The 121,896-nt window shown below is 37.6% G+C and overlaps 3 protein-coding genes, 1 long non-coding RNA gene and 1 pseudogene across 4 annotated transcripts; 4 read left to right on the top strand and 1 right to left on the bottom strand.

Moving 5' to 3' along the window:
* Window positions 1-11,872: 11,872 nt before the first annotated feature.
* Window positions 11,873-14,462, top strand: LOC144352782 (uncharacterized; annotated as a pseudogene).
* A 13,954-nt stretch (window positions 14,463-28,416) lies between these two features.
* On the top strand, window positions 28,417-48,015 carry LOC100376267 (methanethiol oxidase-like). The gene is made up of 9 exons (XM_085501865.1): window positions 28,417-28,485; window positions 42,832-43,004; window positions 43,392-43,577; window positions 43,956-44,022; window positions 44,490-44,671; window positions 44,954-45,032; window positions 45,898-46,019; window positions 46,586-46,797; window positions 47,092-48,015. Exons 1-9 carry the CDS (start codon window positions 28,482-28,484, stop codon window positions 47,270-47,272), a joined length of 1,206 nt encoding a protein of 401 aa, XP_085357991.1. The 5' UTR covers window positions 28,417-28,481; the 3' UTR covers window positions 47,273-48,015.
* Window positions 48,016-69,834: 21,819 nt separating this feature from the next.
* On the bottom strand, window positions 69,835-72,228 carry LOC146740872 (uncharacterized). Its single transcript, XM_085501331.1, has 3 exons — window positions 72,185-72,228; window positions 71,885-71,963; window positions 69,835-71,067 (listed from the first exon to the last, which is right to left on the bottom strand). The coding sequence occupies exon 3, from the start codon at window positions 70,960-70,962 to the stop codon at window positions 70,447-70,449; it is 516 nt and encodes a 171-aa protein (XP_085357457.1). The 5' UTR covers window positions 70,963-71,067; window positions 71,885-71,963; window positions 72,185-72,228; the 3' UTR covers window positions 69,835-70,446.
* A 2,291-nt stretch (window positions 72,229-74,519) lies between these two features.
* On the top strand, window positions 74,520-76,834 carry LOC146740873 (uncharacterized). Its single transcript, XR_014929915.1, has 5 exons — window positions 74,520-74,931; window positions 75,296-75,513; window positions 75,726-75,813; window positions 76,275-76,387; window positions 76,651-76,834. It is a non-coding gene; the product is annotated as an uncharacterized LOC146740873 (long non-coding RNA).
* Window positions 76,835-83,002: 6,168 nt separating this feature from the next.
* Window positions 83,003-115,967, top strand: LOC146740874 (methanethiol oxidase-like). The gene is made up of 11 exons (XM_085501866.1): window positions 83,003-83,419; window positions 97,431-97,707; window positions 109,740-109,912; window positions 110,391-110,576; window positions 110,920-111,040; window positions 111,224-111,412; window positions 111,772-111,953; window positions 112,196-112,274; window positions 112,957-113,078; window positions 113,641-113,852; window positions 115,176-115,967. The coding sequence occupies exons 1-11, from the start codon at window positions 83,003-83,005 to the stop codon at window positions 115,354-115,356; spliced, it is 2,139 nt and encodes a 712-aa protein (XP_085357992.1). The 3' UTR covers window positions 115,357-115,967.
* Window positions 115,968-121,896: the final 5,929 nt, after the last annotated feature.

Genomic DNA, 121,896 nt, shown 5'->3' on the forward strand with positions numbered 1-121,896 from the left:
CTAAGTAAATGTCAATTGGTAACCTTGTTTGCCTCCCATACATAAGGAAATAAAGAGTATACCCAGTGCTACTATTCTCAGTGCAATTGTACGCATGTACAAGTGGTGCAACGTACTTCTTCCAATCAGCCTTCTTCTTTGGAGGAAGAGTGCCCAACATGTCTATCAAGGTGCGATTAAACCGTTCACATTTTCCGTTGCCCTGTGGGTGGTAGGGAAAGCTTCTCGTTTTCTGTACACCAACATGTTGACATAGGCGCTTGATTAATTTAGACTCAACTCCTTGCCCTGATCTGAATGCAACTTTTCCGGAAAGCCATAATGAACTAGAAAGTGATTCAACAAATGATCAGCTGTCTGTTTGGCCTTCTGAGAAGTAGTCACAATAGCAACAGCATATCGGGTAAAGTGATCTGTTATAACAAGAACACTATTAGCACCACCTTTCTTATAGTCTTCTATGGAAAGATAATCAATACATACCAACTCCAGTGGTTGTGTGGTTTTGATATTTACTAAAGGGGCTTTGACTTGTTGTTCGGTGTGTAGTTTTCATGCATTACATCTTGGACAGGTTTCTATCTTTTGTTGCACATCACGATACATATCTGGCCAAAAAACCTTGATCGCAATAATTCCAACACCCTGTCTTTACCTAGGTGGCCAACATCATCATGTGTTCCCTTTAATGCTACACCATGGTATTCCGAAGGTACAACCAGTTAACGTTGGTAATAAGTGTTACCATCTTTATCTAGTCTGGTACGATGCAATACGTTCCATCAAAAAACATAGACGTTTCCATTCCCGCAGTCCTTTTCTGACAGACGGTGTCTCATGTTTGGTGGTTTCCGGGCGCGGTGGTTCATTTGTTTTGCATACCACCTTAATCTTTCTATCTCAGGATTGCGTTCCTGCAAGAATTTCCATTCCTGCATAGTCACTGGAGGCAATGCATGCTTCTCAGGCCATATTTGAGGTTCATCCAGACATTCAGGCACAGCAGTTATGGCGTGGCTCATAGTCTCACCCATGGATTACAAGCAACTTTGTGAGCTTGGCAAAATGCCTGCATGTTCCCAGCTGACATCCTCTAGTCTCTTCAGTAATACCCTGGTCAATAGCGCGAGGCATCCTTGAGAGGCCATCAGCATCTTCGTTCTTTTTACCAGATCTATAAACCAACTTGAATATGCACTCAACCACCTATGTCCAGTGGCGTCCAATTTGGCAGTGGTGTTTACATATGTAAGGGGGTTGCTGTCTGTTAAGACAACAAACTCATTTCCATACAAATAATCGTGCATCTTTTGAGTAACTGTCCATTTTAAGGCCAAAAATTCAAGCTTATGAGCAGGATAATTTTGCTCACTGCGCGATAGTGCACGACTAGCATACATGATCACCTTCTTGTCTTTACCATGTCCCTGGTACAACACAGCCCCCAACCCCATACAGCTAGCATCTTTATGCAACTCGAAAGGCTGAGTGGAATCCGCATAGGCCAGGATTGGGGCACGAGTTAAATTGTCAATTATGGTATCAAAAACTGTTTGACAGGCTTCAGTCCACACGAATTCCGGCAGCTTAACCTTCTGGGCTTTCTTACTACTCCTTCGTCTTCTTGTCGGCAACCCAGCAGTTAAGTCAGTGAGCGGTTTGACAATTCCAGCATACCCTTTCACAAAACATCGAAAATACCCAGCAAAACCAAGAAACCTACAGACTTCCCTAACATTTGTAGGTATTCTCCATTCCTTGAGCGCTCTTGTCTCTGGGTCTGTGCCAACCCCATCTTCTGAAACTATATGGCCCAAATACTTAACCTGTTGTCGCAACAACTGACAATTACTAGCTTTAAAGGGCCATTAGCGGCATTTTCAAGCTTTTTTGTCATACTAGTAATTTAAATCCATCTGCAATTTGCTGAAATGAGAATATACTGAACATAAAGACGAAAATGGTGCAAGTTCACCATGTGCGAACGAAAAATGGTTTTCCGACGATTGCGACATCGATTTAAATGCCAACTTGCGGCGTACATTCCTAAGAGTTCTGAATGACGTCATCTCACTCTAAGTACTACCAAACTCTCACTCGACCTATTTCACTGTTTTTTTGGCGACCCCGATCACACTGTACGCCGATTGTGTTTGCCTAGAATGACGCGTATACAACCCAGAGTATACAATTGCATTTCTCAGCGGTTTATCACGTAATAAATGTCGGAAATGTGTAGGCATTAGTGATTTTTATTAAAACCTTTGGAATGAAAGTCGACTAAATTATTTTCGTTATTTAGCTCATTGGTCGCTGCCATTGAGTATGCTGCAACACTTTGTGACAACGTTTTGAATAGCCTAGGATGAATTATAGCTCACTGCTATCGTTATGATACGTTACTATATTACTCCATGATTTAGTCATGATTACTAGAAAAACCATGGTTTATTTATATTTAGTACATACATTTTATGGACAGAAAGTTTACTTGATTATGTAATAAACCATGTACTGTATGTGAAGGTCATGGTCACTATTCTGCATAAATTACATTATCTGCCAAATCTACTATTCAAGCCCCAAAAACATAATCGCTGGTTTTTAAGCTGTAAACTTATCCTAGCTTATCATAAGAGTGATTGTTCGTTGTAAAAAGTGATATTTTTGACTTCTTGTTAAAAACCACAAGTCTGATTGCTTTGATATCATACACATATAGGTACTACAAGTGGACCTCTCTCAGATTTGTCATTTCATGATGATAAATTCAATTATCTAATTTTGATGAATATTTTTGGTGAAAAGTTTTATTTTCAGATGGTTTAATCAATTACTACTGCATTTTCTACAGGCATCAAGCAGTGGACACAACAAATGGTGAAAGTGAGCCAGTTCCATATAAAAGGGGGGCGTAGCCGTGGAAGAGGTAGTTGTGGAAGGGGAAGAGGTGGACGTTGTAGAGGGCAAGGCCAAACTGTGAGAAATGCTCATGATGCTTTGAGGCTTCTTCTTATTCAAAAAAAGAACATAATACGAGTGAGTATATTTTCGTAGACAGAAACAATATATTTTATTTGGCAAATGCAATTTCAATGTGTACTTAAGCTGCCACAAAATATAAAAAAAATAACCCAACAAAGTGCAGACTGATTTTGATTTGAAATTCATTGAAGATTCAATGGGTATAGGCATTACCAAATGGTTTCTACAGCAAATGAAATCATCTTCTTTGAATTGGAATGCAGTGCAAGGATCTTTCTGGATAAATGTTCGCCTTCATAAAACCCAGTGTAGCAATACGTAATCAAAGAAAGCTTAGAAAGAACTCCCGTGTGCTGAAGGAATAGGGATCATGATGTAATATTCGGGAATATTTGAAAATGATAAACAAATTATGAATAATCTATTAATAAGGAGCCAGCAGTAGTCATCTACACACATAGACTATTGCCGTATATTTGGTCCCAAGGGAGATGTTGTGGTCAAATATCCGTTCAGTTGTATCACTATGAATGTTGTATATTGCATTTCATGTAATAAATGCGGGAAACTTTATATTGGTTCTACAGTTCGTCGACTGGGTGATCGGTTTGCTGAGCATCGACGGCAAACTAGACAGAAAAATCGTTATTATCCGGTTTCACTTCATTTTAATTCTAGTGGACATAATATTACAGATATATCTATTTCTGGTGTATGTGTTGTCAATGGCAACGAAAATCAGCTCAGGCGTGTCGAGGAGGAAACTATATTCCGCCTTGGAACTAAAGAACCCCATGGTATTAACAAACAGTTCAACTCATTTGTTGAGCTCACCACCTAAGGCGCGTTATTTGTTCTATTGTGGAATTTTTTGTGATTCTAACTTATAGTTCATGCGCGTTCTTACGTTCCTATGTTCTACCTGTACGTTATAACACTTTCTTCTATGCTATCGATAAAGAGCCATTGCTCGAAACGTCTAGCTATTTTTAATAGTTATTTAGGACTACGATTACCAAATATTATCTTCTATACACACATAGACATCATATACATACAATATGTGTACTTATATATGTACTACTTAAAAATATGCATAAAAAGTCTACACAAAATTAAAACATTAAAAAGAAAACTGAAATAATTCATAAAACATTGGGGAAAATGAAATGCAACGAAAATAGTGAACAAATAAATGCCCAAAATAAACTTATAGGGCATTTAAAAATATTTTAGAAATTTTGTTAACACGGAAAACGTAAAGTAGCAAGAATAACTATGTTTCTGATAAACAATCACAATCTAAATATCTAAAATTCAAACCACTATCTTAATATCAATATGTGTGTCAATAAATATTATATTTATTTTCAGTTACGTATATTAATAAGGAAGGCATCACAATCTTTAGAGTCCCTTTGATTGGTTCATATATCCCGAAAATCGACATGGTAAAATTACAACCATCGTACAGCTCAGTACCATAACAAATAATAATTTACGGCAGATTTCTCGGTACATAAAATTCAAATTAATCCCCAACGTGTCTCATTTGTTACTGCGTATAAATTGACACTATCTGGTGCACGTCGCACGCGATGAGTACCAACCAAAAATACACACAGGACATTTTAAGTGGCTAGAAACAAAACCTATTCGCTAATTTTCGTTTCGAAAACATCTACGACTGCTTAAAACCCTGCACCCCGTCCCGCATGTTTTTTTTACCAGGCAGGAGACGTCGGTCAGCGTGGTGTTGCCCCAGTAGTTTTCACTATGCATCCAGTAGTTAATGCCGACATCACGGTCTATACATTCCACATGAAGCATGGTATTCAGCTTAACCATATTTTCTTTTTTGCTCCATGGCTTAACTTAATAGGAACAGTAACTCGAGCAATAAATGTGCCTTCCGATTTGAGTGATCGTGCCGTGTAATTGCCGATTGTTTCCTTTGCTAGGTAAAATCAATGTACAGAATACTTGGATGAAACAACTAAAGTAAACTAGGATATAATAGAGCCAATGAATTCGTAATTTCCGACGAAAAGGGCAGGGGAAAAAATACCCCTCATAACAAATCACCGTCGATCGTAACAAATCACCGTGTTGAGGGGGCAGTGAACAAATGAGACACCAATTGTTAAATTGTTTTGGTAGTCATCGCATGTCGATTCATTTCATTTGTACAGGGTACTCTGACACAAAAATAAGGTAAACCAGCCTACTTAGTGCTAATGATTTTGTGATTTCCCACACGAAGAACGTTCTCAGAAATAATCCGACATGCTGATCAGCACACCAACAATCGGCACCAAAATTGATCACAGCTGTCACGGTAAATTCAGTATGTTTTACGAGTTTTTCTCTCTCCAAATCCCAACATATATTTACACATGTAGGCGAATTTTGTCAGCTCTGTGTAAATAGATATTTTTACTGGGAATGTGCCCCATTTTACGTACAAGAAGCCCTTACACAACGCAGTAGTCATCAACACACATAGACATCCTATACCTACTAATCGACATGATAGCTTCGTAATTTGGGGAAGGTGGGGGTGAAAGTGCACCATGCAAGTTTCCAACTGTGTAAAGGAAAATAAAGGAAAGAAGTACAATACAATGTTGGTAAACGATACAAAGGAAATATCTCCTTACAGCAGCGACTTGATACAACTACATTTATGCTGGAGGTCACCATATTTGTTCTCGCCTTCAATAATACGGTGATAAATCAGGATTCACAAGTACAACGAATTTACACAACATTTTACCATGAAATCGAACCTACCAACCATTTTCATATCTTCAACACTGCCATGGTTTTGGCGAGGATGAATGAATGTAATTGTACACCACACGTGAATGTAAACTAGCTTGCACAGTAATTCGTTTCGCAGTCATTGAGGTTATATATTTGTTCAATTACTTATTTATTTATTTACTTACTTATACGATAATAAAAAATCACACATGTAATTTCTTAGACCTTTTCATAATGTAAACTGATATATGTCATCTCCCGGGCGTTTGCTTCGTTTTTGTACAACATGGATGACACGGTATCTGATTTGACCTTTGTTTTCAGAGTGGAATGGTTGGTGAAAGTGAGGTGGGTGGTGAGAATGAGATGGTAGGTGTGAGTGAGGTGGGTGGTGATAGTGGAATGGTTGGTGAATGTGGGTGGTGAGAGTCGGATTGTAGGTCAGAACGAGATTGCTCTGTAAGAGGAAGATGTAAAACATTTGCTGACAACAATTTATTTTATTATTACATATGTACTGCAGTTTATTTTGATTCATCCCTGAAATCAAAATCGGTATTTCCACACCTCATATGCAAGTGAGGTCTGAGAGCAAAAAAGTAGTCCCTTCAGGAGTTCCGTTTTTATTCGGACAGTGACTCAGATTAGACGTCCAATTATTTTATTTTCACACAGACAGTGACACTAGTTCTACACTGGCATGCGTTGCTAGGGCGTAACATTGTCTTGGAACATATTATTTTATTTATTACTTGTTTAATAAAACATTGTTCCATACAATCATGAACGTATCTTGTCTATTATTGTGGTCACATAACATACCGTGGAATACTTTATTTGCACTGGCATTTTATTTTCCCTGTTTTACCTGAAGTCAATTTTCTTCAAAATAAATTCCAGTGAAAATGCAGCTTTCTCTATACTATCAGGGGGAATTTTTCTCCCTCTGGGTTCTCCACACGTGTCAGGGGGAATCTTGTCTCGTTTCTATATCTCGTCCCCTTGAGGTGCGGGATCGGGAAAGTCACTAAACTTTACAGTCAAATAAGGCACACACAACGAAATGCGTTTCAGCTCTCGTCTTAGTCGGTCAATCGAGCACTCTATAAGACACGGCACCCTGGGGAAAAATCCCCAAGACTATCGCAAGGCTGACCCAAGACTAGCCCAAGACTGTGCTTAGACTCGCCCCAAGGCTCTCCAGGACTGCACTCGACTGCGTCTGTCGTGGAGTACTCTTCAAGACCAACTCAAACTCTCTTTATTCATTTTCAAAACTCTAACCAATTACAAAACAGTAAAAAGACTCTAGGGCGTAACTTTCAATCATAAAGCCAATCACACTAAGTACTGAATACGTCATATCTTTTGATTAATCGTTCACTACATTAATAACTATGAATACCAACTGTCAGAATCGATAGAATAGCGACGGTTATCTCGTAATTAGTTCCAAATCACTGAGCCAAGTTCTGTCCAAAACTTCAAATAGGCCTAAACGATGACAGACACAACACAGCAATTCGCTAATAATCAGCTAATTAAGTCGATTAACAGATACGCGAAAACAAATTCATGACAATACGTTGCATTGAGTCTTAATAAAACATAATGAAAATTAGATCCACACTATGTTTCTGTTTTAGTCTGTAAAATTTATTTAAACTAAAACAGCTAAATTCTTGCATGCAATACTGTATTTGCTCTATTAGTGGCGCATGCTCTTATGTAAATAACAGAGGTATTTCTATGGTCAAAATACATCATATTTTAATAAATAAGTATACAATCAATGCAATTGTTGCATGTTTACATTCTGCACTTCCCTCAATATAGGGTAGTACCCAGTTGTGTTCATCCACAACATGGTGAAGTGAACCACCCCACATTCCCTGTAATCACAATAAAGGAAAAAAGTCATGATTGTACCGTATTTACCCGGGTAAGAGCCTATGCCCGATCATACGCCCAGGGGGTCTTTTTTACAGTTGTGATTAAAAAATAACATTAAAAGTTGACTTCAGTCAGTAAGTCTACAAAAATGTATATTAAAGCAGGAACGGTAGTTCTCTTTTTGAAATTTGTTGTGGTCCTGAAAATGGCCGGTCGTTTGGTTGCTGCTTCTTTAGAGAACCGCAAAGCAAGTGTCGCACTCGTTCGGCTTTAGCATTATCGGCGATGAAACCAATGTTGCAATATTGTAGCAACAATGGGAGTGGTTGAAATCACGGTGTTTTGGCTTAATAAAATATTTGGTAGCAGCTTGCGAATCCATAACTTCATTCACATTGCACAGCTAGAGACTAAGCAAGATAGAACAAGGTGAAATTGAAAATTATACTTACAAAATACATATCGTAACTGGTAGCTTTCTGGCAACAATACCAAAAATGGTTAACAATATGGGAACTCCACTTCAGTAAAGGTTTACATTCCTTGTTTTGGGCAGCCTGGGAGGAAATAAGAATAATTTTCAAGCAGGGATATTAGACTTATCTGTTTCAAGTTTATCCAAGCAGAAGAATTTGGAGCAAGACATTTATTAACAAGCAACATTGTCCTTGTGCTTGCCAGTCTGCAATACAGGGTCACACAAACAAACTGATGTGAAACTGGAGTCAATAAAATGCATGTTAATATCCAAGAAATATATTTGGAATTTTATGAACACAATTCTCAATAAATTTTCAAAAAGCTGACATATGATATTATATTATCACCATTCACTTTAGTTGAACAGTTGAAGCAAAATATACACTCACCTGAATTACTTTTTTTTCCAAGATTTTTAGCTGCATGCCAAATGTCATGTGAATGTTTTATATTTGGATACGTCTTTTCTGAAATAAAAAGCAATATGTTCAACATTTATACAATTCTGGCAAACTCATTAGAGACAAAATCATGTATATGGATTTTTGACAGAAACGCTGCTCAGTTTTGAATAACACATTCCTTGCTAATGAAGTGAATACTGTAATGCCTTAACAACAAAAGATGGCATGTGAATAAAATTCTGATTGCTAAATTTTTTGTGCACTTGGCCAGCAACTGTTATTAATCATTGAATACAATGCATATTCAAAATGAATGTTTCGTCTTGCCTTATATTATCTGGCATACTCAACCTAACCTGTCAATATCACAACTCAGTAGAAGTTACTTCCACCAATATACCTCAAAACACATATTAAGCAAGAGAATATTCACAATATTATGGGTATAAATTATTGTACTCACTCATCAGAGAGGCAATCTGCATATGTGCATCAGTCACAACTTCCTGTATGTTAACATTTTTTTCTAACATCAGATTCATATTCTCTTCAAAACATATTTTTTCAAGGTTGGTAGAAGAGAATGAACACATAATTAAAAAGTCAGAACTGTTTAGCCATTAGTCGGTGTCTCGCATCTTTTGTATGTGTTCCTTTACATTGGTCATATATTTTATTATGTGGGAAATATAATCATGAGCACCCAGTAATAAAACAAAATACATAGAAATGATTGTTTCACCACAAAAAATTGTGAAATACATACACTGCAAAGTATCCCTTTGTACATGTTTCTCTAAAAACATCTCGCATCCGACTCATAAATGCACAAATAACAACAAAATGAATACATTGAAGTACAATACTTTCTTAACCCTGGCTTGGATAACATTTAGGGTAGATAATCAAATATACCTACATTTTCCTTCTTATAGTATCTATGAATATATCCCTTTGCTATAGATATGCTAATTTTGGTTTCAGTTGAACATGGAGCTCCATGAGTTGAACAACAGGAAGTGCTCTGTTTCTGCCAAATGATGACATCACATGTTCAAACAATATTTTATCAATACTGTCTATCTTTAAAATATGTAGGATGTGTCTCACAGTGCAAACATGACTATTGAGGCCAGCTTTATTGTTTATTGAAACACTCAACATTACTCAGGAGTTAAAATGGTTACACTAGAACACATATTTGAAATTAAACATACAAATTCTCAAAAAATTACTATCTAAAGCATGACAATGAGTTTAAAAAAATAAAACAAAACTACAATTGAAAAAACTGGTAGAGAAAATAGAATGAAAACAATTTGTCATTAAACAATTTCAAACAACTTATAGATGGAATAATACTAGTAATACACTCATCCACATGTGTTAAGATGCTCGCAGCGTCACTGGTGTTTGATTCTGTAGTTGTTTTTGCAATTCTGAATCCAGTTCATCAGGTTTTCCAATCCATGTGACTGCATATGCCCTTGCTAACAACTGTCCGGGTCTGATTGTGATTTGTCTAGTGGACGTATTATGGAGACAGACTGGCACTCAAGATTTGCCTTGCATACACTTCAACACTGCTGTTGTTGGTTTAATCACAACACCGCCAGTCTTCATTGGACTAAGTTCTACAGCCACAACAAATTGATCACCACGCGGACCCTTTTTAGTACGACCCCACATAATCATAGCATGCTGTTGACTCCAATTGAACAGGATGTTTTGTCATAGCACGCATATTACCAATGTCACCTCGAACGCCAACAAACTTGTCACGATCATCCAGTCTTTGAAAAGCTTTCTGCATCACGGCTGAAATGCGCATATAACGTCCTTTCCCTTTCACTCCAGTATATGGCTTTGTATAGACCCAACAAATTGGTTTCCACCATCACTGATACCTCTCTGTTATAATCATCATTTCCCAACACCAACGCTGGAATGATACTTTTTTTTGTATCTCCAAGGACATGTCTAGGGAATGACATCACATCAATAACCCCAAGGAAAGGCAATCGCTGTCCATTGGCCCCTGTCACAGTTAACTGTTCTTCTATGGCCCGGATTGGGAGTTTTGACAAGTGCTGATCATAAAAGTTTTTGCAAATGGTTGTAACCTGTGAACCTGTATCGACCAGACAACAGCAAGTTATACCTTCTACAAACATTTCCTCTTCTTCTGGATCTCCAACCAAATGTCCTCTGCGCGTTTGTACCATGACATATCGATTTTAATTCTTGACTTGGGCAGACCTTGATTGGTCCTGAGATTTTTCTTTCTTTGTTTGGGTTTTGGACATTTATTTGACTTATGGCCTTCTTTCTTGCAATTGTAGCAGCGAATGGGGGCTTTCTTGGGCTCAGAACACTCGCGTGATCAATCTCACTTGGGGTCACGCCTGCTCCAATCTGTTCTAGTTTCTGAATCTGTTCATTTTGTCGATGACTCCCCAGTTCCAGTTTCTTCAGGATTTCTGTAACTGTTACCATACCCTCAACACACAGTTTCATCATTTTCATCACCTCTGTGTCTGGTCCAGTATTGGTCTCTTCATCAGGAAGTACCGTTAGTGCTCGTCCAGTGGCTGACCTTTTATACGTATTACTCATTGCTGTTCCATCTTTCACCTCCTGTTCAGCACTCATTACATGCCTCTTCATTTTTCAAATGTAGTACACAGTGCTTTCATTGGTCGAGCGATATCAACAACTCTATCCTCTCGAGTATTTTGCCAGAATACAGTCCTCAGGGCTTCATCAACTGCTGATTATTTTATACCTCCCCGCCTTTTAACAATATGGATGCTCCTTTCAAGTCTGTCAGCAAATTCTGCTATAGTCTCTCTCTCTTTCTGGCGACTGTCTCGATAAAAGCGTTCTAATAAAACAGGTCCTTTTTCTTCTCACCAAAACTGCTCTCAAGTTTATTTATGCCTTCTTTTACGGATGCATCACGTGGTAGTGTTTCAGGTTTCCTTGCTGCACGCCCCTTCAATGACCGTCTTACTGCTGGCAGAAGTATGCTGTGAGGGTATGTTCCCGATTCCAACAAGACCTCCATATGGTCTTTCCATGTCTCAAATTCAGCATCCCCTTTTCTAGATGGGTCTCCTGAAAATGTATCCAACCTTGGAGACTGGTACATGCCTGCAGCCCAACCTGGATGCAATCGCATAACGCTTTGATCATAGCCGTAATTTGCTGGGCCATGCAAGTTGTCTATGGCAGTGTAATATTCATTGCCATTCTCACTGCATGGTCTCTGCGGTCCCCTGTATAATGACACATTAGCTTCTCTGCCTATGACTGATGGGTTCAGCATACTGTTGAAGCCTGTTATGAGAAGTAGTCCAGCCTGGAATGTGATGCATGATGATATTCAACATTTAGCTGACTGCCTTCATAAGTACAAAGTATATTTAGATAACCAAGCTGCAGTGCAAGACAAGATCAGATCCATGAATCACCCTGTGAGAACTGTAGCAGAACATGCTTTCGTTGAGCATAGAGCAAAGACAACATACGCAGTCAATAACAAATATAAACTTTTAAATGACGCTGTAGTATTAGCCGGTTGTTCAAATCCTGTCTTTTTTGATGAGACAAAACATCTAAATGAGCCATTTGAAAATGCAATGCAAAAGCATAGATTTGTGAAAGGTATGCAATTATCTGTCCCAGTTGATATATATAGGTTTTGTCCTGGTGGATTAATAATAACAACTGTAGTTGTAGTGCAAGTTGCAGAAGGTCGTACTGAAGTTCAGATACTTACTCAAGCTGCAAGGCTAATTGCAACTACATTGTATCAAGTCTGAGTTGAAGGAGTATCATACAAGGTCGCAGAGGAAACTGTTTCGTGAAAGGCTATGTAATATCACTGGTATTCTTCCTGGTGTGGCTGATCTAATATATAAAGAACTTGCAATCGATGCTACAACAGCCTTACATCCAGAAACACAACAGCGACTATGTCTTATCTTCCTGGGAGAGAAAGGACTTTTATCTGATATGAGACATTTAAACACCGGTCGCCCAAGTAATACTTTTGATACGTTTTTCAGTAAACTTGCAGAACGAGTTGAAGAAGTAACTGCAGCTGATGAGAGGCGCCACAATCAATGTCATCTGTCAGAGTGGATCTCATTGCGTGACCTCATTTTACAAGCCAAGTTGAAGTGTCCAGATGATGCACCAATCCGGTCTTCTAGTCTTGTACGCTTGCAGTTTGCACCTCGAAATCCATACGTACACTCAGCTCTTAACTTCACTTCCCGCATACAGGTACAATACAAAATCCAGAGGAGGCAACTACGACTTGAACATCCAGACGACCATTTTTGTGCTGCTTTGCTCAAATACCTGAAACATAAAGCTGTAGAGTTGAGAGGAAGGGCAGTGTTATTCTGTTGTGATAATAAAGCAAAGATATCTTTTGGAGATCCCGGGAACTCAGTTTCAACTGGTGTTAGAGGGAAAAAAACTATTGCTCCAACTACCACAACTTTAGTTGCTGCCGACCATGATATGACAAAAGGGTCTCTAACACCGTCTGTAGTACTTGAATGTGACATTCCAGAAGAAGCAGGACATTCTTTTGTCCAAGGTAAAGTTACCACAGTCATCAATGATTCTGTGTTTCAGCAATCTACACCATTCAGACATGCTTGTGTACTGGCGAAGCTGCTACAGAGCAATCCAGATGCACATATAGTGTTGAAATTTAGTGATGGTGGTACTGATCATAGAAACACTCTAGAATCTGTAAAATGTGCATCTATATGTTTGTTTAAAGAAGCTGATTTAGACATGATAATTCTTGCTCGTTGTGCTCCAAGACATAGCTGGACAAATCCAGTGGAGCGTGTGATGTCCATCCTCAATCTTGGTCTGCAGAACTGTGCGCTGGAAAGAAGAGAAAGTGATGCTGATACAGAAAAGGAGCTACAAAAATGTGGTAGCATGGCAGACATCAGAAACCTAGCAGCAAAGAAACCAGACATAAAGGACAGGTACACAGAAAGTGTTGAACCACTTCAATCTACCATTAGAAATCGTTTCATGCGACTGATGCTCAAAGATAAGCCAATAACAGCGATGGACCCGATAACCGATGGCGAGATTAACCATTTCAAACGTCACTTGCAGGAGCTGTTTCCAGGAATGGATTCCTCAAAACTGTAGAAAGTTTACACAAAGAAAGTGGCATCATACAATCAGTGGATAGAAGCTCACTGTCTAGTCAGACAATACAGCTTTCAGATATGTAAATGTTCAAACACAAACTGCTGTACATCACCACACTTAAGTCAAGAAGACTTGGTCTGGCTGCCTGGTGCAGTGTTGGATAATACTGGTGACCATTACAAACCATACACAGAAGTTAAAGGGGTGGACACAACAGATGAAAACAGGCCATCACTGAAGCTGAAACTTGGAAAACAGAAGCAAGCTTCTGCTTGTGTTGCAGCTACTACTACAACTACCACTGATGCCTACCAACTACCAACGCAGCAAGATGTCCCTCTTGTATGTAGCTCCCAGAATGCTGTGTGTAGTTCCCAGAATGCCCGTGGCAGTTTTCCATGTATAGAGTGTAGAAAACCACGTGTGGTTTACTCAAAATTTAAATTCACTGAAAGGCAAATGGTTTCACTTGTAATACTAGTTGATGGAAGTGATTATACATGTGGAGCACCATTAGCCCCAATGGGTCATCTTCTATACAGAAAAGCTCAGTGCAGACCAAACCTGACATGTCAAATGCCAGTGGAAATACCATACTATGGAGCTGAAGTTGGCAGAAAAGATGTATGTTGTCACTGTGGTGATGGAGGAGCTGTAGTGGATGTTGAATTAAACAAACGATACAAAACTGCACTTACCAGCGACCATATGGAAAGAAATGAAATGTGTTTTCTAAATTAAATTGCATTGCATTTTGAAATGGCCATTGTTGATACATTTCTCATCAGTTTTAATCCTCTCATTGCATTGTCAACTTTTGTCACCATCCACAAAATAGTTCTGTACAGTCTGCTCTACTCCGTTATGATAAAAATTGACTTTTGCATCATGTATTTCAACATTTCATACATACAGTGACTTACCTGGGTTATGGTTCTTTGATACAAGTTTCGGATCAATTGTCACCTATAAAAGAACTTTGGCAAATAAGATGCATTAAATGAAACAAAAAAGTGGAGTTCTTGTCAAAATGATGTTGATATTGAAAAAAATAAAATGTATGGATTGAAGTGTACTTACCAACTCATCTTTGCTTTGTTGCTTGCGAAGAAGACTGACACTGCATAATGCCACACAAACGCGTATTCATAAATGTAAATGAACAAATTTGTATTTCTTGAATAGAAATTTTAGATTGATTTACCGCTTCCTCAACTCACCCAGCAAAAAAAAGATTAACAATATTTATGACTGGCATGTTATAGGAACCACACAATTTGTTTTTGGCCTAATGTTTAACAGTAGTGTGACAATACACAGTAACTGCTAACAATAATATTCAACACCAGTGTGACAATACACCGTAACTGCTAACAGTAATATTTAACAGTAGTGTGACAATACACTGTAACTGCTAACAGTAATATTTAACAGTAGTGTGACAATACACTGTAACTGCTAACAGTAATATTTAACAGTAGTGTAACAATACACTGTAACTGCTAACAGTAATATTTAACAGTAGTGTGACAATACACTGTAACTGCTAACAGTAATATTTAACAGAAGTGTGACAATACACCGTAACTGCTAACAATAATATTCAACAGTAGTGTGGCAATACACAGTAACTGCTAACAGTAATATTTAGCAGTAGTGTGACAATACACCGTAACTGCTAACAGTAATATTTAACAGTAGTGTGACAATACACCGTAACTGCTAACAGTAATATTCAACAGTAGTGTGACAATACACTGTAACTGCTAACAGTAATATTTGACAGTAGTGTGACAATACACCGTAACTGCTAACAGTAATATTTAACAGTAGTGTGACAATACACCGTAACTGCTAACAGTAATATTTAACAGAAGTGTGACAATACACCGTAACTGCTAACAATAATATTCAACAGTAGTGTGACAATACACAGTAACTGCTAACAGTAATATTTAGCAGTAGTGTGACAATACACCGTAACTGCTAACAGTAATATTTAACAGTAGTGTGACAATACACCGTAACTGCTAACAGTAATATTCAACAGTAGTGTGACAATACACCGTAACTGCTAATAGTAATATTTAACAGTAGTGTGACAATACACCGTAACTGCTAACAGTAATATTTAGCAGTAGTGTGACAATACACCGTAACTGCTAACAGTAATATTTAACAGTAGTGTGACAATACACTGTAATTGCTAAAAGTAATATTTAACAGTAGTGTGACAATACACTGTAACTGCTAACAGTAATATTTGACAGTAGTGTGACAATACACCGTAACTGCTAACAATAATATTTAACAGTAGTGTGACAATACACCATAACTACTAACAATAATATTTAACTGTAGTGTGACAATACACCGTAACTGCTAACAATAATATTCAACAGTAGTGTGACAATACACCGTAACTGCTAACAGTAATATTTAACAGTAGTGTGATAATACACCGTAACTGCTAACAATAATATTCAACAGTAGTGTGACAATACACCGTAACTGCTAACAGTAATATTTAACAGTAGTGTGACAATACACCGTAACTTCTAACAATAATATTCAACAGTAGTGTGACAATACACCGTAACTGCTAACAGTAATATTTAGCAGTAGTGTGACAATACACCGTAACTGCTAACAGTAATATTTAACAGTAGTGTGACAATACACTGTAACTGCTAACAGTAATATTTAACAGTAGTGTGACAATACACCGTAACTGCTAATAATAATATTTAACAGTAGTGTGACAATACACCGTAACTGCTAACAGTAATATTTAACAGTAGTGTGACAATACACTGTAACTACTAACAGTAATATTTGACAGTAGTGTGACAATACACTGTAACTGCTAACAGTAATATTTAACAGTAGTGTGACAATACACAGTAACTGCTAACAGTAATATTTAACAGTAGTGTGACAATACACTGTAACTGCTAACAGTAATATTTAACAGAAGTGTGACAATACACCGTAACTGCTAACAATAATATTCAACAGTAGTGTGGCAATACACAGTAACTGCTAACAGTAATATTTAGCAGTAGTGTGACAATACACCGTAACTGCTAACAGTAATATTTAACAGTAGTGTGACAATACACCGTAACTGCTAACAGTAATATTCAACAGTAGTGTGACAATACACTGTAACTGCTAACAGTAATATTTAACAGTAGTGTAACAATACACCGTAACTGCTAACAGTAATATTAACAGTAGTGTGACAATAGACAGTAACTGCTAACAGTAATATTTAACAGTAGTGTGACAATACACCGTAACTGCTAACAGTAATATTTAACAGTAGTGTGACAATACACTGTAACTGCTAACAGTAATATTCAACAGTAGTGTAACAATACACCGTAACTGCTAACAGTAATATTAACAGTAGTGTGACAATACACAGTAACTGCTAACAGTAATATTTAACAGTAGTGTGACAATACACCGTAACTGCTAACAGTAATATTTAACACTAGTGTGACAATACACCGTAACTGCTAACAGTAATATTTAACACAAGTGTGACAATACACCGTAACTGCTAACAATAATATTCAACAGTAGTGTGGCAATACACAGTAACTGCTAACAATAATATTCAACAGTAGTGTGGCAATACACAGTAACTGCTAACAGTAATATTTAGCAGTAGTGTGACAATACACCGTAACTGCTAACAGTAATATTTAACAGTAGTGTGACAATACACCGTAACTGCTAACAGTAATATTCAACAGTAGTGTGACAATACACTGTAACAGCTAACAGTAATATTTGACAGTAGTGTGACAATACACCGTAACTGCTAACAGTAATATTTAACAGTAGTGTGACAATACACCGTAACTGCTAACAGTAATATTTAACAGAAGTGTGACAATACACCGTAACTGCTAACAATAATATTCAACAGTAGTGTGACAATACACAGTAACTGCTAACAGTAATATTTAGCAGTAGTGTGACAATACACCGTAACTGCTAACAGTAATATTTAACAGTAGTGTGACAATACACTGTAACTGCTAACAGTAATATTTGACAGTAGTGTGACAATACACCGTAACTGCTAACAGTAATATTTAACAGTAGTGTGACAATACACTGTAACTGCTAACAGTAATATTTAACAGTAGTGTAACAATACACTGTAACTGCTAACAGTAATATTTAACAGTAGTGTGACAATACACTGTAACTGCTAACAGTAATATTTAACAGTAGTGTGACAATACACTGTAACTGCTAACAGTAATATTTAACAGAAGTGTGACAATACACCGTAACTGCTAACAATAATATTCAACAGTAGTGTGGCAATACACAGTAACTGCTAACAGTAATATTCAACAGTAGTGTGACAATACACTGTAACTGCTAACAGTAATATTTAACAGTAGTGTGACAATACACCGCAACTGCTAACAGTAATATTCAACAGTAGTGTGACAATACACTGTAACTGCTAACAGTAATATTTAACAGTAGTGTAACAATACACCGTAACTGCTAACAGTAATATTAACAGTAGTGTGACAATACACAGTAACTGCTAACAGTAATATTTAACAGTAGTGTGACAATACACCGTAACTGCTAACAGTAATATTTAACAGTAGTGTGACAATACACCGTAACTGCTAACAGTAATATTTAACAGAAGTGTGACAATACACCGTAACTGCTAACAATAATATTCAACAGTAGTGTGGCAATACACAGTAACTGCTAACAGTAATATTTAGCAGTAGTGTGACAATACACCGTAACTGCTAACAGTAATATTTAACAGTAGTGTGACAATACACCGTAACTGCTAACAGTAATATTCAACAGTAGTGTGACAATACACTGTAACTGCTAACACTAATATTTGACAGTAGTGTGACAATACACCGTAACTGCTAACAGTAATATTTAACAGTAGTGTGACAATACACCGTAACTGCTAACAGTAATATTTAACAGAAGTGTGACAATACACCGTAACTGCTAACAATAATATTCAACAGTAGTGTGACAATACACAGTAACTGCTAACAGTAATATTTAGCAGTAGTGTGACAATACACCGTAACTGCTAACAGTAATATTTAACAGTAGTGTGACAATACACCGTAACTGCTAACAGTAATATTCAACAGTAGTGTGACAATACACCGTAACTGCTAATAGTAATATTTAACAGTAGTGTGACAATACACCGTAACTGCTAACAGTAATATTTAGCAGTAGTGTGACAATACACCGTAACTGCTAACAGTAATATTTAACAGAAGTGTGACAATACACCGTAACTGCTAACAATAATATTTAACAGTAGTGTGACAATACACTGTAACTGCTAACAGTAATATTTAACAGTAGTGTAACAATACACTGTAACTGCTAACAGTAATATTTAACAGTAGTGTGACAATACACTGTAACTGCTAACAGTAATATTTAACAGTAGTGTGACAATACACTGTAACTGCTAACAGTAATATTTAACAGAAGTGTGACAATACACCGTAACTGCTAACAATAATATTCAACAGTAGTGTGGCAATACACAGTAACTGCTAACAGTAATATTTAGCAGTAGTGTGACAATACACCGTAACTGCTAACAGTAATATTCAACAGTAGTGTGACAATACACTGTAACTGCTAACAGTAATATTTAACAGTAGTGTGACAATACACCGTAACTGCTAACAGTAATATTCAACAGTAGTGTGACAATACACTGTAACTGCTAACAGTAATATTTAACAGTAGTGTAACAATACACCGTAACTGCTAACAGTAATATTAACAGTAGTGTGACAATACACAGTAACTGCTAACAGTAATATTTAACAGTAGTGTGACAATACACCGTAACTGCTAACAGTAATATTTAACAGTAGTGTGACAATACACTGTAACTGCTAATAGTAATATTTAACAGTAGTGTGACAATACACCGTAACTGCTAAAAGTAATATTTAACAGTAGTGTGACAATACACCGTAACTGCTAACAATAATATTCAACAGTAGTGTGGCAATACACCATAACTGATAACAGTAATATTTAGCAGTAGTGTGACAATACATCGTAACTGCTAACAATAATATTTAACAGTAGTGTGACAATACACCGTAACTGCTAAAAGTAATATTTAACAGTAGTGTGACAATACACAGTAACTGCTAACAATAATATTTAACAGTAGTGTGACAATACAGAGTAACTGCTAACAGTAATATTTAACAGTAGTGTGACAATACACCGTAACTGCTAACAGTAATATTTAACAGTAGTGTGACAATACACTGTAACTGCTAACAGTAATATTTGACAGTAGTGTGACAATACACTGTAACTGCTAACAGTAATATTTAACAGTAGTGTGACAATACACCGTAACTGCTAACAGTAATATTTAACAGTAGTGTGACAATACACCGTAACTGCTAACAGTAATATTTAACAGTAGTGTGACAATACACCGTAACTGCTAACAGTAATATTTAACAGTAGTGTGACAATACACCGTAACTGCTAAAAGTAATATTTAACAGTAGTGTGACAATACACCGTAACTGCTAACAATAATATTCAACAGTAGTGTGGCAATACACCATAACTGATAACAGTAATATTTAGCAGTAGTGTGACAATACATCGTAACTGCTAACAATAATATTTAACAGTAGTGTGACAATACACCGTAACTGCTAAAAGTAATATTTAACAGTAGTGTGACAATACACAGTAACTGCTAACAATAATATTTAACAGTAGTGTGACAATACAGAGTAACTGCTAACAGTAATATTTAACAGTAGTTTGACAATTCACCGTAACTGCTAACAGTAATATTCAACAGTAGTGTGACAATACACCGTAACTGCTAACAATAATATTGAACAGTAGTGTGACAATACACCGTAACTACTAACAATAATATTTAACTGTAGTGTGACAATACACCGTAACTGCTAATAATAATATTCAACAGTAGTGTGATAATACACAGTAACTGCTACAAATACTATTTAACAGTACTGTGACAATACACCGTAACTGCTAACAATAATATTTAACAGTAGTGTGACAATACACCGTAACTGCTAACAATAATATTTAACAGTAGTGTGACAATACACCATAACTGCTAATAGTAATATTTAACAGTAGTGTGACAATACACAGTAACTGCTAACAGTAATATTTAACAGTAGTGTGACAATACACCGTGACTGCTAACAATAATATTTAACAGTAGTGTGACAATACACCATAACTGCTAACAGTAATATTTAACAGTAGTGTGACAATACACTGTAACTGCTAACAGTAATATTTAACAGTAGTGTGACAATACACCGTAACTGCTAACAGTAATATTTAACAGTAGTGTGACAATACACCGTAACTGCTAACAGTAATATTAACAGTAGTGTGACAATACACCGTAACTGCTAACAGTAATATTTAACAGTAGTGTGACAATACACTGTAACTGCTAACAGTAACATTTAACAGTAGTGTGACAATACACTGTAACTGCTAACAGTAATATTAACAGTAGTGTGACAATACACCGTAACTGCTAACAGTAATATTTAACAGCAGTGTGACAATACACCGTAACTGCTAACATTAATATTTAACAGTAGTGTGACAATACACCGTAACTGCTAACAATAATATTTAACAGTAGTGTGACAATACACCATAACTGCTAACAGTAATATTTAACAGTAGTGTGACAATACACTGTAACTGCTAACAGTAATATTTAACAGTAGTGTGACAATACACCGTAACTGCTAACAGTAATATTAACAGTAGTGTGACAATACACCGTAACTGCTAACAATAATTTTCAACAGTAGTGTGACATTACACCGTAACTGCTAACAGTAATATTTAGCAGTAGTGTGACAATACACCGTAACTGCTAACAGTAATATTTAGCAGTAGTGTGACAATACACCGTAACTGCTAACAGTAATATTTAACAGTAGTGTGACAATACACCGTAAATGCTAACAGTAATATTTAACAGTAGTGTGACAATACACCGTAACTGCTAACAGTAATATTTAGCAGTAGTGTGACAATACACCGTAACTGCTAACAGTAATATTTAACAGTAGTGTGACAATACACCATAACTGCTAACAATAATATTTAACTGTAGTGTGACAATACACCATAACTGCTAACAGTAATATTTAACAGTAGTGTGACAATACACCGTAACTGCTAACAATAATATTTAACAGTACTGTGACAATACACCATAACTGCTAATAGTAATATTTAACAGTAGTGTGACAATACATCGTAACTGTAACAGTAATATTTAACAGTAGTGTGACAATACACCGTAACTGCTAACAATAATATTTAACAGTAGTGTGACAATACACAGTAACTGCTAACAGTAATATTTAACAGTAGTGTGACAATACACCGTAACTGCTAACAGTAATATTTAACAGTAGTGTGACAATACACCGTAACTGCTAACAGTAATATTTAACAGTAGTGTGACAATACACTGTAACTGCTAATAGTAATATTTAACAGTAGTGTAACAATACACCGTAACTGCTAACAGTAATATTTAACAGTAGTGTGACAATACACAGTAACTGCTAACAGTAATATTTAACACTAGTGTGACAATACACCGTAACTGCTAAAAGTAATATTTAACAGTAGTGTGACAATACACAGTAACTGCTAACAATAATATTTAACAGTAGTGTGACAATACATCGTAACTGCTAAAAGTAATATTTAACAGTAGTGTAACAATACACAGTAACTGTTAACAGTAATATTTAACAGTAGTGTGACAATACACCGTAACTGCTAACAGTAATATTTAACAGTAGTGTGACAATACACTGTAACTGCTAACAGTAATATTTAACAGTAGTGTGACAATACACCGTAACTGCTAACAATAATATTTATCAGTACTGTGACAATACACCATAACTGCTAATAGTAATATTTAACAGTAGTGTGACAATACATCGTAACTGTAACAGTAATATTTAACAGTAGTGTGACAATACACCGTAACTGCTAACAATAATATTTAACAGTAGTGTGATAATACACCATAACTGCTAATAATAATATTTAACAGTAGTGTGACAATACACCGTAACTGCTAACAGTAATATTTAGCAGTAGTGTGACAATACACCGTAACTGCTAAAAGTAATATTTAACAGTAGTGTGACAATACACCGTAACTGCTAACAGTAATATTTAACACTAGTGTGACAATACACCGTAACTGCTAAAAGTAATATTTAACAGTAGTGTGACAATACACAGTAACTGCTAACAATAATATTTAACAGTAGTGTGGCAATACACCGTAACTGCTAACAGTAATATTTAACAGTAGTGTGACAATACACCGTAACTGCTAAAAGTAATATTTAACAGTAGTGTGACAATACACAGTAACTGCTAACAATAATATTTAACAGTAGTGTGACAATACACCGTAACTGCTAACAATAATATTTAACAGTAGTGTGACAATACACCGTAACTGCTAAAAGTAATATTTAACAGTAGTGTGACAATACACAGTAACTGCTAACAATAATATTTAACAGTAGTGTGACAATACACCATAACTGCTAAAAGTAATATTTAACAGTAGTGTGACAATACACAGTAACTACTAACAATAATATTTAACTATAGTGTGACAATACACCGTAACTGCTAACAATAATATTCAACAGTTGTGTGATAATACACAGTAACTGCTACAAATACTATTTAACAGTACTGTGACAATACACCGTAACTGCTAAAAGTAATATTTAACAGTACTGTGACAATACACCGTAACTGCTAACAATAATATTTAACAGTAGTGTGACAATACACCGTAACTGCTAACAATAATATTTAACAGTAGTGTGACAATACACCATAACTGCTAATAGTAATATTTAACAGTAGTGTGACAATACACTGTAACTGCTAAGAGTGATATTTAGCAGTATGTGACAATACACCATAACTGCTAACAATAATATTAGCAGTAGTGTGACAATACAATAATTGGAAATGAAACGTCTGCATAACTAATGAGCTCACGTCACATATTTAGTTATTAGTAATAGTAAATGACCATGAACCTTATAATCAAAGAAAGCTTAGAAAGAACTCCCAGTATTCGAGACACCTTAAAATTTAATTGAAAATTATTTGTACTTGAGATATTGATGGTAAAGTCGAAAACTAATCATGATAAGGTAATTAATATAAACAAATTTGAGTGTAAAACTAATAAGGTCTGCGCAATGTTACAGACTATCTATGTGCCAAGTTTCATTAAAATGTGATTTACCAAATTATAAATTATTATGCTAATTATGAAAATAATATGTTGAGATTTTAACCCAAAACTAATCAGGCTTGTACATTGTCCTAGAGCATCTATATACCAAGTTTCAATGAAATTGAATAATTTGTACTTTAGATATCAGTGTGAAAGCTCAAAATTAGTTTAATTGAGCAGGTTAGGTAATTAATATGTACAAATTTTAATCTAAAATTGATCAGGCCTGTATATTGTCGTAGAACATTTATGTAGCAAGTCTATTGAAATGTTGTGATTAGTACTTGAGATATCAGTGTGAAAGTTGAAAATTAGTTAATTATGCAAATTAGATAATTAATGTGCATATCATATTATTATACATCTGGCAACTAACGGAATAAGAAACAGCGTACAATAATTTTGCGGTATTCATGGCGTATTTTCATCCTCCAATAATACAAACATGGCTACCGCCAGGGTTTGACCGGGCTCCACACAAAGAAGTTCGATGATTCTGTTCTGAACTTTTTGGATTTCGGCATTCCCATGATGTATCCTTGGAAGGAAAAGATGTATAATAATAAAGATATTACGAGGATACCTCAAAGTATCCCTCAGACAGTACGCTGTCGGTTCGATTGATACTTCCGCTGTACAGTCTTCGTACATACTTTGAGGTATCCTCGTAATAATCTCATTATTGTTCACCGGCATATTTGCTGCTTAAGCAGATCAAAAAATAGTTGCAGATAGCTGTAAATTTTCCTAAATAGTTCTTCGAAATTGCATCTTGGGATTTATTGCAATTAGATTTGAAACTGATAAAGTGGATAGCAATGGATAGTTTTTCTTTCAAGTTCCTGTCTTTAAACATACAGGGAATTATGAATTATTTGAAAAGGGAATAAATATTCACTTCAGTCTGTGATAAAGTCACAACAAATAAAATGGGTTAACAAAATTACCTCTGGTGGTTATGGTTGCTGGAAAACCATTATGAATAAGGTTTTAGGGGGTTTGGTGCAATATTATTTTTTTATGTAACATTGAAATTGAGGAGCTAATAAACAAAGTCCCACTCTTCTATCATGATATTTTACAAGGTTGGTCTAAAATTACTCGTATAAATCCTGAAACTGTACAGCAAATTGATAGCCAGTTACTTTGGAATAATAATTTGTTGAAGATTGGTAACCATTCAGTGTATTTTAGGGCATATTAATATGATTGGGGATCTTATTGACACCAATGGAAATTTGTATAATTGGAGATTTTGGAATACTAAAGGTATTTCACAAGTAGAATTTTTCCAAATCAAGGGTATTATAGATGCTATTTCAAGGAAATGAAAAAGTATAATTCATAGAAACAGGCATACAACAGTTGATTATGGTGAAAGGATTTATTGCAAGTCGTCCATCATAAATATTAATTCAATTACAAGTCAATTGCTATGCAGAGATATTGTTGAGACTCCAACCATTGTCAGTCGATCCAGGGTCCCTGTATTGTGTTTACTTATGTATTATACAGTGTGACACGTCGGGGTTATTGCTTGAATAGTGTAAAGTTCCACTACATCGCACATGAATGGTAATTGTCTGGATGACATTGATGCTCGTTCGAGCAAACCAGTGTATATGGTAGTCCATTATCCTGGTTTTGCAGACTTTTCTTTATATCAAGGGAAGTGATAATGTTCAATTAATGTTTTCTCACAATTAAAAGTTATTTTTCAGAAGATTATTATTATTTCCTATTTATATTCTGGGTTCAGTTGAAATAATAACTGATAGATGACGGCAAAGTATGCTCTATTTAACTATGGCTTGCGTTGAACAAGGCACATCATCGGCCAGTCATAATGATTCTGTCTTGTATTATTGAGAATCGTAAAAACACAATTCTCAGCGTTGATTTGACCAACCATGTATTTGTGCAAGCATGTAATGTATTCGAGTCTATCGTAGTTTATGGTAAACAAAAATAGATTCCATTGTCCTGTACAATGGCTGTGATGACCATGTGGTCTGGTAGACTGTTGATTCACTCTATGTGACTGGAAACCGCTGTTTGTTTCAAGGCACATTCGACTGTAGTTAGAAGATCTTTTAATTATGGGTAAGAATTTAACGTCTCCGGTCAACTGTTTTTGTCAACGTGTTGTGCAAGGCATGTTGACATGGCACATTTAAGTCTGCATATATTAAGGTGCATGGGTAGGCTTGATGATTATGCTGCATTCACGGACCTGTTAAAATATGACCGTGTGTAAAGTCGTAGGAATTTCAAATAGGATCACACAGTTAAGATTACATTGAACCATATACAAGTTATTTATTTTTTGTTAAATGAAAATCATTGTTCATTCTTTCTCAACAAGTAAATCCTATTTAACTAGCATATTTGTTACTTACTATCCCAGGAGGTCGCTCTATATTCCGTTACTTTAACTGCCTTGTTTCTGTGTCATTCCATTTGAGGCAAGGTCATTTAACAGCTTTGCATTCTGTGTTATGCAATTTGGAACAAGGTCATTTAACAGCTTTGAATTCTGCGTTATGCGATTTGGAGCAAGGTCATTTAAAAGCATTGCATTCTGTGTTGTGACATTTGGAGCAAGGTCATTTAAAAGCTTTGCATTCTGTGTTATGCCATTTGAAGCAAAGTCATTTAACAGCTTTGCATTTTGTGTTATGCCATTTGAAGCAATGTAATGGAATAAGAAACAGCTTACCATACTTTTGCGGTATTTCATGGGGTATTTTCATCCTCTAATAATAAAAACAAACATGGCTACCGCCAGGGTTTGACCGGACTCCACACAAAGAAGTTCGATGATTCTGTTCTGAACTTTTTGGATTTCGGCATTCCCATGATGTATCCTTCGAAGGAAAAGATGTATAATAATAAAGATATTACAAGGACACCTCAAAGTATCCCTCAGGCAGTACGTCGTCGGTCCGGTTGATACTTCTGCTGTACTGTCTTCGTACATACTTTGAGGTATCCTCGTAATAATCTCATTATTGTTAACTGGCATATTTGCTGCTTAAGCAGATCAAAAATTAGTTGCAGATAGCTGTAAATTTTCCTAAATAGTTCTTCGAACTTACATCTTGGGATTTATTGCAATTAGATTTGAAACTGATAAAGTGGATAGCAATGGATAGTTTTTCTTTCAAGCTCCTGTCTTTAAACATACAGGGAATTATGAATTATTTGAAAAGGGAATAAATATTCACTTGAGTCTGCTGGAAAACTATTATGAATAAGGTTTTAGGGGGTTTGGTGCAATATTTTTTTTTTCTGTAACATTGAAATTGAGGAGCTAATAAACAAAGTCCCACTCTTCTATCATGATATTTTACAAGGTTGGTCTAAAATTCCCCATATAAATCCTGAAACTGTACAACAAATTGATAGCCAGTTACTTTGGAATAATAAATTGTTGAAGATTGGTAACCATTCAGTGTATTTTAGGGCATATTAATATGATTGGGGATCTTATTGACACCAATGGAAATTTGTATAATTGGAGATTTTGGAATACTGAAGGTATTTCAGAAGTAGAATGTTTCCAAATTCAGGGTATTATAGATGCTATTTTAAGGAAATGGAAAAGTATAATTCATTGAAACAGGCATACAACAGTTGATTATGGTGAAAGGATTTATTGCAAGTCGTCTTTCATAAATATTAATTCAATTACAAGTCAATTGCTCTGCAGAGATAATTTTGAGACTCCAACCTTTATCAGTCGATCCAGGGATCCTGTATTGTGTTTACTCATGTAATATACAGGGTGATACATCGGGTTTATTACTTGAATAGTGTAAAGTTCCACTACATCGTACAGGATTGGTAATCGTCTGGATGACATTGATGTTCATTTCAGCAAACCAGTGTATATGGTAGTTTATTATCCTAGTTTTGCAGTCTTTTTCTTTTATCAAGGGAAATGATAATGTTCAATTAATGTTTTCTCACAATTAAAAGTTATTTTTCAGAAGATTATTAATATTTCCTATTGACATCCTGGGTTCAGTTGAAATAATAACTGATAGATGACGGCAAATTATGCTTAATTTAACTATGGTTTGCGTTGAACAAGGCACATCATCGGCCAGTCATAACGATTCTGTCTTGTATTATTGAGACTCGTAAAAACACATAATTCTCAGCGTTGATTTAACCAACCATGTATTTGTGCAAGCAGATAATGTATTCGAGTCTATCGTAGTTTATGGTAAACAAAAATAGATTCCATTGTCCTGTACAATGGTTGTGATGACACGTGGTCTGGTAGACTGTTGATTCACTCTATGGGACTGGAAACCGCTGTTTGTTTCGGGCACATTCAACTGTAGTTAGAAGATCTTTTAATTATGGGTAAGAATTTAACGTCTCTGGTCAACTGATTTTGATCAACGTGTTATGCAAGGCATGTTGACATGGCACATTTAAGTCTGCATATATCAAGGTGCATGGGTAGGCTTGATGATTATGCTGCATTCACGGACTTGCGTAAAACATGACCGTGTGTAAAGTCGTAGGAATAATTTCAATTGGTATCAAGAGTCCAAGTTGCGTTTCAAACTTATATTCCACAATTAAGAATCACATACAAGTTATTTATTTTTTGTTAAATGAAAATCATTGTTCTTTTTAGTGTTTTTTTCACTTAATTGTGTCGTCCATAAGGGCCATGGTTTATAAATGTAATGATCTTCCCATATTTGAGGGGTTAATTTGAAATCTTTGTACAAGCATAACTACCCCTAAAGTTCCTGAGCGAAAAGGGCGGGTCTTTCAACTCCTGCATTCTTATGTTTAGTTTTCTGGGTTTTCTGTCCTGTATTCATGCCAAAGTCATTCGGTGCTAAACATAAATTGCGTAATGGTATCTGATGGAATACGAATCCTGGCAAAGTTGTGTGCACATTGTATCATCAAGTTTTTATCTTTCTTCATCGAACAACAAATGACACCAACCACAGAGTTGTATATACAGCAAACACAAGTAGATTGTTTGAGTTGACCACACTCCACTTGAGTGCAAAAACGACAGAGAATGCTTGCAATATGGGTAGAATGTAGGATATATGTCTGAAATAGTTTTTTTTTCATATGTCTGCTCCAGGGTGTACTGAATTTACATTGCATCTGCAATAGGGGTATAGTTTTCCAATGTGCTGCCAACTCTAGGTGCCTATTATTTGTTTAGCAAGAATGCACATGGTGTAAGGCTTTAATATAGAGTGACCCATCATCACCCCGGGCTTAATATAAGCATATTAAAGGAAATTGTATGACTAGTTTGTTAATGCTTGTACACCTGTCATCATTATATGTTTGTGTCTCCCAGCAATTGGCATTCCTTTCTTTTGTTCAAGATCTGCATAGAGGTTGTTATATATATATTTGACTTCCTCCCCATTAGCTTGTCTTTCTGCACTGGAAAACATTTGTGGCAAAGAACAAAATGTTCTAGAGTTGTCATTAGTATTAGTGTATATTTTTCATATTCCAAGTCTGTAGGACCTTCCCGTAACTTACAATTACCAATGTGCCACCTTGTTGTTTGTTTGTCAATTCTCTAACGTACAATTAGGAAGCAAGGTTATTTGACAGCTTTGCATTCTGTGTCATGCCATTTGAAGCTAGCTCAGTCAATTGATAGCTTTGCATTTTGTGTCATGCCATTTGAAGCAAGCTCTGTTGATAGCTTTTCGTTCTGTGTCATGGTATTTGAAGCAAGGTTATTTGACAGACTTGCATGTAAATTTAGTAGTAGTTGATGCTGATTATTGGACTGAAAATGTACTCCATTCAGTCTTGATGAGGGGGCCATCCTTTATTCTATGTTGTGCCATATTACCTTAAAACCTGCAAATATAAGTGTGCATGGTATCATGGGAAGAAACGGTGTGCATTGCCGTGTGATAACTGTCATATAGGTGATTGGCAGGTCATACTTGTTAACCACATTGGAAAGACAACTTGAATCTACCAGGTGTGCTTGAGATTTACATAAAAAGTGTGTTTCTAACTTTGAAAAAAACAATTGGAATCTACAAGGTGTGCTGCTATTTGAATAACAAAAGATGTTTATGATCTACTGACTTATCTACGTAAGACAGATGCTAGCAAGATCACATTCTGATTGGCTCATGTGGAAACCCAGGTGGTGTCCCTGAATCTTGGACATTAAGGCTACACTGAGGACAGTTCGTGTCCATCATTTTTACTATGTACCCTGTGTGTGTTCTGCAATAATGTTAGACAAGTGATACAGGCATCAAACATCATTCTGTGAAACTTGTATGAACTGCTCTGCAATATGCTGCTTTCAGCGGTGCTCTCCAGAATAACATCGTTCCTCTGCAAACAATACTCCTGTATTTCTTCGGCATTGCTAAGCAATCCCTTATTTTAGTGAATTTGTTCATTGTATATATTAGTGCTTTGTTTCTGTAATTATTTTGAGAGATATTAAAGCCCGGAGCTTTAACTTGATATTTTGGTATATGTGTATTTCATTTCCAGAACTATTGTCTTGTCTATCCCATTCTAGAACTGAAAGAACCCCCTGTCCAGTGTGAGTTCTGTAGGTACTCCTCCAATGGCGGTGCCCCTCTAAGATAAAGCTCAAACCCTTTGGTCAGCAAGATTTGCCCCTCAAAATGCAGTAAATAGCGTTTCAGAGAGTTTAGATTACAAAAGTGGAGGAGCATGCCCTGGACCCCCTAGTAAGGTTGCGCCTTCGGCGCGATGTATGATAAGCAGATCTCACTCTTCTGTGCAAAATCTCGTGCCGCCGCTTGTGCCCTCTCAAAAGCAATAGCTTACACAGTGACAAACAATTTTCATGAATACAAATAACGTACTCTGTACGAGACTATGGGACGGGTGTTGAACGATACATACAGCGGCCATTTATAAAATCTTATCCAGGTTCCGTGTATTGTGTTTACTCATGTATTATATAGAGTGACACGTCGGGGTTATTGCTTGAATAGTGTAAAGTTCCACCACATCGCACAGGAATGGTAATTGTCTGGGTGACATTGATGCTCGTTCGAGCAAACCAGTGTAGATGGTAGTCCATTATCCTGGTTTTGCTGACTTTTCCCTTTATCAAAGGAAATGATAATGTTCAATATTTGAGTCTGTTTTCTCACAATTAAAAGCCATTTTTTCAGAAGATGCTGATTATTTCCTATTTACAGTATGGGGTTAGTTGAAATCATAGCTGATAGAAATTATGCTATATTTGACTATGACTTGAATTGAACAAGGCACACTATCAGCCAGTTTTAATGATTCTGTCTTGTATTATTGAGATACATACATAATTATCAGCGTTGATTCACACTACCATGTATTTGTTCAAGCAGATAATGTATTCAAGTCTTTCGTAATTTATGGTAAACAAAGATCGATTCCATTGTCCTGTACAATGAATTATTGTTCGCAAATAGTTTGGCTGCAATGACCACTTGGTCTGGTAGATTGTCGATTCACTCTATGTGACTGGACACCGCTGTTCGTTTTGAGGCACATTCAACTTCTGTTAGAAGATCTATTAATTATGGGTAAGTTTAATTTAAAATGCATGCGCGCAGAATTTAACCTCTTCCGTCAACTGTTTTTGTCAACGTGTTGTGCAAGGCATGTTGACAGGGCACATTTCAGTATACATATATCAAGATGCATGGGTAGGCTTGATGATTATGCTGCATTCACGGACTTGCGTAAAACATGACCGTGTGTAAAGTCGTAGGAATTTCAATTGGTATCAAGAGTCCAAGTTGCGTTTCAAACTTATATTCCACAATTAAGATTGCATTGAATCATATATATACAAGTTATTTATTTTTTGTTAAATGAAAATCATTGTACTTTCCTTCTCAACAACTAAATCCTATCTAACTATCATATTTGTTACTTAATATCCCAAGGGGTCGCTCTATATGCCGTTACTACCCATGTTTCTGTGCTTCAGAAATGGGTAATTGGGTATTTAAAACCCTTTCAAAGTGGGTGGCAGTATATTTTTAGTGCTTTTTTTCACTTAATTGTGTCGTCAATAAGGGCCAGAGTTTATAAATGTAATGGTCTTCCCACATTTGAGGGGTTAATTTGAAATCTTTGTACAAGCATAACTACCCCTAAAGTTCCTGAGTGAGAAGGGCGGGTCTTTCAACTCCTGCATTCTTATGTTTAGTTTTCTGGGTTTTCTGCCCTGTATTCATGCCAAAGTCACTCGGTGCTAAACATAAATTGCGTACTGGTATCTGATGGAATAAGAATCCTGGCAAAGTTGTGTGCACAGTGTATCATCAAGTTTTTATCTTTCTTCATCGAACAACAAATGACACCAACCAAAGAGTTGTATACACAGCAAACACAAGTAGATTGTTTGAGTTGACCACACTCCACTTGAGTGCAAAAAAACGACAGAGAATGCTTGCAATATGGGTAGAATGTAGGATATATGTCTGAAATAGGGGGTGTTTTTTATATGTCTGCTCCAGGGTGTACTGAATTTACATTGCATCTGCAATAGGGGGTATAGTTTTCCAATGTGCTGCCAGCTCTAGGTGCCTATTATTTTTTGGCAAGAATGCACATGGTGTAAGGCTTTAATATAGAGTGACCCACCACCACCCCGGGCTTAATATAAGCATATTAAAGGGACGGTAGTCGTCTCACCACGCATACGTGAGATATATGAGCCTCATATAAACAAAGATGGCGACTTTGGCTATTGCGCAGAAAAACGAGTACAAACTGAGACGTTATCAAGCTTAAATATATATTAATTAAGTCGGTAATTAGTGCAAGGTTAAACCTCATACTTGATTACATTAGAAAAGCGTATTGGATTGTGGAAAACATCAACATAAATGTCGCACATGAGGAGCACAACGACCACAACCATTTAAAATTTTCATTATGTCCATATGTGGTTTGCAGTTCTTTATCTTGTGGATGTTGTAAGACAGGTTGCGAATAATCCAGTAACATATGTGCTTTCATTCAAATAATTCCCTTATGTTACAATTACCAATGTGCCACCTTGTTGTTTGTCAATTCTCTAACGTACAATTAGGAAGCAAGGTTATTTGACAGCTTTGCATTCTGTGTCATGCCATTTGAAGCAATGCTAATCGACAGCTTTGCATTCGGTGTCATGCCATTGAAGCTAGCTCAGTCAATTGATAGCTTTGCATTTTGTGTCATGCCATTTGAAGCAAGCTCATTTGATAGCTTTTCGTTCTGTGTCATGGCATTTGAAGCAAGGTTATTTGACAGCTTTGCATTCAATGACATGCCATTTGAAACAAGCTCATTTGACATCTTTACATTCAGTGTTATGCCATTTTAATCAAGGCTATTTGACAGCTTTGCATTCTGTGTCATGCCATTTGAAGCAAGCTGATGTGACAGCTTTGCATTCTGCGTCATGCCATTTGAAGCTAGCTCAGTCAATTGAAAGCTTTCCATTTTGTGTCATTCCATTTGAAGCAAGCTCAATTGATAGCTTTTCGTTCTGTGTCATGACATTTGAAGCAAGATGATTTGGCAGCTTCGCATTTTGCGTAATGCTATATGAAGCAAGGTTATTTGACAGCTTTGTATTCTGTGTCATGCCATTTGAAGCAAGGTTATTTGACAGCTATGCCTTCTGCGTCATGCCATTTGAAATAAGCTTATTTGACAGCTTTGCATTCTGCATCACGCAATTTGAACCAAAGTCATTTAACAGATTTGTATTCTGTGTCATGCCATTTGAAGCAAGGTTATTTGACAGCTATGCCTTCTGCGTCATGCCATTTGAAATAAGCTTATTTGACAGCTTTGCATTCTGCGTCATGCCATTTGAAGCAAGCTCATTTGACAGCTTTGCATTCTGCATCACGCAATTTGAACCAAAGTCATTTAACAGCTTTGCATTCAATGACATGCCATTTGAAACAAGCTCATTTGATAGCTTTTCGTTCTGTGTCATGGCATTTGAAGCAAGATTATTTGACAGCTTCGCATTTTGCGTAATGTTATATGAAGCAAGGTTATTTGACAGCTTTGCATGCTGTGTCATGTCATATGAAGCAAGGTCGTTTGACAGCTTTGCATTCTCTGTCATACTATTTGAACAAAGCTGATTTGAAAGATTTGCATTTTGTGTTATGCCATTTTAAGCAAGCTGATTTGACAGCTTTGCATTCTGCATCATATCATTTGAAACAAGCTCATTTTACATCTTTGCATTCTGTGTCATGCCATTTGAAGCAAGCTGATTTGACAGCTTTGCATTCTGTATCATATCATTTGAAACAAGCTCATATGACATATTTGCATTCCGTGTTATGCCATTTGAAGCAGGCTCATTTGACAGCTTTGCATTCTGTGTCATGCCATTTGAAGCAATGTTAATCGACAGCTTTGCATTCGGTGTCATGCCATTGAAGCTAGCTCAGTCAATTGATAGCTTTGCATTTTCTGTCATGCCATTTGAAGCAAGCTCATTTGATAGCTTTTCGTTCTGTGTCATGGCATTTGAAGCAAGGTTATTTGACAGCTTTGCATTCTGTGTCATGCCATTTGAAGCAAGGTTATTTGACAGCTATGCCTTCTGTGTCATGCCATTTGAAATAAGCTTATTTGACAGCTTTGCATTCTGCGTCATGCCATTTGAAGCAAGCTCATTTGACAGCTTTGCATTCTGCATCACGCAATTTGAACCAAAGTCATTTGACAGCTTTGCATTCAATGACATGCCATTTGAAACAAGCTCATTTGACATCTTTGCATTCTGTGTCATTCCATTTCAAGCAAGCTCATTTAACAGCTTTACATTTTGCGTAATGTTATATGAAGCAAGGTTATTTTACAGCTTTGCATTCTGTGTCATGCCATTTGAAGCAAGGTTATTTGACAGATTTGCATGCTGTGTCATGTCATATGAAGCATATGGTTATACCATTTGGAGCAAGGTTATTTGACAGCTTTGTATTCTGTGTCATGCCATTTGAAGCAAGGTCGTTTGACAGCTTTGCATTCTGTGTCATACTATTTGAAGCAAGCTGATTTGAAAGATTTGCATTTTGTGTTATGCCATTTTAAGCAAGCTGATTTGACAGCTTTGCATTCTGCATCATATCATTTGAAACAAGCTCATTTTACATCTTTGCATTCTGTGTTATGTCATATGAAGCAAGGTCGTTTGACAGTTTTGCATTCTGTGTCATGCAATTTGAAGCAAGCTGATTTGACAGCTTTGCATACTGTGTCATACTATTTGAAGCAAGCTGATTTGACAGCTTTACATTCTGTATCATATCATTTGAAACAAGCTCATTTGACATATTTGCATTCCGTGTCATGCCATTTGAAGCAGGCTCATTTGACAGCTTTGCATTCTGTGATATGCCATTTGATGCAAGCTGATGTGACAGCTTTGCATTCTGCGTCATGCCATTTGAAGCTAGCTCAGTCAATTGACAGCTTTGCATTTTGTGTCATGCCATTTGAAGCAAGCTCATTTGACAGCTTCGCATTTTGCGTAATGTCATATGAAGCAAGGTCGTTTGACAGCTTTGTATTCTGTGTCATGCTATTTGAAGCAAGCTGATTTGACAGCTTTGCATACTGTGTCATACTATTTGAAGCAAGCTGATTTGACAGCTTTGCATTCTGTGATATGCCATCTCAAGCAAGCTGATTTGACAGCTTTGCAATCTGCGCCATCTCATTTGAAGCAAGCTCAGCCATTTTACAGCTTTGCATTCTGCGTCATCTCATTTGAAGCAAGCTCATTTGAAAAATTTGCAATCTGTGTTATGCCATTTGAAGCAAGCTCATTTGACAGCTTTGCATTTTGCGTAATGATATATGAAGCAAAGTTATTTGACAGCTTTGGATTCTGTGTCATGCCATTTTAATCAAGGTTATTTGGCAGCTTCGGATTCTGTGTCATGCCATTTAAAGCGAGGTTATCTGACAGCTTTGCATTCTGCATCATCTTATTTGAAGCAAGCTCAGTCATCTGAAGCTTTGCATTCTGCGTCATCTCATTTGAGCAAGCTCATTTGACAGATTTGCATTCTGAGTTATGCCATTTGGAGCAAGGTCATTTGAGAGCTTTGCATTCTGCGTTATGCCATGTTAAGCAAGGTCATTTAACAGCTTTGCATTCTGTGTTATACCATTTGGAGCACGGTCATTTGACAGCATTGCATTATGCGTTATGCCATTTGAAGGAAGGTCATTTGACAGCTTTGCATTCTGCGATATGCCATTTTCAGCAAGGTCATTTAACAGCATTGCATTCTGTGTTGTGACATTTGGTGCAAGGTCATTTGACAGCTTTGCATTCTGTGTCGTCACATTTGGAGCAAGGTCATTTGACAGCTTTGTTTTCTGTGTTATGCCATATAAGGCAAGGTCATTCAACAGCTTTGAATTCTGTGTCATGCCATTTGAAGCAAGGTTATTTGACAGCTTTGCATACTGTGTCATGTCATTTGAAGCAAAGTCGTTTGACAGCTTTGCATTCTGTGTCATACTATTTGAAGCAAGCTTATTTGAAAGATTTGCATTTTGTGTTATGCCATTTTAAGCAAGCTGATTTGACAGCATTGCATTCTGCGTTATGCCATTTTAAGCAAGGTCATTTAACAGCTTTGCATTCTGTGTTATACCATTTGGAGCAAGGTCATTTAACAGCATTGCATTCTGTGTTGTGACATTTGGAGCAAGGTCATTTGACAGCTTTGCATTCTGTGTTATGCCATTTGAAGCAAGGTCATTTAACAGCATTGCATTTTGTGTTATGCCATTTGGAGCAAGGTCATTTGACAGCTTTGCATTCTGCGTAATGCCATTTGGAGCAAGGTCATTTAACAGCTTTGCATTCATTGTTATGCCTTTTGAAGCAAGGTCATTTGACAGCTTTGCATTCTGCGTTATGCCATTTGAAGCAAGGTCATTTAACAGTTTTGCATTCTGCGTTATGCCATTTGAAGGAAGGTCATTTGACAGCTTTGCATTCTGCGGTATGCCATTGTAAGCAAGGTCATTTAACAGCATTGCATTCTGTGTTGTGACATTTGGAGCAAGGTCATTTGTCAGCTTTGCATTCTGTGTTATGCCATTTAAGGCAAGGTCATTCAACAGCTTTGAATTCTGTGTCATGCCATTTGAAGCAAGGTCGTTTGACAGCTTTGCATTCTGTGTCATACTATTTGAAGCAGGCTGATTTGAAAGATTTGCATTTTGTGTTATGCCATTTTAAGCAAGCTGATTTGACAGCTTTGCATTCTGTGTTATGTCATATGAAGCAAGGTCGTTTGACAGCTTTGCATACTGTGTCATTCTGTTTGAAGCAAGCTGATTTGACAGTTTTGCATTCTGCATCATATCATTTGAAACAAGCTCATTTGACGTATTTGAATTCTGTGTTATGCCATTTGAAGCAGGCTCATTTGACAGCTTTGCATTCTGTGATATGCCATTTGATGCAAGCTGATGTGACAGCTTTGCATTCTGCGTCATGCCATTTGAAGCTAGCTCAGTCAATTGACAGCTTTGCATTTTGTGTCATGCCATTTGAAGCAAGCTCATTTGACAGCTTTTTATTCTATGTCATGCCATTTGAAGCAAGATTATTTGACAGCTTCGCATTTTGCGTAATGTCATACGAAGCAAGGTTATTTGACAGCTTTGCATGCTGTGTCATGTCATATGAAGCAAGCTCATTTGAAGCAGGCTCATTTGACAGCTTTGCAATCTGTGTTATGCCATTTGAAGCAAGCTCATTTGACAGCCTTGCATTTTGCGTAATGCCATTTGAAGCAAGGTCTTTTGACAGCTTTGCATTCTGCGTTATGCCATTTGAAGCAAGGTCATTTAACAGCATTGCATTCTGTGTTGTGACATTTGGAGCAAGATCATTTGACAGCTTTGCATTCTGTGTTATGCCATTTGGAGCAAGGTCATTTAAAAGCTTTGCATTCTGTGTTATACCACTTGGAGCAAGGTCATTTAACAGCATTGCATTCTGTGTTATGCCATTTGGAGCAAGGTCATTTGACAGCTTTGCATTTTGTGTTATGCCATTTGAAGCAAAGTCATTTAACAGCATTGCATTCTGTGTTATGCCATTTGGAGCAAGGTCATTTGACAGCTTTGCATTCTGCGTTATGCCATTTTAAGCAAGCTCATTTGACAGCTTTGCATACTGTGTCATACTATTTGAAGCAAGCTGATTTGACAGCTTTGCATTCTGTGTCATGCCATTTGAAGCAAGGTTATTTGACAGCTTTGCATTTTGCGTAATGTCATATGAAGCAACGTTATTTGACAGCTTTGTATTCTGTGTTATGCCATTTGAAGCAAGGTCGTTTGACAGCTTTTCATTCTGTGTCATGCCATTTGAAGCAAGCTCATTTGACAGCTTTGCATACTGAGTCATACTATTTGAAGCAAGCTGATTTGGCAGCTTTGCATTCTGTGTCATGCCATTTGAAGCAAGCTCATTTGAAGCAGGCTCATTTGACAGCTTTGCAATCTGTGTTATGCCATTTGAAGCAAGCTTATTTGACAGATTTGCATTTTGCGTAATGCCATTTAAAGCAAGGTCTTTTGACAGCTTTGCATTCTGCGTTATGCCATTTGAAGCAAGGTCATTTAACAGCATTGCATTCTGTGTTGTGACATTTGGAGCAAGGTCATTTGACAGCTTTGCATTCTGCGTTATGCCATTTTAAGCAAGGTCATTTAACAGCTTTGTATTCTGTGTTATGCCATTTGAAGCCAGGTGATTTAACAGCATTGTATTCAGTGTTGTGCCATTTGGAGCAAGGTCATTTGACTGCTTTGCATTCTGTGTTATGCCATTTGAAGCAAGGTCATTTAACAGCATTGCATTCTGTGTTATGCCATTTGGTGCAAGGTCATTTGACAGCTTTGCATTCTGCGTAATGCCATTTGGAGCGAGGTCATTTAACAGCTTTGCATTCATTGTTATGCCATTTGAAGCAAGGTCATTTAACAGCTTTGCATTCTGTGTTATACCATTTGGAGCAAGGTCATTTAACAGCATTGCATTCTGTGTTGTGACATTTGGAGCAAGGTCATTTGACAGCATTGCATTCTGCGTTATGCCATTTGAAGCCAGGTGATTTAACAGCATTGTATTCAGTGTTGTGCCATTTGGAGCAAGGTCATTTGACTGCTTTGCATTCTGTGTTATGCCATTTGAAGCAAGGTCATTTAACAGCATTGCATTCTGTGTTATGCCATTTGGAGCAAGGTCATTTGACAGCTTTGCATTCTGCGTAATGCCATTTGGAGCAAGGTCATTTAACAGCTTTGCATTCATTGTTATGCCATTTGAAGCAAGGTCATTTAACAGTTTTGCATTCTGCGTTATGCCATTTGAAGGAAGGTCATTTGACAGCTTTGCATTCTGTGATATGCCATTTTAAGCAAGGTCATTTAACAGCATTGCATTCTGGGTTGTGACATTTGTAGCAAGGTCATTTGACAGCTTTGTTTTCTGTGTTATGCCATTTAAGGCAAGGTCATTCAACAGCTTTGAATTCTGTGTTATGCCATTTACAGCAAGGTCATTTAACAGCTTTGAATTCCGTGTTATGCCATATGGAGCAAGGTCATTTGACAGCTTTGCATTCTGCGTTATGCCATTTGAAGCATAGTCCTTTAACAGCTTTGCACTGTGTGTTATGCCATTTGAAGCAAAGTCATTTGACAGGTTTGCATTCTGCGCTATGCCATTTGAAGCATAGTCCTTTAACAGCTTTGCACTGTGTGTTATGCCATTTGAAGCAAGGTCATTTAACAGCTTTGCATTCTGTGTTATGCCATTTACAGCAAGGACATTTAACAGCTTTGAATTCCGTGTTATGCCATATGGAGCAAGGTCATTTGACAGCTTTGCATTCTGCGTTATGCCATTTGAAGCAAAGTCATTTAACAGGTATGCATTCTGTGTTATACCATTTGGAGCAGGGTCATTTAACAGAATTGCATTCAGTGTTGTGTTATTTGGAGCAAGGTCATTTGACAGCTTTGCATTCTGTGTTATGCCATTTGGAGCAAGGTCATTTAACAGCTTTGCATTCTGCGTTATGCCATTTGAAGCAAGGTCATTTAACAGCTTTGCATTCAGTGTTGTGTCATTTGGAGCAAGGTCATTTGACAGCTTTGCATTCTGTGTTATGTCATTTGGAGCAAGGTCATTTAACAGCTTTGCATTCTGCGTTATGCCATTTTAAGCAAAGTCATTTAACAGGTATGCATTCTGTGTTATACCATTTGGAGCAAGGTCATTTAACAGAATTGCATTCAGTGTTGTGTCATTTGGAGCAAGGTCATTTGACAGCTTTGCATTCTGTGTTATACCATTTGGAGCAAGGTCATTTAACAGAATTGCATTCAGTGTTGTGTCATTTGGAGCAAGGTCATTTGACAGCTTTGCATTCTGTGTTATGCCATTTGGAGTAAGGTCATTTTACAGCTTTGCATTCTGCGTTATGCCATTTTAAGCAAAGTCATTTAACAGGTATGCATTCTGTGTTATACCATTTGGAGCAAGGTCATTTAACAGAATTGCATTCAGTGTTGTGTCATTTGGAGCAAGGTCATTTGACAGCTTTGCATTCTGTGTTATGCCATTTGGAGCAAGGTCATTTGACAGCATTGCATTCTGCGTTATGCCATTTGAAGGAAGGTCATTTGACAGCTTTGCATTCTGCGATATGCCATTTTCAGCAAGGTCATTTAACAGCATTGCATTCTGTGTTGTGACATTTGAAGCAAGGTCATTTGACAGCTTTGCATTCTGCGATATGCCATTTTAAGCAAGGTCATTTAACAGTTTTGCATTCTGCGTTATGCCATTTGAAGCAAGGTCATTTAACAGTTTTGCATTCTACGTTATGCCATTTGAAGCAAGGTCATTTGACAGCTTTGCATTCTGCGATATGCCATTTTAAGCAAGGTCATTTAACAGCATTGCTTTCTGTGTTGTGACATTTGGAGCAAGGTCATTTGAGAGCTTTGCATTCTGTGTCGTCGCATTTGGAGCAAGGTCATTTGACAGCTTTGTTTTCGTGTTATGCCATTTAAGGCAAGGTCATTCAACAGCTTTGAATTCTGTGTTATGCCATTTGAAGCAATGTCATTTAAAAGCTTTGCATTCTGTGTTATGCCATTTGGAGCAAGGTCATTTAACAGTTTTGCATTCTGCGTTATGCCATTTGAAGCAATGTCATTTAAAAGCTTTGCATTCTGTGTTATGCCATTTGGAGCAGAGTCATTTGACAGTATTGCATTCTGTGTTATGTCATTTGAAGCAAGGTGATTTAATAGCATTGCATTGTATGTTGTGCCATTTGGAGCAAGGTCATTTGACAGCTTTGCATTATGCGTTATGCCATTTGAAATAAGATCATTTAACAGCATTGCATTCTGCGTTATGCCATTTCGAGCAGGGTCATTTTCTTTCATGAGTCTGATTACCTCTGTTAGTATTGAATAAAAATGCAAACAGTAAAGCGACAGCATTGCATTTTGTGTCATTCAATTTGGATCAAGGTTATTTGACGCTTTTGCGTTGTGCGTCATGCCATTTTAAGGATGCTCATTTGTCAAAAAATATTTTGAGTACTTTGATAAATCGCGTTGAAAGAAAATTTGTCATTTGCAATGTGATCGTTCCCGGATTTGTTTCAATAGTGGTGAAGAAACTTTTCAACTACAAACCCACTGTGATTTGGATCTCGTAAGAACATTTTTAACCAGTATGTCTGAATCAACATTCGTCGTGTTAATTCTAGTGTACCAGCCACAGTTACAACCATAATGTTATGTATAGTACGTTCTGTTCTGTCGTTGGTTTTAATGTACATGAACAATATTATAATATTTTTGAGCAAAATACTGAATTACAGCAGTAAGTCTTTAGATTTAAAAATAATATAAGTCACATTAATTCCACTGTAAAGGAAATAAAATAGCAAAACAATAAAAAGTCATAATGTATTATAACATTAGAAGGCACTGTTCTGTGTATATTTGGCTACTGGAATATCTAGTTGGTTGGTGCTCGTTAAACTTTTGAATTATATATTTAATTTTTCCAATGGTTTATAAATGATTATATGACATTCCCAGTGAGATTGTGTATATTCAGGGGAACTTTAATAATTCTTAGCTAAAATGTTAACACAATTTTATTAGCACAAATTTCCACGGTGAAACAAGTGTTTTACAGACAAACGTAGGATTACAGGCTTGTAACAGCTTGGTAGAGATGTCCATGGATGGACTGAATAGCATGGATTCGTGTATGTACGCGACTTCGCTTTCCATAAACAAGTCTTCATTGGTGTGATAACACCATGCCCATACAATCTGCTAGCAAAGACTAAATATTTGAGATGGGTCTGATATACTCGGTGTGCAAATTGTTTACAAAAGAAACAGTTTTTTATTCGCCCAACTTTGGAAAGTAAAAGCAAACCCATGAACGGCCACGAGCGTAAGTGCTGACGTCAGGTAACCAAGGGAAATAGAACAAGCAACGGGATAGTAATCGACCAATCGTAATGCTGGAACCGTAACTTGTAATACCGGCCTCTTGTGGCTTGGTGCGCCATGACTAACTTACCGCGGACGTAACGCATCTTTCTCATTACTTTTCAGCCATTAACCACCCAGGACGTGGACCGGGATATGCCACTCCGTTGGCGGCGTTCAAGTCAGGCGTCAGGGAGGAGATTGCCTATGTAGCGTGTATCTATCGCACGACAAAAACAGAGAAACCGGATTTTATAGCAACCGTTGACATTGACCCCAGGTCAAGCAATTACTGTCAGGTATGTAGAACAATCGAACGGCCACATTTGGGTGGGGGGGGGGGGCGCTTTAACGTGTTATCAAATTTCGACATGTACACGCTTAATGTGTTTCAATGAATCTAACTGACAGAAAGATTTAGAAAAAAACTGCATCCAAATAAACAAATAATAATAAATATTATTGAAAATCAGAAGTAGACCTACTACAAAAGCACAATTGTTCTGCGTAGAAAAGACGCCATTTTTATATTGTTTTAGCATGTCACACACAAACGTAAAATTCCCGTCATCGTTAAACATGTGATTCAGGAAAATAAAATACCCGGACTGTTTCCCAATTCGTCTGATAACGCCGGGACCACCCTTGTATTACGCAACTAACATCATTCACCCACAATTCATCAGATCATCCACCGCTTACACATGCCATATTTGGGCGATGAGCTGCATCATACCGGGTGGAATGCATGTAGTAGTTGCTATGACAACTGTTGTAGAAAAAGAAACCGTTTGGTGGCGCCATGTCTGTGTTCCAGTCGAATCTACTTGATTGACACGGAAACTAAACCAAGGCGCCCATCCATCGCAAAGGTAAGGTCACATGTCTAATGTCACTGTATTTTATTAATATACGCCAAGAAGTTTAATAATGCTTTTCATCATTCAAGTTGAGATCGAATAAGAATTATCCCCATCAAACCAAATTCTAGAAATGTCACCTGCCCTTTTGCTGCAAATCGACATCAAATACATACATAAGCTCGGCCGGAAAATAGACTAGATTTCGGGCTACACTCTAGCCAAAGGGAAGTGGTCAAAATCTAATCACCTCTAAGACTCATGGCACCAAACACAATTCGAGCATGTACCTAAACGATTGGCGTTTAATAGGTACTAGACAGTTGTATATTATTTACTATTAAATTCCGATGTAAGTGTCACCTTGTATTCACTTTCATATTATGTCAGGTGACCTCAGCGGAAACAACTACAGCGTCATGTAAAATACGTGGATACAACAGCCAAGCCTGGCAAAGTAGAACTGTATATGGCCATATTTATCTTTAATACAAGATTGTTTTAGATATCATATAATCTATTTTTCCACGCCTTTCCGCACTTCTTATCCGCACTTCTTGGCATTTGAAGGTCGGAACTTTGCTTCCAGATAAAACATTGTGTTACTATAATAATGGGAAATAGTGTTTCAAATAGAGTTGTTCACCTCTTTTACTTATGTTCAATTTATCTGTTCAAGGTGGAAATTAACAAAGAATGTTGCTGATCCTGCTGCTGAGCTTTACTTGGTGCGCCATAATCAACAAGAAGTATGTCTGACATAATGCGGTAGATTCCACCTGAATGAAATCGTTAATTTCCGTGGGGAAAAAAACAGATTATACTTACCACATTATCTACAACCACGATTCATCGTGTATAGCATTGTGCGTATACTTAAATAGGTTTTTAACAAACCTACTACTTTTTTTTATTTTATTTAAGGCGAATACGGCCAATCATTGCATGTATGGGATTGGACCACACATAAACGAATACAAGATATTGACCTTGGGCCGGAAGGCATAATGCCATTGGAAATTCGATTCCTGCATGACCCGACCGCTGCCGAAGGTTTCGTCGGCGCCGCTTTCTCCAGTAACGTTATACGATTTTACAAAACTAAAGTGAGTGACAAGAAATGTCATTATCAAACATTTTCTATAGTTGAATTATAAGGCGTGACAGAGAGTAAACATGTGTTCGGCCAACGGCAGCAACACAATGTGTTTTTGAAATTCGTGAAAAATAAGTTTTTAATAAATACCCTAAACAGGCAAGTTGCTGGTTGGTTGAATTTAGAAATGACGCAATAATTAATACCATAAATGATTGTGTAACATCGAGTGAAGCACTGTAACAGGAATTTGACAGAAATTTGATTAATGCTCACATTTAATTTATTTCAGGATGGTAAATTTGCTACTGAAAAAGTGATCGACGTTCCTGACAAGAAAGTGGAGGGCTGGTTATTACCGGAAATGCCAAGTATTTACACAGATTCACAGTCAATACGTCCCAATTCACATTCGTCCCAACACATTCGTCCCACAAGTCGATTCGACCCAATTCACATTCATCTTATTTCACATTCGTCCCATTTTTTTTATTTTTGGTCATCATTTCGAGCAGGGTTAATGTTGTGTGCAAGAGGTTGACATCGACGTAAAAGTTTATATTAGTCATATTTTATTTTTCCTTTCCGTCACTAGAACCGTGGTATAACCCAACGTTGGCAAAAACAAAATGGCGTAACAAACAATTACGCATGCCAGTGTACGGTGAGCATGTGAACAGTTTGTTGTTTGGATCTTTTTGTGCTTCTTTGGCGAGTTAGTGGTGAGCTAACATTAAATCTGTCGAATCGACTTTGCGACAAATCGACTTGTGAGACGAATTGGCTTTGGAACGAATTTCGATATAGTGAACTAAAAGAAAGATCGAACAATCATCGCCTAAGCAGCAGCGGTGAATACGCTGCTCCAAATATTAAAAAAAAATCTTGTCATGAGAGGACACTCCCGTTTTGAATGGACATTAATGTGGTCTATATCAATCACAAGTTAAAACTTTAGAAATGTATATTTTCTCTAAGATACCACCCCGCCGGTCCAATAAGTCGCGCCACGCCCTCTTTGTGTCCGTCTTGTTATTTGTGATCTGTGGTTATTCGCCAATAACAATAATTTCCAGGAAATTGTGATATATTTCAAATTAAATATGTCTGTAGAGGGTGCATGTACGTTTGTAGTGACACTCATTAAAGTGGCATTGCCCACGAACATTCGAATATGTTCACCCTGTAGAAACAATGGCCTAACTTAACTATTAGTTTATTCTTCCCGTTTTCTAGGTTTAGTAACCGACATAGTGCTTTCATTGGATGACAAATATCTCTACTTTACCAACTGGTTACATGGAGATGTACGCCAGTATGACATCACAGACACAAGAAATCCGCGATTGGTTGGACAGGTACGACTAAGATTTTGTTGGTATACATCATGTTGTTAAAGTTTGTCCACAGTCAAAATGATTCAGTTTTACTTTTAAAGTTCCCGCTGTGGGCAATAATTTTGTTTTTAAATGAATGTTTGTGCCAGGCGACAGTTCCTGGCATTGAAAGTCACTATTGTATCTCCTATCTCACTATTGTATGTGCAATTGCAATTGCTAGTGCTGACACATAGCGCATTTTTGCCCCAGAAGTCATATTCATGGTTGGGACTACATGACAGGGCTGTGTGGCCATCTCTCTATCAAATGGCAATTTTAATGCGATATCCTGGGGTCAACACAAGCACATGCGGACCTTAACCAAGGTTCCCCAAAGTCGCATTCTTGAGTGAATAAATTTGGTCAGTGGAATAGGCCTTCCCATAAAGTCTGTGGTACACTCACCCAGGGTAGGGGTGGGTTATTTTGTTGTTCAGCCTAAGGTAGGATTTGAACTTCGGTCATGAGTCTGATGCGACAACCACTAGGCTACCAATGACCGGTGTGAGCAATAATTAAACACACATGTATGTTTCGGTTTTCAGATTTTCCTGGGTGGTAGTGTAACAACAGACAGTGGTGTGAAAATAGTCGAAGACAAGGAAATGACATCACAGCCAGATCCACTGTACATGAATGGTAAACGCATTGCAGGGGGTCCACAAATGATACAACTCAGCTTGGATGGTAAAAGACTGTACGTCACCACGTCACTATACAGCGCATGGGACAAACAATTCTACCCTGACATGATCGAGTAAGCATTCATGCATCTTTAAAATTGTGAAAATAGGGAAATGTTAGAAAGCATGGCACACTTCATGTGCATCACATCTGGTCGGTATGTGTGCATATGCATTACGTACTACATTCCACATCCTAGTAGAACAGCATACTCCATTTTCATCACATTATTTCCGTATATAAGTACATTGCAATATGGGACAGTACACTCCATTTACATCATACCCTGTCAGATGCATTGTGGGATAGTGCGTTGCATGTAACAACATTGATGACAAATATGGATATTTTTTTTTCTTTATTTCAGGCAAGGCAGTGTTATGCTTCAGGTAGATGTCGATATAAAAACTGGTGGACTGACACTTAACAAGGACTTCCTGGTGGACTTCGGCAACGAACCCGACGGACCGGCCCTGGCTCACGAAATCCGATATCCGGGTGGAGACTGCACTTCTGATATTTGGTGTACTCACACAGCAGATATGTAATATCGGAAATGTTAGAAGTCACGGGATGCACGAGATTTGGTTAACACCTAACACCACATTTTTTTGATGCAGCTTATTATAATTAGGTTACAACATATTAAAATCAGTTATTACAATAATAATGCGGCGCTAGGTTATAGCCACTCAGAGCAAGATTCGTAGGCACAAACAGACAAAATGGTCATTGTCATATTGTACATGGCATATTTGTTTTTCTGATGTTTTGCTGTCTCAAATGCGGCAGGACCCGGAGATGCCTACATCCAGTACTTCCACGGAATTGACCTATTACAAAACATTGTACACACGGCATGTTATAGTCAATGTATGAATACCATACACTTATTTACCAGTGAGTTGAATAAGTTCTACCCTGTATGTAAATGACATAAATGAAATGCTGCTCTCTCATTTTCACTCAGTTCCAACAATTTGAAAAATACTTCACAGAAATATTGTTCATTTTTATATGATAGTTATAATATTTTTTTTGGAAACGTTGACAGACATATGGTTCCATTCAGAATTTGTTTCCACAAGCTTGATATTTCTAGATTACATATTCGTGTAATAGCAAGCACAATTGTAGAGCTTATGTGTGTGTTCAAGTAAATTCTATTGAAATGACGTCAGGGGTACATCATACTTATATTTTGTCCTGCAAATTCGAAATATAATTGAAATAATTATCTAAAAAAATGTATTTTATTTACACCTTGGAGTATATGGTATTATGGTATTAATTATTGCGTCATTTCTAAATTCAACCAACCAGCAATATATTGGCTTGTGTGGCTTCTCTGCAAAAACCATTGGGAACATGAAGCGATTTGTCAAAATATTTGAAGATGGGAACTAAATAACAAAAATATGCTCGTTTGCTAAAATGGAAATTAATTGGAAAATCATTGTAGAAAAAACACACTAAATATGCAATCATCGTCCATCATTTGGGCTTACTACACAAATTTAGTAGACCTAACTACTGCCAAAATGACAGTTACAGGTCACATTAAACAGGTAGTCTTTCATGTTAGTGTTTTACCTTCAAATTCACTGGTACTAAACAAATTGGGTAAATACCGGGAGATGGTCGTTGTATAAAAGAGGTGGCTGTCACAGGTTTGATTGTATATTGGAAAAAGAAAACGTCTACACAACCATAGTTCAGACATATTGCATGGAAACATTCCTAAGAACAAATCTGCTCCTGGCTGAAACGTCGGGAAAATACCACTCCATCTGGGTGTGTGACTTAAACATAGATCCAGCAAGACATGCTTTTGTAAAAGAGCACAAAGCCTCGGGGTTCAGCCATGTTGAATTCTGAGACATTGAATATACTATTCTTTAGAATAAATGTTTTGCAAGAGCGATCATATTATAGATAGTGTTGCGTCCTGGATTTGTCTGAGTTCGTCGTCAAGGGCGCTGAAACAAAAGACTCAAAGATGGTGCAGAGTATATTCATTCTTTATCGTGCGTTGCTTTGTAAATAGCTGTTTGTATCGACCATGTAAACAACTATTATATGTATTCTTCAATTTGATCACGCATCTGTATAGGCATTTTGTTCAATTTAACTGAATTTCAAATTCATTATGTAATTTTAAAATGACGTCATTTATCTACTAGGTGAACATACTATTACGAGTGTGATCACAGCGTACGGCTCGATTCGCGTACGATTCACGTTCAATTCGCGATTCACATTTGATTGAATAACAATCCAATATGGCCGTCAAAATAGTATTTAAATGTGCAACCTCGGGCTGCCCCTCGGAGTCTGTTCCTCATAATGACTTCATGAGCCACGCCGTTGGGTTAGGGGGGAATATCGATCCTAGTGACCGGATGTTACCTCCCCCCACCCTCGAATTTTGTTGGTTTGGTGGGATACGCAAAGGGGGTGGCCACATTCATGGAATATTTTGACCGGTTAGTCAGAAACAATCCACGCACTGAGAGCACCCTCAACCTTTGAGTTGTGGCCAGCCCACTGGAGCAAATTGTTTTGCGCTGCCACCACTCTGAAGTCTCAATGGCGGAACGCACCAGCCTCCTAGACCAGCAGACACAGCCATTGATGGGACAGTGTCATATGGCTCTCGTGACAGGGGCTGCCTCTGTACAGCGGAATGCAGTTTTGGCTGTTTTCACTGACCAGTTGGTACAGGTGAGACCTGCGAGCCAGTTTGGAGGAGAGATCACCCAATGTGGAACCGCCGAACCCACACATCTCTCGCACTGATTGCGCGTAACAGTTACAAGATCCTGCTGCACTCTCCACCCGCCTGGCACCAGCCCCTGTTCGGGGCACTACCAGGGGACTACCACAAAGCGGGAGCAATCCAACAGGAGGTAGATAGTTTGCTTACAAAGGGATATACACAGGATAGGGGACCCAGCATTATGTCTGGGCTTCTACTCGCAAGTATTGGTGGTTCCAAAGACTACAACTGAGACTATAGGTGGCTTCGCCCCGTTCTGGACTAAAGCTGACTAAATCAGTATGAGCTTCCTGGAAACGCCGAACACCATATTATTCCCCATGCCCTGTTTCTACTAGTTAGCCTCGCTGGATTTCAGGAATACTACCCGCACATACCAATACACCCTGTGAGTCAGCGACTCCCTCAATTCGCCCAGTTGGGCCCAGTAGTCAAGTGCAGGCCGCTCACCTTCAGGTTTTGCATGGCTCCATACGTATTCACCAGAGTATGGTAGGTGGTGCTACTGCTGCGCTAGTACACATCAACGTGTACCTAGGTGGCTGGTTGCTATACAACAGTAAAGCTAACACCAGATTTTCTAGCCCAGTTGTACTTCCTAGTTAATCGAGTGAGTCCCACCCTCAGCCAAAACACAGCAGTTGGTGTTTCTGGCTAGGGAATTTGGAGGTGGGCTTGGTACAGTGGCTGCAGGCCCGTTGCCTAAACGACCTAGCCGAACGCCTTGTCAGCATTCCTTCTGTGTCCCTTCGAGAACTAATGTGAATGTCAGCGATTCTCAGGGTAGTTCCCCCAGGCCGTGCTATGCAGCCACCCGTTACAGTGCACTTTTGTTGCAACACCAGGCTCTCTTACAGAAACTGGAGAGGCGAGTAACACTCTCGGACCAAGCAAGGGTGCCTTGCCCTGGTGGCTGGCAATTCCCAACCTCAGGCAGGGGGTCCACCTCAACCCACTCGCCACGGCTATGACTCTGGAAACGAATGCCTATCTCACAAGCCAAATGTAAAATATCGCCCCTGCATTGGATTCAGGACTGCCATATCAACTGGCTCAAACTAAAAGAAGTGCACTTAGCACTATGTCACATTTTACCCATAGTTCGACACCACGGAGACTTGTATAGCTACAAGGAGGGGGACCAGATCCCCATCGTTGTCAGTTCTAGCAGAGCAAATTTTCCTTTTGTACCTGGAATACAATGTGGAGATTGTACACCACACCACCTTCCAGGGGCGAGGAGCAGTCAAGCGGATTAGAGGTACACTTTGTGATTATAAGTTACTGTAGTTCATTTTGATATGCTTTTTATGTGATTTTGAGTACAGTTTAGAGTTATATCATCGAGAAAGTAAAAAACGCATTGCCGAGTGCACATAACAACATGACGCCATTGCTAATTTACATGTACTGAATATGTGCACTGAACTTGAAGTGTACTTGTTTATCGGCTATGAAACGGCAGTTGTAGAACGTCGGTGTGATGGGATTACGTCCTTGTATTTTTATATGCCAGTGAAGTGTTGATTGGGCAGTCTATGAGTCTATGTACATGTATTGATAGTGGACTGGTTTACCGGATATGCCTTTGCTCGAGTAACTCTATACTTGTTTACATTATTACTTTGTTTTTCTAGTTTTACGTGAATTTGTAATTCTCTCCATGAGTTCAATGAACCTTGACACTGGAGTGACCTTTGTGAACCAGTGACCAGTGAATAAACGACATTGATGTGAAATACTGGAGTGATTTATTTCTGACGCTTGCGGACTGCGACCCCTCAAGTGAACTGTCCCATTATTGATGAAATTAATTTGAAGTGACACGATTTATCAATAATCATTCGCCACACAAGGTCTGGTATTAAACTACTGTGGGAAATATTAGTCGAAACACCAGGGGTGCTTCCGGATCTGTTGTTCCATCTGGACAGCACACTGCCTTTGAGCCCAGCGGTGTACCACTTACACGCATCAAGCCTCTCAGTTGACTCACTCAGATTTTTTCTGAGTAGGCTGCCAATGCCCCGACCAGGGCGAACAGGGATCCCACCAACACAGCCTACGCCTCGAAATGACATGCGTACACTGATTGGTGTAGTGAAAGGGAAATTCATGCCATCCCTTTGTTGGCCAGACAGCTGACTTTTCATCCATCATTTGCACGAAGTGGACTTGTTTTTCAGCGATTGTTGGCCATAGGTCAGCCTTGTCACCAACCATTGGGATGCTCTGGGGACGAGGCTAGCCAGCTGTCCTACCATTAGGAAACTGTTTACTGTTTAATCAGAGGCCTAGACCCCAAACGAGGGAACCAACCAATTAGAATCGATTGTGTAGGCCGATCTAAGCAGACTGCCCTTTGAGCCTCTCCGATCAACACCACTCAAACCTTTGACATGGAAAACAGTCTTCCTACTCACCTTTGCCTCAGGTAAGCGTCGGGCTGAACTATGGGCCCTGTCCTTTTCAGACGGGTGTGTCACCTTTATGGACAATCAAGTCATGATAAAGACACAAATCAGGTTCGGGCCAGGAAGCAAATCCCTGGACGCAATCAACAACCGATCGTCATTCATGTAATGATTGAAAATATATGAGGCAGCACCCTGAATTTCTCTTGAGGATAGTGATATGCAACTGCTCCACAGACTGTCGCACAGAAAGCACAACCTTAAATTTTTTGCCGTTTTTGGTCAATGTCGAGAATCTGGATGCATAAATGTAGTTCAGATATATGAAGAAGATAGCGATGACGATTAGAAATTACATTAATCAAACAATAAACTTTTGAACAGAATTATAACTATTTAATACAGTTTGTTAAACCAAAAATATAGTTTATAGAGCCAACCAAGGTGTTTCATTCCTCTACCCAGGAAACTATTTATTTACATCTGTTCTGTACTGTACGATTCTGTTTAAATTTGTACTCTAGCATCTTAAACTTATTACTTGTGCCACATAGAAGAGAAGCCATATTGTATTTCAGCTAATTTTCATCTACCCAATCAACACATTTGGCACTCTCATACCTTCTCCGACTCAAAATAGTACCATAGCATCATGAATTTTAAAAAAACCTCATCTAGAATAAAAGATATGTCCAAATAGTTATATTTCCATGATTTAAAAATGTGCAAAACGGTCATTTTGATCATATGCAAATTAGATATATTTTGGAAGAGTAGATTTTCCTACACTTTTAGTATGTCAATCAAGATACCTTTCCGAAAAACTCTGTGAAGAAATTATTTCTGTTGCGACGGGTTGTGACGGGTTGGCCCCCCTTTTTTGCTAGAATGACTGGACTATGTATGGTGGAGCCAGCGCTCAAATACAAGTAAATTCAATTTGCGTCAATGGAATTCGAACAATCCCGTTATTCGGTACATACTTATACTGCCGGGGTATATGACCCACTCGGTTTATCTACATCTATACAAATTCGTGCGAAATTAATCATACAGTCTCTTTGGTTCAGTAATCATGACTGGGATCAACCTATTGCTAGTGAGCTATTGGATAAATGGAAATCTGTAGCCCAAGACCTTCATAACATTTGTAATATCGATATACCACGACAATATTTCACTACTGCTGTAAATAACTTCATGTATTCTCTGATGCCTCCGTGCGTGCATATGGAGCAACCGCGTATATACATACGGAAACGGGTGAATCTTGTCTCGTAATGTCAAAATCATGGGTGGCACCCATTTAAAACCTCTGAATCCCCCCGCCCCGAATTAATGGGAGCAGTTGTGGGAACACGACTAAATGTGTTCGTTGCCAAATCATTCGTTGACAAAAAAACAAAATTACTAAATATTATTTGTAGTCAGATAACCAAATAATTCTTTATTGGTTACAAAATCGTGGTAATCCAGACTTATTTACGTGTAATCGGGTGTCTGAAATTCGAAAACATAATCAAGAATTTCGATATGTACCCACTGAATCCAATCCGGCAGACCTTCTTACGCAGACCTCCAGAAGATTTAAAACAATCTACTCTATGGTGGATGGGACAAGCTGTTTGTCTGGTCGACAGAAATGACCGGTATGCAAGCTGATTGATGCTAAAGTTGTACCTGAAAATTCATCGTGCAAATCAGCGAGACATCATGAAATCGAAGACGCAAGTGCAGCCGGATGTGCTGCTGATACTCAAGTCGATGAGACAAAAACGTTTATAAAGGACAGGCAAACGCTCGAATCAATCAAATTCAAGATGCAATCGTGATCGAAACCCCTCATGACATAACCTTGGTGTTTGTGTAACTAGAATTGGCAAAATCAATGACTCTGGCATGTTTATTTGCTTTCAATTTAATACGTTTTGGTTGCTGTCACTGTCGTCTTCTGAGTATTGCCGACAAGGTCAAATTCACGTAGCTATTGCCGAGAAAATCTTTCAGTAACATACCGGAAATCAACAATAACATAACAATGCTTTTTGACCTTTGTCGACATTTTTAATTTTCCTGATACCATAGACAAATAAAACATTTAAACCTCATTAGGGAAATTCGTTTGCCATGCTAGGCAATCAAAACAAATTCATTTGTGCTAAAGTATGTTTTCACCATCGCTTACTAAAAGTAAGATCTGTTTGTGTCGTAATCACTGTAGCTATCGCCACAGTAAATCGTCTCTCACCTCTTGGTTATTATTGTCGTCCACAGTCCCTCTATGTGTCGTCCAAGTAATTCACGTCCAAAAGTTTGGTTTCCGGGCAAATCTAATGAATACGCTATATTACAGCTTTGCTGAATCAAAATAATGTATAATTCGGCGAAAATCGTTTCTTTTTTTTTCTTTGTTTTTCCTCGAGCTTTTTTCGCTCGGAAAGCCATTCATGCTAAATTTTTGTTCCCCAGGCGCCTCTAATAAATAAACTATCTAAGCACTGGGCTGAATCATTCATATCACCAAATAAACATGAAAGAATGGGCGAACATTTGAAACGTTCGTCGTGGTCTTGCATTACATTGCGTTTGTGTTGTGCCATAAGTTGCGTTTGTTGTCCCTCAATTTTGTTTCAAAGACTGCAGTCGTACCGAGATAACCAAAACGTTGAAATGTTCGTCGTGAAATTACGTTTTCGGAGTCCTCAAAATTTGTTTTTGACCTTAGTCACATATTCCCACTGTCACAGTGTAAGGCCTGCTTATCGCAATTGAGAGGGCCACCTACAGAATTCACACTGGGTTCTTTCACTGCTAAAATGGGGCAGACAAGACAATAGTACTGTAAATGAAATACACATACACCAACATATCGAGTTAAACCTCTTGGCTTTAACACCTCTCTAAATAAATATACGAAATAAAGCACAGACAAATACAATGAATAAGTTTACTAAAATAGGAGATTGCCTAGGGAAGAGTGCATTGGTGATAACTCACAGTTCCAGGATGTAATAATGGACAACAGTCAATGGCTGGAAGCAGGATATCGCAGAACAGTTCATACAAGTCTCACACAATGATGATTGAAGCCTGTATCACTTGTCTCACAATATCGCAGCAGGAACACACATAGTACTCAGTAGAAATGGGTCTAGTCTATCCAATTTATAGACATAAATGACCCAGATTCAGAGACACCACCTGAGTTTTCACATGAGCCAATCAGAATGTGATTTTGTTAGCAGCTGTCTCACTTAGGCAAGTCAGTAGATCGAAAACATATTTTATTATATAAAATAAACAGTATCAGAACAGCAGAATTTGAGTTACCAAATAAATATTGAGCTGCTCTACAAGAATTTATTGCTGGTGTCTTTACATTGTATACACAAGGAAGGAACAATACCAACAAAAAAGGGACATTGTCTGTATAAAATGTGATGGTGCGGTTAGCTGTTGAACCATAAGCCCTTTGTCGTCGGATAGTGTTTGGGCAAGAGGTTTCAAGAGAGGTTGGTAAATTGAGAATACCCGCTGCCAATTTGGTAAGAAGATTTGCATGCTGCCAATTTGGTAGGAAGATTTGCATGCTGCCAATTTGGTAGGAATATTTGCATACTTTATATGGTTTACATGCTTTATTTATAACACAGAGTATGCAGTTAAGATGATGTATGTTCGCTAGTAACAGTGCTCGATGAGTTTAGAAATTTTAGATTTAGATGCTTAGAGAGTTAGATGCTTAGATCTTGTATGGAATAGATATTCAGTAGAAAGCCTAAAGAGTACAGCGAAGGCAAAACATAGTCACGTTCTCATTATACCATAAAACTTGCAGAACGTTTTGCATGTAGATATGATCAAGATATACTGTTTAGTTACAATGCAAAGGTCATCATTGAATCAATTCATGAGCAGGGCAAGGAACTGGTAGTTACATATATGATGAGAACGTCATTTGCAAACCACAAGATGACATCAACTTTCTGATGTTAGGAAACCCAGACACTATCAGACCAAGTTGAACTTGGTACCGTGAGAAATTTTTAATACCTGACACTCACATGTCCTCCCAATACAACATACACTTACATTTTGTGTCAACCTTTCTTGGGCATGGAAAGAAAACTATAAATGAGCAACAGGGAACACATGTACAGGTGATCGGAATATGCGTGAAAGAACAAGTGCCTGCACTGATATTGGCATTACCAGAAAGACGTTTTTTGCAAAGGAAATTCACTACAAGAAATTCCAACCTTTACAGCACAAGATGATCATTTAAAGAGGGCAATATATCAGGATGACTATGTTTCTGCTTTGAACTCGACACCTCTGGAAGCATAAAACTCTTGCTATGAACTGACATTATATGGATGAAAGTAAAGTTTTCGTGTAAGTGCAAAAAAGCGATATACAACCTTTTGTTTGTTTGTGGGGGAATGCTCTAGTCTTTGCGTGTGGGAAAAATAGAAGGAATTTTGTGATTTGTAAATGTAGCAGCCCTATTGGTGGACATCGTAGACTACTCCTGCTAAACGAAATCTTTCCACAGGGCTACAACGAGAAGTCCCATCCATCAATACACACAGCATTGCATACCATGAAATACCGTAACATTATCTTACCGGCAAGCACATAGTTTGTAATATGGAGATAGTCGCAGTTGCAGTTTCACTGTAGCTTAGAGTCATTCATTTCAGTAAGATAAAGATTGTTATTATTATTATTATTATTATTATTAATTTTATTACCTATTATTATTTGTAAAAGTTTAAATTTGTTTATGAAACATTCATTGACCAATCAACCATAATGTAAGCAGAACTCAACATAACATTGTAGGTTACATTCTAATGCATTTTGCACTTTGCTCTCATAGTCTCCTGGGCATGAAATCGGTAGGATAGATATGAATACAGATGTTTTGCGAAATGGGACTACATTCTTGTGTTAATCGAATATATCCCATACTGTAAATAAATTTATCTTTATTAACCACTGATAACTAAAAATGCAATAATCCATGAATATTTTATGTGACAGCTTTTTCAAATGTATTCTAATATTAATATCAAAGTATGAATGAGACTTTTGATGACACCAAAAACCCGATGTCATCCGATCCGGAGAATGTCGATGCCGGGGTTGCTATTGGGAAGGTCAACCCAACTTTAGCAGGGTTACATGTTGGTTTGTGTATTAGATGTATTAGGAAATGAACGTGTTTTATGATTTGTAATAGCTTGCTGCCAACATATGATCAAAGGCGGCTCTATTTTTAGGATACCAATAAATCACACAGAAGTCTTTGGTCATGCATTTTCGCAGTATATGCTGCCGTGTGATGTAGGAATTTGCACATGCAATCACAATACTCTTTAGAGCCCATGTAGACAATGTGGCATAGATCACTGGAGTGTGACAATTACCTTCCACATCCACGATCTACCCCAGCAAATGAATTGTTATGTCTGTGTGCAACTTATCTTATATCATAAGTGTTCGTTGGCTGTAGTAATGTTTGAGTCTGGGCGAGTACATTCTGTGTGGCTCACACGTCGTGTTCACAAATCTAGTCGTTATTAAATGTGCAATATGGGAGTGTGCTGCGAGTATTGGAAACAAAGTTAATTACTTGTACTTGAGATATTGATGGCAAAGCCGAAAACTAATTATGCAAATCAGGTAATTAATATGAACAGATTTGAGTGTAAAACTAATAATGTCTGCACAATGTAACCGACAATATATGTATCAAGTTTCATTGAAATGTGATTAGAACCAACAAATTATAAATTATTATGCTAATTATGGAAATAATATGAACAGATGCTAACCCAAAACTATTCAGGTTTGTACATTGTCCTAGAGCATCTATGTACCAAGTTTTATTGAAATGGAATAATGAATACTTTAGATATCAGTGTGAAAGGTCAAAATTAGTTTAACTATGCATAATAAAAACAAACATGGCTGTCATCAGGGTTTGACCGGACTCCACACAAAAATGTTTTTCTGATTCTGTTCTAAACTTTTAGGATTTCGGCATTCACATGGTGTGTCCTTGAAAGGAAAAGATGTATAATAATAAGGTTATTACGAGGATACCTCAAAGTATGCACTCAGACAGTACGCCGTCGTCGGTCCGGTTGATACTTCCGCTGTACTGTCTTTGTGCATACTTGCAATTAGATTTGAAACTGATAAAGTGGGTAGCAATGGATAGTTTTTCGTTTAAGCTCCTGTCTTTAAATGTGCGAGGCAATAAGAAAAAAAAATTTCATTGGTTAAAACTAAATGGTAGTGATGTTATCATTGTACAGTACACATGAAATTGTGCAGAAATTGTAAGGGTAATATTTTTTATTCTCATGGAGTTATTTATGGTAGGGGGTGGTATGATTAAAAGATCTTTGGATATCATGGTGCATGACGCATTTAGAGATAATAATGAAAGGCTTATTAGTATGGATGTTACAATTCAGGGTATTAACGCAATTCGTTGTAATTTTTATGCACCCAAACGTCCAGTTGATAAAATACACTTTTCAATCAAGTTTGCTCTAAGATTGGGGATAAAGCAGTTATTTTGAGGGGTGATTTCAATCTGTGTTTAAGGAGGAGGAAAGACAAGGAGGAAGTTTGAGATTCAACAAAAACATATTGAATAATGTGAATGAAAAGCTAGCAGTACTGAATTTGATTGATTTATAGAGGGTTAATAATCCCAACTGAAAACGATATACTTGGCGGCAGAGATCACCAGTCATTACAAGCCGTCTGGATTATTGGATTATCCCAGACTTCCTACAGGATAATGTAAGATTGGTGGATATCATGCCCTTATTTTTTACATTTGAGTGGCAATTCTTTAGGTAAACGCGGCACATCATTCTGAAAGTATAATAATAGTTTGTGTCTTGATAAGGACTTTGTTAACCAACTGAGTCATAAATGTGAATTTATGAAATATAAGATTAGGAGATTAACAGTTTCCTATACAATGAATACAGCCAAAATCAAACGTAAACGATTACTTGAACTGGAGAAATAAATTAAAGATTTGCAATCAAATATAAATGATGAGAATTATATGGCACTTTACATTGATTTGAAATTACAGTTTGAAAATATTTTGAATGAAGAAACTTGTGGGTTAATAATCAGGTCCAGGTATAAGATGGGGGGAAAGGGTAATAGGTATTTTCGGTGTTTAGAAAGAACAAATAAAACACGGTCAACAGTGAGGCGTTTGGATGTTGATGGAAATGAAATTAGTAATATAAGATTAATAACTGTATTGAATAATTCTATTCTACACGTTATGCTGTTAAGCCAATTGATTACTATAGTAGTAATGCTGAACTGTTTTTGATAACACACCCTAGTTAGATGCGGAGGTAAAATAAAAGTGTGTAGACGTTAAAATTGCATCCAAAGCTATTTCAAATGCTTAAATGTCTTGCCTTTTATAATTCATCCAGACCAATGTGCATTTATAAAAGTTCGTTATATTGGGGACGCTATGCGAACAGTTCTTAGTCGTATGTGGTATTCTAAACAGAATGATTTATCAGGTGTTCTAGTGTATCTAGATTTCCACAAGGATTTTGATTCGGTCGACCATAGGTTTATTATTGAAGTCCTAAAGAGTTTTAACTTTCGTGAATCATTCATAAAAATGGTGTTTTATAAAGATGTTACTGCTTGTGTCAAGATTCATGGTATCTCAACTGGTTATTTTGAAGTGGACAGAGGAGTTCGACAAGACCCCCTATCTCTTCATATCTATTCGTTAGAAACAATCAGTCTATAGAATACCAAGAGTATTTCTCAAGTAGAGTTCTTCCAAATTCAGGGCATAATAGATGCTATTCCAAGGGAATGGAAAAGTATAATTCATAGAAACAGACATACATTCGTTGATTATGGTGAAAAGATTTAATGCAAGCGGTAGTCGTCGCGCCGCGCATGTGTAACATTTTTGTTGATAAACATTAATTTTCCCTTTTCATTAAATTACAAGTCAAAACGTTTATAAATTGCCATGCAAGGATATTGTTGAGACTCCAACCATTGATAACTATAGCTTCAGCTATAAGAGCTTTTCAGTTCCAAATAAATACTTATCAGTCAACGCAAAATTATTTGAATGTAACCTTGTGAATTCTCCATCGTATTAGCTCTGCCAATCGTATAATAAAACAATTGAACACATTTTAGTCGACTGTCATTGAAATTATGGAATGCATTGCAGGTAGGGTGTAGTATTATTCAACAAATATAGTATAATAAAGTAAATACAATTATAGATATTTTAAATGACGACAATCTTATTTTGAACCATTTCATTTTACTGTTCAAATAATATATTAATAGTTATAGAAGATATGCTGCAGTCCCTTCTGTAAATGCGTTTAAATGGAAAGGAAATGAACAAGATCAGTATCGCAAATGGGAGCTCTTAAATAATTGGTTGGTTTAATACAAGTAAATTATCATTTTATTATATTTGTATCCACTTACGTAAACTGGTTTCTCGCGTACTCTTCTTGTTTTTCGCTTGCATTGCGTTATTCAATACTACTGGAACTTGAATTACACTTCCATGACATGGATAAGAGTTAGGTAGAGAATTGGGATATGAGGGGCAGTCTGACTCAATTTGTTAGGGCAGAGCGTGCGAAGAGAGAGATCATGAGAATAGCGAAAAAGAGCGTGAGGAGAGGGGTGAGAGATAAGCCAAACGTGAGGCTGAACGTGAGACTGAAAGGTTGAAATTTGAGGCAATAGAGATAGAGAAAGAGAAAGTAAAACAGCATGAACTTCAAGTGTTGAGGTTGTGTGTAGAGGCAGATGGTCAAAATAAAGGCATAGAACAGTTGGCTAAGTCTATTGTTAGTTCTAAGGGCCCAAATATACCATTGTTCGATTAGACTATGGACGAAATGGATGCATTTAATTTAAGGTTCGAGCGATTTGCTACAACTCAGAAATGGCTGCTTGATAGTTGGGTTATGAATGTTAGTGCTTTATTGACAGGCAGGCTTTGTATGTGTTTTCTGCATTGTCTGCAGCGGAGTCCATTGATTACAATGTTGTAAAGGCAGCTTTCTTGAAGTGTTATGATATAAATTGAGAAGGTTATAGAAAAATATTTCATACCAGGGCAGAACGTAGTAAGAGCATTTCGCAATTTGTAGCTAGATTAAGTAGTTATTTTGACCTATGGGTAGAACTGTCTGAAGTTGATACGTGTTCTGAAGGAGCTAAGGACTTAGTGATGAGAGATCAGTTGATGAGTACTTTTTGTTGTCTATTTTTTATAGGTCACCCAAGTAAGTTAAATAAATGCTGGCTTGGCTGATAAGTTTAGAGATGCACGTAGACAGACAGGTGATAGAAATCTGAATTCTAACCAGTTTCAAAGCGGTAATCAGAAAAATCAGTAATAGACCAGGTCGATTTAGCCAGTCAAAGTCAAAGTCAGGCTGTTATACTTGTGGTGACCAAATCACTCTGCTGTCTGTTGTCCTAAGGTTTATGAAAGTTCCAAGCCTCAGGTTAAGTCAGCTGCCATGTTGACATGTGATCAGAACAGTAATGATCCACAGGAATCAGTGCTACTTGTGTAGTTCATGAAGTTACAGATGCAGGTAGGCATCCATGTTTACTGGGGTGAGTTGAAATGTGGCCATGAGGAGTAGAGGTCCTTCGTAATAGTGGGTGTAGTACGTAGAGAGTTGGTAGAGAATAGTCAATTGACTGGGGAGCGTTGTACTTGTGTAATGATGGATGGTACATATCGGAAAGCCCGAGTATACCCAGACTATATATAGATACACCCTTTTATGTTGGTGAGGTCGAGGCACTGTGTATAAGAACCCCAGTGTATGACCTTATTATTGGTTATATTAGTGCAGCTAGGGGGCCCAAGAATCCCGATTTTGATTTGAAGCTAGGTTTAGCTCCTGGGGTAGGCATGGTGACGCCCTTGGGTGGTGAACATACTACTTCATCTAGTGATGGGACTTCTGGTGGTGAAGGTTGTTATCCTTCAGTTATTGAGACTGGTGTTCCCTTAGGTAATGAAAGTTGTACTTCTACTCGTAGTCAGGCTAGTGTATCCTATATGGATGAAGGTTGTTTTTCAGGTGTTGAAATAAGTGAGCCTTGAGTTAGTGGGAGTAGTTGTGAACCCTTCATTGATTCCAGTCAGGATTATAGTGTTGATGTTGTATAGGTTGTACAGACTAGGGCTCAGAAGTCAGCTGAGAGAAAGCCATTACATAGGCTTATAGTTCCTGAGTTTAAGGAATTGCATAGTGAGGTTGATTATAATGGTGGCAAGAAACCTATTTCTGTAGGTGCAGTGCGAGAGGCACAGCAGTCTGAATCAACATTAGAGCGTGTTAGGAAGTTAGTGAGTACAGGTGAGGAGTTGACCACAGGTCGTAGTAATCGGGCAAGGTTTTTGATGCACAAGAGTCTTATGTAAAGGGATATTCAGTCACCTAATGTGGATAGAGGACGTGTGTGTTCACAATTAGTTGTACCATTGTGTTACCATGATCAAGCACCTGCTCATGAATCAGTTATGGCAGGTCATCTAGGTGCTAGAAGACGACAGATAGAATAGCAACTCAGTTTTATTGGCCTGGGGTGCAGGATGTTGTTATTAGATAGAAGAAGACCAATCCTAAGGGTCGAGTTAGCAAGGTATCATTAGGCGACATGCCCTTGATTGTAATTCCATTTCAAATGATAGCTATGGATCTGATTGGTCTGATCATTCCAGCGACTGAGAGGTGTCATAGGTATATTTTAAACTATTGCAGACGATGTTTCACAGTACCCTGAAGCTGTAGTGTTAAGGAAAATTAAGTGGCTGGTCATGCATAAGTCAGTATATATAGTAGGGTTGGTGTACCTAAACAGGTTTTAACATATTTAGGGACACAGTTTGCATCTGACATTATGAAAGAAGTGAGTAGAGTGATGTCTATTAAACAGTTAGTAACTACTCCATATCAGCAAGCATGTAATGGTTTGGGTGAGCGGTTTAATGCTACTTTGAAAAGTATGTTGAAACTAATGTGTCAAGTACTGTTTGTCTAGAGTGAAGCACTTCAATAGAGTTTAAGGTTTTTACCTTTTGATCTTCTTTATGGTAGAACTGCAAGGGGCCCAATAATGATTTTAAGAGAGTTGTGGACAAAGGAGGCCACTACTCCGGAGGTTAAAACTACATATCAGTATGTCCTTGATTTGCTGAGTTAGCTAAAATTATTATGATAGGTAGGCCAGGGATAGGAAGTTCCAACCTGGTGATAAAGTGTTAGTGTTACTTCCCACTGACCTGAAGTTGTTGATGTAATGGTAGTTGCCATATGTAATTAAGGAGAGAGTTGGTATGATGAATTACAGAATAGACGCGAATAGCAAGGTTAAAGTTTATCATGCTAACATAGAGAGACTGATGGAGTTATGAGAGAATTTCCTGATTTTCTCACTGATTGTTCTGGAGAGTCTAAAATTGGCGAATATGATATTAAATTGGTAACATCTGAACAAGTTAGGTCAATCAAACCTTTATCAATCGCAATGACGGATATAGTGAGGTCAGGGTTTAAGAGCATATGTTAGAGATAGGTGTGATTGAACCATCAAATTTACATTATGCCCCACCCATTGTTTGGTTTTACATTGATTTTCGCAAAATCAATTGCATTACAGTGTTTGGTGCAGTACCTATTTTCGCGATTAAAAAAGAGTGAGTACTGTAATGTTGTTATCTGATATGTAAACATTGTATCATTGGCGACGACGGATTCAGGAACTCATTGCGTCCAAAAGCATCCCTCACTATGAACCATTCCAAGTCCACATAGAACCACGTACCTGTGGGAAAAGGTAAGACGAATGGTTCGAAGGATTTCAAATCCTCATGGTCACTTGTAACGTCACAAGTCATAAGAGACAATGAGCTCTACTTATCTACTATGCCGGGAAAGAAGATTCAAACCAAACAATGACTGCAAACCAAAATAATCGATAAGGCGAGTGGACGCTGACATATATTCGAGTAGTGAGTCCAGCCAAGACACCGACCAAGCGTTATACGTATTTGGTATACGCACGGAAACTATTCACGCAACCAAGGCAAAGTTTCCAACAGCTGACATCACAAATCATGGTAAGAAAATTAATTTCTTGATCATCATGTCATCAAGCGAAACGGTAATTTCGGGGAATAGTTTTCAGACAGCAGAAGATTTGGGACTCATACAAATAATTAAAGCTAGTGAGAGAATACGATGATTTATTCACAGGCCTAGGCAAAATGACAGATTCCCAAGGAAAGCTACGAATTGACGAGACTGCTCAGCCTGTAGTCCAACTGCATCATCGCATACCGTTTCATATTCATGAAAAAGTCGAAAAGAAAATTGCAGAAATGGAAGCCGTCAACATAATCGAAAAGGTCGACGAAGCAACACCATGGATATTGCTAATTGTTGTCGTTCCTAAACCAAAGAATCCAGATGATATACAGATATTATTGACATGAGAGGCACAATTTGTCATTCTTCAAATCAATGAAATTTGAAATTGGACACAGCAGTAGCGATAGAGATACTGCCAACACTGAGGATGAAGATGATATTGCTCCTGTACCAATGTTATCCCCCGGGACAGCACAATCACACATTGCTGATGGTAAACTTCCAACACTAGAAAGGAGAGACTTGACAAGACAACGCAATCCCCAAAAATACTTGGGATAGGAAAAGTGAAATAAAGTGACAGACAGATAGTGTAGATAATTAGCAACTTAGGAAGTACTTAAGTCATTGTGATAGAGCAGAATAAGCCTCCAGATTTAGTATACAGAGAACAACCATGAGTTGAGTTTGGAACAATGCAGACTCTAGATACTGAAATGCGAAATGTTTTAAACTTTTATTAAGATAAAGTGAGATATAATTTTGTTATCTGATATGTAAACATCGTATCTGTTGGTGTCATCATGGTTCCTGTCATCTGGCGTATGAATCACGGCCATTGCTATAAGTAAATCACTTGTACTTTAGCATTGAACTGTGTTGTATCTAGTCTTACTTGCTCCCTACTATTCGCGCATTGTTATACGGGGTGTCAATACGTTACATGTACTTCACCAAAATTGTTTTAACCAAAGGGTACTGGCAAATCCCCATGGGTGAGGGAGCTAAAGAAATAAAGAAATGATGGTCTGACGGTTTATTTCAGTTTTGACGCATGCCGTTTGGGTTTGTGAATACACCAGCCTCTTTTTCCCATATGATGCATATTTTGTTAGTAGGTCTTAAAGGCAAAGTTGAGAATTTAATTGATGACAATTTAATTTATTCATAACCTTGGGAAGAGCATGTACAGATTGTACAGGACGTTTTTGCTCATTTAAGGAAGGCAGGATTAACCGCAAGACCTTCAAAGTGTTTCTTTGGTTTTACTAATTTAGAGTTTATTGGTCACCAGTTGGTGACGGCATTTCGCAAGTATTGCAAGATAAAATAGAAGCTATACAGCATGCAGCCAGATCTGAAACTGGCTGGATACTATCGCAAATTTCTCAGTGGCATACGATAGCCATAAATTCTTATTCTTTAATTGAAAAAAAAGTGTTTGGTAGTGATTTTGGAATACCAATAAATGTCACCAATATCCATATGGCACGAGAAGTAAACAGTAGGGTAATGCGGTGGGGCCTATATTTACAATCTTTTAGCTACCGCATTATAGCAATTAAAGGTAAAGATAATATAACTATTTAGACAGGATTGAGAATGCTTAGTATTGCAATTTTGAGAAATGTAAATTTATTAGTAGTTGATGCTGATTATTGGACTGAAAATGTACTCCGTTCAGTCTTAATGAGGGGGCCATACTTCATTCTATGTTACGCCATATTACCGTAAAAACCTGCAAATATAAGTGTGCATGGTATCATGGGAAGAAACGGTGTGCATTGCCGTGTGATAACTGTCATATAGGTGATTGACAGGTCATACTTGTTAACCACATTGAAAAGACAATTTGAATCTACCAGGTGTGCTTGAGATTTACATAAAAAGGGTGTTTCTAACTTTGAAAAAACAATTGGAATCGACAAGGTGTGCTGCTATTTGAATAACAAAAGATGTTTATGATCTACTGACTTATCTACGTAAGACAGATACTAGCAAGATCACATTCTGATTGGCTCATGTGGAAACCCAGGTGGTGTCCCTGAATCTTGGGCATTTAGGCTACACTGAGGACAGTTCGTGTCCATCATTTTACTATGTACCCTGTGTGTGTTCTGCAATATTGTTAGACAAGTGATACAGGCATCAAACATCATTCTGTGAGACTTGTATGAACTGCTCTGCGTTATGCTGCTGTCAGTGGTGCCCTCCAGAATAACATCGTTCCTCTGCAAACAATACTCCTGTATTTATTCGGCATTGCTAAGCAATCCCTTATTTTAGTGAATTTGTTCATTGTATGTTTCTGTGCTTTGTTTCTGTAATTATTTTGGGAGGTATTAAAGCCAGGAACTTTAACTTGATATTTTGGTGTATGTGTATTTCTCTTCCAGAACTATTGTCTTGTCTATCCCATTCTAGAACTGAAAGAACCCCCTGTCCATTGTGAGTTCTGTGGGTACCCCTCCAATGGCGGTGCCCCTCTAAGATAAAGCTCAAACCCTTTGGTCAGCAAGATTTGCCCCTCAAAATGCAGTAAATAGCGTTTCAGAGGGTTTAGATTACAAAAGTGGAGGAGCATGCCCAGGACCCCCTAGTAAGGTTGCGCCTTCGGCGCGATGTATGATAAGCAGATCTCACTCTTCTATGCAAAATCTCGTGCCGCCGCTTGTGCCCTTTCAAAAGCAATAGCTTACACAGTGTCAAACAATTTTTGTGAATACAAATAACGTACTCTGTACGAGACTATGGGACGGGTGTTGAACGATACATACAGCGGCCATTTATAAAATCATATCCAGGTTCCCTGTATTGTGTTTACTCATTTATTATATAGAGTGACACGTCGGGGTTATTGCTTGAATAGTGTAAAGTTCCACCACATCGCACAGGAATGGTAATTGTCTGGATGACATTGATGCTCGTTCGAGCAAACCAGTGTAGATGGTAGTCCATTATCCTGGTTTTGCTGACTTTTCTCTTTATCAAAGGAAATGATAATGTTCAATATTTGAGTCTGTTTTCTCACAATTAAAAGCCATTTTTTCAGAAGATGCTGATTATTTCCTATTTACAGTCTGGGGTTAGTTGAAATCATAACTGATAGAAATTATGCTATATTTGACTATGGCGTGAATTGAACAAGGCACATTATCAGCCACTTTTGATGATTCTGTCTTGTATTATTGAGATACATACATAACTCTCAGCGTTGATTCAATCAACCATGTATTTGTTCAAGCAGATAATGTATTCAAGTCTTTCGTAATTTATGGTAAACAAAGATAGATTCCATTGACCTGTACAATTAATTATTGTTCGCAAATAGTTTGGCTGCAATGACCACTTGGTCTGGTAGATTGTCGATTCACTCTATATGACTGGGCACCGCTGTTCGTTTTGAGGCACATTCAACTTCTGTTAGAAGATCTATTAATTATGGGTAAGTTTAATTTAAAATGCATGCGCGCAGAATTTAACTTCTTCCGTCAACTGTTTTTGTCAATGTGTTGTACAAGGCATGTTGACAGGGCACATTTAAGTATGCATATATCAAGGTGCATGGGTAAGCTTTATGATTATGCTGCATTCACGGACTTGCGTAAAACATGACTGTGTGTAAAGTCGTAGGAATTTCAATTGGTATCAAGAGTCCAGGTTGCGTTTCAAACATATATTCCACAATTAAGATTGCATTGCATCATATAGAAGTTATTTATTTTTTGTTAAATGAAAATCATTGTTCTTTCCTTCTCAACAACTAAATCCTATCTAACTATCATATGTGTTACTTAATATCCCAGGGGGGTCGCTCTATATGCCGTTACTACCCCATGTTTCTGTGCCTCAGATCAGAAATGGGTAATTGGGTATTTAAATCCCTTTCTAAGTGGGTGGCAGTATATTTTTAGTGCTTTTTTTCATTTAATTGTGTTGTCAATAAGGGCCAGAGTTTATAAATGTAATGGTCTTCCCACATTTGGGGGGGGGGGTAATTTGAAATCTTTGTACAAGCATAACTACCCCTAAAGTTCCTGAGTGAGAAGGGCGGGTCTTTCAACTTCTGCATTCTTATGTTTAGTTTTCTGGGTTTTCTGTCCTGTATTCATGCCAAAGTCACTCGGTGCTAAACATAAATTGCGTACTGGTATCTGATGGAATAAGAATCCTGGCAAAGTTGTGTGCACAGTGTATCATCAAGTTTTTATCTTTCTTCACACTACGTGAAATAGCGAAAATATTGTTAAGTACAGACATTTATTAAAGCCTGTATTTTTGGTAAATACAGGTAGATACAGGATTATACACATGAAAACAGGAAACGGAAATACATTTCCTGTATTCATACCTTTATTCACCTGTAATTGCACTCTTGTAAATACATGGTGATTACATTGTGAATACAGGTAAATACTTACTATAAATACATGGTTTATTTCTGATGTATTTACCATTTATTTCTACGGTGTGTATTTACTTGTATTAGCCAAATACAAGTAAATACATATGCATCTAATTATATACTGATACATACTGGCACATAATTCTACTGGTGAGGGGATTTGATTTGATTTGACGGACTGGTGGGTTTACACAGGGGGGGGTGCAGATACATCGTCAACATATGGAATTGATCTTAACGGGGCTATCTGTTTCTGTACATGCTGAGAAATTTGAAGACATGTTTTGAACTATACTGAAAAACTATAAGTACACATCTCACCTCGGGTATTTATATGTTGTTACCGGTATGACCCCTTGGGTATACCAAGAAATAACAATTTCCTTATTCAAAACGACACAACACCCCCAATTCAAACTCGCCCATGCTGTGCATTATTGCTTGATAAAAAAGTACAAATTTGACAGGTTGTTATTTACTCCTGGGCAATTAGTTTCGCTATATATGTAGTCCAAACCTTGTTTTGCTTTCCTGCATGTTTTGCCATACTTGATTGGGAATTGGACATTAAATCATTTATGGTAACTATAATTGTGCAAGACTAGTATGTATACTGACAGCCATGTTTAGGGGATGTAACATTGCTTTGTTATTAGACTGGCACAGTCTGGGCGAATAATTTATTTTTTAATTTAAAATTAAGAAAAAAAAAATAGCGAAATGGAGGTGTTACTGCAAAATCCCCTTTAACCGCGAAATTTTGCAAAATTATTTTTTCCAATTTTTTTTTTTATTATTATCATTTAAATGAAAAAAAGTCATCACAGCTGGGCCAGTCTACTTTGTCATGAATGCTTCTAACAAACATTGCATTGTAAGATACTTTCATGAATGGAATGGGGGGGGGGGGCATTGTGCAGCAGAAAACATTTTAATTTCAAGTTAAAATGAACCAAATCAAGTTTTTTGGCACAAACTCAATGGTTGGTAGAATCTTTTGTGTTGAAGTTCAAGATGCATATTGACCAGTGCTGTATACGTGTACAATGCAAACACTTAAAATCAACACAAATTCACAAAATTTTCATTTAAAAAAATTATTTTGAAACACAGAATGCATCATATTTAAAAAGTTACATCTCTGGTAAAGGTGGACCTCAAACATTTCGCCAAATATTAATAAAAATACAGACTGGCAGGTTTACCATAGCAATAAAGCACATGCAGTACCTTATTCAATCAAATGGGAAGTGTATATCAAAAAATAACACCTGAAACATGGTACTCTGTTTTGCAAAACAAAATGATTTATTAAAAACATTTTAAAGCACATGAACAGAAAAAAATTTGCATATTAGAAGCGTATTACCAATATAAGCATATGTAAATAATTTCAGTGAGACTGCTGGCATGGGTGATTATAGTCCAAGGTAAACTTTTAAAAATCACATTCTGAGTAAACAAGTATGATTATGTAGAGCAGACCAGCATATAAAATAATAAAATAATAAACAATTATATACAAAATCTGAAAAATGTATTCGCTCTCTCACAACTGTTATCAAAGAAAATCCAAGATACTGAAATAGTATGCCCTATAATGCATTTTATGACGCCACATACAGTAACTTTTCTTTTGTGACACAAAACATCTGCAATTTTTACACATTTTATTACTGAAATACAGGGGCCATCAGATGGTACAGTAACCAGTCCACATTCAATGTAAGACACAAGTGAAATTTACTTTTAAAATATTCTTCATTGAAAAAGTCTTTCCACGCTTTCCCGTCATAGATGTCATTCAAAATGTTTTTTCCTGGTTGTCTTGCTCTCCACTTGTTGCATGCAGTTGTAAATCCAGGTCTTCTAACAAACATTTCCAGGGATGTAACTAGACTTCTATAACAATAAACTTTCTTGGGATACAAGTACTGTACTTTCGACCATTTTGTCCTTTTACCTTTTTGAGTAACACTTCATCACATTGCTTTTGACGTGACCGATGTTGATGTTGTGGAAAGGCAACATGCTGGTACTTTAATGAAACTTTCTTTCCGTTAAACTTGGTTTTAAAACAATCCTCAAATAAATAAACACTATGGCATTTAGCACATACCACATATTGCTTGAATGCGTCTCTGTCAAGTCCCAGAAATTTCCTAATAGTGAACAATGTGCCTGGTAAAATTTTTACAAACTTTGTCAGCGCATCAATGTTAAAGATCGTAGCTATTGTCAGTAGCAGATGTTTGATGAATGCCACAAGGCACTGAATACCTCTATCAGAAATAACATAGGTTTGTTGCCATGAAAGAATAAACAATAATATTGCAGTCATCAAATGAGAATGATCCGTTTGTGTTGTATCAGCATGTTGATTGTCAGGCACATCATTGTTGAACTGCATGGCTTCCTTGATGTCAGCCTCATCTACCCAGACCTCTTGTACATTTTCTTTATTGATTGATGGCCCAATTCCTGATGACTGACATCTATCATAATTAATTGATCTCTATAAAATAAAATTACACTGTTAATGAGCATTGGGGAGAAGTATACACTTTTCAACAAGCTGTGATCATGTCAACAAATCTATTGGTTAAGTGGACAAGCGTTTACAATGCACAGTCCCTGTGCTCTTCTGTTCTGTATTTAATGACCTGAGACGCTTTCTTACTTTTTTATTGTGTACTTTTTCAACATTGGGTATAAAATGACACCTAACCAATGGAGGATTAGTAGTTGGCACACTTTCATTTTTCAAAAAAAAAAACAAAAAACATAGCTTGGTATGATTGTCCATGTCATAGGAAAAATTGAGAAGAAAATAGACAATAAAAAAAAAAAGAAAAAATTCAAATTGTGTCCCTTATCAATAAATTATATTGATCTAATAATGATCAAAATCTTTGATTTCATAAATAAAGTTTAACTGATTGAACTTGCGTTTTTAAAAGTATGACTGTGTGCCATTTATTTCACCCACCTAGGCAGTGTGCCATTATATTTGCAGTTGTAAACAGCTCTCAGACTGGTAAAGTTCTGTCATTGTGTTTTGGGGAGCATTTGGGTTACTCAATCATGGAAAATGTTGACATGAATGGCTTTGAATATAAATACCATGATTAAACATGATAATTATGAATAGTAATTGTATACATATATCACAATTTTGTTGTGAGAAAAACTGATGTAACGGTTTGCAAATGTCACAGTAGAAAAGCTTACATGACTGAACAGTGACAATCACTTAAATACTAAACAAAGGCCAGGAAACCATCTACCCTGTGCTGCAAGATGTAGCCACACCTCAATAATCATAGACTTACTTCATTGCTATCTTTCTTTTCTTCAGAGCTAGAATATACATTAAATTCACTGTGATCTTCTTCAACATCAGTGATTAAACTGGAAATGATGCCATAAAATATAAATGAGTACAATAACTATAAGGATTATTTTATTTGATGAAACATTGATCAATACATGTCTTTCACTTGCCCCATTTCACATAAATTTTAGTATCATATGACATCCATATTGGAGGCCAGACTGAATTTCTTCCATACATTCAACATGTAACAACTTTTCAGACTGTAAAACAATTTTGTCATACACCAAATACTTACAGCAGCGCAGTGTCAAAGAGTGCAAAAATACAATGCCATAGACACAAAAGATAGTTTGAGTGCCTTTAGCATGGCAGACTTCCTGTTTAACCATACAGGCCTAATGACCTCCATACTGAAATTCTATACTGTAGAGCCTTTATTTGGGACTGAATTTTTATCATTAAGTTAAATCATCTCACCATTGTTCCTAACATTGTTCATCTGATTTCTGTAATGACTGGTTATGGGCATCTTTTGGTAAAATTTGGACAGCAACAGCATCACTGCCATCAGGCACATGAACTGGATGTACTTCAACTTCATGTAAAGCTGCAACTAAATAAAATACTAAACTTATTGCAAAAAACTAAGAATTATGAGTTGAATAAAAGAAACATTCAATTAATTTATACTAAATTTTGTGATTTAACTTTATCATGATAATCCTGTTTACATATTATTAAAATAAATTATTTTTATTTGTAATTCTGTTTTAATGTGTTCAATGGGACAACAGTGTATAGCATTAGATTACTTCAAAATAATATGGAATACAATGACTTATTTTCTTTTTATATTTGACTAAGAACAAAAAAATAGATCTGTTTCTGGTCGTCAGTTCAAAAGGCCGCTCTCGAAAGTTTTTTTTTTTTTTTAATTTGAAAAAAAGAAAAAAAAAAGTGAAGTATGCTTGTCGTTGATGGCACAGTATCTTGTTCACGCATGTGCAGATTGAATTTCTTGATTTCTCTCTATAGTGTCTGTGTTAGCGTATGACAAGTCAGTTTCATCCAGTTTTGTTTCTAAAACTCAATTTAAAAAAAAAAGGGAAAAAAAAACGTATCACCGCATTGATTTTTAAGAAACTTCGGACCAGAAACAGATCTATTTTTTTTTGGGCCTAATAATTTTTAAAAAATTATTACCACAAACAGATTTTATGTCTTTTTTTTTACATTATAAGGTATGAAGACCCTTCATTTTGTTCACATCAATATTTTAGCTGAAATTCTAATGTCAGTACACATCCAGCTTTAAAGTGGTATTCTAATCCTTGTTTTTATCGATATCGCATTTACAGCCCAGAAATGTGTCCCATTTGTCAAAAAACACTGCATGTTAATGACAAAACTTTCGCCACCTTGTGACACTCAAAACATGCCCATAGAACATGTTTGATTTCATTTTAAATATATATGCACAATCTAGATTTTCAAAATAAATTCAGACAACAAAAAGTGCTCATGAGCCACAATATTATATTTTTATTACCCCCATGTCACCAGCAAAGATTTGTGAAACAAAGACAAATCTTCGCTATAAGAACCATTGGTAAAAAGTTCTAAAACACTATCAGTGCTATTTTATACCCTAGTTTTTCTTTTGAAACTGTATGGTTAACCCACCTTTTCTGCACAGAAATAAATATACACTGACTCAGTGAACAAAATACTGAGATTTGGACAAATTTTAGGTTGTATTAGTGTTGAGCAGCCTTTAAACTTAAAATCAAGCAAATTTATTAGCAACATTTTTTTTATTTGTAAGTTTTGTGTATCTTGAAGATGACAGTGCTATATGATCATATCCCACTTTGTGTTTTTCTATAAGACATTGTTATTATCAGCCACATGGACATTGTTGGTGTGGTATTGACCCCCCCCCCCTCCCACAAAGAAAAAAAATTATTGTAAAGCAATACAATGCCAATTGCCTACTAACACCGTCTGCTAAGAACTTTATAATTTCTGTCTGTGTAGATATTTGAATCTTGCATATCATACTGGTGTTCCTGATGGAAAACATAACAGTGCAAAAGCATGCTTACCTGTTTCGACTTCAATCTTTTTTCCATCATCATCAGCCCAGTAACCGTAAGGTTCGAAATAAGTACGCTTGTGGTTGTAAAACGAGGACTTTCCCATCCATCTAAAACAGTGGCCGCATTCATATAAGCATTGTTTTGACAGTAGTTCTGACATGCTAATTTCGACGTGCTTCAGCAATACTAACTAAATTATAATAATGCTTGAAACTTTGCAGACAACGGAAAAGTGATTCAAATACAGTATGGTATATTTTATGGGACAATAATCGTGAAACAAGAATAACTGTTGTCATTGTCAAGTGTGACAAGACACATTGTTGACCTCACTGGCATAGAAAGGTCCTCTAGACCGGCCTGTATTCTTACTTAAGTAGAGGTAAACTTGATGTCTTCAGCTTTTATTGAAACAAATTCACATCAAGGATTGAAAATTAATTTTTATATGCGATATTTGCATATTGTGGATTTACAAACACTTAAAAAAAGAAAGAATTAGGCACACGTTTTAATGATACAGCTAGGTAGTCACAACAGCGCCGCCATACGACAACCTTTCGTGTACACAAACTAGTGAAGGGTCAGTCTATGTTTGTCATTGCATCCGTGCTGACGTGAACAGTCTTCTTCAACTTTACACCCGAAGTTCAACATCCTAACATGAATTCAAGAAGACGTCTAAATGCTAATGAAGCATTCAACAACATTATGGAAGAAAACGCTTCATCAAGTTTTGCCGAATCTGATTTCAATAGTAGTACTCCGTTTTACCCGGCTAGTTGAGTTCATCATGGTTCAGCCACAGCAGCCTCATGCTCAACATCCACTCTATACCTAGATGCACAGACAACCCAGCCACCAAGATGGTCAACGCCAAGACAGCCACTTCAACAACAGAATTCAAATACTGTGGGGTATGCACAAGATAGTCAGACTGCAGGTAATTGTTCAGTTTTATATGTAAGTTAATTTCGATCAATCGCATTTGCACCTTTCTAGTTATTTGTGGCGCCGATCCTGGATCTAAGATTAAATATATAACGTTTAATTTTTCCTACAGTGTTGGTGTATTTATCTGATATATTTGCTATGTTAGTAGCCTTTCCTATATTTCGTTTATGTATGGGCATAGACACTCAAAGCATTGTTTTGTCAGCATATCCTGTGTACCATATGTTGTGGATCCTGATTAAAAGTCAAGTACACAATAGTTTCAAACAATAGGCTTCTTCACAGGATGTACTCTCTCTTTTGTTTAGAACTTGAACACACATTAACAAATTTGCATATATGCTTCTTTACAGACTTTCAATTTATATATGAGAATTTTAATTCTCTCCAGGAAACTTGCAGCAACATGTCATCACAGCAAGAAGATTTGAAAGACTGCATATTGTCTAGATTAAAAAATCTGAAAAAAACTTGAAGATTCTATACTACAACAAAGGCAGCATCGGCAACAACAATGTCAGACACAGTCAACAAAAAAAAACAAAAAATTAGAACACCATCAGAGCTTTCGGTAAGTGTTGCTTAAACATTTACACATGCTACAAATCAATCTGATGCTTTATTGAATTATTTTGCAAATATGTGTAGTTTAATGACTCAACAGGTTCATGTGTATCATATTATGTTCGTCCATGTACTTTATAATAGATTATTAAAGGGTCTATGGTTTGTCATCGTTAGGTAATTTTATCTTTTTTATCAGCATTAGTTTTTTGTTAATAGTTGGAATGCTGAACACAACAGACAGATAAGAGAAAAGATTATGGACCAATTAAGTTTGACGACAAATATTCAGAAAATGAGTATCAATGTAAGTAAAAATGTAATTATCAGTTACTGCTTTGCTTATTGTTGACAATTATACCTGTAACTCAAGAAGTGAACCATATGGTTATTGCTTTGTGGTTTTCATTGATGTTCCAATAGTTGATTCCTATCGGGAACACTTTATTCATATTAATTATTCGTTATTGATTCGTTTAATCTTCTCTTTGAGTCACAGTACTGTTGTATTTCTTTGAAATTACATGTATCCCTATGGCAAACTAACACAACCTTGACTGTTTCATGCAAATCCTGTCTTCTATTGTGATACCCAACCACAATTTCATGTGTTTCAATGTGCTATCAAAGAGACATGACTTGTTTAAATTTTTGATGAATTTTAATGAGTTATGAAGTAACTTGAATATATTACTATTGAAGAATACTATTCAACTCATTCTATATTAGTTGCATTGTAGTACTGTTGCTTTATCAATATCTTTCTAGTTGCTGTACGAAGAGCTTATGAAAATAAGAGAATACATGCTAGAGAAGGACAAAACCCAGCATTAAAAAACAAAAATAAGATGGCGAAGCGTCTAAACACACTACGCTGGCAGGTATGTTGTGATAAATTATAAATATATTGTTAGAATATTGAATAAATTTGTGTACTCCAACACTCAATAATTTATCACATTAATTTATTGTGATTTAACTATTTCACCATAATCAGCAGTTATATATTTGTTTTCATGTAATAATAACATTTTGCTGATTATCGGTAATACAATTACAATTGTATTTTTGTTGACTACTTGACACTTTACTATAAGTTGTAATTGTTACATTAGTATTTATGTCATCGAATGTTTTCTTACAGACAATGCAGAGACGCATGAGTCTTAGAGAATGAAGAGGAGAGAGCCATGTGGAAAGAAGTGGACCCTGAATTGATGTCTGGTGAAGAGGACCAGGAGGATGGCTCTCTCCTCAAATCAACAAGATGGAGAGCTGCTCCAAAAAATGAGCTCATCTCTTCACTAGATCGTCGTCTTCATGACAAAGGCATTATGAAAAGATTGGTTAAAAAAAGACTCCGCTCAACAGTGTTTACAGAAAGGCAAAAACCAGCAAAAAAATATCCAACCAGCTGCATGTGTTGATAATTTTTTTTTTGAGGGATGGGGTTTCCTCATGTGTTTAATTTTGATAGTGTTTCTTTTTAACTATATGTGGGGGAGTGTTTTCATTTTTTTTACATTTGAGACACTGACATGTTACCATTTACAAGTTTTAATGGATGTTTCGCATTTATTTATTATTTTCATTGGGGGGGGGGGGCATTATTTTATAGTATTTACATTCGAGAGACGTGTTATGCCATCATTTACAAGTTTAAAGGATTTTTCACATTTAATTTTTACATGGGGAATGGGATCGAGTTTTTTTTATTTCTTATTGTATTTACATGTGTGGGAGGATTGTATGTTATTATTTACAAGTTTTAAGAAATTCTTTCACATTTATTGTTTTTTTTGAGGGGGGATTCACACACATTCAATTTTGATAGAGGGGTGGTGTCTTATTTATTAACATTTATGGAGTATTTTTTGCAAAGGTTTCAAACATTTATGTGTTTACACGTTTTCATTGTTTTGTGATGAGTACTAATAAATCATAATGTATTTTCTATATTAAGGAAAATATAGATTTGTGTGTGTGTGCTGAATGTATGCATCTATGTATGCGACTGCTGGCCACTGTTCCCATGAGTTACAAGGAATAACCCCACTATCATTGCTGCAGCTAATAATTTTAAATGACTGTATCTGGATTCTGTTTTCTTCATAAAGTTCTCTAAAGAAGATAACAATGTCCTCACCATTCTTACTTCAGAATGCATGCGCCAATCATGTGGGCATATGAATACCTTTCACAGAATTCTTTGTGTAAAAACTAAACTGAGGGTTCAGCACCTCTGTGGAATACGCCCATGGTTCAAATATCTTTTCCCAGAAACCATGAATGAAGTAGCCCTCTATGAAAGTGATACAGCAGCTACCATTACTACATCAACCAATATTTTATATAAATGCTTCCCTGTATTAATTTCACGAAAATACAGATCTTAAATTTGGTTGTATTTATACAAATCAATGTGAATGCATTCCATGTACTTGTGATTCCACGAAAATACAGGGTTTGAATTAAGCTGGTTTCGTATAAATGCATGAAAATACAGATCTCGAATTGGGTTGTATTTATACAAATCAATGTGAATGCATTCCATGTATTAAGCTGATCAAGTATGAATCCAGGAAGATAAGTCCCTGTATTAATCTGTATCTATACACTAAATTAATACATGAATAATAGACTTCCTGTATCAACATTTATTCACAGAAAATACAACACTGATGCAGGTAAATACAGGAATGCATTTACTGTGAATGCAGGTCCATAAAGGAAGTGTATTATCCCTGTATTAAATGAGTGCAAATACACGTGAAGACAGCCTGTATTCACACTGTATTTACATGAATAAAATGTTACATTTCCCTGTATTCTCATTGATTTTCTGATAATACAGGCTAATCTACTGATGAATACAATCTGTATTTTCGCAATTTCACGTAGTGTCATCGAACAACAAATGACACCAACCAAAGAGTTGTATACACAGCAAACGCAAGTAGATTGTTTGAGTTGACCACACTCCACTTGAGTGCAAAAAACGACAGAGAATGCTTGCAATATGGGTAGAATGTAGGATATATGTCTGAAATCGGGGGTGTGTTTTTCATATGTCTGCTCCAGGGTGTACTGAATTTACATTGAATCTGCAATATGGGGTATAGTTTTCCAATGTGCTGCCAGCTCTAGGTGCCTATTATTTTTTTTAGCAAGAATGCACATGCTGTAAGGCTTTAATATAGAGTGACCCACCACCACCCCGGGCTTAATATAAGGATATTAAAGGCAATTGTATGACTAGTTTGTTAATGCTTGTACACCTGTCATCATTATATGTTTGTGTCTCCCAGCAATTGGCATTCCTTTCTTTTGTTCAAGATCTGCATAGACGTTGTTAGATATATTTGACTTCCTCTCCATTAGCTTGTCTTTCTGCACTGGAAAACATTTGAGGCAAAGAACAAAATGTTCTATAGTTGTCATTAGTATTAGTGTATATTTTTCATATTCCAAGTCTGTAGGACCTTGCCGTAATTTCAGCTGGAATTTAAAGGACGGTAGTCGTCTCACCACGCATACGTGAGATATATAAGCCTCATATAAACAAAGATGGCGACTTTGGCTATTGCACAGATAAACGAGTACAAACTGAGACGTTATCAAGCTTAATTATAATTAAGTCGGTAATTAGTGCAAGGTCAAACCTCATACTTGATTACATTAGAAAGGCGTATTGGAATGTGGAAAACATCAACATAAATGTCGCACACGAGGAGCACAACGACCACAGCCATTTACAATTTTCATTATGTCCATATGTGGTATGCAGTTCTTTATCTTGTGGATGTTGTAAGACAGGTTGCGAATAATCCAGTAACATATGTGCTTTCAAATAATTCCCTTATCTTACAATTACCAATTTGCCACCTTGTTGTTTGTTTGTCAATTCTCTAACAATTAGGAAGCAAGGTTATTTGACAGCTTTGTATTCTGTGTCATGCTATTTGAAGCAATGTTAATCGACAGCTTTGCATTCGGTGTCATGCCATTTGAATCTAGCTCAGTCAATTGCTAGCTTTGCATTTTGTGTCATGCCATTTGAAGCAAGCTCATTTGATAGCTTTTTGTTCTGTGTCATGGCATTTGAAGCAAGGTTATTTGACAGATTTGCATTTTCCGTCATGTCATATGAAGCAAGATTATTTGACAGCTTTGCATTCTGTGTCATGCCATTTGAAGCAAGGTTATTTGACAGCTTTGCATTCTGTGTCATGCCATTTGAAGCAAGGTTATTTGACAGCTTTGCATTCTGCATCACGCGATTTGAACCAATGTCATTTAACAGCTTTGCATTCACTGTCATGCCATTTGCAGGAATCTTATTTAACAGCTATGCCTTCTGCGTCATGCCATTTGAAATAAGCTTATTTGACAGTTTTGCATTCTGGGTCATGCCATTTGAAGTAAGCTCATTCGACAGCTTTGCATTCTGCGTCATGCCATTTGAAGCAAGCTCATTTGACAGCTTTGCATTCTACATCACACAATTTGAACCAAAGTCATTTAACAGCTTTGCATTCTGTGTCATGCCATTTGAAGCAAGGTTATTTGACAGCTTTGCATTCTATGTCATGCCATTTGAAGCAAGGTTATTTGACAGCTTTGCATTCACTGTCATGCCATTTGCAGGAATCTTATTTAACAGCTATGCCTTCTGGGTCATGCCATTTGAAATAAGCTTATTTGACAGCTTTGCATTCTGGGTCATGCCATTTGAAGTAAGCTCATTTGACAGCTTTGCATTCTGCATTACACAATTTGAACCAAAGTCATTTAACAGCTTTGCATTCTGTGTCATGCCATTTGAAGCAAGCTGATGTGACAGCTTTGCATTCTGCGTCATGCCATTTGAAGCTAGCTCAGTCAATTGAAAGCTTTGCATTTTGTGTCATTCCATTTGAAGCAAGCTCATTTAACAGCTTTTTGTTCTGTGTCATGGCATTTGAAGCAAGATTATTTGACAGCTTCGCATTGTGCGTAATGTTATATGAAGCAAGGTTATTTGACAGCTTTGCATGCTGTGTCATGTCATATGAAGCAAGGTGATTTGACAGCTTTGTATTCTGTGTCATGCCATTTGAAGCAAGGTCGTTTGACAGCTTTGCATTCTGTGTCATGCCATTTGAAGCAAGTTCATTTGACAGTTTTGCATACTGTGTCATACTATTTGAAGCAAGCTCATTTGACAGCTTTGCATTCTGTGTCATGCCATTTGAAACAAGCTCATTTGAAGCAGGCTCATTTGACAGCTTTGCATTCTGTGATATGCCATTTCAAGCAAGCTGATTTGACAGCTTTGCAATCTGCGCCATCTCATTTGAAGCAAGCTCATTTGAAAAATTTGCAATCTGTGTTATGCCATTTGAAGCAAGCTCATTTGACAGCTTTGCATTTTCGTAATGCCATATGAAGCAAGGTTATTTGACAGCTTTGGATTCTGCGTCATGCCATTTGAAGCAAGATTATTTGGCAGCTTCGGATTCTGTGTCATGCCATTTAAAGCAAGGTTATCTGACAGCTTTGGATTCTGCGTCAGCTTATTTGAAGCAAGCTCAGTCATCTGAAGCTTTGCATTCAGCGTCATCTCATTTGAGCAAGCTCATTTGACAGCTTTGCATTCTGCTCCACGCTATTTGAAGCAAGGTAATTTAACAGCTTTCCATTCTGTGTCATGCCATTTAAAGCAAGCTCATTTGACGCTTTGCATTTTGCGTCATGCCATTTGAAGCAAGCTATTTTAACAGCTTTTCATTTTGTGTCATGCCATTTGAAGCAAGCTCATTTGACAGCTTTGCATTTTGTGTCATGCCATTTGAGCAAGCTCATATGACAGATTTGGATTTTGTGTCATCTCATTTGAAGCAAGGTCATTTGACTGCCATGCATTCTGTGTCATGCCATTTGAAGCACGCTCATTCGGCAGCTTTGCATTCTGCGTCATGCCATTTTAAGCAAGGTCATTTGACAGCATTGCATTCTGCGTCATGCCATTTGAAGCAAGGTCATTTAACAGCTTTCCATTCTGTGTCATGCCATTTAAAGCAAGCTCATTTGACGCTTTGCATTTTGCGTCATGCCATTTGAAGCAAGCTCTTTTGACAGGTTTGCATTTTGTGTCATGCCACTTGAAGCAAGCTCATTTGACAGCTTTGCATTTTGTGTTATGCCATTTGAAGCAAGCTGATTTGACAGATTTGCATTTTGTGTCATGCCATTTGAAGCAAGCTCATTAGACAGCTTTTCATTCTGTGTCATGCCATTTGAAGCAAGCTCAGTCATTTGACAGCTTTGCATTCTGCGTCATCTCATTTAAAGCAAGATCATTTGACATCTTTGCATTTTGCGTCATGCCATATGAAGCAAGGTTATTTGACAGTTTTGCATTCTGCATCATGCCATTTGAGGCAAGGTCATTTGTCAGATTTGCATTCTGTGTGATGACATTTGGACAAGGTCATTTAACAACTTTGCATTCTGTCTTGCAATTTGAAGCAATGTAATTTGACAGATTTGCATTCTGTGTCATGCCATTTAAAGCAATGTAATTTGACAGCTTTGCATTCTGTGTCATGCCATTTAAAGCTAGCTCATTTGACGCTTTGCATTTTGCGTCATGCCATTTGACGCAAGCTCTTTTGACAGCTTTTCATTTTGTGTCATGCCATTTGAAGCAAGCTCATTTGACAGCTTTGCATTTTGTGTTATGCCATTCGAAGCAAGCTTACTTGACAGCTTTGCATTTTGTGTCATGCCATTTGAAGCAAGCTCAATCATCTGACAGCTTTGCATTACGCGTCATCTTATTTGAGCAAGCACATTTGACAGATTTGCATTTTGTGTCATGCAATTTGAAGCAAGCTCATTAGACAGCTTTTCATTCTGTGTCATGCCATTTGAAGCAAGCTCAGTCATTTCACAGCTTTGCATTCTGCGTCATCTTTTTTGAAGCAAGATCATTTGACACCTTTGCATTTTGCGTCATGCCATATGGAGCAAGTTTATTTCACAGCTTTGCATTCAGCATCATGACATTTGAAGCAGGCTCATTTGACAGATTTGCATTTTGTGTCATGCAATTTGCAGCAAGCTCATTGGACAGCTTTTCATTCTGTGTCATGCCATTTGAAGCAAGCTCAGTCATTTCACAGCTTTGCATTCTGCGTCATCTTATTTGAAGCAAGATCATTTGACACCTTTGCATTTTGCGTCATGCCATATGGAGCAAGGTTATTTCACAGCTTTGCATTCTGCATCATGCCATTTGAAGCAGGGTCATTTGACAGCTTTGCTTTTTGCATCATGCCATTCGAAGCAATGTAATTTGACAGCTTTGCATTCTGCGTCATGCCATTTTAAGCAAGGTCATTTGACAGCATTGCATTCTGCGTCATGCCATTTGAAGCAAGGTCATTTAACAGCTTTCCATTCTGTTTCATGCCATTTAAAGCAAGCTCATTTGACGCTTTGCATTTTCCGTCATGGCATTTGAAGCAAGCTCTTTTGACAGCTTTGCATTTTGTGTCATGCCACTTGAAGCACGCTCATTTGCTAGCTTTGCATTTTGTGTCATGCCATTTGAAGCAAGCTCATTTGATAGCTTTTCGTTCTGTGTCATGGCATTTGAAGCAAGGTTATTTGACAGATTTGCATTTTCCGTCATGTCATATGAAGCAAGATTATTTGACAGCTTTGCATTCACTGTCATGCCATTTGCAGGAATCTTATTTAACAGCTATGCCTTCTGCGTCATGCCATTTGAAATAAGCTTATTTGACAGCTTTGCATTCTGGGTCATACCATTTGAAGTAAGCCCATTTGACAGCTTTGCATTCTGCGTCATGCCATTTGAAATAAGCTTATTTGACAGTTTTGCATTCTGGGTCATGCCATTTGAAGTAAGCTCATTCGGCAGCTTTGCATTCTGCGTCATGCCATTTGAAGCAAGCTCATTTGACAGCTTTGCATTCTACATCACACAATTTGAACCAAAGTCATTTAACAGCTTTGCATTCTGTGTCATGCCATTTGAAGCAAGGTTGTTTGACAGCTTTGCATTCTATGTCATGCCATTTGAAGCAAGGTTATTTGACAGCTTTGCATTCACTGTCATGCCATTTGCAGGAATCTTATTTAACAGCTATGCCTTCTGCGTCATGCCATTTGAAATAAGCTTATTTGACAGCTTTGCATTCTGGGTCATGTCATTTGAAGTAAGCTCATTTGACAGCTTTGCATTCTGCGTCATGCCATTTGAAGCAAGCTCATTTGACAGCTTTGCATTCTGCATCACACAATTTGAACCAAAGTCATTTAACAGCTTTGCATTCTGTGTCATACCATTTGAAGCAAGGTTATTTGACAGCTTTGCATTCTGCATCATGCCATTGGAAGCAAGCTCATTTGACAGCTTTGCATTCTGCATCACACAATTTGAACCAAAGTCATTTAACAGCTTTGCATTCTGTGTCATGCCATTTGAAGCAAGGTTATTTGACAGCTTTGCATTCTGCGTCATGCCATTTGAAGCTAGCTCAGTCAATTGAAAGCTTTGCATTTTGTGTCATTCCATTTGAAGCAAGCTCATTTGACAGCTTTTTGTTCTGTGTCATGCCATTTGAAGCAAGCTCATTTGAAAGATTTGCATTTTGTGTTATGCCATTTGAAGCAAGCTCATTTAACAGCTTTGCATTCTGTGATATGCCATTTGATGCAAGCTGATGTGACAGCTTTGCATTCTGCGTCATGCCATTTGAAGCTAGCTCAGTCAATTGAAAGCTTTGCATTTTGTGTCATTCCATTTGAAGCAAGCTCATTTGACAGCTTTTTGTTCCGTGTCATGGCATTTGAAGCAAGACTATTTGACAGCTTCGCATTTTGCGTAATGTCATATGAAGCAAGCTGATTTGACAGCTTTGTATTCTGTGTCATGCCATTTGAAGCAAGGTCGTTTGACAGCTTTGCATTCTGTGTCATGCCATTTGAAGCAAGTTCATTTGACAGCTTTGCATACTGTGTCATACTATTTGAAGCAAGCTGATTTGACAGCTTTGCATTCTGTGTCATGCCATTTGAAGCAAGCTTATTTGAAGCAGGCTCATTTGACAGCTTTGCATTCTGTGATATGCCATTTCAAGCTAGCTGATTTGACAGCTTTGCAATCTGCGCCATCTCATTTGAAGCAAGCTCAGCCATTTTACAGCTTTGCATTCTGCGGCATCTCATTTGAAGCAAGCTCATTTGAAAAATTTGCAATCTGTGTTATGCCATTTGAAGCAAGCTCATTTGACAGCTTTGCATTTTCGTAATGCCATATGAAGCAAGGTTATTTGACAGCTTTGGATTCTGCGTCATGCCATTTGAAGCAAGATTATTTGGCAGCTTCGGATTCTGTGTCATGCCATTTGAAGCAAGCTTACTTGACAGCTTTGCATTTTGTGTCATGCCATTTGAAGCAAGCTCATTAGACAGCTTTTCATTCTGTGTCATGCCATTTGAAGCAAGCTCAGTCATTTGACAGCTTTGCATTACGCGTCATCTCATTTGAGCAAGCACATTTGACAGATTTGCATTTTGTGCCATCCCATTTGAAGCAAGCTCATTAGACAGCTTTTCATTCTGTGTCATGCCATTTGAAGCAAGCTCAGTCATTTGACAGCTTTGCATTCCGCGTCATCTTATTTGAAGCAAGATCATTTGACACCTTTGCATTTTGGGTCATGCCATATGAACCAAGTTTATTTCACGGCTTTGCATTCAGCATCATGACATTTGAAGCAGGCTCATTTGACAGATTTGCATTTTGTGTCATGCAATTTGAAGCAAGCTCATTAGACAGCTTTTCATTCTGTGTCATGCCATTTGAAGCAAGCTCAGTCATTTGACAGCTTTGCATTCCGCGTCATCTTATTTGAAGCAAGATCATTTGACACCTTTGCATTTTGCGTCATGCCATATGGAGCAAGGTTATTTCACAGCTTTGCATTCTGCATCATGCCATTTGAAGCAGGGTCATTTGACAGCTTTGCTTTTTGCATCATGCCATTCGAAGCAATCTCATTTGACAGCTTTGCATTCTGTGTCATGCCATTTGAAGCAAGGTCATTTGTCAGATTTGCATTCTGTGTGATGACATTTGGACAAGGTCTTTTAACAACTTTGCATTCTGTGTCTTGCCATTTGAAGCAATGTAATTTGACAGCTTTGCATTCTGTGTCATGCCATTTAAAGCAATGTAATTTGACAGCTTTGCATTCTGCGTCATGCCATTTTAAGCAAGCTCATTTAACAGCTTTGCATTCTGTGCCACGCTATTTGAAGCAAGGTCATTTAACAGCTTTCCATTCTGTGTCATGCCATTTAAAGCAAGCTCATTTGACGCTTTGCATTTTGCGTCATGCCATTTGACGCAAGCTCTTTTGGCAGCTTTTCGTTTTGTGTTATGCCATTTGAAGCAAGCTCATTTGACAGCTTTGCATTTTGTGTTATGCCATTCGAAGCAAGCTTACTTGACAGCTTTGCATTTTGTGTCATGCCATTTGAGCAAGCTCATTTGACAGATTTGGATTTTGTGTCATCCCATTAGAAGCAGGCTCATTAGACAGCTTTTCATTCTGTGTCATGCAATTTGAAGCAAGCTCAGTCATTTGATATCTTTGCATTCTGCGTCATCTCATTTGAATCAAGGTCATTCGACAACATTGCATTTTGCATCATGCCATTTGAAGCAAGCTCATTTGGCAGCTTTGCATTTTGTGTCATCTCATTTGAAGCAAGCTCAGTCATCTGAAGCTTTGCATTCTGCGTCATGCCATTTTAAGCAAGCTCATTTAACAGCTTTGCATTCTGTGCCACGCTATTTGAAGCAAGGTCATTTAACAGCTTTCCATTCTGTGTCATGCCATTTAAAGCAAGCTCATTTGACGCTTTGCATTTTGCGTCATGCCATTTGACGCAAGCTCTTTTGGCAGCTTTTCGTTTTGTGTTATGCCATTTGAAGCAAGCTCATTTGACAGCTTTGCATTTTGTGTTATGCCATTCGAAGCAAGCTTACTTGACAGCTTTGCATTTTGTGTCATGCCATTTGAGCAAGCTCATTTGACAGATTTGGATTTTGTGTCATCCCATTAGAAGCAGGCTCATTAGACAGCTTTTCATTCTGTGTCATGCAATTTGAAGCAAGCTCAGTCATTTGATATCTTTGCATTCTGCGTCATCTCATTTGAATCAAGGTCATTCGACAACATTGCATTTTGCATCATGCCATTTGAATCAAAGTCATTCGACAACTTTGCATTTTGCATCATGCCATTTGAAGCAAGGTCTTTTGACAGCATTGCATTCTGCGTCATGCCATTTGAAGCAAGGTCATTTAACAGCTTTCCATTCTGTGTCATGCCATTTAAAGCAAGCTCTTTTGACAGCTTTGCATTTTGTGTCATGCCACTTGAAGCAAGCTCATTTGACAGCTTTGCATTTTGTGTTATGCCATTTGAAGCAAGTTGATTTGACAGATTTGCATTTTGTGTCATGCCATTTGAAGCAAGCTCATTAGACAGCTTTTCATTCTGTGTCATGCCATTTGAAGCAAGCTCAGTCATTTGACATCTTTGCATTTTGCGTCATGCCATATGAAGCAAGGTTATTTGACAGTTTTGCATTCTTCATTATGCCATTTGAAGCAAGGTCATTTGTCAGATTTGCATTTGTGTGATGACATTTGGACAAGGTCATTTAACAACTTTGCATTCTGTCTTGCAATTTGAAGCAATGTAATTTGACAGCTTTGCATTCTGTGTCATGCCATTTAAAGCAATGTAATTTGACAGCTTTGCATTCTGCGTCATGCCATTTTAAGCAAGCTCATTTGACAGCTTTGCATTCTGTGCCACGCTATTTGAAGCAAGGTCATTTAACAGCTTTCCATTCTGTGTCATGCCATTTAAAGCAAGCTCATTTCACGCTTTGCCTTTTGTGTCATGCCATTTGATGCAAGCTCTTTTGACAGCTTTGCCTTTTGTGTCATGCCATTTGAAGCAAGCTCATTTGACAGCTTTGCATTTTGTGTTATGCCATTCGAAGCAAGCTTACTTGACAGCTTTGCATTTTGCGTCATGCCATATGAAGCAAGGTTATTTGACAGTTTTGCATTCTGCATCATGCCATTTGAGGCAAGGTCATTTGTCAGATTTGCATTCTGTGTGATGACATTTGGACAAGGTCATTTAATAACTTTGCATTCTGTCTTGCAATTTGAAGCAATGTAATTTGACAGCTTTGCATTCTGTGTCATGCTATTTAAAGCAATGTAATTTGACAGCTTTGCATTCTGCGTCATGCCATTTTAAGCAAGCTCATTTGACAGCTTTGCATTCTGTTCCACTCTATTTGAAGCAAGGTCATTTAACAGCTTTCCATTCTGTGTCATGCCATTTAAAGCAAGCTCATTTGACGCTTTGCATTTTGCGTCATGCCATTTGACGCAAGCTCTTTTGACAGCTTTTCATTTTGTGTCATGCCATTTGAAGCAAGCTCATTTGACAGCTTTGCATTTTGTGTTATGCCATTCGAGCAAGCTTACTTGACAGCTTTGCATTTTGTGTCATGCCATTTGAAGCAAACTCATTATACAAGCTTTTCATTCTGTGTCATGCCATTTGAAGCAAGCTCAGTCATTTGACAGCTTTGCATTCCGCGTCATCTTATTTGAAGCAAGATCATTTGACACCTTTGCATTTTGGGTCATGCCATATGAACCAAGTTTATTTCACGGCTTTGCATTCAGCATCATGACATTTGAAGCAGGCTCATTTGACAGATTTGCATTTTGTGTCATGCAATTTGAAGCAAGCTCATTAGACAGCTTTTCAATCTGTGTCATGCCATTTGAAGCAAGCTCAGCCATTTGACAGCTTTGCATTCCGCGTCATCTTATTTGAAGCAAGATCATTTGACACCTTTGCATTTTGCGTCATGCCATATGGAGCAAGGTTATTTCACAGCTTTGCATTCTGCATCATGCCATTTGAAGCAGGGTCATTTGACAGCTTTGCTTTTTGCATCATGCCATTCGAAGCAATCTCATTTGACAGCTTTGCATTCTGTGTCATGTCATTTGAAACAAGCTCAGTCATTTGACAGCTTTGCATTCTGCGTCATCTTATTTGAAGCAAGATCATTTGACACCTTTGCATTTTGCGCCATGCCATATGAAGCAAGGTTATTTCACAGCATTGCATTCTTCATCATGCCATTTGAATAAAGGTCATTTAACAGGTTTGCATTCTGTGTCATGCCATTTGAAGCAAGCTCATTTGACAGCGGTGTATTCTGCGTCATGCCATTTGAAGCAAGGTCATTTGACAGCTTTACTTTTTGCATCATGCCATTCGAAGCAAGCTCATTTGACAGCATTGCATTCTGTGTCATGCCATTTGAAGCAAGCTCATTTGACAGTTTGTATTCTGTGTCATGCCATTTGAAGCAAGCTCATTTGACAGCTTGCATTTTGTGTAATGCCATTTGAAGCAAGGTCATTTGACAGCTTTGCTTTTTGCATCATGCCATTCGAACCAATGTTATTTGACAGTTTTGCATTCTGTGTCATGCCATTCGCAGCAAGCTCATTTGACAGCTTTGCATTCTGTGTCATGCCATTCGAAGCAATGTTATTTGACAGATTTGCATTTTGTGTTATGGCATTTGAAGCAAGCTTCTTTGACAGCTTTGCATTCTGTGTCATGCCGTTTGAAGCAAGCTCATTTGACAGCTTTGCTTTTTGTGTCATGCCATTTGAAGCAAGCTCATTTGACAGCTTTGCATTTTGTGTCATGCCATTTGAAGCAAGCTGATTTGGCAGATTTGCATTTTGTGTCATGCCATTTGAAGCAAGCTCATTAGACAGCTTTTCATTCTGTGTCATGCCATTTGAAGCAAGCTCAGTCATTTGACAGCTTTGCATTCTGCGTCATCTCATATAAAGCAAGATCATTTGACATCTTTGCATTTTGCGTCATGCCATATGAAGCAAGGTTATTTGACAGTTTTGCATTCTGCATCATGCCATTTGAAGCAAGGTCATTTGTCAGATTTGCATTCTGTGTGATGACATTTGGACAAGGTCATTTAACAACTTTGCATTCTGTGTCTTGCAATTTGAAGCAATGTAATTTGACAGCTTTGCATTCTGTGTCATGCCATTTAAAGCAATGTAATTTGACAGCTTTGCATTCTGCGTCATGCCATTTTAAGCAAGCTCATTTAACAGCTTAGCATTCTGTGCCACGCTATTTGAAGCAAGGTCATTTAACAGCTTTCCATTCTGTGTCATGCCATTTAAAGCAAGCTCATTTGACGCTTTGCATTTTGCGTCATGCCATTTGACGCAAGCTCTTTTGACAGCTTTTCGTTTTGTGTCATGCCATTTGAAGCAAGCTCATTTGACAGCTTTGCATTTTGTGTTATGCCATTCGAAGCAAGCTTACTTGACAGCTTTGCATTTTGTGTCATGCCATTTGAAGCAAGCTCAATCATCTGACAGCTTTGCATTACGCGTCATCTCATTTGAGCAAGCACATTTGACAGATTTGCATTTTGTGCCATCCCTTTGAAGCAAGCTCATTAGGCAGCTTTTCATTCTGTGTCATGCAATTTGAAGCAAGCTCAGTCATTTGACAGCTTTGCATTCCGCGTCATCTTATTTGAAGCAAGATCATTTGACACCTTTGCCTTTTGCGTCATGCCATATGAACCACATTTATTTCACAGCTTTGCATTCTGCATCATGCCATTTGAAGCAGGCTCATTTGACAGATTTGCATTTTGTGTCATGCAATTTGAAGCAAGCTCAGTCATTTGACAGCTTTGCATTTCGCGTCATCTTATTTGAAGCAAGATCATTTGACACCTTTGCATTTTGGGTCATGCCATATGAACCAAGTTTATTTCACGGCTTTGCATTCAGCATCATGACATTTGAAGCAGGCTCATTTGACAGATTTGCATTTTGTGTCATGCAATTTGAAGCAAGCTCATTAGACAGCTTTTCATTCTGCGTCATGCCATTTGAAGCAAGCTCAGTCATTTGACAGCTTTGCATTCCGCGTCATCTTATTTGAAGCAAGATCATTTGACACCTTTGCATTTTGCGTCATGCCATATGGAGCAAGGTTATTTCACAGCTTTGCATTCTGCATCATGCCATTTGAAGCAGGGTCATTTGACAGCTTTGCTTTTTGCATCATGCCATTCGAAGCAATCTCATTTGACAGCTTTGCATTCTGTGTCATGTCATTTGAAGCAAGCTCAGTCATTTGACAGCTTTGCAATCTGCGTCATCTTATTTGAAGCAAAATCATTTGACACCTTTGCATTTTGCGCCATGCCATATGAAGCAAGGTTATTTCACAGCATTGCATTCTTCATCATGCCATTTGAATAAAGGTCATTTGACAGTTTTGCATTCTGTGTGATGACATTTAAACTAGGTCATTTAACAGGTTTGCATTCTGAGTCATGCCATTTGAAGAAAGCTCATTTGACAGCGGTGTATTGTGCGTCATGCCATTTGAAGCAAGGTAATATGACAGCTTTACTTTTTGCATCATGCCATTCGAAGCAAGCTCATTTGACAGTTTGTATTCTGTGTCATGCCATTTGAAGCAAGCTCATTTGACAGCTTGCATTTTGTGTAATGCCATTTGAAGCAAGGTCATTTGACAGCTTTGCTTTTTGCATCATGCCATTCGAACCAATGTTATTTGACAGCTTTGCATTCTGTGTCATGCCATTCGCAGCAAGCTCATTTGACAGCTTTGTATTCTGTGTCATGCCATTCGCAGCAAGCTCATTTGACAGCTTTGCATTCTGTGTCATGCCATTCGAAGCAATGTTATTTGACAGATTTGCATTTTGTGTTATGGCATTTGAAGCAAGCTTCTTTGACAGCTTTGCATTCTGTGTCATGCCGTTTGAAGCAAGCTCATTTGACAGCTTTGCTTTTTGTGTCTTGCCATTTGAAGCAAGCTCATTTGACAGCTTTGCATTTTGTGTCATGCCATTTGAAGCAAGCTGATTTGGCAGATTTGCATTTTGTGTCATGCCATTTGAAGCAAGCTCATTTGACAGCTTTGCATTCTGTGTCATGTCATTTGAAGCAAGCTCAGTCATTTGACAGCTTTGCATTCTGCGTCATCTTATTTGAAGCAAGATCATTTGACACCTTTGCATTTTGCGCCATGCCATATGAAGCAAGGTTATTTCACAGCTTTGCATTCTGCATCATGCCATTTGAAGCAAGGTCATTTGACAGTTTTGCATTCTGTGTGATGACATTTAAACAAGGTCATTTAACAGGTTTGCATTCTGTGTCATGCCATTTGAAGCAATGTAATTTGACAGCTTTGTATTCTGCGTCATGCCATTTTAAGCAAGGTCATTTGACAGCTTTGCATTCTGCTCCACGCTATTTGAAGCAAGGTAATTTAACAGCTTTCCATTCTGTGTCATGCCATTTAAAGCAAGCTCATTTGACGCTTTGCATTTTGCGTCATGCCATTTGAAGCAAGCTCATTTGACAGCTTTGCATTTTGTGTTATGCCATTCGAAGCAAGCTTACTTGACAGCTTTGCATTTTGTGTCATGCCATTTGAAGCAAGCTCAATCATCTGACAGCTTTGCATTTTGTGTCATGCCATTTGAAGCAAGCTCAGTCATTTGACATCTTTGCATTCTGTGTCATCTCATTTGAAGCAAGATCATTTGAGAGCTTTGCATTCTGTGTCATGCCATTTAAAGCAAGCTCATTTGACAGCGGTGTATTCTGCGTCATGCCATTTGAAGCAAGGTCATTTGACAGCTTTGCATTCTGTGCCACGCTATTTGAAGCAAGGTCATTTAACAGCTTTCCATTCTGTGTCATGCCATTTAAAGCAAGCTCATTTGACGCTTTGCCTTTTGTGTCATGCCATTTGATGCAAGCTCTTTTGACAGCTTTGCCTTTTGTGTCATGCCATTTGAAGCAAGCTCATTTGACAGCTTTGCATTTTGTGTTATGCCATTCGAAGCAAGCTTACTTGACAGCTTTGCATTTTGCGTCATGCCATATGAAGCAAGGTTATTTGACAGTTTTGCATTCTGCATCATGCCATTTGAGGCAAGGTCATTTGTCAGATTTGCATTCTGTGTGATGACATGTGGACAAGGTCATTTAATAACTTTGCATTCTGTCTTGCAATTTGAAGCAACGTAATTTGACAGCTTTGCATTCTGTGTCATGCTATTTAAAGCAATGTAATTTGACAGCTTTGCATTCTGCGTCATGCCATTTTAAGCAAGCTCATTTGACAGCTTTGCATTCTGTTCCACTCTATTTGAAGCAAGGTCATTTAACAGCTTTCCATTCTGTGTCATGCCATTTAAAGCAAGCTCATTTGACGCTTTGCATTTTGCGTCATGCCATTTGACGCAAGCTCTTTTGACAGCTTTTCATTTTGTGTCATGCCATTTGAAGCAAGCTCATTTGACAGCTTTGCATTTTGTGTTATGCCATTCGAGCAAGCTTACTTGACAGCTTTGCATTTTGTGTCATGCCATTTGAAGCAAACTCATTATACAAGCTTTTCATTCTGTGTCATGCCATTTGAAGCAAGCTCAATCATTTGACAGCTTTGCATTACGCGTCATCTCATTTGAGCAAGCACATTTGACAGATTTGCATTTTGTGCCATCCCATTTGAAGCAAGCTCATTAGACAGCTTTTCATTCTGTGTCATGCCATTTGAAGCAAGCTCAGTCATTTGACAGCTTTGCATTCCGCGTCATCTTATTTGAAGCAAGATCATTTGACACCTTTGCATTTTGGGTCATGCCATATGAACCAAGTTTATTTCACGGCTTTGCATTCAGCATCATGACATTTGAAGCAGGCTCATTTGACAGATTTGCATTTTGTGTCATGCAATTTGAAGCAAGCTCATTAGACAGCTTTTCAATCTGTGTCATGCCATTTGAAGCAAGCTCAGTCATTTGACAGCTTTGCATTCCGCGTCATCTTATTTGAAGCAAGATCATTTGACACCTTTGCATTTTGCGTCATGCCATATGGAGCAAGGTTATTTCACAGCTTTGCATTCTGCATCATGCCATTTGAAGCAGGGTCATTTGACAGCTTTGCTTTTTGCATCATGCCATTCGAAGCAATCTCATTTGACAGCTTTGCATTCTGTGTCATGTCATTTGAAACAAGCTCAGTCATTTGACAGCTTTGCATTCTGCGTCATCTTATTTGAAGCAAGATCATTTGACACCTTTGCATTTTGCGCCATGCCATATGAAGCAAGGTTATTTCACAGCATTGCATTCTTCATCATGCCATTTGAATAAAGGTCATTTGACAGTTTTGCATTCTGTGTGATGACATTTAAACTAGGTCATTTAACAGGTTTGCATTCTGTGTCATGCCATTTGAAGCAAGCTCATTTGACAGCGGTGTATTCTGCGTCATGCCATTTGAAGCAAGGTCATTTGACAGCTTTACTTTTTGCATCATGCCATTCGAAGCAAGCTCATTTGACAGCATTGCATTCTGTGTCATGCCATTTGAAGCAAGCTCATTTGACAGTTTGTATTCTGTGTCATGCCATTTGAAGCAAGCTCATTTGACAGCTTGCATTTTGTGTAATGCCATTTGAAGCAAGGTCATTTGACAGCTTTGCTTTTTGCATCATGCCATTCGAACCAATGTTATTTGACAGTTTTGCATTCTGTGTCATGCCATTCGCAGCAAGCTCATTTGACAGCTTTGCATTCTGTGTCATGCCATTCGAAGCAATGTTATTTGACAGATTTGCATTTTGTGTTATGGCATTTGAAGCAAGCTTCTTTGACAGCTTTGCATTCTGTGTCATGCCGTTTGAAGCAAGCTCATTTGACAGCTTTGCTTTTTGTGTCATGCCATTTGAAGCAAGCTCATTTGACAGCTTTGCATTTTGTGTCATGCCATTTGAAGCAAGCTGATTTGGCAGATTTGCATTTTGTGTCATGCCATTTGAAGCAAGCTCATTAGACAGCTTTTCATTCTGTGTCATGCCATTTGAAGCAAGCTCAGTCATTTGACAGCTTTGCATTCTGCGTCATCTCATATAAAGCAAGATCATTTGACATCTTTGCATTTTGCGTCATGCCATATGAAGCAAGGTTATTTGACAGTTTTGCATTCTGCATCATGCCATTTGAAGCAAGGTCATTTGTCAGATTTGCATTCTGTGTGATGACATTTGGACAAGGTCATTTAACAACTTTGCATTCTGTGTCTTGCAATTTGAAGCAATGTAATTTGACAGCTTTGCATTCTGTGTCATGCCATTTAAAGCAATGTAATTTGACAGCTTTGCATTCTGCGTCATGCCATTTTAAGCAAGCTCATTTAACAGCTTAGCATTCTGTGCCACGCTATTTGAAGCAAGATCATTTAACAGCTTTCCATTCTGTGTCATGCCATTTAAAGCAAGCTCATTTGACGCTTTGCATTTTGCGTCATGCCATTTGACGCAAGCTCTTTTGACAGCTTTTCGTTTTGTGTCATGCCATTTGAAGCAAGCTCATTTGACAGCTTTGCATTTTGTGTTATGCCATTCGAAGCAAGCTTACTTGATAGCTTTGCATTTTGTGTCATGCCATTTGAAGCAAGCTCAATCATCTGACAGCTTTGCATTACGCGTCATCTCATTTGAGCAAGCACATTTGACAGATTTGCATTTTGTGCCATCCCTTTGAAGCAAGCTCATTAGGCAGCTTTTCATTCTGTGTCATGCAATTTGAAGCAAGCTCAGTCATTTGACAGCTTTGCATTCCGCGTCATCTTATTTGAAGCAAGATCATTTGACACCTTTGCCTTTTGCGTCATGCCATATGAACCACATTTATTTCACAGCTTTGCATTCTGCATCATGCCATTTGAAGCAGGCTCATTTGACAGATTTGCATTTTGTGTCATGCAATTTGAAGCAAGCTCAGTCATTTGACAGCTTTGCATTTCGCGTCATCTTATTTGAAGCAAGATCATTTGACACCTTTGCATTTTGGGTCATGCCATATGAACCAAGTTTATTTCACGGCTTTGCATTCAGCATCATGACATTTGAAGCAGGCTCATTTGACAGATTTGCATTTTGTGTCATGCAATTTGAAGCAAGCTCATTAGACAGCTTTTCATTCTGCGTCATGCCATTTGAAGCAAGCTCAGTCATTTGACAGCTTTGCATTCCGCGTCATCTTATTTGAAGCAAGATCATTTGACACCTTTGCATTTTGCGTCATGCCATATGGAGCAAGGTTATTTCACAGCTTTGCATTCTGCATCATGCCATTTGAAGCAGGGTCATTTGACAGCTTTGCTTTTTGCATCATGCCATTCGAAGCAATCTCATTTGACAGCTTTGCATTCTGTGTCATGTCATTTGAAGCAAGCTCAGTCATTTGACAGCTTTGCATTCTGCGTCATCTTATTTGAAGCAAAATCATTTGACACCTTTGCATTTTGCGCCATGCCATATGAAGCAAGGTTATTTCACAGCATTGCATTCTTCATCATGCCATTTGAATAAAGGTCATTTGACAGTTTTGCATTCTGTGTGATGACATTTAAACTAGGTCATTTAACAGGTTTGCATTCTGAGTCATGCCATTTGAAGAAAGCTCATTTGACAGCGGTGTATTGTGCGTCATGCCATTTGAAGCAAGGTAATATGACAGCTTTACTTTTTGCATCATGCCATTCGAAGCAAGCTCATTTGACAGTTTGTATTCTGTGTCATGCCATTTGAAGCAAGCTCATTTGACAGCTTGCATTTTGTGTATTGCCATTTGAAGCAAGGTCATTTGACAGCTTTGCTTTTTGCATCATGCCATTCGAACCAATGTTATTTGACAGCTTTGCATTCTGTGTCATGCCATTCGCAGCAAGCTCATTTGACAGCTTTGTATTCTGTGTCATGCCATTCGCAGCAAGCTCATTTGACAGCTTTGCATTCTGTGTCATGCCATTCGAAGCAATGTTATTTGACAGATTTGCATTTTGTGTTATGGCATTTGAAGCAAGCTTCTTTGACAGCTTTGCATTCTGTGTCATGCCGTTTGAAGCAAGCTCGTTTGACAGCTTTGCTTTTTGTGTCTTGCCATTTGAAGCAAGCTCATTTGACAGCTTTGCATTTTGTGTCATGCCATTTGAAGCAAGCTGATTTGGCAGATTTGCATTTTGTGTCATGCCATTTGAAGCAAGCTCATTTGACAGCTTTGCATTCTGTGTCATGTCATTTGAAGCAAGCTCAGTCATTTGACAGCTTTGCATTCTGCGTCATCTTATTTGAAGCAAGATCATTTGACACCTTTGCATTTTGCGCCATGCCATATGAAGCAAGGTTATTTCACAGCTTTGCATTCTGCATCATGCCATTTGAAGCAAGGTCATTTGACAGTTTTGCATTCTGTGTGATGACATTTAAACAAGGTCATTTAACAGGTTTGCATTCTGTGTCATGCCATTTGAAGCAATGTAATTTGACAGCTTTGTATTCTGCGTCATGCCATTTTAAGCAAGGTCATTTGACAGCTTTGCATTCTGCTCCACGCTATTTGAAGCAAGGTAATTTAACAGCTTTCCATTCTGTGTCATGCCATTTAAAGCAAGCTCATTTGACGCTTTGCATTTTGCGTCATGCCATTTGAAGCAAGCTCATTTGACAGCTTTGCATTTTGTGTTATGCCATTCGAAGCAAGCTTACTTGACAGCTTTGCATTTTGTGTCATGCCATTTGAAGCAAGCTCAATCATCTGACAGCTTTGCATTATGCGTCATCCCATTAGAAGCAAGCTCATTAGACAGCTTTTCATTCTGTGTCATGCCATTTGAAGCAAGCTCAGTCATTTGACATCTTTGCATTCTGTGTCATCTCATTTGAAGCAAGATCATTTGAGAGCTTTGCATTCTGTGTCATGCCATTTAAAGCAAGCTCATTTGACAGCGGTGTATTCTGCGTCATGCCATTTGAAGCAAGGTCATTTGACAGCTTTGCATTCTGCGTCATGTCATTTGAAGCAAGTTCATTTGACAGCTTTGCTTTTTGCATCATGTCATTCGAAGCAATGTTATTTGACAGCTTTGCATTCTGCGTCATGTCATTTGAAGCAAGTTCATTTGACAGCTTTGCATGTTGTGTTATGCCATTCGAAGCAAGCTCATTTGACAGCTTTGCATTCTGTGTCATGCCATTTGAAGCAAACTCATTTGACAGCTTTGCATTCTGCGTCATGTCATTTGAAGCAAGTTCATTTGACAGCTTTGCTTTTTGCATCATGTCATTCGAAGCAATGTTATTTGACAGCTTTGCATGTTGTGTTATGCCATTCGAAACAAGCTCATTTGACAGCTTTGCATTCTGTGTCATGCCATTTGAAGCAAGCTCATTTGACAGCTTTGCATTCTGCGTCATGTCATTTGAAGCAAGTTCATTTGACAGCTTTGCTTTTTGCATCATGTCATTCGAAGCAATGTTATTTGACAGCTTTGCATTCTGTGTCATGTCATTTGAAGCAAGCTCATTTGACAGCTTGCATTTTGTGTAATGCCATTTGACGCAAGGTCATTTGACAGCTTTGCTTTTTGCATCATGCCATTCGAACCAATGTTATTTGACAGCTGCGCATTCTGTGTCATGCCATTCACAGCAAGCTCATTTGACAGCTTTGCATTCTGTGTCATGCCATTCGAAGCAATGTTATTTGACAGATTTGCATTTTGTGTTATGGCATTTGAAGCAAGCTTCTTTGACAGCTTTGCATCTGTGTCATGCTGTTTGAAGCAAGCTCATTTGACAGCTTTGCTTTTTGTGTCATGCCATTTGAAGCAAGCTCATTTGACAGCTTTGCATTTTGTGTCATGCCATTTGAAGCAAGCTCATTTGACATCTTTGCTTTTTGTGTAATGCCATTTGAAGCAAGCTCATTTCACAGCTTGCATTTTGTGTTATGCCGTTTGAAGCAAGCTCATTTGACAGCTTTGCTTTTTGTGTCATGCCATTTGAAGCAAGCTCTTTTGACAGCATTGCATTTTGTGTTATGCCATTTGAAGCAAGCTCAAAAGACAGCTTTGGATTCTGCGTCAAGCCATTTGAAGCAAGACCATTTGACAGCTTTTCATTTTGTGTCATGCCATTTGAAGCAAGCTCATTTTACAGCTTGCATTCTGTGTCATACCATTTGAAGCAAGATCATTTGACAGCTTTGCTTTTTGCATCATGCCATTCGAACCAAAGTTATTTGACAGCTTTGCATTCTGTGTCATGCCATTCGCAGCAAGCTCATTTGATAGCTTTGCATTCTGTTTCATGCCATTCGAAGCAATGTTATTTGACAGCTTTGCATTTTGTGTTATGGCATTTGAAGCAAGCTCCTTTGACATCTTGCATTTTGTGTTATGCCGTTTGAAGCAAGCTCATTTGACAGCTTTGCTTTTTGTGTCATGCCATTTGAAGCAAGCTCATTTGACATCTTTGCTTTTTGTGTCATGCCATTTGAAGCAAGCTCATTTGACAGCTTTGCATTTTGTGTCATGCCATTTGAAGCAAGCTCATTTGACATCTTTGCTTTTTGCATCATGCCATTTGAACCAAAGTTATTTGACAGCTTTGCATTCTGTGTCATGCCATTCGCAGCAAGCTCATTTGATAGCTTTGCATTTTGTTTCATGCCATTCGAAGCAATGTTATTTGACAGCTTTGCATGTTGTGTTATGGCATTTGAAGCAAGCTCCTTTGACAGCTTTGCATTCTGCGTCATGTCATTTGAAGCAAGTTCATTTGACAGCTTTGCTTTTTGCATCATGTCATTCGCCATCAAGCTCATTTGACATCTTTGCTTTTTGTGTCATGCCATTTGAAGCAAGCTCATTTGACAGCTTTGCATTTTGTGTCATGCCATTTGAAGCAAGCTCAAAAGACAGCTTTGGATTCTGCGCAAGTCTTTTTGAAGCAAGACCATTTGACAGCTTTGCATTCTGTGTCATGCCATTCGCAGCAAGCTCATTCGACAGCTTTGCATTCTGTTTCATGCCATTCGAAGCAATGTTATTTGACAGCTTTTCATTTTGTGTTATGGCATTTGAAGCAAGCTCCTTTGACAGCTTGCATTTTGTGTCATGCCGTTTGAAGCAAGCTCATTTGACAGCTTTGCTTTTTGTGTCATGCCATTTGAAGCAAGCTCATTTGACAGCCTTGCATTTTGTGTCATGCCATTTGAAGCAAGCTCATTTGACATCTTTGCTTTTTGTGTCATGCCATTTGAAGCAAGCTCATTTGACAGCTTTGCTTTTTGTGTCATGCCATTTGAAGCAAGCTCTTTTGACAGCATTGCATTTTGTGTTATGCCATTTGAAGCAAGCTCAAAAGACAGCTTTGGATTCTGCGTCAAGCCATTTGAAGCAAGACCATTTGACAGCTTTTCATTTTGTGTCATGCCATTTGAAGCAAGCTCATTTTACAGCTTGCATTCTGTGTCATACCATTTGAAGCAAGATCATTTGACAGCTTTGCTTTTTGCATCATGCCATTCGAACCAAAGTTATTTGACAGCTTTGCATTCTGTGTCATGCCATTCGCAGCAAGCTCATTTGATAGCTTTGCATTCTGTTTCATGCCATTCGAAGCAATGTTATTTGACAGCTTTGCATTTTGTGTTATGGCATTTGAAGCAAGCTCCTTTGACAGCTTGCATTTTGTGTTATGCCGTTTGAAGCAAGCTCATTTGACAGCTTTGCTTTTTGTGTCATGCCATTTGAAGCAAGCTCATTTGACATCTTTGCTTTTTGTGTCATGCCATTTGAAGCAAGCTCATTTGACAGCTTTGCATTTTGTGTCATGCCATTTGAAGCAAGCTCATTTGACATTTTTGCTTTTTGCATCATGCCATTCGAACCAAAGTTATTTGACAGCTTTGCATTCTGTGTCATGCCATTCGCAGCAAGCTCATTTGATAGCTTTGCATTTTGTTTCATGCCATTCGAAGCAATGTTATTTGACAGCTTTGCATGTTGTGTTATGGCATTTGAAGCAAGCTCCTTTGACAGCTTGCATTTTGTGTCATGCCGTTTGAAGCAAGCTCATTTGACAGCTTTGCATTCTGCGTCATGTCATTTGAAGCAAGTTCATTTGACAGCTTTGCTTTTTGCATCATGTCATTCGACATCAAGCTCATTTGACATCTTTGCTTTTTGTGTCATGCCATTTGAAGCAAGCTCATTTGACAGCTTTGCATTTTGTGTCATGCCATTTGAAGCAAGCTCAAAAGACAGCTTTGGATTCTGCGCAAGTCTTTTTGAAGCAAGACCATTTGACAGCTTTGCATTCTGTGTCATGCCATTCGCAGCAAGCTCATTCGACAGCTTTGCATTCTGCGCCATGCCATATGAAGCAAGGTTATTTCACAGCATTGCATTCTTCATCATGCCATTTGAATAAAGGTCATTTGACAGTTTTGCATTCTGTGTGATGACATTTAAACTAGGTCATTTAACAGGTTTGCATTCTGTGTCATGCCATTTGAAGCAAGCTCATTTGACAGCGGTGTATTCTGCGTCATGCCATTTGAAGCAAGGTCATTTGACAGCTTTACTTTTTGCATCATGCCATTCGAAGCAAGCTCATTTGACAGCATTGCATTCTGTGTCATGCCATTTGAAGCAAGCTCATTTGACAGTTTGTATTCTGTGTCATGCCATTTGAAGCAAGCTCATTTGACAGCTTGCATTTTGTGTAATGCCATTTGAAGCAAGGTCATTTGACAGCTTTGCTTTTTGCATCATGCCATTCGAACCAATGTTATTTGACAGTTTTGCATTCTGTGTCATGCCATTCGCAGCAAGCTCATTTGACAGCTTTGCATTCTGTGTCATGCCATTCGAAGCAATGTTATTTGACAGATTTGCATTTTGTGTTATGGCATTTGAAGCAAGCTTCTTTGACAGCTTTGCATTCTGTGTCATGCCGTTTGAAGCAAGCTCATTTGACAGCTTTGCTTTTTGTGTCATGCCATTTGAAGCAAGCTCATTTGACAGCTTTGCATTTTGTGTCATGCCATTTGAAGCAAGCTGATTTGGCAGATTTGCATTTTGTGTCATGCCATTTGAAGCAAGCTCATTAGACAGCTTTTCATTCTGTGTCATGCCATTTGAAGCAAGCTCAGTCATTTGACAGCTTTGCATTCTGCGTCATCTCATATAAAGCAAGATCATTTGACATCTTTGCATTTTGCGTCATGCCATATGAAGCAAGGTTATTTGACAGTTTTGCATTCTGCATCATGCCATTTGAAGCAAGGTCATTTGTCAGATTTGCATTCTGTGTGATGACATTTGGACAAGGTCATTTAACAACTTTGCATTCTGTGTCTTGCAATTTGAAGCAATGTAATTTGACAGCTTTGCATTCTGTGTCATGCCATTTAAAGCAATGTAATTTGACAGCTTTGCATTCTGCGTCATGCCATTTTAAGCAAGCTCATTTAACAGCTTAGCATTCTGTGCCACGCTATTTGAAGCAAGATCATTTAACAGCTTTCCATTCTGTGTCATGCCATTTAAAGCAAGCTCATTTGACGCTTTGCATTTTGCGTCATGCCATTTGACGCAAGCTCTTTTGACAGCTTTTCGTTTTGTGTCATGCCATTTGAAGCAAGCTCATTTGACAGCTTTGCATTTTGTGTTATGCCATTCGAAGCAAGCTTACTTGATAGCTTTGCATTTTGTGTCATGCCATTTGAAGCAAGCTCAATCATCTGACAGCTTTGCATTACGCGTCATCTCATTTGAGCAAGCACATTTGACAGATTTGCATTTTGTGCCATCCCTTTGAAGCAAGCTCATTAGGCAGCTTTTCATTCTGTGTCATGCAATTTGAAGCAAGCTCAGTCATTTGACAGCTTTGCATTCCGCGTCATCTTATTTGAAGCAAGATCATTTGACACCTTTGCCTTTTGCGTCATGCCATATGAACCACATTTATTTCACAGCTTTGCATTCTGCATCATGCCATTTGAAGCAGGCTCATTTGACAGATTTGCATTTTGTGTCATGCAATTTGAAGCAAGCTCAGTCATTTGACAGCTTTGCATTTCGCGTCATCTTATTTGAAGCAAGATCATTTGACACCTTTGCATTTTGGGTCATGCCATATGAACCAAGTTTATTTCACGGCTTTGCATTCAGCATCATGACATTTGAAGCAGGCTCATTTGACAGATTTGCATTTTGTGTCATGCAATTTGAAGCAAGCTCATTAGACAGCTTTTCATTCTGCGTCATGCCATTTGAAGCAAGCTCAGTCATTTGACAGCTTTGCATTCCGCGTCATCTTATTTGAAGCAAGATCATTTGACACCTTTGCATTTTGCGTCATGCCATATGGAGCAAGGTTATTTCACAGCTTTGCATTCTGCATCATGCCATTTGAAGCAGGGTCATTTGACAGCTTTGCTTTTTGCATCATGCCATTCGAAGCAATCTCATTTGACAGCTTTGCATTCTGTGTCATGTCATTTGAAGCAAGCTCAGTCATTTGACAGCTTTGCATTCTGCGTCATCTTATTTGAAGCAAAATCATTTGACACCTTTGCATTTTGCGCCATGCCATATGAAGCAAGGTTATTTCACAGCATTGCATTCTTCATCATGCCATTTGAATAAAGGTCATTTGACAGTTTTGCATTCTGTGTGATGACATTTAAACTAGGTCATTTAACAGGTTTGCATTCTGAGTCATGCCATTTGAAGAAAGCTCATTTGACAGCGGTGTATTGTGCGTCATGCCATTTGAAGCAAGGTAATATGACAGCTTTACTTTTTGCATCATGCCATTCGAAGCAAGCTCATTTGACAGTTTGTATTCTGTGTCATGCCATTTGAAGCAAGCTCATTTGACAGCTTGCATTTTGTGTATTGCCATTTGAAGCAAGGTCATTTGACAGCTTTGCTTTTTGCATCATGCCATTCGAACCAATGTTATTTGACAGCTTTGCATTCTGTGTCATGCCATTCGCAGCAAGCTCATTTGACAGCTTTGTATTCTGTGTCATGCCATTCGCAGCAAGCTCATTTGACAGCTTTGCATTCTGTGTCATGCCATTCGAAGCAATGTTATTTGACAGATTTGCATTTTGTGTTATGGCATTTGAAGCAGCTTCTTTGACAGCTTTGCATTCTGTGTCATGCCGTTTGAAGCAAGCTCGTTTGACAGCTTTGCTTTTTGTGTCTTGCCATTTGAAGCAAGCTCATTTGACAGCTTTGCATTTTGTGTCATGCCATTTGAAGCAAGCTGATTTGGCAGATTTGCATTTTGTGTCATGCCATTTGAAGCAAGCTCATTTGACAGCTTTGCATTCTGTGTCATGTCATTTGAAGCAAGCTCAGTCATTTGACAGCTTTGCATTCTGCGTCATCTTATTTGAAGCAAGATCATTTGACACCTTTGCATTTTGCGCCATGCCATATGAAGCAAGGTTATTTCACAGCTTTGCATTCTGCATCATGCCATTTGAAGCAAGGTCATTTGACAGTTTTGCATTCTGTGTGATGACATTTAAACAAGGTCATTTAACAGGTTTGCATTCTGTGTCATGCCATTTGAAGCAATGTAATTTGACAGCTTTGTATTCTGCGTCATGCCATTTTAAGCAAGGTCATTTGACAGCTTTGCATTCTGCTCCACGCTATTTGAAGCAAGGTAATTTAACAGCTTTCCATTCTGTGTCATGCCATTTAAAGCAAGCTCATTTGACGCTTTGCATTTTGCGTCATGCCATTTGAAGCAAGCTCATTGACAGCTTGCATTTGTGTTATGCCATTCGAAGCAAGCTTACTTGACAGCTTTGCATTTGTGTCATGCCATTTGAAGCAAGCTCAATCATCTGACAGCTTTGCATTATGCGTCATTCCCATTAGAAGCAAGCTCATTAGACAGCTTTTCATTCTGTGTCATGCCATTTGAAGCAAGCTCAGTCATTGACATCTTGCATTCTGTGTCATCTCATTTGAAGCAAGATCATTTGAGAGCTTTTGCATTCTGTGTCATGCCATTTAAAGCAAGCTCATTGACAGCGGTGTATTCTGCGTCATGCCATTTGAAGCAAGGTCATTTGACAGCTTTGCATTCTGCGGTCATGTCATTTGAAGCAAGTTCATTTGACAGCTTTGCTTTTTGCATCATGTCATTCGAAGCAATGTTATTTGACAGCTTGCATTCTGCGTCATGTCATTTGAAGCAAGTTCATTTGACAGCTTTGCATGTTGTGTTATGCATTCGAAGCAAGCTCATTTGACAGCTTTGCATTCTGTGTCATGCCATTTGAAGCAAACTCATTTGACAGCTTTGCATTCTGCGTCATGTCATTTGAAGCAAGTTCATTTGACAGCTTTGCTTTTGCATCATGTCATTCGAAGCAATGTTATTTGACAGCTTTGCATGTTGTGTTATGCCATTCGAAACAAGCTCATTTGACAGCTTTGCATTCTGTGTCATGCCATTTGAAGCAAGCTCATTTGACAGCTTTGCATTCTGCGTCATGTCATTTGAAGCAAGTTCATTTGACAGCTTTGCTTTTTGCATCATGTCATTCGAAGCAATGTTATTTGACAGCTTTGCATTCTGTGTCATGTCATTTGAAGCAAGCTCATTTGACAGCTTGCATTTTGTGTAATGCCATTTGACGCAAGGTCATTTGACAGCTTTGCTTTTTGCTCATGCCATTCGAACCAATGTTATTTGACAGCTGCGCATTCTGTGTCATGCCATTCACAGCAAGCTCATTTGACAGCTTTGCATTCTGTGTCATGCCATTCGAAGCAATGTTATTTGACAGATTTGCATTTTGTGTTATGGCATTTGAAGCAAGCTTCTTTGACAGCTTGCATCTGTGTCATGCTGTTTGAAGCAAGCTCATTTGACAGCTTTGTCTTTTGTGTCATGCCCATTTGAAGCAAGCTCATTTGACAGCTTTGCATTTTGTGTCTGCCATTTGAAGCAAGCTCATTTGACATCTTTGCTTTTTGTGTAATGCCATTTGAAGCAAGCTCATTTCACAGCTTGCATTTTGTGTTATGCCGTTTGAAGCAAGCTCATTTGACAGCTTTGCTTTTTGTGTCATGCCATTTGAAGCAAGCTCTTTTGACAGCATTGCATTTTGTGTTATGCCATTTGAAGCAAGCTCAAAAGACAGCTTTGGATTCTGCGTCAAGCCATTTGAAGCAAGACCATTTGACAGCTTTTCATTTTGTGTCATGCCATTTGAAGCAAGCTCATTTTACAGCTTGCATTCTGTGTCATACCATTTGAAGCAAGATCATTTGACAGCCTTTGCTTTTTGCATCATGCCATTCGAACCAAAGTTATTTGACAGCTTTGCATTCTGTGTCATGCCATTCGCAGCAAGCTCATTTGATAGCTTTGCATTCTGTTTCATGCCATTCGAAGCAATGTTATTTGACAGCTTTGCATTTTGTGTTATGGCATTGAAGCAAGCTCCTTTGACATCTTGCATTTTGTGTTATGCCGTTTGAAGCAAGCTCATTTGACAGCTTTGCTTTTTGTGTCATGCCATTTGAAGCAAGCTCATTTGACATCTTTGCTTTTTGTGTCATGCCATTTGAAGCAAGCTCATTTGACAGCTTTGCATTTTGTGTCATGCCATTTGAAGCAAGCTCATTTGACATCTTTGCTTTTTGCATCATGCCATTTGAACCAAAGTTATTTGACAGCTTTGCATTCTGTGTCATGCCATTCGCAGCAAGCTCATTTGATAGCTTTGCATTTTGTTTCATGCCATTCGAAGCAATGTTATTTGACAGCTTTGCATGTTGTGTTATGGCATTTGAAGCAAGCTCCTTTGACAGCTTTGCATTCTGCGTCATGTCATTTGAAGCAAGTTCATTTGACAGCTTTGCTTTTTGCATCATGTCATTCGCCATCAAGCTCATTTGACATCTTTGCTTTTTGTGTCATGCCATTTGAAGCAAGCTCATTTGACAGCTTTGCATTTTGTGTCATGCCATTTGAAGCAAGCTCAAAAGACAGCTTTGGATTCTGCGCAAGTCTTTTTGAAGCAAGACCATTTGACAGCTTTGCATTCTGTGTCATGCCATTCGCAGCAAGCTCATTCGACAGCTTTGCATTCTGTTTCATGCCATTCGAAGCAATGTTATTTGACAGCTTTTCATTTTGTGTTATGGCATTTGAAGCAAGCTCCTTTGACAGCTTGCATTTTGTGTCATGCCGTTTGAAGCAAGCTCATTTGACAGCTTTGCTTTTTGTGTCATGCCATTTGAAGCAAGCTCATTTGACAGCCTTGCATTTTGTGTCATGCCATTTGAAGCAAGCTCATTTGACATCTTTGCTTTTTGTGTCATGCCATTTGAAGCAAGCTCATTTGACAGCTTTGCTTTTTGTGTCATGCCATTTGAAGCAAGCTCTTTTGACAGCATTGCATTTTGTGTTATGCCATTTGAAGCAAGCTCAAAAGACAGCTTTGGATTCTGCGTCAAGCCATTTGAAGCAAGACCATTTGACAGCTTTTCATTTTGTGTCATGCCATTTGAAGCAAGCTCATTTTACAGCTTGCATTCTGTGTCATACCATTTGAAGCAAGATCATTTGACAGCTTTGCTTTTTGCATCATGCCATTCGAACCAAAGTTATTTGACAGCTTTGCATTCTGTGTCATGCCATTCGCAGCAAGCTCATTTGATAGCTTTGCATTCTGTTTCATGCCATTCGAAGCAATGTTATTTGACAGCTTTGCATTTTGTGTTATGGCATTTGAAGCAAGCTCCTTTGACAGCTTGCATTTTGTGTTATGCCGTTTGAAGCAAGCTCATTTGACAGCTTTGCTTTTTGTGTCATGCCATTTGAAGCAAGCTCATTTGACATCTTTGCTTTTTGTGTCATGCCATTTGAAGCAAGCTCATTTGACAGCTTTGCATTTTGTGTCATGCCATTTGAAGCAAGCTCATTTGACATTTTTGCTTTTTGCATCATGCCATTCGAACCAAAGTTATTTGACAGCTTTGCATTCTGTGTCATGCCATTCGCAGCAAGCTCATTTGATAGCTTTGCATTTTGTTTCATGCCATTCGAAGCAATGTTATTTGACAGCTTTGCATGTTGTGTTATGGCATTTGAAGCAAGCTCCTTTGACAGCTTGCATTTTGTGTCATGCCGTTTGAAGCAAGCTCATTTGACAGCTTTGCATTCTGCGTCATGTCATTTGAAGCAAGTTCATTTGACAGCTTTGCTTTTTGCATCATGTCATTCGACATCAAGCTCATTTGACATCTTTGCTTTTTGTGTCATGCCATTTGAAGCAAGCTCATTTGACAGCTTTGCATTTTGTGTCATGCCATTTGAAGCAAGCTCAAAAGACAGCTTTGGATTCTGCGCAAGTCTTTTTGAAGCAAGACCATTTGACAGCTTTGCATTCTGTGTCATGCCATTCGCAGCAAGCTCATTCGACAGCTTTGCATTCTGTTTCATGCCATTCGAAGCAATGTTATTTGACAGCTTTTCATTTTGTGTTATGGCATTTGAAGCAAGCTCCTTTGACAGCTTGCATTTTGTGTCATGCCGTTTGAAGCAAGCTCATTTGACAGCTTTGCTTTTTGTGTCATGCCATTTGAAGCAAGCTCATTTGACAGCCTTGCATTTTGTGTCATGCCATTTGAAGCAAGCTCATTTGACATCTTTGCTTTTGGTGTCATGCCATTTGAAGCAAGCTCATTTGACAGCTTTGCATTTTGTGTCATGCCATTTGAAGCAAGCTCAAAAGACAGCTTTGGATTCTGCGCAAGTCTATTTGAAGCAAGACCATTTGACAGCTTTGCATTCTGTGTCATGCCATTTGAAGCAAGCTAATTTGACAGCTGTGCATCCTGCGTCCTCTCATTTGAGGCAAGGTTATTTGAGGCGTTTGCGTTATTTGTCATGGCATTTGAAGGGTCCTCATTCGTCGAATGCACAAATTGAAAAATATATTGAGTGCTTTGGAAAATGACGTTGAAAGAAAATTCGTCATTTGCAGGGCGATCGTCCCCGAATATTTTTCAATAGTGGTGAAGACACTTTTCAACTACAAAAAGAGCATGATTTAGGTCTAATATCAGGAACATTTCAACCATCATGTGTGAATCAACATGTGTGGTGTTAACTCTTGTATAACAGCCAGGCCTGTTTCGTGCGCTCGATTTTATTTTGGTTTTAATGTACATGAACAATTTTATATTTTTGGGGTAAAACACTGAATTACAGCAATAAGGTCTTTAGATTTAAAAATAATAGAAGTCATTTAATATTAATTTCAATGTAAAGGGTATTATTAAATTAGAAAACACTGTTCTGTTTATATTTGGCTACTGTAATATCTTAACGGTTGGTGCTCATTAAACTGTTGAATTGTTTTCATTATGTATTTTATTTTTCCAATCTTTTATAAATAATTATATGACGTTCTCTGTATCTGTGTTGTGTATATTCAGGGAAACTTGAATAATTCGTAGCTCAAATTTTAACTCAATTATATTATCACAAATTTCCATGGTGTTAGTGACAAAGTCCTCAAAATGTATAGTATGTTCATAGTATATATCATAAGTTTGAACTTTCTGAACAAGTGTTTTTCAAACAAATGATCGCAATTGTCAGCGGGTGATTAGAGGGATCACAGGCTTGTAATGGCTTGGTAGAGAGGTCCATGGATGAATTGGATGACATGGATTCGTTTAGTACGCGACTTCGCTCACCGTAAACAAGTCTTCATTGTTGCAGTAACGCAATGGTCATACAATCTGCTAGCAAATACTTAATATTTGAGATGGTTCTGGTATACCTCGGTCTCAAATTGATAACAAAAGAAACACTTTTTTATTCGCCCAACTTTCGAGAGTAAAAAGAAACCCCTGAACGGTCACGAGCGTAAGTGCTGACGTCAGGAAACCAAGGGAAATAGAACAAGTAACAAGATAGTAATCGACCAATCATAATGCTAGAATCGTTACTAGTTAGCGGCCTATTGTGGCTTGGTGCGCCATGACACTTAAGGCGGGAACCAGCCAAGTACGCGACGAACTGTTAGTGTGGACTATGGGATAACTTACCGTGGACGTTACGCATCTTTCTTATTACTTTTCAGCCATTAACCACCCAGGACGTGGACCGGGATATGCCACTCCATTGGCGGCGTTCAAGTCAGGCGTCAGGGAGGAGATTGCCTATGTGGCGTGTATCTATCGCACGACTAAAACAGAGAAACCTGATTTTATAGCAACCGTTGACATTGACCCCAGGTCAAGCAATTACTGTCAGGTATGTAGAACAATCGAGCGCCCTCTATGGGTGTTTAACTCAATTCGTGTCTCCACTCGAAAGATGTTCATTGTGCGACCCCGAAACATATTTGACGACTATGTGGTCGCACGACCACATTTGGCGGTAGCTGTCACGTTTTATTAACATTCGACATGTACACGCTTAGTAAGTTTCAATGACGTCTGACTGACAGTAAGATTTAGAAAAAAAAACTGTATCCAAATAAACAAATAACAATACATATTATTGAAAATCAGAAGTAGATCTACCACGTAAGTAGTTCTGTGTAAGAAAAACGCCATTTTTATGCTGTTTTAGTGCATGTTGCATGTCACACACAAACTTGAAATCCCCGTCATCGTTTAATCATGTGATTAAATAAGATAAAATACCAGGAATGTTTCCCAATTCGTTTGATAACACCGGGACCACCCTTGTATCACGCGACTAACATCATTTACCCACAATTTATCAGGTCATCCACCGTTTACACATGCCATATGTGGGTGATGAGCTGCATCGTACTGGATGGAATGCATGTAGTAGTTGCTATGACAACTGCTGTAGAAAAAGAAACCGTTTGGTGGCGCCATGTCTGTGTTCCAGTCGAATCTACTTGATTGACACGGAAACTAAACCAAGGCGCCCATCCATCGCAAAGGTAAGGTCACATGTCTAATGTCATTGTATTTTATTATTATACACCAAGAGGTTTAAAAATGTTTTTCATCATTCTAGTTGAGATCGAATAATAATTATCCCCATCAAACCAAATTCTAGAAATGTCACCTGCCCTTTCGCTGCAAATCGACAACAAATACATATCTGTTAATTTATGAAGCTCGGCCGGAAAATAGACTTGATTTTTTGCAACACTCGAGCATGTACCTGAACGATTGGCGTTTAATGGGTACTGTACAGTTGCATAAACAAACAATTTGACTACTAATCCTTCTGCTAGCGCTCGTCATTTTTTGTTGTTTTTTGTTACACATTTTCTCCAGGTGATTGAAGCAGAGGACTTGTTATCGAAGACAGGTCTGAGCAATCCCCATACAACTCATTGCCTTGGTAATGGTGACATTATGATAACTGGTCTTGGAGACGGGCAAGGCGGTGGAAAAGGTGATACGTATTTTTAGATCAATTAAATATGTTGAATAATCAACGTTATTTATTAATAATCAAGGAGTATAAATTGAATGTACAAGCAAATACGTGTTTGTTACGTGCGTGCATCACATTTGCTATAGTACTGTGCGCGTGTTGTTTGATTGATTGTTATATAGGAATGGTTATTTATTTTAGGTGGCTTTATTCTTCTTCATGGCGAAGAAAAAAACAATGATTTGAAAGGTAACTGGGAAGCCAGCGGGGAATCGACACCCTTTGGATTAGATTTCTGGTATCAACCTCACCATAACGTACTAATTAGCACTGGTTGGGGAGCCCCAAGGGCCTGGCTTAATGGATTTGACCCCCAAGACATAAAGAAAGGTAAGGCTTCAATCATGATGACATTGTGTATTAACGCAATTGAGTGGCTCACAAAGACGTCACGTCACGTTCACTCTACCTGTTTAGCCTTAATACTGAGATTGTCCTAGCTAATAACAATAACAAACGGTGGTTGCAATGGGGTTGAGAATAAAACGATACCACAGCCTTATATATATATATATATATATATATATATATATATATATATATATATATATATATATATATATATATATATATATATATATATATATATATATATATATATACTCAATTCCCGCGCGTGCGCAGGTGACCACCCTCCCGCTTTAAACGAGTTTTTAACAAACCTACTACTTTTTTTTATTTTATTTAAGGCGAATACGGCCAATCATTGCATGTATGGGATTGGACCACACATAAACGAATACAAGATATTGACCTTGGGCCGGAAGGCATAATGCCATTGGAAATTCGATTCCTGCATGACCCGACCGCCGCCGAGGGTTTCGTCGGCGCCGCCTTCTCCAGTAACGTGATACGATTTTACAAAACTAATGTGAGTAACAAGAATTATCATTATCAAACATTTTCCATAGTTTAGTTGTAACGCGTTACAGAGAGTAAACATGTGATCGGTCAACGGCAGCAACACAATGTGGTTTTGAAATTCGTGAAAAAAAGGTTATAATATATACCCTAAACAGGCAAGTTGTTGATCATAAATGATTGTGTAACATCGAGTGAAGCACTGTAACAGTGACAGAAATTTGATTAATGCTCACATTTAATTTATTTCAGGATGGTAAATTTGCTACTGAAAAAGTGATCGACGTTCCTGACAAGAAAGTGGAGGGCTGGTTATTACCGGAAATGCCAGGTATTTACAAACACATTTCGACATACTAGTAGTGAACGAAAAGAAAGATCGAACAATCATCACCTGTTAGCAGCAGCGGTGTATACGCTGCTCCAAATATTAAAAAAATTCTTCTCGTGAGAGGGCACTCCCGTTTTGAATGGACATTAATGTGGTCTATATTAGTCTCAAGTTAAAACTTTAGAAATGGTTATTTTCTCTGAGATAGCACCTCCCTCAATATGCCGGTCCTATAAGTTGCGCCCTCATGCAACAAAGAGTATTCAGTGACTTAAATCTTTGTGTCCGTCTTGTTTTGTTTGTGATCCGTGGTTATCCGCCAATAAAAATAGTTTCCAGGAATTTGTGATATTTTAAAAGAAATATGGCAACATAATTATCTATAGAGGGCGCATGTACGTTTGTAGTGGCAGTATAGTATATTCACCCTGTAGAAATAATGGCCTATACTTAACTACTGTTGAATACTTTATTTTAGCTGGAAGTAATTTTTGCTGAAAAGACTTTTTTGTTTTTTTGTATGGAATTTATTTTCACTGACTTTTGACAACTTGAATGTGAAACATAAGACTAGGTAGATTCGCTGGATTTTATTTACATTGAATCATTCCATTAGCGAAAATAGCGAAAATAAATTCCAAGCGAAAATAAAGTATTTTACAGTATTAGTTTATTTTTCTAGGTTTAGTAACCGACATAGTGCTTTCATTGGATGACAAATATCTCTACTTTGTCAACTGGTTACATGGAGATGTACGCCAGTATGACATCACAGACACAAGAAATCCGCGATTGGTTGGACAGGTACGACTAAGATTTTGTTGGTATACATCATGTTGTTAAAGTTTGTCCACAGTCAAAATGATTCAGTTTTACTTTTAAAGTTCCCGCTGTGGGCAATAATTTTGTTTTTAAATGAATGTTTGTGCCAGGCGACAGTTCCTGGCATTGAAAGTCACTATTGTATCTCCTATCTCACTATTGTATGTGCAATTGCAATTGCTAGTGCTGACACATAGCGCATTTTTGCCCCAGAAGTCATATTCATGGTTGGGACTACATGACAGGGCTGTGTGGCCATCTCTCTATCAAATGGCAATTTTAATGCGCTATCCTGGGGTCAACACAAGCACCTGCGGACCTTAACCAAGGTTTCCCAAAGTCGCATTCTTGAGTGAATAAATCTCGGCCAGTGGAATTGGCCTTCCCATTGAGTCTGTGGTACACTCACCCAGTGTAGGGGTGGACCATTTTGATGTTCAGCCTAAGGTAGGATTTGAACTTGGGTCACGAGTCTGACAACCACCAGGCTACCAGTGACCGGTGTGGGCAATAATTGAATACACATATATGTTTCGGTTTTCAGATTTTCCTTGGTGGTAGTGTAACAACAGACAGTGGTGTGAAAATAGTTGAAGACAAGGAAATGACATCACAGCCAGATCCACTGTACATGAATGGTAAACGCATTGCAGGGGGTCCACAGAAGATACAACTCAGCTTGGATGGTAAAAGACTGTACGTCACCACGTCACTATACAGCGCATGGGACAAACAATTCTACCCTGACATGATCGAGTAAGCATTCATGCATCTTTAAAATTGTGAAAATAGGGACATGTTAGGAAGCATGGCACACTTCATGTGCGTCACATCCGGTCGGTTTGTGTGCATATACATCACGTACTACATTCCACATCCTGTCCGTTTATCAGTTAAAGTCAGAAGGTCGTCACCTACGCACACACGCTGGAATTGAGTCCCAAGCGACGATAACAATACACGCTAAAAACGTAAAGACTCATGGGTAGACGCTTGTTTGTAAACAATGACACGCTATGGCCATCAACGCATGCGCAGGTGACGACTTCCCCCACTTTAAAGGAAACATCAATCCAAACAACATAATGACCCCTGAAGAAAAAGCTCCACAAATGTACAGTAGGAGAATGCAATTTACAGTTTTTTTTTATATCACTTTTAGTTCTCTAGATATTCAACTTTATATCAGTATTATGTACTCGGCCATCTTGATTATGGCTAAAGTATGACATATCCACTGTTGTCAGAAATTGAGAAAATGATTTCATCTATAATTTCAAAAGTTTAACTTCAAATTGGCTGAAAGTTTAGAGATTGGTAGCATACATGTTACATGTACTGGTGCCCTCCATGTTTATAAAATAGTTGTCATGAAAACAGAACTGAAAATATCTAATTTTATGTGTTTCGACCAAATTATCAAATTTCCTTATATTATATTGTATACAATTTATCAATGTGAGTAGGTTATATAAGTGATATATTACATGTTGCCCACAAAAAAGGGTACACAAAAGTGTCATTTTATATTTCACGACTAAAATATCGAGTTTTATTTTTTTTAACGTTTTTAGCAATATCTTCACTTTATGTGTATCTGTAATATTCCAATTTGCACTACTATAATTATATACATGAGTAATATGCACAACGAACATTCGCATCAGTATTACTCGTGTTGTTGGTGAAATAATTTTCTCAATTTTTGACAACAGATTCTATGATGTCATACTTTACCTAAAATCCTTTGTTTGAGAATCAAGATGGCTGACTACATAATAATGATATAAAGTTGAATATCTAGAGAATTAAAAGTGATATAAAAAAAACTGTAAATTGCATTCTCCTACATTTTGTGGACCTTTCTCTTTAGGTGTCATTATGTTGCTTAGACTGATGTTTCCTTTAATCATTATAGCAGGACAGCATACTCCATTTTCATCACATAATTTCCGTATATAAGTACATTACAATAATGGTAGTACACACCTTACATATCTTGTCAAGTGCATTGTAGGATAGTACGTTGTATGAAAAACCATCGATAAACAATATGGATATTTTTTGGTTTTATTTTAGGCAAGGCAGTGTTATGCTTCAGGTCGATGTCGATATAAAAACTGGTGGACTGACACTTAACAAGGACTTCCTGGTGGACTTCGGCAACGAACCCGACGGACCGGCCCTGGCTCATGAAATCCGATATCCGGGTGGAGACTGCACTTCTGATATTTGGTGTACTCACACAGCAGATATGTAGATACCGGAAATATTAGAAGTCATAGGATTCACGAGATTTGGTTAACACCTAACACCATTTTTTTTTGCTGCAGCTTATTGTAATCTAGTTATAACATATTAAAATCAGTTTAGTCTTTTTTATTACAATAACAATGCATGCCAGGGGGAACTTGGCGCCAGGTTTATAGCCACTCAGAGCAAGATTCGTAGGCACTCAGAGCCAAAACAAATTTGTTATTTTATATTTCAACCTTGGCCTTACACTATTACAATTCCAGATTCAGTTAGTGAGAGAGATCCAAACTGTAATATCTCTAAGAATTTTGTTCCGTTTGAGTATTGTACTATCCACCTAAGATAGTCTAGATGTTTGTTATATTTTCGTCTTAAAGTGTAAAAAATATCATTGTCGTTCTAAACCAAACATACTGATATGTTTAGTTATGTGCATCCATGTAAATTATGCAAATGTGTAGTTTTCGGTGATGTGAACATATTTCTCACTTTGCAGAGCTCCGAAAACTTAACAGAGGAATAAAAACATGTAGCTTTAAGCCTGCATTATAAATGGGTATTAACGTTCATATGCAAATCATTAATTCAATAAATAACAAAACAGATAAATGGTCATTGTCATATTGTACATGGAATATTTGATTTTTCTAATGTTTTGCTGTCTCAGATGCGGCAGGACCTGGAGATGCCTACACCCAGTACTTCCACGGACGTGGCCCCCCATTACAAAACATTGTACACACGAAGTAGAGTTGAATAAATATTGACTGAGGTGCAGTAGTCAATTCAGGAGAAAAAAAAATGAATATTTACTGAAATTGTTTCAACTTTGATTTGAACATTGAAAATCGGCGCATTTAAACGTTTCTGAGTACAAATCGCAAAACCTTTGCTTTTTCATCTTAAAAGTATCTGTGATGTGGTTTTTACTTTATTTTAAAGTTTTGGAAAACAGAGTTGTCGTATGTAAATGACGTAAATTAAACGCTGTTCTCTCATTTTCACCCAGTTCCAACAATTTGAAATTTTGATATGATAGTTATAATATTTTTTTTGAAAACGTTGACAGACATATGGTTCCATTCAGAATTTGTTTCCACAAGCTTGATATTTCTAGATTACACATTCGTGTAATAGCAAGCACAATTGTATAGCTTATGTAAATGTAAATTCCATTGAAATGACGTCAGAGGAACATCATACTTATATTTTGTCCTGCAAATTCGAAATATAATAGGAGTAATTATAACAAAATGTATTTTATTTACACTTTGAAGTATTATGGTAATTATGATGTCATTTCTAAATTCATCCAACCAACCATATATTGGCTTGTGTGGCTTTGCAAAAACCATTGGGAACATGGAGCGATTTGTCAAAATATTTGAAAATGAAAAATAAATAATAAAATTTGCTCGTTTGCTCATAGACCTTAGAAAACAGGGACATGCAACTTCTGTCTGAGACAAAGGAAAATCCAGTTTCCTGTGTGCAACGTGGGTTATAATCTCCTGTATAGATAATCCCATTAATACATATACCTATACATCTAAAACAGTTTTAGTTGTTACCTTTCTACTCTTTTTTATATGTTTATGCTGTGCCAATATTCACATTTGTTAGTGTATAACGGGTGCACTATGCTATATCTGTTCTAAATATGAACAGATATACTTGTTATAATGACACAGATTTTGAAATTAATTGAAAAATCATTGTAGAAAAAAACACTAGATATACAATGATCGTTCATCATTTTGGCTTACTCCACAAATTTATTGGACCTAACTACTGCCAAAATGACGGTTACTGGTCACATTAAACATTTAGTCTTTCATGTTACTGTTTTACCTTCAAATTCACTTGTACTACACAAATGGGGTAAATACCGGGAGATAGTCTTTGTATAAAGAGGTGGCTGACACAGGTTTGATTGTATATTAAAAATGATAAACGTCTACGCAACCATAGTTTCGCTTTGTTGAAGACCCATGAGACATATTGCATGGAAACATTCCTAAGAACAAACGTGCTCCAGGCTGGGACGTCGGCAAAATACAACTCCATCTGGGTCTATGACTTAAACATAGATCCAGCAAGACATGCTTTTCTAAAAGAGCACAAAGCTTCGGGGTTCAGCCATGTTAAATTCAGAAACATTGAATATACCATGCTTTAGAATAAATATTTTGCATGACCGATCTTATTATAGAGGGTGTTGCGTCGAGTTCGTCGTCGAGGGCGCTGAAACCAAAGACTCAAAGAGGTTGCAGAGTACATTCGTTTTTTATCGTACGTTGCTTTGTAAATAGGTGTTTCTATCAACCATGTAAACAACTATTATAAGTATTCTTCAATTTGATTACGCATCTAACAGTTTCACCTGCTTTACCACGTCTCAATTGATAACATGTGTTAATAATGACGAAGATTTACATTTCTGCAACGTCCTTTAAAATAGCTTTCAGAGCAGTATGGGACATTAAATTAGTGTTGAATCCCATATTTACTGGGTAAGACAATCTTTCTTTTGATAGTCACATAGATTTTCAAGATGGCCACCACTTATTTAACCTATTTGTAAAATAACTTAAATAACTCGTGTGCGGGTTTTTACTAACATAAAATGTCATACCATTGGCTAAGACCGTTTAAGCAAGTTTGCTGCAAAGAATACCCTATATACATAGTGTACTGCGTGTATAAGCATTTCGTTCAATTTAACAGAATTTCAAATTCATTATGTAATTAGAATAATGACGTTATTTATCAAGTTCTACGCGTTGAACATACTATTACGAGTGTGAAGACAGCGTACGACTCGATTCGCGTACAATTCACGTACGTTTGATACTTCAACTGGAATACAAAACAATGTACCTATATTTTACGCAAATGTTGATATATAGCAATTTCAGCTAATTTAACAATATTTTTGTGCGGTAAAATCGGAATCAATTGACTATTTTCTGTGGAAATCAAGGTCATAAATACTTTATAAAATAGTGCGCATGTCAGTTCCTTGACGCATCTGGGAATGCACGGGAGGTCAAAGGGCAATGATCATAAATATAAAATATCATCAACGTCCTTGTTTCAAAGATTTTATTTGTTTTTAAATTGTATGGTGATAATTTGAGACTTCATATTTTTATTACATGATTCATGTTCTTTTAAACATATTTATGTGTTTCTCGTGTGTTTCTATGGCTATTTTATACGTCATTTCCGATATGAGCGAGACTGTGGGACGATTTATAACTGTGATTTTCTCCAAAAAATAGGTTGATCGCTATTTTGCTTACACAAAATATGCTATATATCAACATTTGCGTGAATTATAGGTATTTCAATGGGAGTATCAATCGTACGTGATTCGAACGCGAATCGAACGACAATCGTATGTGAATCGAAATCGAATCGTATAAATTTAATGTTACAGGCTGTCGCAGTACTACTCATAAATTGCATTTACTGGAGAGTTTTTATTAGCGAGATCAATTATAAAACAAGAAATTTCGGAAATTAGTGAGCAAATTGAAGTTAATCTGTCATTTATGGTAAATGTAGCCATAGTAGAGTACCTGTGATGATGACATCATATTAGCACTGTAAAAACGACATAAAAAAGATTAATCATTAGTTGAGATATGACTGTTTAAATGATGTATGGTACGTTGTGAAAAGTATCTAACCATGGAAAGCTGTACGGGACCCTGCTTCGTCAATTTAAATTGCATGCTACAACATTTTAAATTGACGCCGTAGGGTCCCTTACGACTTTCCATACGATACAGTCAAATCTACAACTAGCTCTACAGTACAACCCAGCCCTTCATCTGATCATCACAGGAGTACAGTTACGGAAACTCGAGATTGCTAAATTATATGGAGACCCCCTGAAATGGTGTGAAATTGATGACAATTTCAACTATACTATGTACTCTAATCCTAATATCACTGATGTACTGAAATTCGCATACTTAAATGCCGCTTTGGATGGTGAAGCCAGCACTCAAATACAAGGCATTGCTTCAAATAGCATGACACAGAATGCAAAGCTGTCAATTAATTTTGCTTCAAATGGCATGACACAGAATGCAAAGCTAGCGCTGTTAAATAACATTGATCCAAATGGCATGACAGTGAATGCAAAGCTATCAAACGACATTGCTTCAAATAGCATGACGCAGAAAGCAATGCTGTCAAATGACATTGTTTCAAATTGCAGGACACAGAATACAAAGCTGTCTAATGAACTTGTCTCAAATGGCATAACGCAGAATGCAAAGCTGTCAACTGAGCTTGTTTCAAATTGCATGACGCAGAATGCAAAGCTGTTAAATTACCTTGGTTCAAATGACATGACACAGAATGCAAGACTGTCAATTTTAGCTCGTTTCAAATTGCATGAAGCAGAATGCAATGCGGTCTAATGAACTTGTCTCAAATGGCATAACGCAGAATGCAAAGCTGTCAAATTACATTGCTTCAAATAGCATGACGCAGAATGCAATGCTGTCAAATGTCATTGCTTCAAATTGCAGGACACAGAATGCCAAGCTGTCTGATGAACTTTTCTCAAATGGCATGACGCAGAATGCAAAGCTGTTAAATTAGGTTGCATCAAATAGCATGACGCAGAATACAAAGCTGTCATATTTTTTTTTATTTTTTTAACTGGAAAAACAAATGACCAGTATGAAAAATAAAATCCATTAACAATTTCGCCGAAGCTTTACTTATATTTTACCTATATCTGCAGAATAAATCAAGAAAACTACACAAACTGACTCCATTTATGAATAATTAATGGGTGGACCGAACGCACGGCACAAGTGTACGCGACTGTAGATTTCTCACGTAACAAATGAAGCAATCATGGTAGTTTTTAAGTTTATGAACATTTGTTTTTCATTCTTACAAAAACGTGCAAAAATGACCTAACACCAATGGAGCGATGACTATTACAGTTTTTGCACAAGCGAAGTTTGAATGGAGGTCGAAAGATAGAAACTGTAGATAATGATTAAGTTATTACGTGTAATAAAGTTTATTATTTTGTATTATCCTTTTATTGTTTCATTCACTCTTCCAGTGTGGACCGGGAAAAGGAATTTATCAGTTTTCAAACAATGAAAGTGGTACCTGTATCATGCCATTTGAAGCAATGTATTTGACAGCTTTGTATTCTGCGTCATGCTATTTGATACAACTTCATTTAACAGCTTTGCTTTATGTGTCATGCCATTTGAAACAAGCTCGTTTGACAGCTTTGCATTCTGCGTTATGCCATTTGAGACAAGTTCATTAGACAGCTTTGCATTCTGTGTCCTGCTATTTGAAACAATGTCATTTGACAGCATTGCATTCTGCGTCATGCAATTTGAAGCAAGCTAAAATTGACAGCTTTACATTATGCGTTATGCCATTTGAGACAAGTTCATTAGACAGCTTTGCATTCTGTGTCCTATTTGAAACAATGTCATTTGACAGCATTGCATTCTGCGTCATGCAATTTGAAGCAAGCTAAAATTGACAGCTTTACATTATGCGTTATGCCATTTGAAACAAGTTCATTAGACAGCTTGGCATTCAGTGTCTTTCAATTTGAAGCAATGTAATTTCACAGCTTTGCAGTCTGCGTCATGCCAATTGAAGCAATGTCATAAGAAGCTTTGCATTCTGCATAATGACATTTGAACCCAGATCATTTGACAGTTTTGCATTCTGTGGCATGACATTTTAAGCAACCTTATTTCACAGTTTTGACTTCTGCGTTCTGCCATTTCAAGCAATGTCATACGAAAGCTTTGCATTCTACATCATGGCATTTGAACCAAGATCATTTGACAGCTTTGAATTCTGCGTCATGCCTGTTGACGCAATATCATTTGGCAGCTTTGCATTCTGCGCCATGTCATTTGAATAAGATCGTTGGACAGCTTTTCATTTTGCGTCATTTCGTTTGAAACAAGCTCATTTGACAGCGTTGCATTCTGTGCCATGGCAGTTGAAGCAATGACATTTGACAGCTTTGCATTCTGCATAATGCCATTCGAACCCAGATCATTTAATAGCTTTGTATCATGTGTCATGCAATTTAAACCAAGCTCATTTGACAGCTTTCCATTCTGTGTCAAGTCATTTGAACCAAACTCATTTGGCAGCTTTGCATTGGACAGCTTTTCATTTTGCGTCATGTCGTTTGAAACAAGCTTATTTCACAGCGTTGCATTCTGTGCCATGGCAGTTGAAGCAATGACATTTGACAGCTTTGCATTCTGCGTCATGCCATTTGAAACAAGCTCATTTAACAGTTTTTCATTCTGCATCCTGCCATTTGATGCAACCTCGTTTGACAGCTTTGCATTCTGTATTCTGTTATTTGAACCAAGATCATTTGACAGCTTTGCATTCTGCATCATGCCATTTGAAACAAGCTCATTTAACAGTTTTTCATTCTACATCCTGCCATTTGATGCAACCTCGTTTGACAGCTTTGCATTCTGTATTCTGTCATTTGAACCAAGATCATTTGACA

This window comes from Saccoglossus kowalevskii, chromosome 7 (assembly GCF_978046115.1).
Source record: "Saccoglossus kowalevskii chromosome 7, keSacKowa6.1, whole genome shotgun sequence".
Classification (NCBI taxonomy): domain Eukaryota; kingdom Metazoa; phylum Hemichordata; class Enteropneusta; family Harrimaniidae; genus Saccoglossus; species Saccoglossus kowalevskii.

Bases quoted from the DNA above. Each gene is read 5' to 3' on its own strand.
- LOC146740874 (XM_085501866.1), top strand. From the start codon at position 83,003: ATGGCATTTGAAGCAAGCTCTTTTGACAGCTTTGCATTTTGTGTCATG. The intron at 97,708-109,739 runs GTTCATTTGACA...ATTACTTTTCAG, and splicing joins CGTCATGTCATTTGAAGCAA to CCATTAACCACCCAGGACGT. The intron at 113,079-113,640 runs GTACGACTAAGA...TTCGGTTTTCAG, and splicing joins ATCCGCGATTGGTTGGACAG to ATTTTCCTTGGTGGTAGTGT.
- LOC146740872 (XM_085501331.1), bottom strand. From the start codon at position 70,962: ATGCAGTTCAACAATGATGTGCCTGACAATCAACATGCTGATACAACA.
- LOC100376267 (XM_085501865.1), top strand. The intron at 43,578-43,955 runs GTAAGGTCACAT...ATATTATGTCAG, and splicing joins GGCGCCCATCCATCGCAAAG to GTGACCTCAGCGGAAACAAC. The intron at 45,033-45,897 runs GTATTTACACAG...CCCGTTTTCTAG, and splicing joins GTTATTACCGGAAATGCCAA to GTTTAGTAACCGACATAGTG.